Genomic DNA, 144,179 nt, shown 5'->3' on the forward strand with positions numbered 1-144,179 from the left:
AAGCACTTTGGAGTGCTTGACTAACAAGTGTAGGTCCTTCATCATTCATCCTAATTAATCTAAACATTCCAGCTGAAAAACTTCAGTTCACCTTCTTCCAAATGAAACATTGCCCGACCTTTCCGGGCCCCTCGGTCCTGCTTGTACAAAGGAGCTGTGGAGGGATCTGATTGGCTGTTGGGCAGCCGTGACCGCCTGTCGGGTTCCTGGATGACGTTCTGCTCTGAAGAACAAACAGATGAGCTGCCAGTGAAACAGACGTGCGTGGCGTGGATGAGGAAGGCAGTTTGACCCCTTTGGGCTCTGGTAGACTTTGACCTTCTGCTCTAGAGTCTGTTGCTTTGAGCCAATCAGATCGCAGGAAAACCTCAAACAGAAGAGCTGTTGTTGCTTCTGGGTTTAAAGTTCATGACAAAACCCATTTTCATCTAAAATAACCTGAGTTAAGCGCTTCGATCGGAGTAATTCATGACAGATTTAGTCGTCTGCTTCAGCTGAAGTGACTAGAGTCAGGAGGTGTCTGGCAGGTAAAAAGGGGCGTGTCCTGGTGGTCCCTACCTGTAAGGCTCAAAGAAAACCATTGCATTGTTTTATTTATTGATTAATTTGTGATTTAGGAGTCACTCGGCCTTCCCGGCTGACACCGATTCATCAGACATTCTTCTGTTCGAACTGAAGGAAACAGACGAAATCAGTGGTTCCAGCGTGTCACTGAGGGGCAGAGGGGTTAAGGGCCCACCCCTTAGCCAGAGGGCTGCCGGTTCCAGCCCCGTCTGTCGCACTTCGCCCTCCCTACCTGCTGGTGGTGTTGGAGGGACCGGTGAGGCCTGTGCTTGGCGGCCTTGCCTCTGTCAGAGCGCCCCAGGGCAGCTGTGGCTATGATGCAGCTCATTCCCACCAGGGTGTGAATGGATGAATAAGGGTTCACGTTATAAAGCACCTTGGGGGGAGAACCCAAGAGGACAAATACAGAGGCCTCGTTACTAACAGCTTTAAATTGGACTTAAGGTGGTGACAAAGTAGTCGACGCAGAAGGGGTCTCACACTTAAAAGGAACAACAGCAGATATTGAGAATGCATACAAACACAATGGTATCCCACAAGCAAATGCCAACCTCAATGAGTCTGCAAGGAAAGGAGCCACATCCAAATACCTACGAGTTAGACTAATCCCAACAAGTCAGCTCCATGGCGAGAACAATATTCTGGCAATTAATCACATATACTGCATGAATAATAAGCTGGCCGAAGGAAGGAATTCAGATCAGATGTTAAGGCATGACAGTTCCTAACCATGCATGGAGGGTTCCATCCCAAGTCCAGCACCCTGGCACTGTACACTAGCCTTAAGGAAGGAGGCCAAGAACTAGAAAGTGTGAGAGCCACTGTCCAGGATGAGACATCTAAGATTCATAAGTACATCAAGGATAAGGCCCCAACAGATGATGTTGTCAGTCAATGACGAACAGAGTAGGAGGCGCTTGAAATACCGTCTTGTGAGGAAAAACCCTACACTGACAGATAACTGAAGTGGTTGGTGAATAAATCATACTAATAGCTAGAAAGAGCTGGTCTGAATTAACAGCAGCAGGCCCTGAACACCAGAGCAACAGATGCCAAGATCTACCACACCAGACAAGGCTCAAGGTGTAGGCTATGCAAAGAGGCCCATGAGACAATCCACCAAATAACTGCAGGGTTTAGGATGATGGCGGGGGAAGCATACATGGAACAACACAACCAATTGTACAGGAACATATGTGCAGAGTATGGACAGGAAGGCCCATGGTCAAAGTGGAAAACACCCCCCAAGGTTGTAGAGAATGAACGAGCCAAGCTCCAGTGTGACTTCCAGATGCAGACCGAAAAAATGGTGATGGCGAAACAAACACACATTTTGATGGTGGGTAAACAACAGAGGACAGCAGTTGAGGTTTATGTAGCAACACCAAGTGATAGAAAAGTCAAGAAAAAGGAACACAAGAAACTAGAAAAGTACCAGAACTTCAAACCCTTTGCCTTCAGAACTGCCTTAATCCTTCATGGCATAGAATCAACAAGGTACTGGAGTTTTTCCTGAGATTTGGTCCATTCTAACATGATAGCATCACACAATTGCTGCAGATTTGTCACCTGCACATCCATGATGCAAATCTCCCATTTCTCCACATCCCCAAGGGTGCTCTATTGGATTGAGATCTGGTGACTGTGGAGGCCATTTGAGTACACTGAACTCATTGTCATGTTGAACAAACCAGTTTAAGATGATTCAAACTTTATGACATGGTGCATGGCCCTGCTAGAAGTAGCCATCAGAAGATGGCTACACGGTGGTCATAACGGGATGGACCTGTTCAGCAATAACACTCAGGTAGGCTGTGGCATTGCAACAATGACTATTAAGTACTAAGGGGCCCAAAGTGTTCCAAGAAAATGTGCCCCACACTATTATACCACCACCAATAGCCTGAACCATTGATACAAGGCAGGATGGATCCATGCTTTCATGTTATCGATGCCATATTCTGACTCTACCATCCGAATGTCTCAGCAGAAATCAACACTCATCAGACCAGTCAACATTTTCCTGATCTTCTACTGTCCAATGTTGTTGAGCCTGGGTGAACTGGAGTGGCACCCAGTGTGGTCTTCTGTTGCTGTAGCACATGTGCCTCAAGGTTTGACATGTTGTGCATTGAGAGATGCTCTTCTGCATAACTTGGTTGTAATGAGTGGTTATTTGAGTTACTGTTGCCATTCTATCAGCCTTGAACCAGGCTGGTCTGGCCATTCTCCTCTGACCCCTGGCATCAACAAGGCATTTTTACTCAAAGAACTGCCGCTCGCTGGATGTTTCCCCTTTTTCCGACCACTCTCTGTAAACCCTTCATATAGTTGAGTGTGACAATCCAAGAAAATCAGCATTTTATTAAATACAGTATTTTCCGCACCATAAGGCGCTATTAGAAACCTTTGATCTTCCCCTGAACCAGCAGTGCGCCTTATATACATGTATTATGGACATAAGTGAAGCCAGCTACACCTGCGTCCGCAGGAAAACAAAGAGCCGGCCAGTAGCACCGCCCACCCTCACCAAAAAAAAGGTGTGGCACTGCTCCACACAGGTACACCGGTAACCAGCTATGGCACCAGCGAAGAGACACGCTAATGAGGCAGGGTTCAAGCTCAGAGCCATCGCTCACGCCATTGAGCATGGAAACAGAGCAGCAGCAAGAGAATACAACATTAACGAGTCGATGGTCTGCAAGTGGAGAAAGTTGAAAGACCAGCTGGTACAGGTGAAGAAAACAGCGTAGCTTCAGAGGCAACAAGGCAAGATGGCCACTGTTTGAAGACCGAGTTGAGCAGTGGGTCGCAAAGCAGCGAGCAGAAGCGTCTCCACCGTCTCCATTCGTCTCACAGCTGCAGCATTAGCAGGAGAGATGGACATTGCGGACTTCATAGGAGAACCTTCCTGGTGTTTTTGCTTCATGCGGAGGTGAGCACTTTCTATCCGCACCAGAACCACTGTCTCGTAGCAGCTACCTGCCGACTACGCTGAGAAGCTAGACTTGTTCCACTCCTATTGCACTAAGAAGATGGCAGACAAAAACATCCCGCCACAGCACATAATCAACATGGACGAGGTCCCGCTTACCTTCGACATCCCGATGAACCGGACCGTGGAGAAAATGGGGAACAGCACGGTGTCTGTGCGGACGACCGGCCACAAGAAGCCCTGCTTCACCGTCGTGCTCGAATGCCAGGCTAATGCCCAGAAGCTGCGGCCGATGGTCATCTTCAAGCGGAAAACTTTACCCAAAGAAAAGTTTCCCGCCGGCATGATCATCAAGGCGAACCCGAAGGGTTGGATGGACGAGGACATGATGGCGGCGTGGCTGCGGGAGGTGTACACCAAAAAACGGGACGGCTTCTTCCACACTTCTCCAGCCATGCTGATCTGCGACTTCATGCGGACCCATCTCACCGACGCCGTTAAAATCCAGGTGAAGATGAACACGGAGCTCGCCATCATACCGGGTGGATTAAGAACTCCAGCCACTGGACGTCGGCGTGAACCGGTCCTTCAAAGCGAAAGTCCGAGCAGAGTGGGAGCGCTGGATGACTGCTGGCGAACACACGTTCACCAAGACGGGCAGGCAGAGCCGATCGACTTATGCCACCATCTGTAAGTGGATCGCTGATGCCTGGGCCAACGTTTCCGTCCAGACTGTTGTTCGAGCTTTCTTCAAGGCCGGGATCACAACGGGAGAGCCGAGCAACGACAGTGACATTGACTCTGACGGCGATGAGCCGAGCGCGCTGGGTTCAGTGCTGGGTCAGCTCTTCATGTCAGACATGGAGAATGAGGATTTTGAGGGATTTATGGACGAGGAATGAAAAAAAAATGTGAGTACCATACTTTTTTCCGATCCGAACAGGCAACAGCGCTCTGTGTGAAACTGGGACTTTAAATATGTTTATATTAATCATAAGCAAACAGTTGTGTTGCCGCTGTCTGAATGTGCGTCTTTGCTCCAGCCGTGCCTGCGCGTAAAAATGGGACTTTTGTTTGTTAAACGTCTGATTGTTCATTCTTGCTGCTTAAAGCATCCGTGCAAAAAATGACACTGACAATTACGAAATTGTTATTTTTACTGTGAATGAGAGGAATAAACTTTGATTTTGATCTAACTCCTTCGTTTGGCTTATTGTACCAATTATGCACTACTAGGTGGAGTGTTCAGTCAGCCATAACGTTACCAAATCTTCATTCTTGCTGCTAAAAGCACCCGTGCATTAAATTGGGACTAAATGTTACTTTAATAATGAGAAATTAATTTTTTTTACCATAGATAATGAGTGGAGTAATGTTTGACTTAGATCTAATTGCCCAATTTGTCATAAGTGTGCGCTTGTTTGCTTTGCTGGGTGCGCCCTATAATCAGGTAGGCCTTATGTGCGGACCAAACCTTTAACTAGGACACTGATTGACTGTGCACCTTATAATCAGGTGAGCCTAATGGGCTCGGCACACGGGAGGCGACATCGCCTCTCCATTCATTTTCAATGAGACATGCGCGACAAAGCGATAATCGCGGGTCTCTCTCCTACCAAGCGAAACGCGATAAACGTGTGTGTGAAATTTTGCACTCGTGCACGTGCCATGCACGGACGACCCAGTGACGCGATCCCACAAAGTTTGAAACATTTTCAACTTTTCATCGCTGTCGCTCGGACGAGGACCAATCAACGGAGGTTTCATTCACTGACCAATGAGCGGACAGGATGCACCTCCAAGCAAACATGGAGGAGAAGTTGATTATTATTATGTTTTATAATAAAATCAGAAGTAAGATTTCACATAACTCTAGCAGCACCTTGTGAAACATCATATCTACCGCTTTATTAACTCTGAACCGCTTAAATAACCTTAATTCCCTCCAACCGGACACAGCCAATCAAAACAATGGAAGTTTCGATTTCGCCATGGAACAGAACGCGTAGACGGCTTTGCCGCTGGCCGCTGCCACAGATCGCCTCCCGTGTGACAGGTAATAAAAGCGACGGCGACAAATTTCGCTGATCGCGGTCGTTTGTCGCCTCCCGTGTGTCGAGCCCATTATGGTGTGGAAAATACGGTACTCAGACTAGCCCATCTGGCACAGACAGCCATGCCAGATTAAAAGTCAATTAATAACCCTTCTTCCTCATTTTAAATCTCTGTTTAAACTGCTGCGAATCGTCTTGATCATATCAACATGCCTAAATGCACTGAGTTGCCACCATGTGGTTGGAAGATTAGAAATTTGCTTTAATGCGTTAAGTGGCCAAGGACTGTACATCACACTGACAATTAGCATTCATGGAGTTAGCCATCTTCACTCACGATGGGGAAGGTTGTTGTTTTATTGTTCGGTAATCAACAGCGGACGTCACAGCTAGTAGAAGCTAACCGTTAGCAATAGCAACACCACCACACGGCAGAAGCTCCCTCAGTCATTTGTGGGTATAAAACATCCACGTTGCAAGCCAGTGGTAGAGTTGCTTTGCTGTTATAGAATCCGGGGAGAGATGACAAATAACAGGAAATGAGACTCCAGAACCTGCCGTATGAAGCTCATCTGTAAAGTGGGAACTTGTAGGTCTACAACACGGTGCACCGCTTTGTTCCCCCACCAAGATTAACTTACAAGGCATTAAATCCTCCTAGAGACCACTGTAAATGTATTAAATCATCCACTCCTTTAAATCATGGCAATTGCAAAAGAAACTTACGTTTCCAGTAGTAATTCTTAGTGGCAATAATAACAGTCTTTGCTTAATCAATACTTGGTCTGCCCACAGTTTTAAGGTTTATGCTCTTAGATTTCAAAGATAAGCTATGTGATCAACATTATTCCAGTTTGCTTGATGTGTATTTATTTATTTATTTTCTTATATTTCCTGTAGATTTTACTTACATCAACTTGTACTTCTTGTTCCACAATGACTCTCGACCTCTCTTCGATTCCACAACCAGATGTGGAGTTTTCATCTAATGAGGTGGTTTAGGAAAAAGACATTTCGTCTAGTGAACTCATATGTAAAACTCACTTGTAGGCACTTTCACACCAGATCGGTTTGTTTCACTTTCAACAGATCAGTGTTTTTCCTTTGGGAGTTGCTTCGCCTTGAGAAAGCGTGGCAAATGTAACCTGGCAAGGAAACCTAAATATGTAAATGTATAGTCTGGAAACAACCCATACAGGCCTTTTCAAATGACACTACATAGTAACTTGGATTAGTGCAGATCGGGCTGGTAACCTTTTCCAAAAACAGTTTTGTATTGTCGCTCCACCTTTTCTCAATTTTTGTAGTCCCTGCTCTGATGTAGTTACACGGGTTGAGTCACGATTATTGGCAAACGATTTGCAAGGGTCTGCCTGCTGCCTGCAACCATTTCTTGGTTTAGAGTCTGACAAAAGGTCATTAAAACTGAGCAGAATGTTCTACATCACCACAATTGTTGTGCCGAGTTGTGTTTATGTGCATCATACAGGTCACCTCACACTATCTACTGATCCATCGATCATCGATTGGAACCGGTTCCAACTGTGCATTTTTCTCGCAGTCGTTCAAAGTTATTTATTTCAATTCCTAGTTTCGATTACTAGAATGCCGACGGAAGAGGAATCTGCGGCCGATCTCCATGAAAACTAAACATGATCTGTAAATTGTGATCAATGCTTTTCAGAGCTGATCACACCAGCTGTCAGTGTGCACCACGAGTCCCCCTCCCCCACCCAGATATAAACAAACGCGTCTGCCGAACTTTTACTCTGTAATGTAAACTTTAACTCCTGCAGCGTTGAGGAAACATTCATTTTATCTCCCTTTCCTTACATTTTTATCACATTTTTTATTTTATATATATTTTTAAAATTTTTAAATATTGTTTTTTGTTATTTTTTTGTGAAGCACTTGGTGATTTTTTTCTTGACAGACTGAAGCGTTTTACACAATATAGTTTTCTCTCGTTTCCAGTGAGAGGGGCATCACCGACATCCCGGCATGCATTGCGGTCGATGACGCAATGTTTAGCTGTCCCATATTTATTTGCACACTTGCGTTGCACGTCACTAGCACGCTCTCGAAGCCTTCAACACTTCCTCCTAGTGTTCTTGGCAGCAAGAGGACCCTAGGGCTCAGTGCGAGCCTTGGGATTGGGCCTGAGGATGGAGCGCGCGCACAGAGCCGTGCTCCGGAAGCTCCGGGTAGAAATGTCCGACCAGCTGCTGGTCAGCGATACCATCGTTCCGTTTCTGTACCAGGAGGACATTTTAACGGACGCACAGGTGGAGGAGATCGAGAATCAGGTAACAAACAGACAGAAAACCCTGAAGCTGCTGGAAATCCTGCCGACTCGCGGGCCTCGGGCCTTCCGCACCTTCCTGCGGGCCCTGCAGGACTTCAGCTGGGTCCGAGACAGACTGCTGCTGGAGCTCCAGGCTGCACCTGGACCTGCAGGTGAGTGAAGGCCGAGTTCAACACATAAATCCCGTTTTAAACCATTAAAGCTGCGCAGGACTGAACGGTCCTTCATTTTCTGGGTTTGTACAGGTCCTGGACTACAGGAGCTCTTAAAGGTTTTATTTTTACCCGTTTACTATAAATCCTGTTTCCGGTTCACAAACTTGTCCTTTTTCACTCATATGTCTCACCAACATCAATTCTAAATGTTCCTCTCAACTTTAAATTTTACATTTTCATCTACATAAACTGTGGGGTTTTATTGATTTATTAATTATTAATTTTTTATTTCTGTTTTTAAGATTTTACGAAAAGATTCCTGCGCATTTTGGATTTATATACAACGTTATTGACCAACAGCATCAAACAGTCCAGCAAAAGCGAGAAAGAAAAGATATAAATAAAAATACAGAGAAGAAATAAAAAATAAATAATAATAATAAAAAACATAATACGAGATTATATATCACCCAAGCACGTGTAATGCTTCAATTACACATTTTGTCTGAATCGCCTTTTTGTTGCTTGTAGAAGAGATTATATCTATATATGTTATTAATTCTACAACAAAAGGATTAAACAAAAGGTTCTCATGCATTACGTCACATTCGTGTATAAAAAAAAACTTTGAGAGAAACAGAATCAGATTGATGAAATAGAAAGCAGGAGAGGGTCTCGCATCATAGTCTGTTGTCCCAAATAAAGCATTTTTGAAACTCAACAGAAAGTCCACTTTAATAGTTCTTGAAATTAAAGTAGTGATTTCTTTCCTAAAGTTTTTGGTGACAGAACATTTCCAAAACGAGTGTAGTGTAGTCTCTGGGTACAGGTTACAGACGGAGCAATATATATTAATGTTCTGCTTAAATCTTTTATGAAGAAAATGCTTAGTTGGGTAGAATCTATGAATTATTTTAAGAGACTTCCTTCATTTTATTGGTAATCAAGAATATTTGCGGTAAAGTGGGTTAGGGTTAGATGCTTTGGCATGTTGGCGCTGGAGTGACGGCAGCCTTTCCAAGTAGCTCTGCAACACCGGACTTTTTTCTTTTTTTTCTTTTTTTCAGACTAGGATTTTAACCTTAGTGATACAAGATGGATACTGCACTACTCAAAACTTCTGGAACCAGCTCCCTCATCTATTCGAGAGCGGAACTGCTGACACTAAGAACAAAGGGACAGGTCGGCTTGCGACATAACATTCCGGCTGAGATAAAGAGGAGCTACAGAGGCTGTAAGGCCGGAGCGAGGAAAGCGGATCACCGGAGGCGATTTAAACCATCAATCCCGACAGTGATAATGGGCAACGTGAACTCGCTGCAGAATAAAATGGACGAACTGTGTGCCCTGAATAACCTCCGACTATACCATGAGTGCAGTCTGTTTATCTACACGGAGACGTGGCTAACTGAGCTAACGCCACAGGCTAACATAGACCTAGGCGGTTTCACATCTGTAAGAGCCGATAGGGACACGCAGGCCAGTGGGAAAAGCAGAGGCGGGGGACTCATTGTCTATGTTAACAACAGATACTGCAACCCTAGACACGTCTCTGTCAAAGTTTCGGTATGCCGTCCGGATTTGGAGCTGCTAGCTGTTAGCTTGCGGCCATATTATCTACCTCGGGAGTTCAGTCATGTGATCTGTGTGTGTGTTTACATTCCTCCGGGGGCCGACGCAGCAGCTGCCTGTGAGAAAATACACACAGTCACAGCAAGACTTCAAACACAAAACCCCGAGGCTTTCATTATTATTTCTGGAGATTTTAATCATGCCACACTGGATTCTACTCTGGCTGCTTTTCACCAGTTTGTGAATTGTCCCACAAGGAACAACAGGACAATTGACCTACTGTATGCTAATGTGAAGGATGCATACAGAGCCACCCCCCTCCCCCCACTAGGGAAGTCAGACCATAACCTGGTTTATCTACAGCCACAATACATACCCCTCGTCCAAAGGCAGCCTGTTACAATACGCTCCATCAGGAAATGGACCCCAGAAAAGGAGGATGCTCTGAGAGACTGTTATGACACCACAGACTGGGATGTGCTTCTGAGCCCACATGGTGAGGACATAGAGGGGGCGACACATTGTCTGACAGATTACCTCAACTTTTGTGTGGACACAGTCGCCCCTGCTAAGACGGTACGGTGTTATCCCAATAACAAACCGTGGGTAACACGGGAAGTCAAAGCTGTCCTGAACATGAAGAAGAAGGCATTTAGGAGCAAAGTGAAGGAGGAGATGAAAGCAGCACAGCAGGAGGTGAAACGCTGCCTGAGGGAAGCAAAGGACACCTACAGGAGGAAGGTGGAGCAGAAGTTGGAGAGGAACAATATGAGAGAGGTCTGGAATGGTGTGAAAACTATAACAGGCCACAACATTAAGAAAAACACAGTGGGGGGGACTGTGGAGATGGCAAACGAACTTAACAACTTCTTCAACAGGTTTGACCAGCCCACAATCCACACACCCTCCCCCTCATTCTCACCCTCACTCTTACTACAGAGCCATCTAACCACTCTCCTACCTCCCTCGCATCCCCCCCTTCATGACACTATGACACCCCCCTTTTTCAATCATTTACCTCATAACTTCTCTCAATCATCTCCCAGTGTCACAGTGGACCAGGTCACGAGAGAATTGAGGAAACTTCGCCCCAGCAAGGCAGCAGGCCCAGATGAGGTGTGTCCCAGGATGCTTAAGGCATGTGCTACTGAACTTGGGGAGCCGCTACAACGAGTCTTCAATCTCAGCCTGCGACTGGGGAGAGTGCCCGTCCTCTGGAAGACATCCTGCATCGTTCCGGTCCCCAAAAAGAACCGGCCCAATGAGCTGAATGACTTCCGACCGGTGGCACTGACATCACATCTTATGAAGACCTTAGAGAGGCTCTTCCTCAACCTCCTCCGACCACAGGTACAACATGCCCAGGACACACTACAGTTCGCATATAAGGCGGGTGTCGGAGTGGAGGATGCCATCCTGTACCTCCTGCATAGAGCTTACTCACACCTGGATGGGGGAAAAGGCTCGGTCAGGATCCTGTTTCTTGACTTTTCCAGTGCCTTTAATACAATCCAGCCTGGTCTGCTTCAGGAAAAACTGAACAGGATGGAGGTGGACCCCTGCCTGGTCGCTTGGATCACTGACTACCTCACTAACAGACCACAGTATGTCAGGCTGAAGGACATCACGTCCGGCACTGTGGTCAGCAGCACAGGAGCACCACAGGGAACTGTGCTGTCCCCACTTCTATTCACCCTGTACACCTCTGATTTCAGCTACAACTCTGAATTATGCCATATTCAGAAGTACGCAGATGATACAGCCATCATGGGGTGTATTTGGGATGATCAGGACGCGGAGTACAGAGGTCTGGTGAGAGATTTCGTCGCATGGAGTCACTCGAATCACCTGCAACTCAACACCTTAAAGACTAAGGAACTGGTTGTGGACTTCGGGAGGTCAAGAGAGGGTCCAGTGCCGATTAAGATAGAGGGGGAGGAGGTGGAGGTGGTCACTAAGTACAAGTACCTTGGGCTGTGGATGGACAATAAACTGGACTGGTCATGCAATACAGGCCACCTGTATAAGAAAGCCCAGGGCCGACTGTACTTCCTCAGGAGGCTGAGGTCTTTTAACATCTGCAGGAAGCTCCTGAGGATGTTTTACGAGTCAGTGGTTGCTGGAGTACTTCTTTTTGCTGTGGTGTGCTGGGGGAGTGGCACAGCGAAGAAGGACACATCTAGGCTGGAGAAGCTGATCAGGAAGGCAGGCTCTGTGGTCGGCATGAAACTGGACACGTTGGTGTCAGTGGCAGAGAAAAGGACATTAAAAAAACTGCTTGACATCATGGACAATGCTGGGCATCCTCTGCACACGGCCATAAACAAACAGAAGAGTCTATTCAGTGAAAGGCTGCTTCTCCCCAAGATGAGAACTAACAGACTTAAAAACTCCTTTGTCCCACACGCCATCAGACTGTATAACTCCTCTCTGGAGGGGAGAGGGAGGAGAACCAGGAGGACAACGGAGGGGGGGACACCGAAGCTGTAGTGACTCTTCACTTCACTGTGCAATACCTCAATGCAAGTACCTTTGTTAAACAGTTAAATTGGTTTAATGGTCAACGGTGCTAAGGACGTTGATATCCGGAAGGTGCAATTCAATTGTATTTTTATATTTATTTCTATTTTTATTATTATATAATATTTTCTGACGTTCTGTAACCTCTGTCGGTGTTGCGCTGCTTTTTTTGGAAACTGAATTTCCCGAAGGAATTCACCCGAGGGATTAATAAAGTTTTTTATTATTATTATTATTATTATTATTAAAGTCCATATTCTTGTCCAGTTAGGATCTTGCCAGGAAGTGTTCCAGTAGCTAACACAGGATGGAATTGAAATGAGATTTTTTGTAATAATGAACGTATTTTGGAGTTAACAGGTTTTCCCTGCGTGATGAAGCAGAGTTTGCCTACAGGTGTTTGCTTAGGGTCTGTAGGGTTGTCTGGTCCAAATAGAGAGAAGTCAACTCCTTTAAACAACATAAGTATGCCTGTCAGATTGCCTGAAGTACAGTGCTGTATTCATTTAAGGTTACTGAAATTTTATACCTCTTTAGAAATTCTGAATAAGTACAAAAACAGCCTTCATTGTTAAGTAATTGGTAAACATTCAGAATAGCATTGCTAAACCAGTTATGGAAAAAATAAGGATTTGTTTTTGTACAAAATATTACAGCTATTCCAAATAAAGCATCTGTGTGGAGAAAAGTTATGTTTATATGCAAGGGACCATGCTAATAATACTAGCTGGTGGAAATTGGGTAGCTTGGTTGGTATTTTAGAGATATTGTAGTTGCATAGGAGGGTGAATTCTAGGCCACCAAGGTGTGAGAAATCATAGGTTGAGATAAAATTCCATATAGAGTTTGGATTTTTAAGATAGGCTCTAATCCACTTAATTTAAATGTATTATTGAGAGAGTCAAAGTCTAAAGTGTTAAGACCACCTTCCTTATCGTTATTTAAGACAATAGATTTACATAAATAATGCGTTCTGTTCTTCTATATAAAATCCATCAACATTCGATCTGCAGATTTGATTATAGATTTGTCTACATATAAGAACTGGGAGGCATAAATTAACCTAGACAAGCCTTCTGCTTTAGTGAGCAATACTCTACCCTTCAAGGAAAGATCTCTTTGTAACCAACTATTGCATATTTTTCTGGATTTGTTGATTATTGGTGAAAAGTTATCGATACTTCTATTCTTACCATTTTTAGAAATATTCATACCAAGGTATCTAACAGAGTCTTTGACCGGGATGCCACAGATTGAAGAGTAGGGGCATTCTTTGATTGACATCAGCTCACATTTATTTATATTAAGAGACAGACCTGAGGCTTTAGTGAAAGATGCAATAGTATTGATTGCAGGGGAGATTTGTGAAATATTCTTTAAAAATAGAGCTGCATCATCAGCCAATTGACTTATAGAAATTGTTCGATTTGCAATGGCGATTCCTTGTACAGTACTGTTCTTAACTTGTATATTTAGAAACTCGGCTGCTAATAAGAAAAGGTATACAGAAAGTGGGCATCCCTGCTGAAGATTAAACCTAGGGGATGTACCTGTTGGGAGTTTTACTGAACTATTTCCACCTGCATATAAAGTTTTAACACCATTCGAGAAATAATCACCAAAACTTAATTTTTTAAGAGTAGTGAATACAAATTCATGCTCTATAGTATCAAACGCTTTACTAAAGTCCAAAAAGAGAATGAAACTGTTATCCTCTATAAATTCTAAATAATCTAGTATATCTATAATCAGCCTAAGATTATTAGAAATGTGACGATTTTTCATAAAACTAGATCGACATTCGTCAATAATTGAGTCACTTACTATTTTAATTCTGTTAGCTAAGACCAGAGCAAGTATTTTGTAATCACTGTTAAGTAAGGAGATTGGACGCCAGTTGTGTAACAGTAGAGTCTTTATTTTGCTTAAGGTCAAGAGTAATGACTGCTTGATGCAACTTAGGGGGAAGTGTTGGTTTTTGAATGCTTTCCGTTTAAACTGCCAGTAAAAATGGAGTTAAACTTTCAGAAAATCCATCCATCCCCAGGTCTCCCGGCTCTGGTTCGTCCTCGGAATGCGCGTAGGTGGGATTGAGGAGCTCCTCAAAGTATTCCTTCCACCGTCCCGACTATAGCCCCAGTTGACGTCAGCAGCTCCCCATCCCCACTGTAAACCGTGTGAGCGAGTTGCTGCCTTCCTCTCCTGAGGCGCCGGACAGTTTGCCAGAACCTCTTTGGAGCCGATCGATAGTCTTTCTCCATGGCCTCACCAAACTCCTCCCATGCCTGAGATTTTGCCTCAGCAACTGCCACTGCTGCACCCCGCTTGGCTATGTGGTACCTGTCTGCTGCCTCCGGAGACCCACAGACCAGCCACGCCCTGTAGGCCTCCTTCTTCAGCCTGATGGCTCCCCGAACCTCTGGTGTCCACCAGCGGGTACGGGGATTGCCACCACGACTGGCACCGGCCACCTTGCGACCACAGCTAGCAACAGCCGCCTCGACAATCGCAGAGTGGACCAAGGCCCACTCAGAGTCAATGTCCCCCACTGCTCTCGGGATGCTGTCAAAGCTTTGCCGGAGGTGGGAGTTGAAGACCGTCTTAACAGGTTCTTCTGCCAGGTGTTCCCAGCAGACCCTCACTATGCGTTTGGGTCTGCCAGGTCTACGTGGCATCTTCCCCTGCCATCTGATCCAACTCACCACCAGGTGGTGATCAGTTGACAGCTCCGCTCCTCTCTTCACTCGGGTGTCCAAAACATACGGCTGCAGGTCAGATGATACGACTACAAAGTCTATCATCGACCTGCGACCTAGGCTGCCCTGGTACCAAGTGTACCGATGGCATCCTTATGTTCGAACATGGTGTTCGTTTTGGCCAAACTGCGTATTGCACAGAAGTCCAATAACGAAACACCACTCGAGTTCAGATCAGGCGGGCCGTTCCTCCCAATCACATCCCTCCAGGTCAAGCTGTCATTGCACACATGAGCATTGAAGTCCCCCAGCAGGACAATGGAGTCCCCTGATGGAGCACTATCTAGTACTCGTGCCAGGGACTCCAAAAAGGATGGGTACTCTGAACTGATATTTGGCCCATAAGCACAAACTCTGAACTGATATTTGGCACATAAGCACAAACAACAGTCAGGACCCGTTCCCCGACCCGAAGGCGCAGGGAAGCTACCCTCTCGTCCCCCGGGGTAAACCCCAACACACAGGCTTGGGGCTAACAAAAAGCCAACCCCAGCCCTCTGCCTCTCACCCGGAGCAACTCCAGCAAAGGAGAGTGTCCAACCCCTCTCAAGGACTTGGGTTCCAGAGCCAATGCTATGTGTCAAGGTGAGTCCGACTATATCTAGCCGGTACCGCTCAACCTCTGCCACAAGCTCCTGCTCCTTCCCCGCCAGCGAGGTGACATTCCATGTCCCAAAAACCAGTTTTCTTGTCCGGGTATCGGACCGCCAAGGCTCCCGCCTCGGTCTGCCACCCGATCCACATTGCACCGGACCCTTTATGTTCCTCCTGCGGGTGGTGGGTCCACAGTTGGATGAGCCCATGTATCCGGTTCAGGCTGGGCCCGGCCAGGCCCCATGGGCGAAAGCTCGGCCACCAGGCACTCGCTCACGGGCCCCAACCCCAGGCCTGGCTCCAGGGTGGGACCCCGGTAACCCTCTGGGCCGGGTACTCCGACTCTTTGAATTTACATCCATGAAAGATCCTGTGAACCGTTCTTTGTCTCACCCTTCACCAAAGACTGATTTGTCATGGGAGACCCTACCAGGAGCACAAAGTGCCCCAGACAACATAGCTCCTAGGATCATTAAGGCACTCAAACTCCTCCACCACAATAAGGTGACGGTTCAAGGAGGAGAAAGTCATTTCGATAATTTTTTTTAGGTGGCCATCTGTCCATTAAATTATTTAGAACAATATTGAAATCTCCTCCTGTAACTATGTTGCCATTTGGATATTTAGTTAAACTGGAAGAACGCTTACTTTATTATTTATCTATAAAAACTGAGTTCTCTAACCATTTGTTGTAACCGTAAATATTTGCTAGGATTAAAATTATATTTGTCAATTCTACCACAAGTATCATGTAGTTTCCTGCTTCGTCAGTTTCAGCAGTTAAGACAGATCCATTAAAACGATTCTTTAAGATAGACACTCCAGCAGATTGTTCTGTTCCATGTGACATCCAAATATCAGAACCCCGCAGCGAACGTCAGAAATTTCATCCCAACGTGTCAGTACCAGAACTCCTGATCCGGTCCCAAATTATCAGTACCAGAACTCCCGACCCGATCACAACGTGTCAGTACCAGAACTCCCGACCGTGTCAGTACCAGAACTCTCAACCCGGTCCCAGCGTGTCATTACCAGAACTCCCGATCCGGTCCCAACGTGTCAGTACCAGAACTCCCGACCGTGTCAGTACCAGAACTCTCAACCCGGTCCCAGCGTGTCAGTACCAGAACTCCCAACCCGTTCCCAGCGTGTCAGAACCAGAACACCCGATCCGGTCCCAACGTGTCAGAACCAGAACACCCGATCCGGTCCCAACGTGTCAGAACCAGAACTCCCGATCCGGTCCCAACGTGTCAGTACCAGAACTCCCGACCGTGTCAGTACCAGAACTCTCAACCCGGTCCCAGCGTGTCAGTACCAGAACTCCCAACCCGTTCCCAGCGTGTCAGAACCAGAACACCCGATCCGGTCCCAACGTGTCAGAACCAGAACACCCGATCCGGTCCCAACGTGTCAGTACCAGAACTCCCGATCCGGTCCCAACGTGTCAGTACCAGAACTCCCGATCCGGTCCCAACGTGTCAGTACCAAAACTCCCGACCCGGTCCCAACGTGTCAGTACCAGGACCCCCGACCCGGTCCCAGCGTAACTCCCGACCCGGTCCCAGCGTGTCAGTACCAGAACTCCTGACCCAGTCCCAGCGTGTCCGTTCCAAAGTCCTTCTACTCAAGTCTCCTCTCTTCCTGCAGCCTGCCGTCTCTCCCAACACGCTCCAGCGCTCGTCTGCTAGCCAGTGGCTAAAGCAGCGTTGTTTACTTTATCTCCACAACACTTTACTAACAGCGATGTAGTTCTCCACGCGTTACTGAGACGCTCCGACTCAAGAGGGCTTCTTCTCAAACGTTACCTTTAGACTTGGGTCTCCTTTTGCTGGTGATCCGTGGGAGTTTACACACAGCGTCTCCCCGGCTCTAGCCATGGCTAACTAGTAGCTCGTGACGCCCATCTCCACCACGCCAGCTGTGGTTAACGATTAGCTGGTGGATAAGTCAGCACTAGCTACGTTTACATGCGCCTGATTTCCTCAATCCGATTGAAATCTTGGTTGATCGGAATTTCCGAATCTCTGTTCGCATGGACACGAACTGAAATGATCCGATCATGCCGTGTTCGCATATGCACCCAGCATGTAATCCGATTAAATAGGTTTAGACTCATGTTAAATTACTGAGCTCTGTTGTGGCTTATTATTAATAACATGTGACAATCAGCTGAAACTGTTGAGAAAAATCAGTTCAAACAAAATAACAGAAGATGTTTAGAAGACATCATTAACAAACTGCGTCTCAGGTCATCTGCGTTTACATGCTTTTAACACGGACTTTACTGTCGTTCAGAATATTTAACCGGGGACGCTTTCCTACCCAACATCAGCCTCCAGTCAGGTCTGTAAAAGCCAGATTATCCTGTCTTCTTTACAAGCGCGTCTCCATCACCTGCTGCAGAAGCTGCAGCGCTCAAAGCTGACAGAAACGGGGATCCGTGCGCTGCAACCCCCGCAATAAACCTGCGTACTTCCAGTACAGATTTGAACATGTTTGTCGAATGATTTGTGCAATGATCCGATTTTTATTTTACTTCCACAAAATGCAAGTTCTGAATGAAATATTACTGAAACGGGGACGGCTTGTCATCGAATTTAAAAGCCGTCGCTCGTTACTCCGTATTATTTGAAGTCAGGCAGTCCAAATGACAGCGGAGAGGCCCGCTCGCTGTTGCACACATGCGCAGTGGGCATTATTTTACCCCAACAGTCCGAATGGCTGTGTACATGCACGTCAATCGGAATGATGAACGGAATAAACCACCTCTCAATCGGATTGAAATTTCAATCCGATCGGGCCGAATCGGATCAGAATATTCGGATTGACATGTTTACATGCAGAATTTTCGATCTGATTGGGCATTCAATCCGATTAAATATGCGCATGTAAACGTGGCTACTGTTTATTTGTTCTCCAGCGTGTCCCCGGCTCACCAACACTCCTTCACCAGCCGTGGTTAACGATCATCCAGCCATCGCTCCATATCCATATAGGCTGGTAGCGGCAGCCACTTCGTGATCCACGTGAAACGGGTGTTGTGGGAAAGTATGTTCCCCTGAAATATTCTGTTTCCCTTATTGTGTTTCCGTTAGGCAGTCGAGAGCAAATATTTCCAAATCCACAGAACTTCTTGTCCATTATGAGGACTAAACTAGCTGAAATAAAAGATGTTAAACTGAGTGAGATTACATCGTTTTACATAACTTTCTAAATGATTAATAAGCTTGCTGCTAAAGAGTGAACAAGAATGTTTTTACTGGATCTTTTTATTGTTTTTAGGAGGAAATACAGATAAAAATCACAAGCATAACATTATTACATTACATTACATCATTTTACCGTAAAGGTTTATCACACATGTTGTGAAAACAGCCAGAAGTGTGATCTCCCGACACGGGGGACAGAATATTTCAGGGGAACACAGTTTCTCACAACACCTGACCTCCCGACTGACGTCACCCGTCCTCCGTGTGTGAATGGTGACCGCTTTAACAGAACTAGCTTGCTTCCTTCAGACCTGGTAGGTGATAAACAGTCATAATTATAAATGCCTTTTAAAGAGGTCGAGTAGCTAGTTTTAAGCTTTGTGTGGGTTAGGCTACACAGGCTGGAAACTGGTTTTACAGTCAAACTCACGAGTGGGCCGCCGTAGCTGCAATACTTTCTCTGACCTGCATGGCGCTAAAGAGTCATATTTTTCATCCTGATTTTAATGAATTTCACACACGGGGCCTTTAAGACCCTCCAGCCTGACTTCCTTACCTGTGTCTGTCTTCACCTACACTTAAAACCAGTTAGTGGTCAGAGGGGGGTGGGTAAGGAAAAAAACATCCGTCTGTCTAACTGATCAACCAAAAGGCTCGCCCTCACAGCTGACCAGTGATGTGGGCACCGTGGCAGAGTTTACATGAGTGGTTTGAAATGAATATATTGTCAAATAAATGTAAGTAAAACAAAGATTTTATGGTTTGGAAAACAAAAAGTAATGGATCCAGTAACAGTAGATGATATATGTATGGAACGGGTATATGAATATAGATTTTGGGGTGTTAGGTTGGATCATAAAATCTGTTGGAAGCCTCACATTAAACATATCAAAGGTTTAATGAGTGAGCACCATCTCACCCCTGCCACGTGGACCTCAAGGGATAAACCACCAATTCTGCTCAATGGTCAACTTTCCTGGCAGGGTCACCCATGAGGACAGTGGGAGGGTTAAGGATGGTTCAACAACTGCATGTTTGAACACAGATGGTTCAGAGCCAGATTGTAGGGATGCATTAATAAAATCTACAATGCATGGGTCAGGTTGGTGAAACATCCCGATGAACAAGGTAGTAGGACTGAAATCAGCAGGGCGTGAGGTTGCTTTCATGTGTTTCTGAATGAGGCACATGTCCCGGAAATCTACAGGAGTAAAGATGGACCATGGTTGGGAGGGAGGGGGTTGGATGGGGGACAGGAAGTAGATGTGACACCGTTGTGCACGCTGGTGACCAGTGTTGGGAGTAACGCCGTTTAAGTATAACGGCGTTTCTAACGGCGTTCTTTTATAGGTAACGGAATAATCTAATTAATTACTTTTCCCGCCGTTGCAACGCCGTTACCGTTACCGGGGACGGAAGGTTGTGCGTTACTATGTGCTTGTCGAACGTTGAGCAACAGGCTCTCTGACCGCCACACTTCAGCTGCAGCCAGGGAGAGAGAGGTGTCGGTAACACACTTACAAACACGATGATGATTGGCCGGGTGGGCGAAGACCCTCAGTGTTCTCACCGTCACCGCACGCTGACACAACAAAGCAATGACGGGAATAGCGCCGTTTAAAATAACCACGTTAATAAAAAATATTTCTTTCAGTAACGAACTAACTAATTCATTACCGTCTTCTTTTAACAAAACGTCGTTTCTTTTAACTGATAAGGAAATGTGTGCATTAAGCAGCGCGGTGTGTTGAAGCTGTCATCAGCTGATCAGGAGCTAAAGACTGAGGTAGATGTTTTCATCCAAGAGCATCACGGCCGTGAAGAACGAGGAAGACGTGATGAATCTACAGCTGCAGACCCCCCGCAGATTTGCTGCTGCAGGTGTGGATCTGCAGCCGTGCCCTTCTTAGCGTGTCAGCGGGACGTCCTGAAGGTCCGCTCACCTGTTCACCGCTCAGACGTCCTGATCTTCTACCTTCTAGATCATCCAGCTGTAACCTGTTTCTGATCATGTCTTTAGTCCCGCTGTAACACTGATGCATCAGTCTCAGACGTCATGGAGCTCAGGTGTTATTAGAACTACCTGTGTGTGTTTACCACCCAGCTTCAGCTCTTCTGTGGTTGGGTCTGACCCACGTTAGTAAATGTAAGTCCTCCATCAGGCTTGTGCCTCTTCTAGTGTCATTTTAAAGGATTTTATTTATTTATTTATTTATTTAACCGTTACTAGATTAGCAGCAACAGAAATGCTGCTAAAACACACAATTATGTGAAGCTGGAAAAATCAGAATACTGTGCAAAATTACATTTATTTCTGTAATTTAACTAGACTGAGAGACCGTTTAAAGGCTCGGGAACCTTTACAGGTGTTTCTATTTGCAATTTTAAATTTTAGCTGATTGGGGTCTTGTTAAATATCACACAGTGACCTTTTAATAGTCTAGATTAGTGTAATGTTCCTATTAGTAGTTCCTCCTGTTAAGTGCTTATTTATTTAAATTATTCAGGTGAAGAAAAAAACATTTAGACATACATTTTATTATGTTCCAGTCATTAGTCATTTATATTTCACTATTGTAGTAATTATTGCATTCTTTAATGAAAAAAGTAACTAAGTAGTTATTTTTGTTGGTAATTAGTTACTTTTATGATCTTGTAACTCAGTTAGTAACTGAATTACTTTTTTGACAAAGTAATCAGTAACTATAACTAATTACTTTTTTAAAGTAACGTTCCCAACACTGCTGGTGACTGGGGCTGGCTCTCGTTGACCGACAGCCCCCTCTGGTGGAAAAGCAGCGCTATTGTCAACATGGTAGGCTCGCAGAAATGATTGGTTTAGCTGCAGGGCCAGGGGAGGGACTACGGAGAAAGATGACTTACTTTTCCTCAGAACAGGGTCAGAGGGTGGAAGTATTTTAAAAGTTATTTAACAGTTTCAACTTGCGTATCCTGGTTTTAAAGGAGTTTCCCCAGACAGTGGGAATATAATCCGTTTGTTTTTTAATGTCCAGATGAGTTCTGGTCTGTGACGTTCCTGTTTGTGTCCCTGCAGAGGACTGCTGGATCCCAGACTCGGATCTCCAGAGGATCCCAACGGACCGGGAATTGTCCCGGCTAGCATCACGGCTCGGGACAGAGTGGGAGGTGGTTCTGATGGATCTGGGGCTGTCAGCGGAGGCAGTTTTCCGATGCCGGTCCGATCACACTCTGAGTACGCATTCAGCAGTTCTTGCCGGCCTGGTTCAGTGGAGACGGGCGGAGGGAAAGAAGGCCACGTTGGATTGGTTGCAGCGGAGTCTTCAGGGCGCTGGAGTCCATCCGTCTGTCCTACAGGATGCTCTGGCATGAGACGGAACCGGGTCTCGGACTTCTGTTTGGGCTCTGAGGAACAAATGTGACACAGTCCTCGTCCTGCTTTGGAATCTGGTTTCTGTGGAATTAGAGGCTGAACTGGGTTCGGTTATGAACCACAATCCTCAGAAAACACTAGAACACAGAAAAAACGCTAAAATGTGTGTCGTCCAGAACTGCCCACCCACCACCACTTTATATGTGTTTGGTCAGAAAAGGGTAGAATGCCTTCTCCGGGTCAGGGATGAGGTCCTGCCCCAAGTGGAGGAGTTTAAGTATCTCGGGGTCTTGTTCACGAGTGAGGGAAAGCTGGAGCGTGGGATCGACAGGTAGATTGGTGCTGCATCTGCAGCGATGCGGGCGTTGTACCGGTCTGTCGTGGTGAAGAGAGAGCTGAGTCAGAAGGCGAAGCTCTCGATTTACCGGTCGATCTACGTTCCGACCCTCACCTATGGTCATGAGCTCTGGGTAGTGACCGAAAGAACGAGATCACGGATACAAGCGGCCGAAATGAGTTTTCTTCCCAGAGTGGCTGGGCTCTCCCTTAAGCCTGATTTATACTTCTCTGCGGCGGAGCGACGCATGCGTGTTGACAGAGGCGTTTTGCTTTCAGACTTCTCCGTCTGCTGAGGATGGTTGCAAAACCGTTCCCGCCCAGGACAACGGAGGATGTCGCGCTATCCTGAGGTATGGTGCCACCATTGCAGTCGTGTATCCGGTCTACCATGATGAATTTACTAATGTGTTTACATTGTTTTAATGTGTTTCAGAGACTTTTGAACATGGACAACAGTATCCCTCATTCTCCACCTCTTCATGCAATCGGCACCTCTAAACTTACGGTTCTGGTCTTTTCCACGCACGAGTAAAACACTTCATACTCTCTCAGTCCCGGGTGAGGAAATGTTCATTTTTCGTGATGCGTTCGTCAATCTGTTCCGTGTCTGCCGCTAAATATCTCTTTCCTTCTTGAAGCAGCAAAGACGGTGCTGTTGACGAATTCACAGGAAGCAGCGTCCTGACCAGTCACACGCTTGCGGTCTCAGTCTCTTTGAACGGATAGTTCAAAACTGGGGCATGTCTCCGTCTTCCTTTTGCAAGCACGTTGGAGGGCTCGTGTCGACACATGATGGCAGACAGAGAAGTATATATTAGGCTTCAGAGAGGGTGAGAAGCTCGGTCATCCAGGAGGGGCTCAGAGTAGATCCGCTGCTCCTCCACACTGAGAGGAGCCAGTTGAGGTGGCTCGGGCATCTGGTCAGGATGCCTCCTGGACGCCTCCCTGGTGAGGTTTTACGGGCACGTCCTACCAGGAGAAGACCTAAAGGAAGAACCAGGACAGGTAGGAGGGACTCTGTCTCTCGGCTGGCCAGGGAACGCCTTTAGGATTCCTCCTTGGGAGCTGACACAAGTGGCTGGGGAGAGGGAGGTCTGGGCCTCCTGGCTTAAGCTGCTGCCCCCGTGGCTCAACGCCAGATCAGCAGAACAGTGTAAATGGATGATTTAACTGAAACTTCATCATCTTATTAAATAACATTTTAAATAATAAAATAAAGGTTTACAAACGTCAGATCACCATCAGTTAGATTTGCTAAAGCATGGTGCGTTTTGGGTAGTCGGGCCATGAAGGTCGCTTGAGTCTTCCTCTGTGGACATCAGACTTCAGGATCCTTGATGTGAATAAGATGTCATAACGCATTCATCCTTTTATTGAGAAGGTTATAATACTTTAAAGGTATTGTTCTCATACTTTTCATTTTACGACTGTGTTCCTGCAGTCCTGTGGTTGGAATGGGAATAAACCTTGCACACTAGCCCTGGAGACGCTTCCGCTGATTCCTGTTCCCTAAACTCCTACAAAGCCTCCGTGTTTGTTCCTTAAACCAGAGAGGTGGTGATATGGCGCACTCTCCCGTTGTTTCCTAAAGCTGATCATGAATGATTCAGCCTTTATTCTTTGTTCCTGTTGTGAATCTAATTTGATGATAAAATGTCCCCCAGCAGGACAATCGAAGGTTTTTCTGTTCCACTCACTACAACATGGTGCAAGGGGGCGTGTCGGTCGTGTGATTGACAGACTCTTTATGGGCCATTCCCATCTGTACCGGGTCGGCCCGGGCCGGGTAGCGTAGGTTGTTTACATATCTGGGTGGCCTGGTATTTTTCCGGGCCAACCAAGGCTCATTCTCAGCCCTCTTCTGGAGGGGGTCTGCTTCAGGCCGACCAGGGCCAACACACCCACTGCTGACAGCAAATTCACACCTTCCATTAGAGCAAGCCTCTGATTGGTGGGTAGAATCAGCCCACATGGGCTTAAGGCAAGGATGTGTGGAATCAACCGGGCCAGGCTGGGGCCGACTGGGGCTACCCGGCCCGGGCCGACCCGGTACAGATGGGAATGGCCCATTACAGATCAACAAGTTTTAAAATCAGAAACTATTTTAGATTTTTTTTTTAATCTAAAACGTGAGTATAAAGTAAATGAACTGGTGGCATATTTAACAAAAACATGTCCTCTTAGAAAAAAATACATTTGTTAGTTTTTTCTTATGAAATTGAAGCAAAATATTCTGTGAATAAAGGTTTAAATGAAAATTCAGGCCTGCTTGCTTTCATAGTAAAATTGTTGTATCTACTTTCCACACTTTTCACACGTGCAGTAGGAGAACACGCCAACTCCACACATGCATGAGGAGAACACGCCAACTCCACACATGCATGAGGAGAACACGCCAACTCCACACGTGCATGAGGAGAACACGCCAACTCCACACGTGCATGAGGAGAACACGCCAACTCCACACATGCATGAGGAGAACACGCCAACTCCACACATGCATGAGGAGAACACGCCAACTCCACACATGCATGAGGAGAACACGCCAACTCCACACATGCATGAGGAGAACACGCCAACTCCACACGTGCATGAGGAGAACACGCCAACTCCACACATGCATGAGGAGAACACGCCAACTCCACACATGCATGAGGAGAACACGCCAACTCCACACATGCATGAGGAGAACACGCCAACTCCACACGTGCATGAGGAGAACACGCCAACTCCACACGTGCATGAGGAGAACACGCCAACTCCACACATGCATTGGAGAGAATGTGTCATCAAAAAAACAACTTTTATAATTCTAACTCATTTGTATTTACTAAAACTAAATTTATTTGTGGTTGTCTCAGATACCCCAGCAGTCTTGTTTTACTGATAGTGATATTTGTTTGATTCAACTACTTTGAATTCTTTTGAGTCTGTATTTCCAGTTATGTTGGCAGCATGAAACCATCGAGCTCTGCGCTCAACATTTTTCCATCCTCTATTGTTAAGGATGTTTGGCGAGCTATTTCAAACATGGTTCATAGTGTAATCAACTCTAGTCTGCAGTCTGGGGATGTTCCGAAGACTCTGAAAAGAGCTGTAATCAAACCCCTTCTCAAGAAACCCGGTCTTGATGTCTGTATTATCCGATTATCGGCCTATTTCTACACTGCTGTTTCTTTCTAAGGTTCATGAGAAAGTCATTTTTAAGCAATTCTCTGACCGTCTAGATGATAACCAACTTTTAGAAGTTTTTCAATCGGGTTTTAGAGCAAAGCATAGAACTAAGACTGCGCTAGTGAGAGTGCTCAGTTATATTTATAATTATACTGATGCGGGTGTGCTACTACTTCTCTTTCCCTGAGCTGTTTTCAGATGTTCCCTCGCAATCTCATCTGATAACCCATGACTTCACGCTTACACACCCAACTCCCGCTGGGATGCACCCCTACCGAGCCAGTCCTAAAAAGTGTGAGTTGATGAAACAGGAGGTAAACTACTTAGTTGAAAACGGGCTAGCAATACCGAGTACTATTTTATGGAGTTCCCCTTGTTTGTTAGAAAACAAACCCGATGGTACTAGGTTTGTCACAGACTATCGTAAACTTAATGCATCTACTATACCTGATTCATTCCCTTTGCCTCGTGTGGATGACCGCGTAGACAGTGTGGGAGCAGCATCCCTTGTTTCTAGACTCAACCTTCTCAAAGGGTATTGGTAAGTTCCCTTAACGCCTTTTGCTTCCAAGGTCTCTGCTTTTGTAACTCCCGACAATCTCTTACAGTACACTGTGTTGCCGTTTGGCTTAAGAAATGCCCCTGCCACGTTTCAGAGGCTCGTTATGTGTGGTGTCCCTCATTGTAGTGCTTAATTAGACGATATTGTGATTTTTTACTTCTTCCTGGGATCTTCATTTGCAGACAATAAACCAGGTTTTTGATCATCTTAAGTCAGCTAACCTCACTTTGAGCCTGGATAAGCATGAATTCGTGAAAGCCCACGGTCCACTGCCTAGGAAAGGAAGTTGGTCATGGACAAGTAAGAGCCCTAACGGACAAGATCCAGGCCATGGTTTCCTTTCCACCTCCAACAACCCGTCGTGAGCTCCGGCGATTTTCTAGGTATGGCTGGGTTCTATAGGTGTTTCTGTCTAAACTTCTCGGTTGTGGCTCAGCCCCTCACTGATGCTAAGTACTCTCATCCCTTTTTCTTGGGCTTCTGGGTGTCAAGCTGCTTTTGTCTCCTTTCAAAAATTCCTGTGCTGTGCTCCTGTCCTAGCAGCTCCAGATCTTTCCCAGCCGTTTAAATTGGACGTCAACGCCGGGGCTGGATCCATTTTAATCCAGGAGGATACTGATGGGCTTGATCATCCTGTTTGGTATTTTTCCTGGAAGTTCATCCAGGCTCAGTTCCACTACTCCACCATTGAAAAGGAGACATTAGCACTCAACTGGGCTCTACAACATTTTCAAGTATATGTAGGAAAAAGTAAATTCACCACTCTCGTGTTCACAGATCACAACCCCTTAGTCTTCCTAAATCACATGTACAACCATAATCAACGACTGTTGTACCTTCCCTCTATTGGTTTTCTTAAGGGGGGGGCACTTTCATCTCCCTGCTCCTCTGAATTTCGAGTTCAAAGATGAGAACTTCCGTCTTGTCTTGATTTAAAAGCAGAAAGTTTTGAGTTCTCCAATTTAATGTCTTCAAGACAAGACTGTAATCAGGGTTAATGGATAAATATAACTATCGTCAGCATAGCAAAAAGAATTGGTCCAAGCACTGAACCCTGTGGTACTCCACAAGTAACCCTGGAGTATGAATAAGATTTGTCATGTACGTTTACAAAATGAAATCTATCAGACAGGTAGGCTTTAAACCCGCCCAGCGCTGTTCCTTTGATCCCTACAACATGTACTCACCCCCACCCCCTCCCCAACACCTGACATAACATTTGGTTTGAGCCCGACTGAACCTGAGTTTTTAAGCGCTTCTTAAAACAGAGGAGGGATAATAATGCATGTGTAGAGTTCTCCGCTCCTCTCTCTTGTGTGCAACCACTCCCCCTTGCTTCTCGGCTGTGTGGAGCGCTCTGCACGACCCAACCTGCTCAGTTACCATGACTCACTGGTCCAAATCTGGATTAATTTGGAGGTGACGCTGGTGCCGTGGTTAAAAAACAAAACTGTATTTCACTATAATCAATTATGGCGAGCTTCTTCTACGATTCAGAATTGTTTATGTCCGCATCTCGATGCATCAATGCTCCACTAATACCATCTGCATATAATAAATACTCTATTAACTTTAATTAGGTGTCTGACTTTAACACTGAGTAGTGCATCAAGTTAAGAGTTAACAGTTAATTAAATTTAGAGTTCAAACACTGATTCAGCTTCAGATAACGGCCGTGAAAATCGTCCCATAAATACCAGCAGTACGTGTCGGCCATTGGCTGACCACGTCTCCAAAATATCGGCAATAGAAAAACCAACACAACCTCTAATACTGAACCCCAGCGCTGTTCCTTTGATCCCTACAACATGTTCAAGTCTTTCTAAAAGAACATTGTGATCAACTGTGTCAAAGGCAGCACTGAGATCTAACGAGACTAGAACAGACACAAGATTCTTATCTGAGGCCATGAGAATATCATTTGTAACTCTCACTAACGCAGTTTCAGTGCTGTGATACTCTCTAAAACCAGACTGAAATTCCTCAGAGCATTAGTGTTTAAATGCTCACATACTTGGATGGCCACTATTTTCTCCAGGACTTTGGATAAAAATGGAAGGTTAGATATTGGTCTATAATTCATTGGGTCATCTGGATCCAGAGAAGGCTTCTTAAGTGAAGGTTTGATTACAGCAACCTTAAAATCTTGTGGTACATACCCATTTACTAAGGATAGGTTGATTATATCTAGAATGGGGGCAGTAACCAAAGGAAATGCATCTTTAAATAATTTGGTTGGGATTGGATCTAAAATGCAAGTTGAAGGTTTAGATGAAGCTAATATTTTTGATAACTCTGAAAGCTCAACTGGATCAAAACGGTTCAAGCACAGATGAGGTTCTACAGTTACCTCTGATGCTGCCTCACTTACTGGGGAAGAAGAAATCGCATTAGGGAGGATGCTAAAGATTTTGTTTCTAATAGAATTAATTTTACTTTTGAAAAATCCCATGAAGTCATTACTGCTGAGGGCTAAGGGAATAGATGGCTCAGAGCTATGATTCTGTGTAAGTTTGGCAACTGTACTGAAAAGAAATTTAGGATTATCCAATCAAATCAACTTTATTCATAAAGCGCTTTCACATGCCCAAAGCGGACAAACAAAGCGCTGTACACCAATAAAAAACACAGCAATAAAACAAACATATATAACCACTAACAAACAATGAGAATTCCCGAGTACAGTTAAGCAATCCACATCAGCCCTGTTACCAGAATCAAATCCAGAAACATTCGAAGTGACGCTGCCCACCCAAACCCAACTTCAATGTCCAAACGCCAATGAGAACTGGACTGGATTATGTGGAAAGATCGTTATTTCCTCACACTCTATGCCATAAGTCAGCACAAGGTCCAATGTATGATGGCAGGAGTGGGTGGAGCTATGTATTCTTTGAGTAAAACCAATTGAGTCTAAGACATTACTAAAGGCTACATTGAGGCTATCATTTTCAATGTCCACATGAATGTTAAAATCCCCCACTACAATGACCTTATCAGTATTTAGCACCAAATCAGATAAAAAATCAGAGATCTGATCCAAAAACTCAGAGTAAGGGCCTGGTGGACGATATAAAACTACAAACAAGAGTGGTTTTACAGTTTTGCAATCTGGGTTAGGAAAACTAAGAATAAGATGTTCAAACGAACTGTAACTATTAATCTGTAAGGGACTGATTAATAAGTCCGAATGAAAAATGGTTGCCACTCCTCCTCCTCGCCCTGTACTTCGAGCAATATGATGATTTAAATAATTTGAAGGAGTCGACTCGTTTAAGCTAACATAGTCCTCTTGCTGCAGCCAGGATTCTGTGAGAGAGAGCAAAGAGATCTGATTATCACAAATCAAGTCATTAACTAACAAAGTCTTAGAAAAAATGGATCTAATGTTCAACAACCCACATTTAATTTTTCTAGTTTTCTGCTCAGTTTAATTTGTTCTAATATTTGAGATTTCCATGATTTGCTTTATTAAGCCTGATATTTAATCTGTACGGTTTTGGCCGTGGGCAGGACACTGTCTCTATGGGGTAGTGGGTGGGTAACAGTACAGAAGCTGCAGAGGGGTGGGTTAAACTACGACTCTGCTTCCTGGTCTGGACCCTGGGTTGTCATGGAGGACTAATAAAACTGGCCATGTTCCTAGAAAGAAGAGCTGCTCCATCCAAAGAGGGATGGATGCCGTCTCTCCGCATCAGACCAGGTTTTCCCCAAAAAGTTTTCCAATTATCAATGTAGCCCACGTTGTTTTCAGGACACCACCTAGACAGCCAGCGGTTGAAGGACAGCGTGCAGCTAAACATCAAATCAAATCAAATTAACTTTATTTATAGAGCGCTTTCACATGGCCAGAATGGACAAACAAAGCGCTGTACATCAATAAAATGCCACACAATAGGACAGAGATATGACCATTAAAATACATTAAAAAATCCATTAAAATACACTAAAAAATCCCTGTAAAATACCGTAATAAATCCTATAAAAATACAATAAGAAATCCATTTTAAAATACAGTACAAAAACCTGAGTGCCAGTTCACATTCCATATCCGGCTTACTTCCCCCAACTTTAACGTCCAAAAGCCAGCGAGAACAGATGTGTTTTCAGTCTTCCTTTAAAGGTTTCTAATGACTTGGCCTGTTTTACATCGGCTGGCAGCTCATTCCAGAGACTTGGTCCAAGTACTGAAAAAGCTCGACTACCACGAGACTTCATGCTGTACCTAGGCACAGTTAGTAATCTCTGGTCAGCTGACCTAAGGGAACGCACCGGGACATGCTGGTGGATGACATCGGAAAGATATTTAGGAGCCCCTGTGTTTAACGCCTTGAACACAAACAGGAGGACCTTAAACCTGATGCGATAAAAAACAGGGAGCCAATGCAAGGCACGTAGGACTGGTGTTATATGTTCAGACCTCCTGGTAGATTTTAGCAACCGAGCAGCCGAGTTCTGAACCGCCTGGAGGCGTGCTACTGGAGCTTGTCTAAGCCCCGCATATAGCGAATTACAGTAATCCAGCCTGCAGCTAATAAAGGCATGGATTACAGTTTCCAAATGATTATGGGACAGAAATGGCTTAATTTTCGCAATGAGGCGTAGATGAAAAAAGCAAGATCTCACAACACTGTTCACCTGAGCATCAAATCTGAGATCTGCGTCCAGTTTTACCCCTAAGTTAGAGACCACCGCCTTCTGATGCGGTGCCAGAGTGTAAAAATCAAGCCCTTGGGCACCTCCTGGGGTCTTTGGTGGCGTGAACAGAATAACTTCAGTCTTGTGTTCGTTGAAACACAAGAAGTTCTGAGCCAGCCATTGCTTGATGTCCTCAAGGCAGTCCAACAGAGGTTGAATGGTGCATAAACCACCACGCTTAATTGGAAAAATGACCGGGCAATCATCAGCATAGAGATGGAATGACACATTGTGTTTACGAAATAGTTCACCCAGGGGTATGAGATATAAGGAGAAAAATAGTGGGGCCAAAATCGATCCCTGGGGAACTCCCCATGGCAGCTCAGCCAGATCGGAGCAACAGTCCCCCAACCTCACACAAAAACTCCTCCCAGTCAGGTACGATCGTATCCACTGAAGTACCTGGCCCGTAATGCCAACAGACCGCTCCAGCCGTTTAACCAGGATGTTATGATCAACGGTATCAAAGGCTGATGACAGGTCCAAGAGCACCAGAACCACAGCATCACCAGAATCATTTGCCAATAAAATGTCATCAAGGACCTTAAGCAGCGCCGATTCAGTGCTATGAAAGGGTTTAAACCCAGATTGAAATACTTCTCCAATTTCCCGTTCCTGTAGAAAAGACATCAGTTGGATAAACACAGCCCTCTCTATGATCTTTGAGATGAAAGGGAGTGTAGATACAGGTCTGTAATTGGACAAGATTGTGGGGTCCAATCCTGATTTCTTAAGCAGCGGTCGTACCACCGCCTGTTTTAGGGGACAAGGGACTTCCCCAGAAATCAAGCTGCTCTTTACAATGTTCAGTACGTGATCACCCACTACAGAAAAAACTTCTGTCAGTAGCCTTGCCGGGAGAACATCAGTTACCGCCCCTGTCGGCTTAAGTCTCACGACCAGATCCTCAAGTTCTGCAAGAGTTAATGGTTGAAAACCCTCCAGTGCCTTAGGAACACATAGATCGGCATAGGGGGCGTGCTTAACTGGTGGAATAGAGGCCCTTGTCACCCTTACCTTGTCTACAAAGAAGTCTAAAAAGTTGTTACATGACTCAGTGGAGTACTCAATCGCAAGGGGCTCATTGACATTTAAAATAGAGTCCACTGTCTTAAAAAGTATCCTAGCATTCTGAGAATTTAAGGAGATTATGTTTGCAAAGTACTTTCTCCTTGCATCCTTCACAGCCTTCTGATAGCCAATCCAAAGACTTCTCACTTGGTCAAGCCAGCTCTGGAGCCCATCCTTTTTCCACCTCCGCTCAGCCTTCCTGCACATCCTTTTTAGTGCTCGAGTACTCTCGGTTAACCATGGCTCCTTTGTAGCTTTAGGCTTCTTTACCCATACTGGGGCAACCACATCAAGCGCCAAGGTGCATGCTGAGTCAAAATGTATAACAAGCTCATCTGTGGTCCAAGCTCCGTAGTCTTGCTCTGCACCCCCCATAGAAAACACTGCGGCAAACTCAGCAGCTGTAGAGTCTTTTAACATCCGACAACGCTTCATCGGAGCATATTGTTGCACCCGTTTGTGAGTCCAGGCCACATCAAACAATACTGGCCTGTGATCTGAAAAATAGGCCTCTTGGACCTGCAGGTTGGAGACTCCTACCCCCAGTGACAGCACCAAGTCTAAAATATGGCCACTAACGTGTGTGGGTTGATCCACTAACTGAACCAAATTAAAAGAGTCCGCGAGATTTAAGAAATCTTTCACCAAAGGTTTATCCTGACAGCACACATGTATGTTAAAGTCCCCAAGAAGTAACACTTGATCATACTTAGGAATCAGCTCGCCAAGCAGTTCAGTAAAGTCATCCATAAAATCAAAGTTTTGTCTCGGTGGGCGATATAGGAGAGCAACCAGTAGCTTCTGAGAGCATCCCAGCTCACAGAGGCAGAGTTCAAAGCTGGTAGGCACAGAGGATGGATATACCTGCCTACACATAATTGATGACTTAAATATCACTGCCAATCCTCCACCACGCCCCGAGGGTCTCGGAACACTAAAATATGTAAAATCATCCAGGAGAAGCTCCACAAAAGCAGCAGTTTCATCTTTAGGGACCCAGGATTCAGTAACACACAGGAACTCCAGACCATTTGTTTCAATAAAATCCTTCAGAATAAAAGTCTTATTCATAATAGATCTGGCGTTAGACAGAGCAAACCTGATGACGGAAGAAGATGCTGTTACAGTCAATTCTTCTGGATTCACTGGCGAGGGCTCTGCTGATTCACATATCACCTCAAGTAGATTTTGTCGGTGAATTCCTCTCCCGCACGCTCGCCGCTGTGGTGCAGGGCGCCGCGACTGTATCATCCCGCCGCCGCACACCACCGATACCAATCTGGAAGCCGCCAGATTCAACGGCACCGGATCCAACTGGTGCTCCGGCGACCCACCGTCCCCCTCTGAGCCCACAACTCCACACACAGCATCCAACGTTCCACGTCGAGCCGATCTCAGCTTCATCCAGCATCCGGCACGCTTCCCCCGTCTCCGGCGCCTCCTCCATCAAGGTAAGGTTGCCACGTAGCACACGCAGCCCAAAGAACCATCCAGTAGTGGCGATCCATTCTGACCAAAACCTCCAGAGAACGATAAGCCCTCAGCTGCTTGGCGAATCCCGAGCAAGGTTTTACGATCATACACCCGGATAGAACTGCTAAATTTCAAGGAAAGAAAAACTAACATGAAGCAGAAAAAAAGCTTCAGGAGCAATAGACGAGCTGCCACACACACCGGCGCCATCTTTCAAAAAAAAAAGAAAAAACATGTCGTCACTGGTCACTTTAAAGAGTGGAGTAACTGAAGCAGTCCTGCAGACATGCACCAGTTTGTATGGACAGGTTAAACAGATGGGTAAGTGCAGCAATAACACGTGCTGCTATTTCAGAAGGAAAGGATCCAGAGTATCCAGTCCAGCTGATTTATGAGGATCTAACCCGAGTACCTCGTTTACCTGAAACACCTGAACGGAGAAACAGGAACTGGGTGTGGAGAGGGAATCATTGCTTAGCTGAGTCGAGGTCAGAGACCCCGGAGACGAGTGAAGCTGTTGCAAAGACATGGCTGGACTTGATAAAGATTACTGAAGGAATTTACCATTTTAGTTTTCTCTGAGACAGCAATGCCCTCTGATTAGACTGCATTTGGCAGGTGTGAGGACTTGTTGGTGTTTTCCAGTCTTTACAGTCTGCCAGAACCTTTTGGGTCAGAGCTACTCATAGATGGTATCCTGTGGAGAGTACAGTGGTCCTGACCCAGACTTGGACCCATCAGGACTCTGACAGGGACAGGGCTTCCTATCTGCTCCACGAGACGTCATGACCCCCTCCCTCCTCCCCCCGCTCAGGGCGGGGCCTCGTCGCGCTGCAGCTCCATCCCGTTCACCGACACCGACCTCCTGCTAGTCTTCAGCCCCCGGAATGGACCCTAGAGTCCGGCCCATCTCCAGTCCGTCTCAGCAGGCTCGGTTCGGTTGAGGAAGATGTAGATGAAGCGAAACCATTGGAGCGGATCGCAACCTCACAACGGTTCGGGTCGCGGAGCATCGCCCGATGCAGAAGAAGGACCGTCTTTGTTTGGATGCAGCAGACTGAGATCCAGCAGGCCGGACTCTAGAGACCCCAAGACCCGGACCCGCATCATGCTGGTCCCGCTGCTCCTCACCGGGATCCTGCTCGCCTCCGTCCAGGTGAGGACACGCAGGGTTCGGTCAGAAACCGCCTCGTGTGTGTGTGTGTGTGTGTGTGTGTGTGTGTGTGGACCCGCCGGTTCGGCCCGCAGGCAGCCAGCAGCTCGTTGGTTCCGTAGGAAGTGGGTCAGTCGGCCGCAGCCTGACTGGATCCTGCAGGTTCGTCAGCATCACTGAACATCACACAGGCGTGCACGCGCACCACATCCATACCGGCCTGTTTTCTGCCTCATCAGAACCGGATGTTGGTTCTGATGTGTCTGTTGATGATGGTCGGGCTGAACTCTGGCCTCTGACCGGATCCATCAGAACGCTGTGGTTCTGAGACCCGTGGATTCTGGTTCTGGCCCAGTCCAGCTCTGAGCAGCAGCTGTCAGATTGTTTTTGTTTATTTATGATTCAGGAAGGAAACAGGCCTCCGCTCAGTGATGGGACTTCACTCACCTGGAGAAGTTGGATTTTTCTTGCTGCATCAATGCAGCACAAATAAAAGCGTTTCTGATTCAGGGTTTACCTCCCGCCCATGGACGTAATTTTGGGGGGGGACAGGGGGGACATGTCCCCCCCACTTTTTCCAAAGTCAAGTTTTGACCCCTGCGCTTTTTACCATCCAAAAACAATATTACTTTATATTAAATTGACACTGGTTGAGCTTTAGGACCAAGCAGAAAACAACCGTTTGTGTTGAAGCCTGTTTCCCATTAGAACATACCGTAAAGATACCCCACCCCCACCCCCCCGTGTCCCCCCCCACTTCTAAAGTGAAAATTACCCGCCCCGGTTAAACGTGGTAACCTAGCAACAACTAAAGGAAAGGCAGGTATGAGAACAACAATCATCTCAACACGACACAGCAACGGGTCTGTGGGGGGTGGGGGTGTCCTCCTGGTCCTCCTCCCTGAGGGGGACCAGATCAGCTGAAGGGATTGCTTCAATCATCCTTTTTGATCAGAAGCAACAACAATATTTTAAGAAAGTTTAAAGTTTTATACACTTTATGGATTGATGCTAACAGATGATGTGGTCCTGTTGGCTTCATCAGAACGTGATCTTCAGCTTTCGCTGGAGCGGTTCGCAGCCGAGTGTGAAGCAGCTGGGATGAGAATCAGCTTCTCTAGATCTGAGACCATGGTCTTGGGTCAGAAAAGGGTAGAATGCCTTCTCCGGGTCAGGGATGAGGTCCTGCCCCAAGTGGAGGAGTTTAAGTATCTCGGGGTCTTGTTCACGAGTGAGGGAAAGCTGGAGTGTGAGATCGATAGGTGGATTGGTGCTGCATCTGCAGTGATGCGGGTGTTGTACCGGTCTGTCGTGGTGAAGAGAGAGCTGAGCCAGAAGGCGAAGCTCTCGATTTATCGGTCAATCTACGTTCCTACCCTCACCTATGGTCATGAGCTTTGGGTAGTGACCGAAAGAACGAGATCACGGCTACAGGTCATCTGGGAGGGGCTCGGAGTAGAGCCGCTGCCCCTCCACAGCGAGAGGAGCCAGTTGAGGTGGCTCAGGCATCTGGTCAGAATGGTAAATGGGTTTTTTTTGTATAGCTTCTTAGGGTTCTACAACCCCCCAAGATGCCTCACAACACAATCAGCCACTCACCCATGCACACACACACTTTCACCCTGGTGATGATGAACTACAATCACCTCAAGAAGCCTGCAGACGTGTTTACGTCAGCTCCTTCTTTTGTGCTCTAATTCCTCTCAAAACCAGTTTCTATCCTTTCACCAATTTCTGGATTCGGAGGCAGCTCAGCTAAAGCTCTGCAACCTTGAAGTTGTCTTGAACGTCTGTCCTCCCTCTCCTTCCGCCCCACAACGACGGCTTGATGCTTTCTAAAGCAAAGACGAGGATTCAGATGCTAAAGAGGATGTACGACGACTCTCTGCTGGATAGTTTCAGATCTCGTCTTCCTTCACTGACCCAGACCTTATCAGTCCGTCTGAAAAAGAAACGTCCAATCAGAACTCTCTGCTCCACCACACCACTGTTTGGGATCCTGCTGCACCACGACTACCCACTTCCAGCTCTGCTCCTGACCCTTTTTCATCTTGGCCACAGGTTGTGGTACGTGGCCGTAGGAGAGCCCCCCCCCCCCCCCCCCCCTGACCTCAGTCTTTCTAACCGCTTCTCTCCACTTGCTGAGGAACGACCAGCTGATACCTCCAGGCTCCCTCTCAACCATCTGATGCCATCCAGCAGGAGTCTGTAGTCCGTAAGAAGCAACCTCCACAGCCTCCTCCCCCCCAGACCTAAACCTCTTCTGGCCGACGCAGAATACTGAAGGATGCTGTGCATCGACACTCCGCTGGACCACCTGCCCTGGCTCAGGGAGTAACATTTAAAAGACCCATGCTGAGTTAAAAGCCAAATCATAAACGTAGGTTTTCAAAAGAGATTTAAAACCAGACAGTGTAGAGACCGACCTAATGCTCGAAGGCAGCTCATCCCAGAGCCTAGGGGCTGCTACAGAGAAAGCCCCGTCACCGCTGAGCTTACGTCTGGTTTTTGGGGCTTCCAGGAGCGTCCTATCAGCCCACCTCAGACACCGTGCAGGGGAGTAGAACACCAGTAGCTCAGAGAGGTCATCTGGAGCAAGGCCATGCAGAGATTTAAAAGCACCTTGTACTGGATTCTAAAGCGAACAGGCAGCCAGTGCAGTGAGGCCAGGACAGGAGGAACGTGCTCCATCTTTGTCGTCCCAGTAAGAAGGAGTGCAGCAGCATTCTGCCCCGACTGAAGACGTGAGAGGTGGGATTGTGAAACACCAAGGTACAAATAATCACAGTAATCAAGCCTTCATGTAATAAAAGCACGAGTTACTGTTTTAAAATCCGTTTTTGACAGCAAGGTCTTTACCTTGGCGATCCTTCTTCATTGATGAAAACTAGATTCATTCACCGCACTGATCTGCCTGTCCAAGACAAGATCCCCGTCCGGTACAACACCCAGGGACGTCACACTCAGTTTCAAGAATGGAGCGAGCTGACCGAGGTCCAATGCACCCACCCTAGACAAAGTACCTGGACCAAAAACTACAACCTCTGTCTTTTTGTCAGTAAAAAGAAGGAAGTTAGAGAACATCCACTGTCTAACCTCAACAAGACAATCTAACAGAGACAGCAAAGCAAGATTGTGGCCCCTCTTAAAAGGCACGTACACCTGGGTATCATCTGCATTGCAGTGAAAATGACACCCATGTTACTTTAACATCAAACCAAGAGGTTGCAGATACAGAGAAAACAACAATGGGCCCAACACAGAACCCTGGGGAACCCAGCAAGAGAACGAAGCAGTAATTCAATTCAAGTTTATTTATATAGCGCCAAATCACGACAAGAGTCGTCTCAAGGACCCTCACACAGTAAACATTCAAAAACAGGTCAGTTTATTAAGCCAATCAGAAAAAAGTTTCCTATATAAGGAACCCAGCAGGTTGCTCCTCATACTAAGCAAGCATGCAATGACAGTGGAGAGGTAAACTCCCTTTTAACAGGAAGAAACCTCCAGAGGATCCTGGCTCAGTATAAACAGCCATCCACCATGACACACACACACACACACACACACACACACACACACACACACACACACACACACACACACACACACACACACACACACACACACACACACACACACACACACACACACACACACACACACACAGGTGGCAAAGTCACAATATTAATAAGGGAGAGGCCAACAGAACAAAACAGGTGTGGCCTTTAATATGGGTAGGGCCAGTGACCCACTGTGTTAAATTAAGAGTCCAAAACATGCAGAAAGTCCCTAGCCAACAGATTATCAGTGCAACACACATCAATATTAAAATCACCTAGGAATGGAACATGATCTTATTTCATGATGCAGTCTGCTACAAGATCAGAAAAATCCTTTAAAAGCCCGGGTTAGCCTGTGGAGTCAGGTTAGCCTATAGAGTCAGGGTTAGCCTGTGGAGTCAGGTTAGCCTATAGAGTCAGGGTTAGCCTATGGAGTCAGGTTAGTCTATAGAGTCAGGGTTAGCCTATGGAGTCAGGGTTAGCCTATAGAGTCAGGGTTAGCCTATAGAGTCAGGGTTAGCCTGTGGAGTCAGGTTAGCCTATAGAGTCAGGGTTAGCCTATGGAGTCAGGTTAGCCTATGGAGTCAGGGTTAGCCTATGGAGTCAGGTTAGCCTATGGAGTCAGGGTTAGCCTATGGAGGGCGATACATTACGACCACCACCAGGCGAGGAGAAATGCAGTTCAAACTGGCACAGTTCAAATGAGATAGACGAGACCACGGGGGTGAGCTGTCTACACTTAAACTGGAATTAAAAACCACAACCAGATCACCCCCCCCCCCACCACCAGATTATCTGGGAGGGGCCAGCTAGAGAAGGGCACTAGAGTCACCCAAAGGGATCCAACTTTCGCAGATGCACATCAGGCTGAGTTCATGGAGAATAAAAAAGTCTCTAAGAATAAAAGATTAGTTCAAGACAGACCTGGCGTTGATCAAACCGAACCAAGTCCAGGGCAGTGCCTCAGGAACAGAGTCACATAGCGGTTCAGCGCATCTGACCAGGAGAAGATTCTCACCGCCAATCCGTCTAGAACGAAGGCCTTGTGCGGAGTGCGCATGACACTGAGCAGACACCTGGTCCAAGCCGACCAGAGGAACAAGGCAGGGCGCCGGAGGAACAAGGCAGGGTGCCGGGGGATCCAGGAAACGCAAAGGAAGCACCAAATCACGAGCAGCATTAGAGCGGAGTAGCGAAACCTTCCGAGAACCAGAACACAAGGCCCACAGTCTCACACGCAGATCACCTCGCTTTCCCCGTCGCTTGCAGTTTCTCCTCCTCCTCCTAGAATGGAATGATCTCCGGGACAACATAGTCGGAGAGGCGAAGACACACAGACCATCAGGACAGCCCCAAGGTCCGTGAATACCCCCACGAACAACCCCAACACCAGCCACAGGAGGACTTAAATCCAGCAGTGTTTCACGATCGTAAGTCAAGAAAGAGGAGACGTTGGCATAAAAAAGATATAAAATGGAAGAAAAATTCATGAAAATACAGAAATCGAGGGGTTGGTGATGATTAGGGCAACAAGGGCGAGCGGCAAGCCACGTACACCGGTGCTAGTGCCATCAGCTGTGTTCTTAATCTAAAAGATGCAGGAAACCTCTGGATGTCTACGACCCATCCCTCTCCAACAGGTTATGAAGACAGATGTTCTCCAGGATTCAGTTCAGTGTGCCCTTTTAATGCCCGCTCCATCTCAAACAAATCCTTTATTTTAAATGAGCTGTTCATCGGAGAAGAGTTGGACTGTTTATTTCTAACTGAGACGTGGCAGCACGATGGAAACTTTGTACACTTCAGTGAAATATGTCCTCCTCATTGCTCCGTGTTAACCACGCCCGTCACGTCACGTCGTGGTGGAGGTCTTGCTGTGGTTTTTAAGGACTAACATGTGAAAAATGGCCCTTTTACTGCTTTTGAATGTCAGGTCATCAAAGTAGGGTTACAAAATGTATTTCACTGTATTTTATTCTACCGACCTCCCGGTCCAGCTGCCCTTTTCTCTCTGAATTAGCAGAATTTCTATCATCAATGATCAAACTAGAAAAAGTAAAACTTTTGGTGCCTTTAACTTCCACATTAATGATCCTGCTTGCAGCACAGCTGTAGAGTTTATAGGGATGTAAGAAAATATTGATACAGCAATAAATCGCGATATTTCCCCCAGCAATACTATTTCTATATTCAAACGCTGTGTATCGAAGATATCGCTATCGCAATATATCATGATATTTTTTCCTGCAATAATATATTGATATTCACAGGCGGTGTATCTAATTTTTAATAATTTACATGCAAACATTTGTGTATTTTTTTTCTTTTGGTGCAAAAAATACAAAACAAACACAATATAAACACACTATCTTGGACCGGATACATGACCGGATACCACAGAGCAGCGCTACGCCCTCTGGCGTCCTGACGGGGAATTGCTTTGCGACATTCCCCAGCAGATGAAGAAGTCTGAGGGCCAAACGTCTCCGTGCGTGCATGTCTCCCTCGCGGAGCTGATGGAGCATTAATTAGGCTTTAGAAAAGAGCTCGACCCCGTCCCTCCTTGCGAGCCTGTCCGAGAACCCTCGGAAGACGGATGATGGCGCTGCATGCACCCGACGCAGACGGGGATGTATGAATGAGGCTTTACGCAACGCAGAACATTTAGGTGCTTAGGGCAAAGCGGCGTGGCTGAGTCCGGTTACACTCGGTTCAGACGACTGACTTTTGTAATCGAGGCTCTGAATGACCTCGCTCCACCTTATCTCTCTGACCTCCTCACCCATACGCCCCTGCACATGCGTTAAGCTCTGCCGACCTGCTGCCGCTGTGCACCCACCGTTTGCGTTACGAGTCCCGCGGTGAGCGGGCGTTTTTTGTGCACTACTGCCGGGCTCTGGAACAGACGGGCATCCTCTCTCGCTGTTTTAAATGATGTTTGTAGGAACTCTATTATTCTTTACTCATTTTTATTTTTATTGATGGCTTTTATTTGGACTGTATTGTCTTGTTTTACCTGTTTTTAATGAACGTGCAGCACTTTGGTCAGCTCTCAGGATGTTTACTCCACTGCCTCCAGACTGATAATGAAGCACGCATGCAGGAAGCTGCCGCTGGCTGATTCTACCTGCCAATCAGGTGCTCCCTCTAGGTAAGCGTGATGATCAGTCGGTAGTGGGTGTGTTGGGTCGGTCCAAAATAAACCGGTGGACTGAGCACGGAAACACACAGGTTACCCAGATGTGAACACGATTCACGTACCTGGGCGGGGCCAACCCGTAGGTCCTACAGTCAAAAACTTTATATGTACATGATCCTTGGATGATTCTGCATCTCTTTTGTGTTGGCCACGCCCATTTCCGCCTAACTAGATTATTTGCTAGTTCACAAAAAACGCAAAACTGAGTTTTAAACACCAATCCGTCATTTTTCGTCGAATCAACTTCAAACTTTGTACATATGATCTATGGACTAAGCTGAGATCAGCTGATCTGGGTGCAGCTCATCAAAGAGAAAGAATTCGGATAAACCCTCGAAGCTTATTTTAATACTGTTGACAAAAACGCCGCAGGGCATCATTTTTCCTGCAGTTATTCACAACTTAACGTCTACGAGCAAAAGCAAAACATGAAAATCAAATAAATGAACCAGGAAAGCAGCAAGAAATTTCATTTCTGTTTTAATTCTTCCCCTCAGTTCTAACTTTCCAGAATGTCGTATTTGCACCACATCTGCTTGTATTTTACACCGACTGGCCAAGAGAAGGTCTAAAGTCCGGTTGGACCGCCTGCAGCTGCGACTACGACACACATTGGCTGTGGCGTTGTGTCCGTAAGCTTCTGCAGCATCACCAGGTGCATCTCCATCCAGCGCTGCGTTAATGTTTCACTGACGGTGGAGTCGGACCGCTGCTCAAAGCCTTCTCCAGCACATCCTAAAGATCAAAGGGCATCAGAATTACCTTTAGTGGCTCAGACTCCCGTTCATTGGTCTGGAAGTTGATGGGCGTGGCTTATGCTTGGCCATTTAAAAGTTACACTGGTGAACTGTGTTCTCCACTTTTGACCCAAAGCCCACTGGTTTTTAACCAGCAACTCCCAGTCTCAGGGCAGACACTCAGACCACCAGGCCACTGAGCCGGATTATAATCTAATTTGTTTTTAACAGGATTAAAAACTGTTGATCGGATGAGTTCTGGTGAAATCTGAAGACATTTCAAAAGCAAAGGGAATGTTTTTCCTTCCATGGAGTTCTGGGGAATGTGGGTTGCCTCCCGCCTGACTTCATATGATCACAAAGAAAAGCAAGAAACCGATCTTTTATACAGAGCCTCTCGAGATGAAAGCCGTGAGGCGCTTCACAAGAACCAAAACGTTCAAAACACAAAATTTATCTTCCAAAAAATGATTTAAAAATAGTTACATTAGAAGAAAATAATAATAATAACATAAAAAATAACGAACTGTGATTTAAAAAGCAAGGAAAGGGAGAGAGAAAATGAATAAGGAGGGAAATCCGTGGATCCCGGGAAAGGCGGAACAAGGAGAGGCGGTGATGAAGGTCCATGTCCTGCTTGAACAGCTGTAAACGCACCAAACCAAGGAAGAGAAGCTGTGCCTCCCTATCCCAGATAAATCCACCCAGCCACGCTGCAGCACATGTTCACCGACTCCAGGTTTCAAATGACAGATTAGGAATCTGGGTCAGGATGGATAATCTGCTGGTTCCGACTCTTGTCTGGTGTTGCAGTGCTGCACTTGACATGCTGCATCAGACACAAGAGAGGAAGTCTGCTGAGGTTAAATCCACCAATCAAACCTCCAGTTAGAACCGGGCTGGAGTTCTGCCAACGGGTCAGAACAAGCTGAGGAGATTCTGAGATTATTTCCGGGGTTCTGGGAAGCAGTGAGGAGTCGCTCCTCCTGCTGTGAGATTTCATTAAATAACAGACTCAATCGCTTCAGAACCAGTGGGTCAGAAGTCTGGTACCACTGTTTCCCCTGGTCCACTTAAACCAGATTAAATAACACGAGTGTTCAATACACTAACGTTAAAGACCAAGTTCACTGAGAAACCGTTTTTTACTTGTTTTTGTAATACAATGGGTAACCGAGACCCCACAATGCGGCTCAAAAATTGAAGCAATCCCGGAAGTACCAAAAATTGCAGTTCCACCCTCATCCACTAGGGGCTGGTGTCAGAAGCAGCAAATCCTCATTGACTCCCATGTTAAAAATACCAATTTGACAGCAGAAATAAACATGTTTACAGCCTGGTACCAGAACATGTTTTAGGTTTAAATGATCTAGTTTACACTCATGACAACTCTGAGGGGGGTGAATGTTTTTCTCACTCTCCTGTTTAAGTGTATTAAAAGCCTAAAATTCTGTATAATTAATGAGCATCAGACCCACGTGACCACAGAGCTAGCTCCGTGGAAAGGCCTCAGTAGAGCCTCGGTCTGGCCTGGAAACTGTTCCGGGATTTTGAGTCTCTGTGTGTGTGTATTCTTGTTTGGATATTATTTGTGCAATTGTTGGACAAAATGACTTGCTGTGGCATTAATTGCACTAATAGAGCGTCCAAGGAGTCTCCACTTCATTTATTTCGGTAAGTAAAATTATATTTATGTATTTTAGGTCACTGCCGAGCTGAGCTTAGATTTTGGTGCTGCACAACCAGTAGGCTTTGGTCACTGGACCTCAGGGACCTGCTGGGGGTGTAGGGACTAAGAAGATCACCAATGTAAGATGGTGCTTGTCCATGTAAGGCCCTATAGACCAGAACCAGGATCTTGAAATGAACCCTGAAGTTGACTGGCAGCCAGTGAAGCTGGAGGAGAAGCGGGGTGATGTGGGTGTGTTTGGAGGACTTGGTCAGAAGCCGAGCACAGGCGTTCTGAACCACCTGTAGACGGTTCAGGGAGGTTCTGCTCAGACACGTGAAAAGAGAGTTACAGTAGTCTAAGCTTGGTTTATGCTTGACGCATTCACTTTCCGCTTGGTGATGCGGCTCGCGGATGGAACGCGCTTCACAACTCGCAGCGTTTATGGTTCGTGCGGCTCGTCTCTGCGGTGAGCCAATATTCTCCCAAACTGTAGGGGGCAGCATGGAGCTCTACGGCATGCATCCAACACTACACCATAGTAGAAGTAGAAATGACTGTTTACAACATGGTATTCCAGCATTTTTAACAGCGTCCTCGTCTTTTCCGACAGTGCGAGTTATTTCTCTCCAAGAATTATTAACATGTTGATCACGGTGATCTCTGAGAGCTGAATCATACACATGTCTGTATTTACCAACCTCTGCCGTACTAGTTCTTGCAGGTCCGCCATGTTTTTCCGCGTCCGACCGTCCGCGTGGCTAGAAAATTTCCTAGGTGCGCGGTGTGGAAATTTTGGGTCGTGTGGAGGCGTGGTGGAGGGGCGTGGTTGTTAAAATGACGCAATTTTGCCGCGCGGAGCCGTGCGGACCTCGCGGACGCGTCAAGCATAAACCAACCTTTAGCGTGGCCCAGTTCATTTCTCACATCCTTGCTTAGGAATACAAGAAATGCAGCCAGATGAGTTCTCAGTTTGTAGGAAATCAGCATGATAACGCCGTAAGCTCAGGTGGGCTGATTCTACCCACCAATCGGAGGCTTCTCCTAATGGAAGGTGTGAATTTGAGCCGGCCTATCAGTCAGCAGTGGGTTTGTGGTCCGCCTGAAGCAGACCACCTGAGGAATGGGGCTGAAAGCAGTCCGCTTGCACCCTGAAGAGAGGCAGGCTATGCTAATGTGGACACTCTCTATGCTATCCAGACCATGCAGAGCCAATGCTAGTGGGAAAGGGGCTTAAACGGGCTGAGATCAGACAGAGGCCAGTGGGCCAGGCTGTTCTGGTTTCTTCAGAACTCATTTTACCTGTTGTCTCTGGTACTGGCATCACTTAAAAAACCCTGACCAGAACAAAGATGGACAGAAAACTAGACTCCCTTCAGAACCCGGGTCATATCAAGCAGAATCAAGAACTAATTCCTGACCCAGAGTCTCTGTCTTCTGGCCTGGATCAGGACTTTCATTCTTGTGGACATGAGACTTCTTCTCCTGAGGTCCTTGTTCCTGGTCCAACCTACTATCTGATTTAGAGCTTTGTTCTGTTCATTTTTCCAGGATGTGGCAGCATTCCAGGTTTCTATCAACAATGCCGGGTTGATTGTGGCGGCGCTGGATCCTTCAGACCTTCTGGAGAACTTCACATCCTACGCGGTGCAGATCTCTGGAGAACCTCGACTGGTTCTGATTCCGTTCATCAACACCAGCGAGCCGCTGCAGTTCAATGCATCATTTCATGGTCTGGTCTACACTGTGGGACTGTTGGGTCTGACCGGGTTAGGCTGGTCCCGACCCATCAGGAGTGTGCCGATTCTCACCAGTAAGAAAACTCGAAAGCTTTTATTTTGAAAGTGCATTACTTTGTGTTACGAATAAAGTAAAAACCAGAAGATCGTTCCTGCAGAAGAATGACAGTTCTGCTCAGATGGATCCTTGTTTGCTTGGGTTTTATTTTCTCTGCAGTAGATAAAAGGTTTAATAATATATTTAAAAAGTGAAACGTTAGTTTTCATGTTTGATCCTTTTAGAATAACAGTAACTTATCACGCTGCTGTTTGGACTCCTCAGAACCACTTCCTGTTCGCAGCGCTCACATATCGGACTACCAGGATGCTCCGGAGACCGGTGTTGTGTTCGACATCGACCCCCCGTCCAGAACTGTTTTCAGCAGAGTCAACATCAGCTACACGGAGGGACAAGAGCGCCGCTCCATGCTCTATAAAGGTGATCGGAATCTGTGTCACACCTGATCTGGTTCTGAATGCATCAGTCCGTCCACTCGTTCAGTCAGGACCGGAGCCAGGTCTGAGCTGGTTCTGTTCCGTCTGTGGGATGAAGAAGGGGGCAGCATTCCCCAAGATACTTTATTTAAAAATATGTGCATTCATGCGTGTGTGTGTGTGTGTGTGTGTGTGTGTGTGTTCTTGTACTTACTACATACTGAGGACCATTTAGACCATTTTCCCGTCAAAGTGGGGACATTTTATTGGTCCTCACTTTTTTTGGAAGCTTACCAGATGTCTGGTGTGAATCAAGTTTTAGCTAAGGTTAGGGTTGGGGATAGATCAGTGCTGGTTATGTTAGGGTTAGGCATAGTGGAGTCACAAAAATGAATGGAAGTCAATGGAGGGTCCTCACTTTGATAGAAAGACAGATGTGTGTGTACATGTGTGAGTGTGTACCAGTCTGTACAAAACTGTACTAAACTGAGGACACTAGTCCCAAACTGAGGACATTGGTACTAAACTGAGGACAGTAGTACTAAACTGAGGACACTAGTATTAAACTTAGGACAATGGTACTATACTGAGGACATTAGTATAAAACTGAGGACACTAGTCCCAAACTGAGGACATTGGTACTAAACTGAGGACAGTAGTACTAAACTGAGGACACTAGTATTAAACTTAGGACAATGGTACTATACTGAGGACATTAGTATAAAACTGAGGACATTAGTACTAAACTGAGGACACTAGTACTAAACTGAGGACACTAGTACTAAACGTAGGACAATGGTACTATACTGAGGACACTAGTCCCAAACTGAGGACACTAGTATTAAACTTAGGACAATGGTACTATACTGAGGACATTAGTATAAAACTGAGGACATTAGTACTAAACTGAGGACATTAGTACTAAATTGAGGACACTAGTATTAAACGTAGGACAATGGTACTATACTGAGGACACTAGTCCCAAACTGAGGACATTAGTACTAAATTGAGGACACTAGTCCCAAACTGAGGACATTGGTACTAAACTGAGGACAGTAGTACTAAACTGAGGACACTAGTATTAAACTTAGGACAATGGTACTATACTGAGGACATTAGTATAAAACTGAGGACATTAGTACTAAACTGAGGACACTAGTACTAAACTGAGGACACTAGTATTAAACGTAGGACAATGGTACTATACTGAGGACACTAGTCCCAAACTGAGGACATTAGTACTAAATTGAGGACACTAGTATTAAACGTAGGACAATGGTACTATACTGAGGACACTAGTCCCAAACTGAGGACATTAGTACTAAATTGAGGACACTAGTCCCAAACTGAGGACATTGGTACTAAACTGAGGACAGTAGTACTAAACTGAGGACACTAGTATTAAACTTAGGACAATGGTACTATACTGAGGACATTAGTATAAAACTGAGGACATTAGTACTAAACTGAGGACATTGGTACTAAACTGAGGACATTAGTACTAAACTGAGGACACTAGTATTAAACGTAGGACAATGGTACTATACTGAGGACACTAGTCCCAAACTGAGGACATTAGTACTAAATTGAGGACACTAGTCCCAAACTGAGGACATTGGTACTAAACTGAGGACAGTAGTACTAAACTGAGGACACTAGTATTAAACTTAGGACAATGGTACTATACTGAGGACATTAGTATAAAACTGAGGGCATTAGTACTATACTGAGGACATTGGTACTAAACTGAGGACATTAGTACTAAACTGAGGACACTAGTATTAAACGTAGGACAATGGTACTATACTGAGGACACTAGTCCCAAACTGAGGACATTAGTACTAAATTGAGGACACTAGTCCCAAACTGAGGACATTGGTACTAAACTGAGGACAGTAGTACTAAACTGAGGACACTAGTATTAAACTTAGGACAGTGGTACTATACTGAGGACATTAGTATAAAACTGAGGACATTAGTACTAAACCGAGGACATTGGTACTAAACTGAGGACATTAGTACTAAACTGAGGACACTAGTATTAAACGTAGGACAATGGTACTATACTGAGGACACTAGTCCCAAACTGAGGACATTAGTACTAAACTGAGGACACTAGTCCCAAACTGAGGACATTGGTACTAAACTGAGGACAGTAGTACTAAACTGAGGACACTAGTATTAAACTTAGGACAATGGTACTATACTGAGGACATTAGTATAAAACTGAGGACATTAGTACTAAACTGAGGACACTAGTACTAAACTGAGGACACTAGTATTAAACGTAGGACAATGGTACTATACTGAGGACACTAGTCCCAAACTGAGGACATTAGTACTAAATTGAGGACACTAGTATTAAACGTAGGACAATGGTACTATACTGAGGACACTAGTCCCAAACTGAGGACATTAGTACTAAATTGAGGACACTAGTCCCAAACTGAGGACATTGGTACTAAACTGAGGACAGTAGTACTAAACTGAGGACACTAGTATTAAACTTAGGACAATGGTACTATACTGAGGACATTAGTATAAAACTGAGGACATTAGTACTAAACTGAGGACATTGGTACTAAACTGAGGACATTAGTACTAAACTGAGGACACTAGTATTAAACGTAGGACAATGGTACTATACTGAGGACACTAGTCCCAAACTGAGGACATTAGTACTAAATTGAGGACACTAGTCCCAAACTGAGGACATTGGTACTAAACTGAGGACAGTAGTACTAAACTGAGGACACTAGTATTAAACTTAGGACAATGGTACTATACTGAGGACATTAGTATAAAACTGAGGACATTAGTACTATACTGAGGACATTGGTACTAAACTGAGGACATTAGTACTAAACTGAGGACACTAGTATTAAACGTAGGACGATGGTACTATACTGAGGACACTAGTCCCAAACTGAGGACATTAGTACTAAATTGAGGGCACTAGTCCCAAACTGAGGACATTGGTACTAAACTGAGGACAGTAGTACTAAACTGAGGACACTAGTATTAAACTTAGGACAGTGGTACTATACTGAGGACATTAGTATAAAACTGAGGACATTAGTACTAAACTGAGGACACTAGTACTAAACTGAGGACACTAGTATTAAACGTAGGACAATGGTACTATACTGAGGACACTAGTCCCAAACTGAGGACATTAGTACTAAATTGAGGACACTAGTATTAAACGTAGGACAATGGTACTATACTGAGGACACTAGTCCCAAACTGAGGACATTAGTACTAAATTGAGGACACTAGTCCCAAACTGAGGACATTGGTACTAAACTGAGGACAGTAGTACTAAACTGAGGACACTAGTATTAAACTTAGGACAATGGTACTATACTGAGGACATTAGTATAAAACTGAGGACATTAGTACTAAACTGAGGACATTGGTACTAAACTGAGGACACTAGTATTAAACGTAGGACAATGGTACTATACTGAGGACACTAGTCCCAAACTGAGGACATTAGTACTAAATTGAGGACACTAGTCCCAAACTGAGGACATTGGTACTAAACTGAGGACAGTAGTACTAAACTGAGGACACTAGTATTAAACTTAGGACAATGGTACTATACTGAGGACATTAGTATAAAACTGAGGACATTAGTACTATACTGAGGACATTGGTACTAAACTGAGGACATTAGTACTAAACTGAGGACACTAGTATTAAACGTAGGACAATGGTACTATACTGAGGACACTAGTCCCAAACTGAGGACATTAGTACTAAATTGAGGACACTAGTCCCAAACTGAGGACATTGGTACTAAACTGAGGACAGTAGTACTAAACTGAGGACACTCGTATTAAACTTAGGACAGTGGTACTATACTGAGGACATTAGTATAAAACTGAGGACATTAGTACTAAACTGAGGACATTGGTACTAAACTGAGGACATTAATACTAAACTGAGGACACTAGTATTAAACGTAGGACAATGGTACTATACTGAGGACACTAGTCCCAAACTGAGGACATTAGTACTAAATTGAGGACACTAGTCCCAAACTGAGGACATTGGTACTAAACTGAGGACAGTAGTACTAAACTGAGGACACTAGTATTAAACTTAGGACAATGGTACTATACTGAGGACATTAGTATAAAACTGAGGACATTAGTACTAAACTGAGGACATTGGTACTAAACTGAGGACATTAGTACTAAACTGAGGACACTAGTATTAAACGTAGGACAATGGTACTATACTGAGGACATTAGTACTAAACTGAGGACATTGGTTCTAAACTGAGGACAGTAGTCCCAAACTGAAGACATTACTCTCAAACTGAGGACATTAGTACTAAACTGGGGACGCTAGTATTAAACTTAGGACAATGGTACTATACTGAGGACATTAGTATTAAACTGAGGACAATGGTACTATACTGAGGACATTAGTATTAAACTGAGGACAATGGTACTATACTGAGGATATTAGTACTCAACTGAGAACATTAGTATTAAACTGAGGACAATGGTACTAAACTGAGGACACTAGTATTAAACTGAGGACATTGGTACTAAACTAAGGACATTAGTACTAAACTGAGGACATTGGTCCTGAGGACATTAGTACTAAATTGAGGACACTAGTCCCAAACTGAGGACATTACTCTCAAACTGAGGACATTAGTACTAAACTGAGGACATTGGTACTAAACTGAGGACATTAGTACTAAACTGAGGACATTGGTACTAAAATGAGGACATTGGTACTAAACTGAGGACATTGGTACTAAACTGAGGACATTAGTACTAAACTGAGGACATTAGTACTAAACTGAGGACATTAGTACTAAACTGAGGACATTGGTACTAAACTGAGGACATTAGTACTAAACTGAGGACATTAGTACTAAACTGAGGACATTGGTACTAAACTGAGGACATTAGTACTAAACTGAGGACATTGGTACTAAACTGAGGACATTAGTACTAAACTGAGGACATTGGTACTAAAATGAGGACATTAGTACTAAAATGAGGACATTAGTACTAAACTGAGGACATTAGTACTAAACTGAGGACATTGGTACTAAAATGAGGACATTAGTACTAAAATGAGGACATTAGTACTAAACTGAGGACATTAGTACTAAGCTGAGGACATTTTGCTGGTCCTCACTTTGGTTTTCCAGAGCTCTACTGGGTAGTTCTAGAGGTATTGTGTTAGTTATGGTTTAGTTAGGGCTAGGAGTAGACTGGTTGTGGTTAGAGTTAGGGTTAGTGCTAGACACAATCCAGTCGCTAAAATGAATGGAAGTCAATGACGGTCCACACAAAAAATGCTAGACTAGAGTGTGTGTGTTTGTTTTTAGATTTCTACAAAGGGAAGACGGTGTTTAAACACTGGTTGCCGGGCTCGTGTTACCGTGACATCACCTTCCAGCTCATCTCTGAGGCAACCATTTTCCAGACGGCTCTGATCAGCCACAGTGACATCACGCACACACCTCTGCACCACCGGACAGGTGAGACTGTAGACTCCAGCCACCTCTTCCAACTCACTGATTAAGTCGTTTGTGAACCTTGCTGCTGGTTTTGTGTCTGAATATTCTTCGAGACCTTGTTTCTATTGGAGAATAGGGAGCCTAAGTCCCGCCCACCTACTTCCGCACCACTGGTCCCTGGAAGAACGACAAAATAAATGCAAGTCAACGAGGCTAAAAATACTTTTCTTACTCTGCATGTTTTGTTCCATGGATTTCACACATGATGTCCGTGAATTTTATAGACACATTTTGATACCAAGAACGTGCTTATTTTCGAATGGGGGGGTGGGGGGGTGGGGGGGGGGGGGGATATTTTAGGTTTTGTGTGAAAATAAGTCCAGAACTACAAATGCGCTTCAAAAGACACGGAGAACACGGAGGGTAAAGGGCTGTGAGTTCAGCAGACTTCCCACAAGAGGAAAGAACCACCGTAAATCTGGTCATGTGGTAAGTAGCAGCTACGCGGGGGGGGGGGGGGTGTCTTATTTGATGATGTCACATATGCGACATGTTGATTTCTGTTGTGTAGTCATGTTAATTACGGACTTTGACAGGCTGATAAATCTCAAAGTACGTGACTGGCGTGGTCGAAACACCATCATTACTTCATTTACACATTCTTGCTGTGAACCCACTTGTCCACGGAGGGTCGCGGGGGTGGTGGGGGGGGGGGGGGTGGTGGTGGGGGGGTGTGCTGGTGCCTATCTTCAGTGGTCAACGGATAATCAGGCGGGGTACACCCTGGACAGAGAGCCAGTGCATCACAGGGCAACACAGAGACACACAGGACAAACAATCATGCACACACCGAGGGACAATTTAGACAGACCAATCAACCTAACAGTCATGTTTTTGGACTGTGGGAAGAAGCCGGAGTGCCCGGAGAGAACCCACGCATGCACAGGAAGAACATGCAAAAGGAAGATCCCAGGCTGGGAAGCGAACCCAGGACCTTCTTGTTGCAAGGCAACAGCTCTAACCACTGTGCAGCCCATTCTTGCTGTGTTTGTCTTCAAATTCCATTTTTGGTTCTTTTTTAAAACACATGAAATATTTTTCTTTACCTTGCTGATGTTTCGTTTGCGGCTGAAAACATCCTCAGAGCTGACGCTGATGGTGACGTCACTTCCTACTCCATTTATCCACGGGCAGCAGAGGACGTTGTCACCCTCTGCTGCCCGCTTTCCCCTCTCCGATGATGCAGTCCCATGCACGATCCAATGAGGAAACTCCATCGACATCCACATCTCCTTATCTCGATAGCTTCTTTTATCCATCTTTTGTATTTTTGTTGTTCAGTGGTTATGATCCGTGTGTTGTCCCAGTCCATTATACGGTTTTCTCTTGTGCAGTGATCTGTTACGGCTGACTTCTTTAATGTGCTTTCTGCTTCTTCTTTTGCTGCTCTTGTGTGTTTTCGGCTTGTTTCTTTCTCACACTCCTTTCTATGTTCTATTGTTCGTGTGTTGAGTTGGCGTCCGGGTTCTCCTACGTATGTTTTATTGCAGAGTTTGCATGGGATTTCGTAAACGACTCCACATTTTTCTCCAGCTGATATTTTGTCTTTTGGGTGCACTAGTCTGTTTCTAACTGTTGTGTATGGTTTTGTTGGTGTGTTTATGTTGTGTTTTTTCATTGTTGCTCTTATTTTTTCCGTTATGCCTCTGATGTATGGTAGGGTTATCACTGGTTCTGGTTCTTGTCTTTCTGGGTTTCTGGTTCTTTGCTTTGGTTGTTCTTTTCTTTCTGTTGTTTGTTGTTTTCCTTTGTTTGTTGCCAATGTCGGGTATCCGCAGGTCTTTAAAGCGTGTTGTATGTGTTTGTCCTCTTGTTTACGGTCTCTCTCTTCTGTTACCATGTTTGCTCGGTGATATAATGTTCTGATTACTGACATGTTGTGTATGGTGGGGTGTTCTGATGTCCATAATAAATATTGGTCTGTGTGTGTTGGTTTCCTGTATGTGTTTATGTTTAGGGTCCCGTCGGTCTGTCTGGTGATTTTCATATCCATAAATGCTGCCTTCTGTTTCTAACTCATAAGTGAATTTTATGTTGCCCGTGTCGTCAATATTGTTTAAGTATTGTGTTAGTGTTTCTGTTTGTCCTGTTGGTATGATTTCCAGTATGTCGTCCACGTAGCGTTTCCATAGTTTTATTTTGCAGTTTGGGGGGGCGGTGGCTATGGCTTTCTGCTCCAGGTCTTCCATGAAAAACTGGCACAGGGTGGCTGATAACGGGTTACCCATGGCGAAGCCTTCCAGTTGTTTGTATATTGTGTTGTCGTATGTGAAGTAAGTGGAGTTAGCTACCAGTGCTATCAGTTGTGCTATGTCATCTGCTGTGAGGTTTGTCCTTTTGTGTAAAGTCTTGTCTTGTCTGATTCTGTTAACTACTATGTCTATGGTTTTTTGGGTTGGTGTTTTTGTGAACAGAGATGTGACGTCATGTGAGATGAGTATGTCGTTGTCTTCTTTTGTAATTTCCTTTAGTTCTTTTGCCAGTTCTATACTATTTTTGCAGTGTTGGTCTGTATTTCCTAATAACGGGCTGATGATTCTGCTGATATCTTTTGCCATGTTGTATGTTGGTGTACCTATGCTGTCTACTATTGGTCTAAGTGGTGTTTTGTTTGTGTATTTTTGGTGTTCCATATATTCTTGGTGTTATGTTTGCTGTGGGAATCCAGTGTTTGTACATTTTTCTGTTATTTTGCCTTTTTCATGTAGTGGCTTCAGTAATTTTTTCATGTTTTTCTTAATGTTTTCTGTTGGGTCTTTTTAAAGTATTTTGTATGTATTTTTGTCCTCTAGCATCTGTTTCATCTGATGTTTATATGTTTCTCTGTCCATAACTACTGTGGTTCTTCCTTTATCTGCCGGTAGAATAATTATCTGTTCATTTTTGGATAAAGCTGTCATGGCTGATTGTTCTTTAATATCCCAACTACGTTATTTCTGAGTTCTGCTTTCTTTCCCTCATCTGTGATCTGTTGGCATGCTAGTTCTGTTGCTACGATAAATTCATCATATGGTATTTCTTTTGGTGTGACTGCGAAGTTTAAACCTTTCTTTAATATGCTCTCTTCTGCTTCTGTTAGTTCGTACTGTGAGATGTTACATACCCATGAGTTTTGTGTGGAGTTATCTTGTATTTCCTCCTTTTTATTGTTGATGACTTTGTTGAACTTATTTATGTGTCTTTCTTTTACTTTTGTGAACTCTTTCCTGTTTTTCCATCATGTGTCCTTTCATGAGTTCCTCCATTTGTTTATCGAGTTTGTAATTCCTTTTTAAGTCCAGGTGTCTTCTTTCCTGTTCGTTTTCCACTTGCTTCTGTTTGGTTATGACGTTCCTTATCCTCTCCTTGAGCAGTGCTCTCTGTGCTCTTTCTATTATATTTTGTGCTGTCTTGGACCGGATCGGTGTTTTCAGCTGTAGGCTTGTGGGTGTGATGTTTTCATCCCGGCATCTCAGGCCTAGTCCACACGTAGCTGGGTTTTTTGAAAACGAATATCCGCCCCTCCAAAAACTTGCATCCACACCACCGTGTTTAAAAAAAAAACTCTGTCCACACGTACCCGGATAAATACGTTGTTAAGGACATGCCAGACCTGTAGGCGGCAGTACTTCCCCCGTTCTTAACCTCGTCCTTCGTCTGTGGTCTTCCACAAGGAGCAGTAATTCCACTCGCAAACACAAATGAGCAAAAAGCGCTTGGACAATTGATGGATCGGGTAGTGACAGAGCACAGCTCTGAAGGCCTCCATGATGTTGGCTAGTGTAAACACAGGTCGCACACGTGATGTCAGCATCTTTTTGTCGCGGAAAGTGACGTTGCGGACCTTAAAACTCCGGTTTTGTCCGTCCACACGCAGACACCCAAAACGGAGAAAACGCAGATCTTCACTTTGGCCGGAGTTTTTAAAAAGATCAGTTTTTGTGTGAAAAAACTCCGTTTTCGTGTGGACGACAGGCCAAAACGTAGAAAAATATCTACGTTTAGGCAGATCCCTGCCTACGTGTGGACAGGGCCTTAGATTGAAACGAAGGTGGTTCCTAAGACGTGCGCGTTTCTGGTGTAAACGTTCCAAACGGTGGAAGTCCTTTGTTCCTTGTTGTCCGTATTTTTCTTTAAACATCTTTTGTACGTTCTTGCCATGTTTGTCTTCTAATTCCATTTTTGGTTCTTTTTTAAACACAGATAAGGTTTTTCTTTACCTTGCTAACGTTTCGTTTGCGGCTGCAAACATCCTCAGAGCTGACGCCGATGGTGGCGTCACTTCCTACTCCGTTTATCCGCTGGCAGCAGAGGACGTTGTCGCTAGAACCCATCATTACTTTTTAAGTACAACATATGCGTGATCCAGGGCGTAAGGCTAAGCGGGTTTTCAGCCCGTTGACTTGTGTTTGTTTTTTCGTTCCTCTGGGGACCCGTGAGCTGACCGGGAAGGGAGGAGACTTAGGCTCCCTATAGGAGCTGCTGGATGTGAGGAAGAGGAGCAGCTGATGACCAGATTAATGAGGACACACAGCTGGAGTCCATCTGAATTATTCTGTATTATAATCAGCTTAAAGGTTAAGGAATGGCTTCTTCCTGAAGTCTCAGTGACGGACTGTTTCAGCTCGTCTATGAACTGTTGTCGTTCTGATTTCAGACTGCTTTGTTTACCTGAATCAGCTGATCTGTGAATATGCTCCCCCTCTGGTTCTGTCCTTCCTGCAGTGCCATACCCCCCCCTCAACATGTCGTATAAAATAGTCCACCTGAGCCAGGAGTCCGTCGCCGGTGAGGTCCATGATGTGGGCGAGGTCAAGGCCTCCTCCCGTCAGACCCGGCACGTCTCACTGTTAGAGGAGGAGGAGCAGGAACGGGAGTTGGAAGCCACCCACGTTCCCTTCAATAGTTCTCACAACGAGATGGAAAACGTTCCTATCGTCAGGAACCAGACGGAGGAGGCAGAGACTCAAAGCTACTGGCTGGAACCGACTGGGACATCTCCTGATGACAGAGACGAGGAGTTTGTCAACGCTGTGGTTGCAGAGTACGAGGACTCCAATGATCTGGGGTCAGCCATGGGGGTTCCCACAGAACCCCCTGTGCTCCCCACCAGGCTTCCCCCCATCCTGCTGGAGCTCCACTGGCTTCCACCTCGACCTCCGACCAGCTTTGACGGCTTCAACGTTTACATCTACAGAGATGGTGAGAGGCAGCTCTAATCCTCGTCCTGGTTCCAGTTCTGACATCGTCTCTGCTGAACCTCCACATGTTTACAGAATTAAAGACAAATAGGAAATATTCATCCCAGATAATAAAAACAAATGATCTAACGCCACTTTTTATCTGACCCTAACCCATCAACCCAGTTTGGACCCGCTTCAGACCAGTTAAGACTCTGTTCAGACCAGTTCAGTCCCACTTGAGACCAGTTTTGACCAGTTTAGACCCACTTCAAACGAGGTTGCAAGGATTAACCGGTTAGACTGGTAACCACGGTGTGAAAGGCTGTGGTCGCCGTAAAGACTTCAACACCACAGAAAACCCCAAACAGGCGCGTCTGAGCTGTTTTCTCCAGAGTGATGCACCAGGCGTTGACATTGAGGTATTGACTAAAGTCAACCACACATGTAAGCTTTATGGTTCTTCTCCAGGTAACTCCACGGAGACGGCCACCGTTAGCGAGAACACTCACGAGTTTTTCACCCAGTTAACAGACCCAGGAACGTACCGCGTACAGGTCACCACGCTCAGCTCGTCTGGAGATTGCGAGGTCCGAGAGAGCGGCGCCGACACCAGCTTCACCTTCTACCTCAGTAAGTCCACGAGTCTGAAGTTCTGTTCTGCATCCTGTCATTTACCTGCTCTATGCTGAACCACCTGTCTACGTGTTGGTTCTGATGGGTTGGCGTGAACTTGTCCAGGTTCTGATGGCGAGCTGTTGGAGGAGCTGCGGGACCGCCCACAGGCCGTCAGCGTCAGACTGCTGGACTCCAGCACTGCTGCCATCTCGTGGGCCCCGTCCTCCCAGAACCACAATGGCAGCCTGGTGTCGGTGGTCTCCACCACCTGCCTGAAGCCAAGCCTGAACCAGAGGATGGAGAACACATACTGCAGCGAGGTATCAGAACCACCACCAGCAGTCATGTTCACTCTTAGGTCTGGAACATACCTGCTTTTGTCGCGAGCGTCCACTTAGTGGTTTCATTAGAACATGCTGCTTTTTCAGGGAGGTTGAGGCCGCGGTGAGTTTTATTGTACAGACCCTGGTTTGGACTCCCCATTAGAACGTGTTTTCTATTTTAAGGTGGAATAGAACTGCCGTACTTGTTGTCCTGTGACAACACACTCTCCTTCTAGGTTCCCGTTATTCAGTGGTTTTAAATACTAGGGCGAGAGTTACTGGAGGCCAACACAGCTGACTATTATTTGGGTCCTATCAGGATTAATTTGCACCTCTGTCAGCATATGTGGGCGGTGGTAACTAGAAAATGATTCCCGTTAGGTGATCAGGCTAACATGGATCTATCAATTCATCTAATCGATCCACCCTTTGAAATGGTTCCTTCCCATGCTAAACAGAGACTTTTTCACACGTGCAGAACAGAGCCTGTTTGAACCAACGAACCATCATGGTTTATCACCCTTAGGATGTCCCGCTACAATAGGGAGGAGGAGAGACTAAGCTCCCATTACCTAAGGTATCTTTTCTTATCTGTCACAACCTGAAACAAGTCCGGAGGTACAGGTACAAGCAATAAGGCGGCTTACCTTTGCTACCAGGTCTGGTCGGGGCTCCCACTCAAAGGCTAAAAGAGTCCTTTAAGAATCGAGAACGAGGATTCTTTTTCCAAAAATTTTATTTGAAAATTAAAAATACAAAAAGAGTAAAGCTAAGACTAAATATCCCCTCGCGAGGAGGCTGCTTCTAAATCTCTCTCTGAGAACAACTGCTCTCATCAACTCTCCTCCACTACGCACACACACACTTCCTGCAACTCACTGCCACTCTCTCCTAACTACTCCTAGCTGCTCTTATATATCATTCTAAAAACTGCAAAGCAAAGCATTTTCCATTGTATAGCATTTTCATGTTACAAGCACTTTTTCAGAGTGGAGCAATTTGCATTACATATATCAGTCAATCACAAGACAGCCAAACAATGTGATCATTGTATTTTGTAAGATGGTTTCAGGTTCATCCAAAGTTCAAACCCCCCCCCCCCCCCCCCCCCGGAGGGCTTCACATCCTGTGATGCTTCCTTCAGTTGGTCCACTTCTCTTTTTCACCTGCCTGATTCCACTCGCATCAGCAGGCTCCCGCTTATCTTTGCTTTCCTTTGTGACCTCTCCCATAGTGACCTCTCCCATAGTGACCTCTTCCTTTGTGACCTCCTTTATTACCTTCTGTGGTTCTGGCATGCGGGAGCTTGCAACACTTTTACGACACATGCTCGTGTTTAAAATGGCTGCCTCGCGTAACTGGCATTGACTTGAAGCATTGTTTGTGCTCGTCTCCCGAGATTAATGCGACTCATTCGCACGCTGCAATAAACGAGTAACCAGTGGGTGGAGTTAACAAAACACGTGAGACACACTCACCAATGTCACTCCGTCTCTGGTTAATGGTCTTTCATACCGAACTGCCAGTCAACTTCAGGGTTCATTTCAAGATCCTGGTTCTGGTCTATAGGGCCTTACATGGACAAGCACCATCTTACATTGGTGATCTTCTTAGTCCCTACACCCCCAGCAGGTCCCTGAGGTCCAGTGACCAAAGCCTACTGGTTGTGCAGCACCAGGCTAAAGGTCAAAGGTGACAGATCATCTGCTGCTGCTGTGGCCCCCAGACTCTGGACCTCTCTCCCCCTGAGCCTGAGATCAGTGGACTCAGTGGTCTCCTTTAAACTCACCTGTTCAGGTTTGGTGGGACCTTCATCACCTCTCCTTGTTCTGCTCTTTCTGCCATCTTCACCTTTCCCAAATCCACTGATTTCCCTCCTTCCTACTCACTTTCTCTCCCTTTTCTTACATTTTTTAATCACAGGTTTAGTTTTTTTGTCATTTTAATAATTAAAAAAATATTCTTCTTTCTTATGATGACACCCGTAGCCTCAGGCGACAGTGTAGGGTGCTGGAACGGAGGTGGAAGAGAGACAGACTGTCATGCTCTCGGCTGCTCCTGGTTGATGCACTTTCACGCTACCAGAGAGCAGTTAGATCTGCTCGTAATAACTATTTTTCTGCTATCGTTTCACAGCATCATGGAGACCAGTCCAGGCTGTACAGCACAGTTAACTCCTTGCTGCTGTTAAATGAGTCTGATGGTCTAAATCCCACTGTTGCTTTGTGCACAGAGCTACAGAGCTTTTTCCTCAACAAGATCCTTGGTATTAGGCTTAGCCTCCAGCCTCAAATACACACTATCCATGTGGAACCGCCGGACCCACCTGCCTTCTCGGACTTTGCTCCAGTTCAGCTTGCTGACTTGATGAAACTGATTAGCTCCATGAAGCCAGCTGGCTCTTCGGTGGACTGCCTCCCAGCTAAATTGGTGCGTGACTCGGTGTCTGCGCTGAGCCCGGCACTCATGAACATTTTTAACATTAGCCTCAGCACTGGAGTGTTCCCTAAGGTTTTTAAAGATGCGGTTGTTCAGCCGATATTGAAAAAACCTGGTTTGGATCTCTCCACTTATGAGAACTTCCGCCCTATATCGAAAGTCCCGTTTCTCTCGAAGGTCCTTGAGAAAATTGTGCATGGCCAGATCTCTGCCCATATGAATAGCAACTCGTTGCTGGATGTGTTTCAGTCAGCCTTTAGACCAAACCATAGCACTGAGTCTGCTTTGATTAGGGTGCTAAATGACATTCTGGTGGCATCTGACTCTGGGTCTAGGGTACTGCTGCTCCAGCTGGACCTTTCAGCGGCTTTTGATACGGTCTATCACCAAATTTTACTGGATCGGCTTGGGTCTTGTGTTGGGGTGACGGGGGTGGCGCTTAAATGGTTCCGCTCCTACCTATCAAACCGTACCATCTCTGTACAGATTGGTGACTGTGCATCCTCCAGTCTTCCACTGCCTTGGGGGTGCCACAAGGTTCCGTTCTTGAGCCATTGCTGTTTTCTATCTACCTTCTGCCTCTGGGCAATATTCTGAATCAGCATGGCCTGAGCTATCACGTCTACGCAGATGACTGTCAGCTATACGTGGAAATGGACGAGAAAAATGCGGGCTCGAAATTTGCTGCATGTATGGATGACGTGAAGGGCTGGCTGGGATCCAACTTCTTAAAACTGAATGAAAATAAGTCTGAGTTTATTGTTTTTGACCCCCGCAACCACCATGGCTCTCACCCTGTTTGTGACCTTTTAACCTTTAACCCCAAACAGTGTGTGACGAGTCTCGGGGTCAAGCTGGATGCTGGACTCACAATGGCCCCACAGATAAACTCTGTAGTGAGGTCTTGTTTTTATCAGCTTCGCCGCCTTACTCACCTCAGACGAATCCTGAAACGGAGGCATTTGGAGTCAGTCATTCATGCATTCATTACCTCTCGCCTGGACTACACAAACGCCCTCCTCATTGGTGTTCCGGACTCTGCCCTGAATCGGCTGCAGGTTTTTCAGAATGCTGCTGCCCGGTTCTTGACGGGTACACACCGACGTAGCCACATTACCCCTGTCCTGGCACATCTTCACTGGCTCCCTGTCATTTTCAGAGTACAGTTTAAGTTACTGACTTTTGTTTTTAAAGCACTCAATGACCTGGCACCTCCCTACCTCTCTGCCCTTCTCACTCCATATGTGCCCACCCGCACGTTGAGGTCGGCTGACCTTTTGCTGCTGTACACGCCGCGGATGAGACTCAAATCACGGGGTGAACGAGCATTTGTCCATGCTGCCCCAAAGCTATGGAACTCATTGCCCATTGGAGTTCGGCAGGCTCCATCTCTGGTGGTTATTAAATCTCGTTTAAAGACCCACTTTTACACTTTGGCTTTTAGACAGTGACTCATTTTAGTGTTTCATTGTGTCATTGTTTTAATGTGTTCTTAGTATTCATCATGGTTTATCTGCCTTTGATTGAGATTTGTTTCCTTTGTTTTAGCGCCTTGGAATGGTTGTGTTTTGTTTTAGCCTGTGCAGCACTTTGGGCAGCTCCCATGCTGCATTTTAAACGTGCTATATAAATAAACTATGCTATGCTATGCTACTATGCTTATTCAACACAGAGCAGTAATTGGATGTTTTTTTTAGCTTCGGCTGACATGTTTCGGCCGGAACTTCCGCCTTCGTCGGAGCCGCCAGCTGTTCGTGGCACCGCTTCCGTTTATGTGCGGCCATCAGAGGATGATGTCGCCCTCTGATGGCTGCATCCTTCATACTGATAACACCGTCCCGTGTGTGATCCACCGTTGTCTCTGTTCATGGTGTGTCTGCGTCTCCTTATCTCCATCACTTCCTGTCTCTCTATCCTGTCGGAGTAGTCTGATGTGCCCCCTGGAGGAACACACTAGTACTACATGCAGCGCAGTGCCTCGCAGCATACATGTGAACAAAGAAGCTAGCTGCGCCAACACGAGAATAAAAGCAAGTATGTTCCGGCCCGTAAGGTGGACTTTCACGTTTCACACTTTCCATTATCTGCCTTCAATAATTCATTACCATCAATAGTTTCTCCTGCTTAAGCCTGTTTTGATTGTATATATCATACATGAGAACAGTCCTTTATGTGTTTTATCTGCTTTGATCTTATCTGTTGTTCTCTGGTGTAAAGCTAACTATGTGCTGCCTTTTAGCCAGATGGTCGTTGTAAATGAGAACGAGGTCTGAATCGACTCGTCTGGTTAAATAAAAAGATGTTTAAAAATTCACAATAAACCCCTCGCAGGTATTACCGTAATAAGTGCAGTAAGTGCTCCCTACTGTAAAAAACCCAAGAGTGGTGGACGAGTGAGGCTCGTCTCAAAGCTCTGCCCACAGCTGTTGTTAATCACCTGTTTGGTTCTCTACAGGAAAACTCAACGAGTGACATCATCAGTAACCTGACCCCTGGCGCTCAGTATCGCGTGGTGGTCTATCACACCAACGGACCTCTGATCAGCCCTCCATCAGAGCCTGTCATCATCGACATCGGTGGTTACCTCGTTACGTTTTCAGGCTCTGGTTAAAGAGGTGGAGTGTGACTGATACAGGTGTGTTCTGTGTCAGAGCCCACAGGTGTTCGTGAGCTCACCGTTTACCCTCTGAGCCCGACAGCGGTGATTTTGAGCTGGCAGCGTCCGTACCATGTAGCCTTCAGGAAGTACATCCTGCAAACATTCTTCTTTAACCCCGTCACGCTGGCGTCCGAGTGGACCACCTACTACGAGATTGCCGCCACCGCCTCTGTCATCGCCTCAGTGGTAACCAGAGTCCCATCTCAGCTGAGTTCTTGTGATGATGTCCGTTCTCAGGTTGTTGCTCTGTTTCTTCCCAGAGAGTCACCGACCTTTTGCCCGCCTGGTACTACAGCTTCAGAGTTTCCATGGTGACATGGGGCGAGCCGCCGCTCACCTGCTGCGACAGCTCCACCGTAAGCTTCATCACAGGTACCAACTCACCTGGATTTGATCCGGACTATCTCCTTCAGAAACATGAGGTCTTTTCACCTGTCACGCTGAACAGGTGCTGAACACAGGTGACCCTCAGCTGGAGGCTCTAAGAGCACCTCTAGCACCTATCACCCTGGTCATAGCCAATTATAATCAGGTCTTCATGGACAAGTTTATCTGCAGCACTTTGGGCCAGGAAGATCCTGCCTTAAGCAGCACGATGGAAGAAGAAGGCCCTGGTGTCATGTTTAGATGGAGTTAAAGGATGCTGGTCCAGAAAAACACCACGGTTCCCAACATTAGTTCTGGAGGACACGTTCATGAAGGACTACAGGTTGGTCCTGAGCTCAGGTCCACACCTCCAAACCTAGTCTAAGTTTAACACTAGTCAGTAAAGACTTGTCTAGGTCTTTAGGACCTGCTGGTAATCTGATTACCTGATTGGGTTCCTCAGGCTTCATGAATAAATAGAACTGAAGATCATCAGCGTAACAGTGGGCGACGGTGGCAAAAGAGTTGACCCTGTAGGCAGCCATTTGGGTTGCCATTTCAATCACAGGCTCTGTCTGTGGAAGTCGTGTCCTTGGGCAAGACACTTCACCGTCTAGTGGTGGGTGGAGGGGCCGATGGCTTCTTTCAGTGTGTCCCAGAACAGCTGTGTCTACGACATAGCTCATCATTATCACTGTGTGAATGGATGTTGTGTTATAGCTACCACCAGTCCTCTGTCTCCACCAGTAGAGACACCAGTCCTTTGTCTCCTCCAGTAGAGACACCAGTCCTCTGTCTCCTCCAGTAGAGACACCAGTCCTCTGTCTCCTCCAGTAGAGACACCAGTCCTTTGTCTGCACCAGTAGAGACACCAGTCCTCTGTCTCAACCAGTAGAGACACCAGTCCTCTGTCTCCTCCAGTAGAGACACCAGTCCTATGTCTCCTCAAGTAGAGACACCAGTCCTTTGTCTGCACCAGTAGAGACACCAGTCCTTTGTCTGCACCAGTAGAGACACCAGTCCTCTGTCTCAACCAGTAGAGACACCAGTCCTCTGTCTCCTCCAGTAGAGACACCAGTCCTATGTCTCCTCCAGTAGACACACCAGTCCTCTGTTTCCTCCAGTAGAGACACCAGTCCTTTGTCTGCACCAGTAGAGACACCAGTCCTCTGTCTCCACCAGTAGAGACACCAGTCCTCTGTCTCCTCCAATAGAGACACCAGTCCTCTGTCTCCTCCAGTAGAGACACCAGTCCTCTGTCTCCACCAGTAGAGACAGCAGTCCTCTGTCTCCTCCAGTAGAGACACCAGTCCTCTGTCTCCTCCAGTAGAGACACCAGTCCTCTGTCTCCACCAGTAGAGACACCAGTCCTCTGTCTCCTCCAGTAGAGACACCAGTCATCTATCTCCTCCAGTAGAGACACCAGTCCTCTATCTCCTTCAGTAGAGACACCAGTCCTCTGTCTCCTCCAGTAGAGACACCAGTCATCTATCTCCTCCCGTAGAGACACCAGTCATCTATCTCCTCCAGTAGAGACACCAGTCCTCTGTCTCCTCAAGTAGAGACACCAGTCCTTTGTCTGCACCAGTAGAGACACCAGTCCTTTGTCTGCACCAGTAGAGACACCAGTCCTCTGTCTCAACCAGTAGAGACACCAGTCCTCTGTCTCCTCCAGTAGAGACACCAGTCCTATGTCTCCTCCAGTAGACACACCAGTCCTCTGTTTCCTCCAGTAGAGACACCAGTCCTTTGTCTGCACCAGTAGAGACACCAGTCCTCTGTCTCCACCAGTAGAGACACCAGTCCTCTGTCTCCTCCAATAGAGACACCAGTCCTCTGTCTCCTCCAGTAGAGACACCAGTCCTCTGTCTCCACCAGTAGAGACAGCAGTCCTCTGTCTCCTCCAGTAGAGACACCAGTCCTCTGTCTCCTCCAGTAGAGACACCAGTCCTCTGTCTCCACCAGTAGAGACACCAGTCCTCTGTCTCCTCCAGTAGAGACACCAGTCCTCTGTCTCCACCAGTAGAGACACCAGTCCTCTGTCTCCTCCAGTAGAGACACCAGTCCCCTGTCTCCTCCAGTAGAGACACCAGTCCTCTGTCTCCACCAGTAGAGACACCAGTCCTTTGTCTCCTCCAGTAGAGACACCACTCTTCTGTCTCCTCCAGTAGAGACACCAGTCCTCTGTCTCCTCCAGTAGAGACACCAGTCCTCTGTCTCCTCCAGTAGAGACACCAGTCCTCTGTCTCCACCAGTAGAGACACCAGTCCTGTCTCCTCCAGTAGAGACACCAGTCCTGTCTCCTCCAGTAGAGACACCAGTCCTCTGTCTCCTCCAGTAGAGACACCAGTCCTCTGTCTCCTCCAGCAGAGACACCAGTCCTCTGTCTCCTCCAGTAGAGACACCAGTCCTTTGTCTGCACCAGTAGAGACACCAGTCCTCTGTCTCCTCCAGTAGAGACACCAGTCCTCTGTCTCCTCCAGTAGAGACACCAGTCCTTTGTCTGCACCAGTAGAGACACCAGTCCTCTGTCTCCTCAAGTAGAGACACCAGTCCTTTGTCTGCAACAGTAGAGACACCAGTCCTCTGTCTCCTCCAGTAGAGACACCAGTCCTCTGTCTCCTCCAGTAGAGACACCAGTCCTCTGTCTCCTCCAGTAGAGACACCAGTCCTTTGTCTGCACCAGTAGAGACACCAGTCCTCTGTCTCCACCAGTAGAGACACCAGTCCTGTCTCCTCCAGTAGAGACACCAGTCCTCTGTCTCCTCCAGTAGAGACACCAGTCCTCTGTCTCCTCCAGTAGAGACACCAGTCCTCTGTCTCCTCCAGTAGAGACACCAGTCCTCTGTCTCCTCCAGTAGATACACCCGTCCTCTGTCTCCTCCAGTAGAGACACCAGTCCTTTGTCTGCACCAGTAGAGACACCAGTCCTCTGTCTCCTCAAGTAGAGACACCAGTCCTTTGTCTGCACCAGTAGAGACACCAGTCCTCTGTCTCCTCCAGTAGAGACACCAGTCCTCTGTCTCCTCCAGTAGAGACACCAGTCCTCTGTCTCCTCCAGTAGAGACACCAGTCCTTTGTCTGCACCAGTAGAGACACCAGTCCTCTGTCTCCTCAAGTAGAGACACCAGTCCTTTGTCTGCACCAGTAGAGACACCAGTCCTCTGTCTCCTCCAGTAGAGACACCAGTCCTCTGTCTCCACCAGTAGAGACACCAGTCCTCTGTCTCCTCCAGTAGAGACACCAGTCCTTTGTCTGCACCAGTAGAGACACCAGTCCTCTGTCTCCTCAAGTAGAGACACCAGTCCTTTGTCTGCACCAGTAGAGACACCAGTCCTCTGTCTCCTCCAGTAGAGACACCAGTCCTCTGACTCCTCCAGTAGAGACACCAGTCCTCTGTCTCCACCAGTAGAGACACCAGTCCTCTGTCTCCACCAGTAGAGACACCAGTCCTCTGTCTCCTCCAGTAGAGACACCAGTCCTCTGTCTCCTCCAGTAGAGACACCAGTCCTCTGTCTCGTCCAGTAGAGACACCAGTCCTCTGTCTCCACCAGTAGAGACACCAGTCCTCTGTCTCCTCCAGTAGAGACACCAGTCCTCTATCTACTCCAGTAGAGACACCAGTCCTCTGTCTCCTCCAGTAGAGACACCAGTCCTCTGTCTCCTCCAGTAGAGACACCAGTCCTCTGTCTCCTCCAGTAGAGACACCAGTCCTCTGTCTCCACCAGTAGAGACACCAGTCCTCTGTCTCCACCAGTAGAGACACCAGTCCTCTGTCTCCTCCAGTAGAGACACCAGTCCTCTGTCTCCTCCAGTAGAGACACCAGTCATCTATCTCCTCCAGTAGAGACACCAGTCATCTATCTCCTCCAGTAGAGACACCAGTCCTCTATCTCCTTCAGTAGAGACACCAGTCCTCTGTCTCCTCCAGTAGAGACACCAGTCATCTATCTCCTCCCGTAGAGACACCAGTCATCTATCTCCTCCAGTAGAGACACCAGTCCTCTGTCTCCTCAAGTAGAGACACCAGTCCTTTGTCTGCACCAGTAGAGACACCAGTCCTTTGTCTGCACCAGTAGAGACACCAGTCCTCTGTCTCCGCCAGTAGAGACACCAGTCCTCTGTCTCCACCAGTAGAGACACCAGTCCTCTGTCTCCTCCAGTAGAGACACCAGTCCTCTATCTACTCCAGTAGAGACACCAGTCCTCTGTCTCCTCCAGTAGAGACACCAGTCCTCTGTCTCCTCCAGTAGAGACACCAGTCCTCTGTCTCCACCAGTAGAGACACCAGTCCTCTGTCTCCTCCAGTAGAGACACCAGTCCTCTGTCTCCTCCAGTAGAGACACCAGTCCTTTGTCTGCACCAGTAGAGACACCAGTCCTCTGTCTCCTCAAGTAGAGACACCAGTCCTTTGTCTGCACCAGTAGAGACACCAGTCCTCTGTCTCCTCCAGTAGAGACACCAGTCCTCTGTCTCCTCCAGTAGAGACACCAGTCCTATGTCTCCACCAGCAGAGACACCAGTCCTCTGTCTCCTCCAGTAGACACCAGTCCTCTGTCTCGTCCAGTAGAGACACCAGTCCTCTGTCTCCACCAGTAGAGACACCAGTCCTCCGTCTCTTCCAGTAGAGACACCAGTCCTATATCTACTCCAGTAGAGACACCAGTCCTCTGTCTCCTCCAGTAGAGACACCAGTCCTCTGTCTCCTCCAGTAGAGACACCAGTCCTCTGTCTCCTCCAGTAGAGACACCAGTCCTCTGTCTCCACCAGTAGAGACACCAGTCCTCTGTCTCCACCAGTAGAGACACCAGTCCTCTGTCTCCTCCAGTAGAGACACCAGTCCTCTGTCTCCTCCAGTAGAGACACCAGTCCTCTATCTCCTCCAGTAGAGACACCAGTCCTCTGTCTCCTCCAGTAGAGACACCAGTCATCTATCTCCTCCAGTAGAGACACCAGTCCTCTATCTCCTTCAGTAGAGACACCAGTCCTCTGTCTCCTCCAGTAGAGACACCAGTCATCTATCTCCTCCAGTAGAGACACCAGTCATCTATCTCCTCCAGTAGAGACACCAGTCATCTATCTCCTCCAGTAGAGACACCAGTCATCTATCTCCACCAGTAGAGACACCAGTCCTCTGTCTCCTCCAGTAGAGACACCAGTCCTCTGTCTCCACCAGTAGAGACACCAGTCCTCTGTCTCCTCCAGTAGAGACACCAGTCCTCTGTCTCCTCCAGTAGAGACACCAGTCCTCTATCTACTCCAGTAGAGACACCAGTCCTCTGTCTCCTCCAGTAGAGACACCAGTCCTCTGTCTCCACCAGTAGAGACACCAGTCCTCTGTCTCCTCCAGTAGAGACACCAGTCCTCTGTCTCGTCCAGTAGAGACACCAGTCCTCTATCTCCTCCAGTAGAGACACCAGTCCTCTGTCTCCACCAGTAGAGACACCAGTCCTTTGTCTCCTCCAGTAGAGACACCAGTCCTCTGTCTCGTCTAGTAGAGACAACTGTCCTCTGTCTCCTCCAGTAGAGACACCAGTCCTCTATCTCCTCCAGTAGAGACACCAGTCCTCTGTCTCGTCCAGTAGAGACACCAGTCCTCTGTCTCGTCCAGTAGAGACACCAGTCCTCTATCTCGTCCAGTAGAGACACCTGTCCTCTATCTCCTCCTGTAGAGACACCAGTCCTCTATCTCCTCCAGTAGAGACACCAGTCCTCTGTCTCGTCCAGTAGAGACACCAGTCCTCTGTCTCCACCAGTAGAGACACCAGTCCTCTGTCTCCACCAGTAGAGACACCAGTCCTCTGTCTCCACCAGTAGAGACACCAGTCCTCTGTCTCCTCCAGTAGAGACAACTGTCCTCTGTCTCCTCCAGTAGAGACACCAGTCCTCTATCTCCTCCAGTGGAGACACCAGTCCTCTATCTCCTCCAGTAGAGACACCAGTCCTCTATCTCCTCCAGTAGAGACACCAGTCCTCTGTCTCGTCCAGTAGAGACACCAGTCCTCTGTCTCGTCCAGTAGAGACACCAGTCCTCTGTCTCCACCAGTAGAGACACCAGTCCTCTGTCTCCACCAGTAGAGACACCAGTCCTCTGTCTCCACCAGTAGAGACACCAGCCCTCTGTCTCCTCCAGTAGAGACACCAGTCCTCTGTCTCCTCCAGTAGAGACACCAGTCCTCTGTCTCCTCCAGTAGAGACACCAGTCCTCTGTCTCGTCCAGTAGAGACACCAGTGCTCTGTCTCTTCCAGTAGAGACACCAGTCCTCTATCTCCTCCAGTAGAGACACCAGTCCTCTGTCTCCACCAGTAGAGACACCAGTCCTTTGTCTCGTCCAGTAGAGACACCAGTCCTCTGTCTCGTCCAGTAGAGACACCAGTCCTCTATCTCCTCCAGTAGAGACACCAGTCCTCTGTCTCCACCAGTAGAGACACCAGTCCTCTGTCTCGTCCAGTAGAGACACCAGTCCTCTGTCTCGTCCAGTAGAGACACCAGTCCTCTATCTCCTCCAGTAGAGACACCAGTCCTCTATCTCCTCCAGTAGAGACACCAGTCCTCTGTCTCGTCCAGTAGAGACAACTGTCCTCTGTCTCCTCCAGTAGAGACACCAGTCCTCTATCTCCTCCAGTAGAGACACCAGTCCTCTATCTCGTCCAGTAGAGACACCAGTCCTCTATCTCCTCCAGTAGAGACACCAGTCCTCTATCTCCTCCAGTAGAGACATCAGTCCTCTGTCTCGTCCAGTAGAGACACCAGTCCTCTGTCTCCACCAGTAGAGACAGCAGTCCTCTGTCTCCTCCAGTAGAGACAGCAGTCCTCTGTCTCCTCCAGTAGAGACACCAGTCCTCTGTCTCCACCAGTAGAGACACCAGTCCTCTGTCTCCACCAGTAGAGACACCAGTCCTCTGTCTCGTCCAGTAGAGACACCAGTCCTCTGTCTCCTCCTGTAGCTAAGGACCTGTGAGATGACAGTCCTCATCAGAACCGGCTGCCTGGGCTTCACACAGGTGAAGCTACACCTGTGTAGCTGGATCTCCTCTACGTTTTGCAGAATTTGCGACCCTGTGCTGAATAGATGAAATTTTGTCAACCAACAACATTTAAAATCTTACACAGATGGACACAGAGGCGTCAACAGGGACAACAGGATGGGTTGAGTTTTAAACAGGAGAATGATAGAGGACAGATGCAGAGATGTGGCGGCTCTAACTGCTGCCTGGTAGCGGGCGAGACACTCTCTGAGCAAATCCTGGGAGATGGTCCTTCTTCCATTTGCGTTCTGCACTCCTACATCGTCTCCTCACTGCACGTGTAGTACCACTGAGCCAAGGTTCTGAGGAGTTGCAGGCACCTCAGCGTTTAAGAGGAGCAAACTTCCCAGACAGATGGAGTTGAAGATTCCCAGTGGTCGCTGGGCGACAGGGCAGAGGGGAGTTACTCCATACCACTAGGTTCTGTGATGGAGACGGCCGGTCCAGTTTAGGTGTGAGGGCACGGCGCCAGCTAGCATCTGGAGGCAGAAGATGAATTAATGACTCGCAGCGCTTTACACTAGTCTATCATTCATGTGTTCACACACATTCACACACTGGTGGTGATGAGCTACGATGTAGCCACAGCTGCCGAACACAGGCGCCACCGGTCTTTCTGTCCACCACCAGCAGGCAAGGTGGGTTAAGTACCTTGCCCAAGGACACAACGGCAGCGATGGAACCTTCTGATCACTGGACAACCCGCTCAGCCTCCTGACCTGCTGCTGCCAGCAGCCTAGGAGGCTGAATGAGACGACTGGTCATCTAACCCTAACAGAGACAGATGTGTTGATGTTTGTGTTTCATTATAGCATCTGAGCTCGTTTTGTGGCTATTATTAATCACCGATGCTGATCCGATTATTGGCTTTGTTTGTTTGTTTTGTTTGGATGAGCAGACCTATGGGGGTTTAGGATGGAAAGCTGTTGGTTGGACTCATAATTGAAACCTTTGTCTTGAATCTTCTCCTTCTGCAGCTCCTGAGGCTCCACACATCTCCTCGGTGGACTACTCCCACGGCATCCTGTTTGTCCGCTGGACCTATGGCGAGCTCTTCATTGACCTGTCTCATTCCAGGATGCTGCACTGGCAGGTGGTGGCTGTTGGCAAGAAGGGCCCTGAGAAGAGCTACTCTGTCGATGTGAGTTCTGCTGGCTGACCGTGCTGCTGGAGCTCCGGACCTTGTCGTGTGTTTGTGATGCAGGTCTGGTTTCTGTAGGCGGACCTGACCGTAGCTGAGACCCATTCATCGTCCAACTGCTGACCTTTCTGCTGTTATTCAGCCACGTTCTGGTCCAGTTTCTCAATCTGAAGGAGGTTCTGTTCTGTCACATGTTGTGTTTTTGTGTCAGGTGACTCGTAACATGATGCGGGCGAGCCTCCCGCTGCCTCCAGGAGACATCTACAACCTGACGGTGACTGCATGCACTGAGCGCAGTCGGAACACTTCGGTACCAAACATCATCAAACTGGGTCAGCACCTTAATCTGATCTTTTATTTCTGCTTCTGGATGAATAAAGTTCTGCAGCACCTCACATGAAGCTGCAGCTTGTCCCTAACGCTAACCTGACTTGGCCCGGTCCTGTTACCGAAGGACAACGCTGCCGTGGTTCTAGTTCACAAAACAGTCTGGATACAAGTTTAACGAACGCCAAACTACGGAATCGTCCTTCTGGTAACACATCTGTCATTTATGTCATTATCGCTTACATCACAGGTGTCAAACTCCAGGCCGCCCTCCCACACTTGTTTCCCTTGTTTCAGCACACCTGAGTTCAGTTAGCAGGTGATTAACAGGCTTCTGCAGTGCTTGATGAGCTGCTGCACAGGTGAATCGATGATGTTGGAACACGGAAACAACAAAACGATGCAGGAACCGGCCCTCGAGGACGACGTTGACACGGCTGCATTAGTTGTTTTACTTCATTCAATTGAAAGATACTTTACTAATCCCAGAAGGAAATTAGAGTTTCAGTACACACAGTTCAGAGATCAGACATACATGGGCAAGACACACGACAAGAATTGGTGACTGTGGTCATTCGCAACCCTGAGTCGCGTTACCTTAATAGAGATATGAGGGTTACATGAGGATTGGTTCAAGTGGAGGGAAAAAACGTCACTTCAGAGTTACCCTCCACAGGGAGGGCAGCTTTGCTCTGCAAAAAAACACCTCAGACAGATATGCAACAGACTTCAGACAACACAAGTGTCCACTAGGTGTGGTGGTGGGTTGGGACTATCCCAGCTTCAGTTCCTGCAGCCACGATAAGCAGCGCATATCACCTCAGTCTGAACGGGGTGGGGTGGGGGTGGGGCGGGGTCGTTGAGGTTTGGAGTGTGCGGTGACCCCTGGAACGATTCTTCGGCTTTCACAGCCCGAAGTCCCGCCCAGGCTGGGAATGGAGACAGAGTTGAGTTGCCATAGCGATGACCCATTCCACATGTCTTCTGAGGGGGGAGTTTTCGTTGGAGCCTTGCAGGCTCAAGGGCTCCAGATTCTGATTAGAAATTGTTTTGGGGCCAGACAGAGATAATTTCCTCTCTGTCTTACAGTTTGTTGGTCCTCAGCCTCTCAGAATCCCAATAATGGACATTAATCTATCCCAATCCAATCCACTCTCTCCTTGATAGCATCCATCATTTGTGCCAAGAATGAATCTCGGCCAAAGTTCCAAGCTTACAATTCATCTCGACAATTATGTGAGTCTGTGAATTCACAGCGCGGTGCAATCCAACTCTGAGCTCCGGGATCCGGCCAATATTCCTCGACAGCTCATTAATTTTCCGGTAAGCCAGGTAGCCTCCAAGGCCAATGAGCAGGAAACCTGACACCAACACCACAAATATCCACACGTCTTCAGAGTCCTCCACAGACAGCTGAGTTAAACACATCAAGTTCCACTGTTTCCAGGAGTCCATGATGTGTCCAACTGGGTCTGACCCGGCGGGGCATTCGGGAGCCCCTTCTCCCGTTCTCATCGTAGAAAACATTTTATCAGTTAAGTTGAGAGACCAACTGACGAGATCCATTTTAGTAATTTCAGTTTTCAGTTTCCAGAAAAATGCAGAAGCAGCCGTGCACCCAGCACCCAGACAGACAAAAGGCCTTGAGGATAGGATATGGAGGAGAGGAGGAAAAAAAGCGCCTGCACTCCCCAAGAGCCGGAAGAAATTGTTGTATGATTTTCATCCCTGATAAATAAAAATCCCCGTCTCACCCTCCACGGACAGTCTCATCCTTCCAAGCTCCACCAGAGACCTGGGAGCTTGAGGGTTCAGCAGTAATTTAGCTGTTCCTGGGTTAGTGCCCCGATGACCACGGGCACCACCGATGGCTTCACCCTCCAGACTTTCTCAAGTTCTTCTCTGAGGTTCTGGAACTTCTAGTTTCTCGTGTTCCTTTCTCCTGATGTTGCATCACCTGGTATCGCCACATCAGCCACAACATCTGTCCTCTGTTGTTTGTCCACCACCACAACGTCCGGTTGGTTCTCCACCACCACGTTGTCAGTCTGCATCTGGAAGTCCCACAGGAGCTCGGCTCTCTCGTTCTCTACCACCTTAGGGGGCGTTACCCACTGTGAGCTTGGGGCTTACGGTTCCATACTCTCCACAGATGTTTCTGTACACAATACCAGCCACTTGGTTGTGGTATGGATGCGTTCCCTGCCAGCACCTTACACCTGCAGTTATGAGGTGGATTGTCTCAGGGGCCTCTCTGCATGGCCTACACCTTGGGTCTAGTCTGGTGTAGTAGATCATGACCTCTGGTGTTCAGGGCCTGTTCCTGTGCAGCCACGATGAGGACCTCTGTGCTGTCCTGCAGACCAGCTCCTTTAGGCTGTTGGTAGGATTTCTTGATATCAGCTACTTGAGTTTTCTGTTGGCGGTACATCCTATGTAGGGTTTGTCCTCCCACGATGGTATTTCCAGCATCTCCTCCTCTGTTCAACATTGTCTGAGACAATCACTGAGCACGTCATCTGTTGGGGCCTTGTCCTTCATGTACTTGTGGATCTTGGATGTTTCATCCTGGACAGAGGCTCTCACACTCACTAGTCCTCTGCCTTCTTCCTTATGGCTAGTGCACAGTCTCAGGGTGCTGATTTGGGATGGAACCCTCCTTGCATGGTTAGGAGCTTCCGTTTCATAACATATTTCTATATTTCTTTATTTCTTCCTTTGACCAGCTTATTGTTCCTGCCGGATATTTGAGCTGACTTCTTAGGAATTGCTTTACTCGTAGGCATTTAGCTGTGGCTCCATATATATATATTTTTTTTATCTATTTTTCCTACCCATTTTGGTGCCAACCTTGTGATGCAACCCCGGGCAACCGCCCAGGTCTCCCATGTCAGAAACTACTACTGCTACAGAGTCTGGGACTTTGATTTCCAAAGGAAGTGCACCTTTTTCTTTCATTTGAGAACTTAACTTTGGACCACTAAGCAGCAGTCTGGTCCTTTTTGTCTTTAGACCTGGCGAGACATTTCTGATGCTATCTCTTGTGAAGAGTGGCTTGACACAAGGAATGCGACAGCTGAAACCATGTCCTGCATACGTCTGAGCGTGGTGGTTCTTGAAGCACTGACTCTAGCTGCAGTCCACTCTTTGTGAACCTCCTCCACATTTCTGAATGGGTTTCATTTGACCATCCTCTCCAGGGTGTGGTTATCCTTATTGCTTGTACACATTTTTCTACCACACCTTGTCCTTCCCTTCGCTTCTCTGTGAACAGCCAGCCTCTTTAGCAATGACCTGTGGTGTCTTGCCCTTTTTTGCATTGGTATAAAGAAGCATTTATTCAACCAAAAGCAATACAAAACTAGCATATTTCTGTTTTACAAGAGCTGAACTGAACTTGTATTCACTGTTGCTCGTGAGTTTTTTAGACATGCTAAAATATTTCCTTTATAAAGTAAGCGTATCTGTAACTACATTAGTTCTAGAAAGCCAATACGCCACATAAGCAGATTCTCTGGCCAACATGTACAATTCTTCTATTTGTTAATTCAATAAAATTGGTAGAAGTAACTCATTTTTCTTTATTTCAACCTTTAACTAATACATTTAGTCACACTTTAGACGGTTTGATTGGGTGACATTTAGCATTAGAAAGAATCAGTTTTTTCAGTGCAGCACCTGTGTGTATGGGCTGTTGGTTAACCCTAACCTATTCAATCTGATTAATAATCCCTAAACGATTGAAAAGCTTTTATTGTGTAAAATAAGAGCACGTCTCCCTCAGACACATGATTAGAGGAACTAAAACATCTACAGCCCTTCTTCTGACTTGACTTTTCTCTGAAAGTGGACAGTAAACTGGATGGGCACTTCCTGTTCCAGACGCGTTGAGGGTTTTCAACCCTAAGAGGAAGTACTCTGACTCAGACCTCCTGCTGTAAACAGCTTTGTCTCTGCTGCAGATCCAGCACCTCCCAAGTCCCTGTTTGCCGTCAACGCCACTCACTCGTCCGTCACCTTGCTGTGGTCCGAGGACGGGGTGGTGGACTACTACCAGGTCCTCTGCCGACCCAACAAGTCCTTCAAGGGGCTGAAGGTAAAACCACCTCGTCATCACACTTGGAGTCCACTGGAGAGGTGAAGGAGAAGGTCAGGAGTTTTCAGACTGATTTGTCGGGTTCAGATTTCCTCTAAAGACACAAAAACTAATCCTGTTTATTAGCTGTTAATCAGAATAAAACAGGCTTTATTTGACTAATTGAGCGTGGAACCGGACAGATTAGGACAACCTTAATGTTTAGATTAAAGCTGCACCGAGTCGGATTGGTTCTGTTACAACGAGAACCGGCAGTCGGGTTCCTTTTGGGCTTGCTGGGAAACAACCCGAGTCCGTTTGTCTGGTTGGAGATCAAATGAAACACTAAACTTCATCGTAGATAAAAGACCTGGGATGAGTTTCGGGTCTCTACAGGACCAGATGGGTGGTAGAGACGAGACTTTTGTTTGGATTATTTAATCAGATCAGCGTTTTGCTCTGACTGCTGGGGATTGGACCTGTTGTGTGGCTATGAACATGCTCTGAGGTTCTGAGTCCAGTCAGAACCAGATGCTGCTTGTTTCTGGGCCGTATGCTAATTATGATCACCTCTGTCCTCCTCCAGGCCTGTGAGCCAATCACCTCCACCTCCCACATGCTAACCGTTTCTGGTTTGGCTCCATCATCTAGCTACAACTGCACGGTCACCAGCTTCAGCTACAGCACGCCGAGCCGACCCGCCCACATCACCGTCAGCACCGCTGGTGGGTGGCTCTACTTTCTGTTGACATGGTGGAGTTTTTCTTTCTTCTGAAGTGCTCATGAGCTCGGTATGGTAAAGGCAGCAGAACTTAAGTCCTGTTGGTGTGACCGGCGGCTAAAGTGACCACTTCCTGTAACTGTTGCTTGTCTGATGGGCTCGACGTGGATTTACTGGATTCTGTTTGACTTTGTTTCCCCATTTAAACGTGTTTTTTATGACGTGTGTGTGTGTGTGTGTGTGTGTGTGTGTGTGTGTGTGTGTGTGTGTGTGTGTGTGTGTGTGTGTGTGTGTGCGTGCGTGCGTGCATGTGCGTGTGTGTGTGCAGCCAAAGAGATGAAACCGAGTGTCGCTGCCATCTCGGCGCTGGCAGTCCTCAGTGTCCTGCTCATCAGCCTGCTGGTTCTCTTCCTGCTGGTCCTTCGGAAGAAGCACCTGCAGATGACCAGGTGATCACTGAACACACCTCACCCTCACACCACACCTCCAGACCGCGCAGGTAACTTCACCTGGTAAAGGCTGAGAGAGAGAGAGAGAGACGTTTTCCACCTTAATGACCTTTAATCATTCATCTGAAAGTTCTAATAAACATATTTAACTTTTTCTGTCATTTACTTCCTCATTTTTCTGCAAACTCATCATATAATTTTGACTTCCCCACTCTGTGTGTGTGTGTGTGTGTGTGTGTGTGTGTGTGTGCGTGTGTGTGTGTGTGTGTGTGTGTGTTTGTTTCAGGGAATGCGGCTCTGAGACTTTTGTGAACTTCGCTTCGTTTGAACGTGACGGGAAGCTTCCCTACAACTGGTACGCTGCTGCTCTTCTTCCTTCATGCTCTTACCACACTGATCAGACAGCCCATCAGTAGGATTGGTCTGGAGTTGGAGGGTTGCAGGTTTGAGCCCAGGTTCCTGCAGCTGAGATGTTCCACTGAAAGACCTGGTCCGACCCCCCATGAGAGAACCGTTTAGCATGAAGGCCGGACTCCTCGCTGAAGTTCCACCTCCGTGTTTTTGTTGTAAAGGTCCGTTTCTTCTGTTTGGGCCAAGCAGAAGCAGGAAAGTTTAAGAGGCGTTGACGACGAGTTCCTTTTCTCAGACGGTTAGAAAAGGCTTATTTCACTTAAGATGTGCCGTAAATATGATGTAACATCCATGAGTTCAGACCCTGATATTAATAAGTGACGTAACTGATAATAAATCATTATTACATCATTTGGTGCATTTAAGGTCTGAACTAAAGCATTTCCAGAGTAAAGTTAAGTTGATTCATTCATTACTGCAAAACAGTCGAGGCATTATTAAAGCACTTCAGACCAAACGTCCGTCATATAATGTAACTAACCTTAAAGAAATGGCCAGAGTACCGCATTTGCAACGTCAGAGTGCCAGTCCAGTCTGTTGGACTTTTATCCGACTGACATACCCGCCGCTGCAGTCTGCTTCCTGCATGTTTTAGATCATGAACACAGCTGATTTGTTTGATGTGGTGATCAACTGCCCCTCTAGAGGAAACATTTCAGCTGTGAGATTAAAGCCTAATATATACATCTTCGTCAGCTCCGTGAGGGAGGGACACGCCACGACGGAGGCGTTTTGATCTGAGACGTCTCCGTCAGCTGGGGACTGTTGCAACACAATTCCCCGCCGGGACAACAGAGGGCATGGCGCCATTCTGACGTATCCTGCCACCATTACAGGCACGCATCCGGTCCTGTTGTGTTCACATTGTTTTGACGTATGTCAGAGACATTTGCACATGGACAAATGTGTCCCTCGTTCTCCTCCTCCTCATCATACGATCACAAAGGCACCCTCTGCAACCCATCGGACAGCCCTTGTGCCAACGCATGACGGCGTCGTGTGTCTCCGTTCCGACGCAGACGTGTAAATTAGGATTAAGGTGTTAAAAGACGAACGCACAGCGAGGTTCTGCTTTCGGTTCCACCACAGATCATTAGTTACTGTCACTTGGGGGCGCTAAAAGCAAGCACGGCTGCCAGGTGTGCCTTTAAAATAGAAATTACCTGTTGGCTGTTATTTGTTCTGTGGGATGGTGGTAATTTGCCTGAGGGATGTTCCCGTGTTCCCAGCTGCAGATTTGGGATTAATATAAGAGCTAAAAGACGTCAGTGAAGGCAGCGTGTTGCTTCCATCATATCCGACCCCCATCACTAAACCTGTCGTCTCTTATTGTGGCAGCTATGTTGCAGCTTTCACTGTGCATGCGGCGGGGGGTGGGTGGGGGGGATGGGGGTGACCTCACTGATGAGGGAGGGCCAGCATTTAGGACAACTCTGTTCTTCAGCGATTTCCTTTCTGCCCATATTGGAAACTTGTTTAGTTTCATTTTATGTGGTTGGGTTAGGGTTACGGTTTAAATCAAAGAAAGAGCTGACGTGGGTAACCGAGGCAGCAGCGGCTCTAAACACGTTTCCATCTAAACGTTCATTTCAGTTTGAACATTTCATGTCTCAAAACGTCTTTGGGATTAAAAGTAAACTTTATTAAAAACTACAGTAAAACTGTTGTGGTAGTAGTCCGTATGTTTATGTTTATGTATTTAGCAGGCGCTTTTGTCCAAATCGACTTACAAGTGATAATCGGCATGTTGCCCTTGAGGCTAACAACAACAACAACAATTGGGCATCAGTCATGGAGAGGAGGGAACAAGGAGTGGACAGTCGAGAGGGGGACGGGTGCAGGGAGGGTGCTAGTTTAGAAGATGCTCTCTGAAGAGCAGGGTCTTCAGGAGTTTCTTGAAAATTGAAAAGGAAGCCCCTGTTCTGGTAGTGCTTGGTAGGTCATTCCACATTTGTGGAACGATGCATGAGAAAAGTCTGGATTGTCCTGAGCGTGGTGTAGGCACTGCCAGCCGACGATCCTGTGATGACCGGAGCGGCCGGGCCGAGACGTAAGCCTTTGCAAGAGGATTCAGGTAGATGGGAGCCGTACCATCTCGGACTTTGTATGCTATTGTTATCTATTTGAATTTGATGCGTGCTGCTAGCGGTAGCCAGTGGAGCTCAATGAACAGAGGGGTGACGTGTGCTCTTTTTGGCTGATTGAAGACCAGACGCGCCGCTGCGTTCTGGACCATTTGAAGAGGTCTCACAGTACAGCCTGGAAGACCAGTTAGAAGGACATTGCAGTAATCGAGGCGGGAGATGACAGTAGATTGCACCAGGAGCTGGGTGGCATGTTGTGTTAGGTATGGTCTGATCTTTCGTATGTTATACAGCGCAAAGCGGCATGAACGAGCAACAGAGGCAACATGATCTTTAAAGGTCAGGTGTTCATCAATCACAACACCCAGAACTGCCTTGAAGGAGCGAGAGATAGGAAGTCAATTTGGATTGAGATATTGTGCTGTATGGATGGTTTTGCTGGGATGACAAGCAGTTCAGTTTTAGAGAGGTTGAGTTGGAGATAGTGGGATTTCATCCATTTTGATATGTCAGAGAGACGGTTTGATATTCGTGCAGAGACCGTGTGGTTGTCCGGTGGAAATGACAGATAGAGCTGGGTGTCGTCTGCATAGCAGTGGTAGGAGAAGCCATGTGATCGAATGATCTCACCCAGTGAGGTGGTGTAAATGGCTAAGAGATGAGGTCCTAGTACAGAGCCCTGAGGGACTCCTGTGGCAAGATGGTGCACGGTAGAGGATTGTCCAAGCCACGATACACTGAATGATCGTCCTGTGAGGTACGATTCAAACCAGGCGTGTGCTTTCTCTGTGATGCCCATGCTAGAGAGTGTGGACAAAAGGAAGCCATGGTTGGCAGTGTCAAATACAGCCCATAAGTCGAGCAGGATAAGCACTGAGGATTTGGCAGTCGCTCTAGCTTCTTTTAAGGATTCCGTCACTGCTAACAGAGCAGTTTCAGTGATTGAACCCAGATTAGTAAGGGTCAAGCAGACAGTTTTGTGAGAGATATTCTGTGATCTGCTTGAAAGCCACCCTTTCAATGATTTTGGACAGAAAAGGGAGGAGAGAGATAGGTCGGTAGTTCTCCACATGATTTGGAGGAAGAGATGGGTTTTTTTTTTAGCAGCGGTTTAACCTGAGCATGCTTGAGAGAGGTGGGAAATGTACCGGATGTCAGTGAAGTGTTGATCATGTGTGACTGCTGCGGCTACTGTAGGAGCAATAGCTTGGAGCAGCTTAGTCGGAATGGGATCAAGTGGGCATGTAGTAGGGCGGCTGCACGTGAGAAGCTTGGACACACAGTTCTCAGTGAGAGGGGAAAAGAGGAAAATGAAGCAGTAATGCTTGAGATGGTTGAGCTAGAAGGAGTTTGTGGTAGTGAATGTTCAGGAGTGGCCAGTTGAGTAAACTGTTTGCTTATAGCTGCCACTTTGTCAGTGAAGAATGAGGCAAAGGTGTTAGCTGATAGATTGTTGGTAGGAGGTGGAGACGGAGCATTGAGCAGAGTTTTGAATGTTGAAAATAGTTTCTGAGAGTCGGTAGAGCTGAGAATTTTGTCAGTGTAGAAAGCTTTCTTTGCATCAGTGATGCTGGCAGAGAATGAGGACAGTAATTCATGAAATTTCAATAGATCACCAGGATCTCTTGTTTTGCGCCATTTCCATTCCGCAGCTCTAGGATTGGTGCATAGAGACCGGAGGGTATCATTTAGCCAAGAGTGCGACTGAGAGGATCTAGCAGGTCTAGTGGCTAAAGGGCACAAGTTGTTAAGACAAGAGCAGGGTGTGGAGCAGAGTGACTCGGTGGCTTCATTCACTTCATAAGCAGAGAATGTGCTGGGAGATGGAAGAGTGGAGGCAACAAGAGAGGAGAAGTGGTTGGGTGCCAGATTACGAAGGTTGCGGCGGAATGAGACCATTGGGGAGGAAGTAGTGGACCTCCCTAGTAGAGTCGTGCTGAAACGGATGAAGTAATGATCGGAAAGATGCAGCGGTGTGACAGATTGTGTCTATGGCACAGTTTCTGGTGAAAATGAGGTCAACTGCTTTTCCAGCTTTGTGAGTTGGAGGACTTTGTACTAGTTTTAGATCAAATGATGACATTAGTGACAGGAAGCCTGATGAGCTGGGATTGTCCAGGTGAATATTCATGTCTCCAAGGACCATTGTGGAACAGTCGTGCTCAGGAATGGAGAAGAGCAGGGTGTCGAGTTCATCAAGAAAGTCTCCGAGTTGACCTGGTTGACGATATATGACAACCAAAAATAATTTTTTTTCGGTACAGTTACCTGGATGGCGTGGTATTCAAAGGAGTTGTATTTAGTGATGGGTAGCAACTGACTGTGTATCCATTTGTTGGAAATTAACATGCCCGTTCCACCACCTTGGCCAGATGCACGAGAAGTGTGGGAGAAAGTGTGGTTAAGTAAGAGAGCAGATGGGGTAGCATTGTCACATGGTTTGATCCAGGTCTCAGTGAGAGCCAGTGCATCGAGCGACAGGTGGTTTGCATATGCAGTAATGAAGTCTGCTTTGTTTACAGCTGAGTGGCAGTTCCACAGTTCCACAGACAGGTGAATGTCTTCGGGGGGAGTTGGTTTTAGCGAGCGAAGGTTTTGAAGGTTGCGAAAGCGGTTTGCTGTGTGTGACAGTAAAACTGTTGTGGTAGTACGTCAGTAAAACTGTTGTGGTAGTATGTCAGTAAAACTGTTGTGGTAGTATGTCAGTAAAACTGTTGTGGTAGTAGTCAGTAAAACTGTTGTGGTAGTACGTCAGTAAAACTGTTGTGGTAGTAGTCAGTAAAACTGTTGTGGTAGTATGTCAGTAAAACTGTTGTGGTAGTATGTCAATAAAACTGTTCTGGTAGTAGTCAGTAAAACTGTTGTGGTAGTACGTCAGTAAAACTGTTGTGGTAGTACGTCAGTAAAACTATTGTGGTAGTCGTCGCCTTCCTCTGCTTATCCGGGTCCAGGTCGCGGGGGCAGCATCCCAACTAGGGAGCTTCAGACCATCCTCTCCCCCGCCTTCTCCACCAGCTCCTCCGGCAGGACCCCATGGCGTTTGCGGACCAGATTGGAGATGTAACCTCTCCAACGTGTCCTGGGTCGACCCGGGGTCCTCCTGCCGGCAGGACATGCCCGAAATACCTTCCCGGGGAGGCGTCCAGGAGGCATCCTGACCAGATGCCCAAACCACCTCAAATGGCTCCTTTCGATCCGGAGGAGCAGCGGTTCTACTCCGAGTCCCTCCCGAATGTCCGAGCTCCTCCCCCTATCTCTAAGGCTGAGCCCAGCCACCCTACGGAGGAAACTCATTTTGGCCGCTTGTATCCGCGATCTCGTTCTTTCGGTCATTACCCAAAGCTCATGACCATAGGTGAGGATTGGGACGTAGATCGACCGGTAAATCGAGAGCCTGGCTTTCTGGCTCAGCTCCCTCTTCACCACGACAGATCGGCTCAGCGTCCGCATCACTGCAGATGCCGAACCAATCCGCCTGTCGATCTCCCGATCCCTCCTACCCTCACTCGTGAACAAGACCCCGAGATACTTAAACTCCTCCACTTGAGGTAGGACCTCTCCCCCGACCCGGAGTTGGCAAGCCACCCTTTTCCGGTCGAGAACCATGGTCTCAGATTTGGAGGTGCTGATCCTCATCCCAGCCGCTTCACACTTGGCCGCGAACCTATCCAGCAAGAGCTGAAGGTCAGAGCTGGATGAAGCTAGGAGGATCACATCATCCGCAAAAAGCAGAGACGAAATTCTCCTGCCACCAAACTTGACACACTCCACACCACAGCTGCGCCTAGAAATTCTGTCCATAAAGGTAATGAACAGAACGGGTGACAAAGGGCAGCCCTGGCGGAGTCCAACCCTCACCGGGAACAGGTCCAACTTACTACCGGCTATGCGGACCAAACTCACGCTCCTCTGGTAAAGGGACTGAATGGCCCTCAACAGAAAGCCACCCACCCCATACTCCTGGAGCGTCCCCCGCAGGGTGCCCCTGGGGACATGGTCATAAGCCTTCTCCAAATCCACAAAACACATGTGGAATGGTTGGGCAAACTCCCATGCCCCCTCCATCACCCTTGCAAGGGTGTAGAGCTGGTCCACAGTTCCACCGCCAGGACGAAAACCACATTGCTCCTCCTCAATCTGAGATTCAACTATCGATCGGACCCTCCTCTCCAGTACCTTGGAGTAGACCTTTCCAGGGAGTCTGAGGAGTGTAATCCCCCTAGAGTTGGAACACAAACTCAGGTCACCCTTCTTAAAGATGGGGACCACCACCCCGGTCTGCCACTCCACAGGAACTGCCCCCGATGACCACGTAATGTTGCAGAGACGTGTCAACCATGACAGCCCTACAACATCCATAGCCTTGAGATACCCAGGACGACCCTCATCCGCCCCCGGGCCTCCGCTGCTGTGTAGTTGTTTGACTACCTCAGCAACTTCTGCCCCAGAGATTGGACAGTCCATCCCCAGGTCTCCCGGCTCTGGTTCCTCCTCGGAATGCGCATAGGTGGGATTGAGGAGCTCCTCAAAGTATTCCTTCCACCGTCCGACTATAGCCCCAGTTGACGTCAGCAGCTCCCCATCCCCACTGTAAACAGTGTGAGCGAGTTGCTGCCTTCCTCTCCTGAGGCGCCGGACAGTTTGCCAGAACCTCTTTGGAGCCGATCGATAGTCTTTCTCCATGGCCTCACCAAACTCCTCCCACGCCCGAGATTTTGCCTTGGCAACTGCCACTGCTGCACCTCGCTTGGCTATCCGGTACCTGTCTGCTGCCTCCGGAGACCCACAGACCAGCCACGCCCTGTAGGCCTCCTTCTTCAGCCTGACGGCTCCCCGAACCTCTGGTGTCCACCAGCAGGAACGGGGGTTGCCACCATGCCTGGCACCGGCCACCTTGCAACCACAGCTAGCAACAGTCGCCTCAACAATTGCAGAGTGGAACAAGGCCCAATCGGAGTCAATGTGCCCCACTGCTCTCGGGACGCGATCAAAGCTCTGCCGGAGGTGGGAGTTGAAGACCGTCTTAACAGGTTCTTCTGCCAGGCGTTCCCAGCAGACCCTTACTGTGCGTTTGGGTCTGCCAGGTCTACGCAGCATCTGATCCAACTCACCACCAGGTGGTGATCAGTTGACAGCTCCGCTCCTTTCTTCACTCGGGTGTCCAAAACATACGGCCGCAGGTCAGATGATACGACTACAAAGTCTATCATCGACCTGCGACCTAGGCTGCCGTGGTACCAAGTGTACCGATGGGCATCCTTATGTTCGAACATGGTGTTCGTTTTGGCCAAACTGCGGCTTGCACAGAAGTTCTTCTATTCTTCTATTGTGGTAGTATGTCAGGAAAAATGTTGTGGTAGTAGTCAGTAAAACTATTGTGGTAGTATGTCAGTAAAACTGTTGTGGTAGTACGTCAGTAAAACTGTTGTGGTAGTAGTCAGTAAAACTATTGTGGTAGTATGTCAGTAAAACTGTTGTGGTAGTACGTCAGTAAAACTGTTGTGGTAGTAGTCAGTAAAACTGTTGTGGTAGTACGTCAGTAAAACTGTTGTGGTAGTACGTCAGTAAAACTATTGTGGTAGTATGTCAGTAAAACTGTTGTGGTAGTATGTCAGGAAAACTGTTGTGGTAGTACGTCAGTAAAACTATTGTGGTAGTATGTCAGTAAAACTATTGTGGTAGTATGTCAGTAAAACTGTTGTGGTAGTACGTCAGTAAAACTGTTGTGGTAGTACGTCAGTAAAACTGTTGTGGTAGTACGTCAGTAAAACTGTTGTGGTAGTAGTCGGTAAAACTGTTGTGGTAGTACGTCAGTAAAACTGTTGTGGTAGTAGTCAGTAAAACTGTTGTGGTAATAGTCAGTAAAACTGTTGTGGTAGTAGTCAGTAAAACTGTTGTGGTAGTACGTCAGTAAAACTATTGTGGTAGTATGTCAGTAAAACTGTTGTGGTAGTAGTCAGTAAAACTGTTGTGGTAGTACGTCAGTAAAACTATTGTGGTAGTATGTCAGTAAAACTGTTGTGGTAGTACGTCAGTAAAACTGTTGTGGTAGTAGTCAGTAAAACTGTTGTGGTAGTACGTCAGTAAAACTGTTGTGGTAGTAGTCAGTAAAACTGTTGTGGTAGTAGTCAGTAAAACTGTTGTGGTAGTACGTCAGTAAAACTATTGTGGTAGTATGTCAGTAAAACTGTTGTGGTAGTAGTCAGTAAAACTGTTGTGGTAGTACGTCAGTAAAACTATTGTGGTAGGATGTCAGTAAAACTGTTGTGGTAGTACGTCAGTAAAACTATTGTGGTAGTATGTCAGTAAAACTGTTGTGGTAGTATGTCAGTAAAACTCTTGTGGTAGTACGTCAGTAAAACTGTTGTGGTAGTTCGTCAGTAAAACTGTTGTGGTAGTAGTCAGTAAAACTGTTGTGGTAGTACGTCAGTAAAACTGTTGTGGTAGTAGTCATTAAAACTGTTGTGGTAGTAGTCAGTAAAACTGTTGTGGTAGTAGTCAGTAAAACTATTGTGGTAGTACGTCAGTAAAACTATTGTGGTAGTATGTCAGTAAAACTGTTGTGGTAGTAGTCAGTAAAACTGTTGTGGTAGTACGTCAGTAAAACTATTGTGGTAGTATGTCAGTAAAACTGTTGTGGTAGTACGTCAGTAAAACTATTGTGGTAGTACTTCAGTAAAACTGTTGTGGTAGTACGTCAGTAAAACTGTTGTAGTAGTACGTCAGTAATACTGTTGTGGTAGTATGTCAGTAAGACTGTTGTGGTAGTAGTCAGTTAAACTGTTGTGGTAGTATGTCAGTAAAACTGTTGTGGTAGTAGGTCAGTAAAACTGTTGTGGTGGTATGTCAGTAAAACTGTTGTGGCAGTAGTCAGTAAAACTATTGTGGTAGAATGTCAGGAAAACTGTTGTGGTAGTACGTCAGTAAAACTATTGTGGTAGTATGTCAGTAAAACTGTTGTGGTAGTACGTCAGTAAAACTATTGTGGTAGTATGTCAGTAAAACTGTTGTGGTAGAATGTCAGTAAAACTGTTGTGGCAGTACGTCATTAAAACTATTGTGGTAGGATGTCAGGAAAACTGTTGTGGTAGTACGTCAGTAAAACTATTCTGGTAGTATGTCAGTAAAACTGTTGTGGTAGTACGTCAGTAAAACTATTGTGGTAGTATGTCAGTAAAACTGTTGTGGTAGTAGTCAGTAAAACTGTTGTGGTAGTACGTCAGTAAAACTGTTGTGGTAGTACGTCAGTAAAACTGTTTTGGTAGTAGTCAGTAAAACTGTTGTGGGAGTACGTCAGTAAAACTGTTGTGGTAGTACGTCAGTAAAACTGTTGTGGTAGTACGTCAGTAAAACTGTTTTGGTAGTAGTCAGTAAAACTGTTGTGGTAGTACGTCAGTAAAACTGTTGTGGTAGTACGTCAGTAAAACTGTTGTGGTAGTACGTCAGTAAAACTGTTGTGGTAGTAGTCAGTAAAACTGTTGTGGCAGTAGTCAGTAAAACTATTGTGGTAGAATGTCAGGAAAACTGTTGTGGTAGTACGTCAGTAAAACTATTGTGGTAGTATGTCAGTAAAACTGTTGTGGTAGTACGTCAGTAAAACTATTGTGGTAGTATGTCAGTAAAACTGTTGTGGTAGTAGTCAGTAAAACTGTTGTGGTAGTACGTCAGTAAAACTATTCTGGTAGTATGTCAGTAAAACTGTTGTGGTAGTACGTCAGTAAAACTATTGTGGTAGTATGTCAGTAAAACTGTTGTGGTAGTATGTCAGTAAAACTGTTGTGGTAGTACGTCAGTAAAACTGTTGTGGTAGTACGTCAGTAAAACTGTTGTGGTAGTAGTCAGTAAAACTGTTGTGGTAGTATGTCAGTAAAACTGTTGTGGTAGTAGTCAGTAAAACTGTTGTGGTAGTAGTCAGTAAAACTGTTGTGGTAGTAGTCAGTAAAACTGTTGTGGTAGTACGTCAGTAAAACTATTGTGGTAGTATGTCAGTAAAACTGTTGTGGTAGTAGTCAGTAAAACTGTTGTGGTAGTACGCCAGTAAAACTATTGTGGTAGTATGTCAGTAAAACTGTTGTGGTAGTACGTCAGTTAAACTATTGTGGTAGTATGTCAGTAAAACTGTTGTGGTAGTACGTCAATAAAACTGTTGTAGTAGTACGTCAGTAAAACTGTTGTGGTAGTATGTCAGTAAGACTGTTGTGGTAGTACGTCAGTAAAACTGTTGTGGTAGTACGTCAGTAAAACTATTGTGGTAGTATGTCAGTAAAACTGTTGTTGTAGTACGTCAGTAAAACTGTTGTAGTAGTACGTCAGTAAAACTGTTGTGGTAGTATGTCAGTAAGACTGTTGTGGTAGTAGTCAGTAAAACTGTTGTGGTAGTATGTCAGTAAAACAGTTGTGGTAGTATGTCAGTAAAACTCTTGTGGTAGTAGGTCAGTAACACTGTTGTGGTAGTACGTCAGTAAAACAGTTGTGGTAGTACGTCAGTAAAACTATTGTGGTAGTATGTCAGTAAAACTGTTGTGGTAGTACGTCAGTAAAACTGTTGTGGTAGTATGTCAGTAAAACTGTTGTGGTAGTACGTCAGTAAAACTGTTGTGGTAGTAGTCAGTAAAACTGTTGTGGTAGTACGTCAGTAAAACTGTTGTGGTAGTAGTCAGTAAAACTGTTGTGGTAGTAGTCAGTAAAACTGTTGTGGTAGTAGTCAGTAAAACTGTTGTGGTAGTACGTCAGTAAAACTATTGTGGTAGTATGTCAGTAAAACTGTTGTGGTAGTAGTCAGTAAAACTGTTGTGGTAGTACGTCAGTAAAACTATTGTGGTAGTATGTCAGTAAAACTGTTGTGGTAGTACGTCAGTAAAACTGTTGTGGTAGTAGTCAGTAAAACTGTTGTGGTAGTACGTCAGTAAATCTGTTGTGGTAGTAGTCAGTAAAACTGTTGTGGTAGTAGTCAGTAAAACTGTTGTGGTAGTACGTCAGTAAAACTATTGTGGTAGTATGTCAGTAAAACTGTTGTGGTAGTAGTCAGTAAAACTGTTGTGGTAGTACGTCAGTAAAACTATTGTGGTAGGATGTCAGTAAAACTGTTGTGGTAGTACGTCAGTAAAACTATTGTGGTAGTATGTCAGTAAAACTGTTGTGGTAGTATGTCAGTAAAACTGTTGTGGTAGTACGTCAGTAAAACTGTTGTGGTAGTACGTCAGTAAAACTGTTGTGGTAGTAGTCAGTAAAACTGTTGTGGTAGTACGTCAGTAAAACTGTTGTGGTAGTAGTCAGTAAAACTGTTGTGGTAGTAGTCAGTAAAACTGTTGTGGTAGTAGTCAGTAAAACTATTGTGGTAGTACGTCAGTAAAACTATTGTGGTAGTATGTCAGTAAAACTGTTGTGGTAGTAGTCAGTAAAACTGTTGTGGTAGTACGTCAGTAAAACTATTGTGGTAGTATGTCAGTAAAACTGTTGTGGTAGTACGTCAGTAAAACTATTGTGGTAGTACTTCAGTAAAACTGTTGTGGTAGTACGTCAGTAAAACTGTTGTAGTAGTACGTCAGTAATACTGTTGTGGTAGTATGTCAGTAAGACTGTTGTGGTAGTAGTCAGTAAAACTGTTGTGGTAGTATGTCAGTAAAACTGTTGTGGTAGTAGGTCAGTAAAACTGTTGTGGTAGTATGTCAGTAAAACTGTTGTGGCAGTAGTCAGTAAAACTATTGTGGTAGAATGTCAGGAAAACTGTTGTGGTAGTACGTCAGTAAAACTATTGTGGTAGTATGTCAGTAAAACTGTTGTGGTAGTACGTCAGTAAAACTATTGTGGTAGTATGTCAGTAAAACTGTTGTGGTAGAATGTCAGTAAAACTGTTGTGGCAGTACGTCATTAAAACTATTGTGGTAGGATGTCAGGAAAACTGTTGTGGTAGTACGTCAGTAAAACTATTCTGGTAGTATGTCAGTAAAACTGTTGTGGTAGTACGTCAGTAAAACTATTGTGGTAGTATGTCAGTAAAACTGTTGTGGTAGTAGTCAGTAAAACTGTTGTGGTAGTACGTCAGTAAAACTGTTGTGGTAGTACGTCAGTAAAACTGTTTTGGTAGTAGTCAGTAAAACTGTTGTGGTAGTACGTCAGTAAAACTGTTGTGGTAGTACGTCAGTAAAACTGTTGTGGTAGTACGTCAGTAAAACTGTTTTGGTAGTAGTCAGTAAAACTGTTGTGGTAGTACATCAGTAAAACTGTTGTGGTAGTACGTCAGTAAAACTGTTGTGGTAGTACGTCAGTAAAACTGTTGTGGTAGTAGTCAGTAAAACTGTTGTGGCAGTAGTCAGTAAAACTATTGTGGTAGAATGTCAGGAAAACTGTTGTGGTAGTACGTCAGTAAAACTATTGTGGTAGTATGTCAGTAAAACTGTTGTGGTAGTACGTCAGTAAAACTATTGTGGTAGTATGTCAGTAAAACTGTTGTGGTAGTAGTCAGTAAAACTGTTGTGGTAGTACGTCAGTAAAACTATTCTGGTAGTATGTCAGTAAAACTGTTGTGGTAGTACGTCAGTAAAACTATTGTGGTAGTATGTCAGTAAAACTGTTGTGGTAGTATGTCAGTAAAACTGTTGTGGTAGTACGTCAGTAAAACTGTTGTGGTAGTACGTCAGTAAAACTGTTGTGGTAGTAGTCAGTAAAACTGTTGTGGTAGTATGTCAGTAAAACTGTTGTGGTAGTAGTCAGTAAAACTGTTGTGGTAGTAGTCAGTAAAACTGTTGTGGTAGTAGTCAGTAAAACTGTTGTGGTAGTACGTCAGTAAAACTATTGTGGTAGTATGTCAGTAAAACTGTTGTGGTAGTAGTCAGTAAAACTGTTGTGGTAGTACGCCAGTAAAACTATTGTGGTAGTATGTCAGTAAAACTGTTGTGGTAGTACGTCAGTTAAACTATTGTGGTAGTATGTCAGTAAAACTGTTGTGGTAGTACGTCAGTAAAACTGTTGTAGTAGTACGTCAGTAAAACTGTTGTGGTAGTATGTCAGTAAGACTGTTGTGGTAGTACGTCAGTAAAACTGTTGTGGTAGTACGTCAGTAAAACTATTGTGGTAGTATGTCAGTAAAACTGTTGTTGTAGTACGTCAGTAAAACTGTTGTAGTAGTACGTCAGTAAAACTGTTGTGGTAGTATGTCAGTAAGACTGTTGTGGTAGTAGTCAGTAAAACTGTTGTGGTAGTATGTCAGTAAAACTCTTGTGGTAGTAGGTCAGTAAAACTGTTGTGGTAGTACGTCAGTAAAACAGTTGTGGTAGTACGTCAGTAAAACTATTGTGGTAGTATGTCAGTAAAACTGTTGTGGTAGTACGTCAGTAAAACTGTTGTGGTAGTACGTCAGTAAAACTGTTGTGGTAGTACGTCAGTAAAACTGTTGTGGTAGTAGTCAGTAAAACTGTTGTGGTAGTACGTCAGTAAAACTGTTGTGGTAGTAGTCAGTAAAACTGTTGTGGTAGTAGTCAGTAAAACTGTTGTGGTAGTAGTCAGTAAAACTGTTGTGGTAGTACGTCAGTAAAACTATTGTGGTAGTATGTCAGTAAAACTGTTGTGGTAGTAGTCAGTAAAACTGTTGTGGTAGTACGTCAGTAAAACTATTGTGGTAGTATGTCAGTAAAACTGTTGTGGTAGTACGTCAGTAAAACTGTTGTGGTAGTAGTCAGTAAAACTGTTGTGGTAGTACGTCAGTAAATCTGTTGTGGTAGTACGTCAGTAAATCTGTTGTGGTAGTAGTCAGTAAAACTGTTGTGGTAGTACGTCAGTAAAACTATTGTGGTAGTATGTCAGTAAAACTGTTGTGGTAGTACTCAGTAAAACTGTTGTGGTAGTACGTCAGTAAAACTATTGTGGTAGTATGTCAGTAAAACTGTTGTGGTAGTACTCAGTAAAACTGTTGTGGTAGTACGTCAGTAAAACTATTGTGGTAGGATGTCAGTAAAACTGTTGTGGTAGTACGTCAGTAAATCTGTTGTGGTAGTACGTCAGTAAATCTGTTGTGGTAGTAGTCAGTAAAACTGTTGTGGTAGTACGTCAGTAAAACTATTGTGGTAGTATGTCAGTAAAACTGTTGTGGTAGTACTCAGTAAAACTGTTGTGGTAGTACGTCAGTAAAACTATTGTGGTAGTATGTCAGTAAAACTGTTGTGGTAGTACTCAGTAAAACTGTTGTGGTAGTACGTCAGTAAAACTATTGTGGTAGGATGTCAGTAAAACTGTTGTGGTAGTACGTCAGTAAATCTGTTGTGGTAGTACGTCAGTAAATCTGTTGTGGTAGTAGTCAGTAAAACTGTTGTGGTAGTACGTCAGTAAAACTATTGTGGTAGTATGTCAGTAAAACTGTTGTGGTAGTACTCAGTAAAACTGTTGTGGTAGTACGTCAGTAAAACTATTGTGGTAGTATGTCAGTAAAACTGTTGTGGTAGTACTCAGTAAAACTGTTGTGGTAGTACGTCAGTAAAACTATTGTGGTAGGATGTCAGTAAAACTGTTGTGGTAGTACGTCAGTAAAACTATTGTGGTAGTATGTCAGTAAAACTGTTGTGGTAGTATGTCAGTAAAACTGTTGTGGTAGTACGTCAGTAAAACTGTTGTGGTAGTACGTCAGTAAAACTGTTGTGGTAGTAGTCAGTAAAACTGTTGTGGTAGTACGTCAGTAAAACTGTTGTGGTAGTAGTCAGTAAAACTTTTGTGGTAGTAGTCAGTAAAACTGTTGTGGTAGTAGTCAGTAAAACTATTGTGGTAGTACGTCAGTAAAACTATTGTGGTAGTATGTCAGTAAAACTGTTGTGGTAGTAGTCAGTAAAACTGTTGTGGTAGTACGTCAGTAAAACTATTGTGGTAGTATGTCAGTAAAACTGTTGTGGTAGTACGTCAGTAAAACTATTGTGGTAGTACTTCAGTAAAACTGTTGTGGTAGTACGTCAGTAAAACTGTTGTAGTAGTACGTCAGTAATACTGTTGTGGTAGTATGTCAGTAAGACTGTTGTGGTAGTAGTCAGTAAAACTGTTGTGGTAGTATGTCAGTAAAACTGTTGTGGTAGTAGGTCAGTAAAACTGTTGTGGTAGTATGTCAGTAAAACTGTTGTGGCAGTAGTCAGTAAAACTATTGTGGTAGAATGTCAGGAAAACTGTTGTGGTAGTACGTCAGTAAAACTATTGTGGTAGTATGTCAGTAAAACTGTTGTGGTAGTACGTCAGTAAAACTATTGTGGTAGTATGTCAGTAAAACTGTTGTGGTAGAATGTCAGTAAAACTGTTGTGGCAGTACGTCATTAAAACTATTGTGGTAGGATGTCAGGAAAACTGTTGTGGTAGTACGTCAGTAAAACTATTCTGGTAGTATGTCAGTAAAACTGTTGTGGTAGTACGTCAGTAAAACTATTGTGGTAGTATGTCAGTAAAACTGTTGTGGTAGTAGTCAGTAAAACTGTTGTGGTAGTACGTCAGTAAAACTGTTGTGGTAGTACGTCAGTAAAACTGTTTTGGTAGTAGTCAGTAAAACTGTTGTGGTAGTACGTCAGTAAAACTGTTGTGGTAGTACGTCAGTAAAACTGTTGTGGTAGTACGTCAGTAAAACTGTTTTGGTAGTAGTCAGTAAAACTGTTGTGGTAGTAGTCAGTAAAACTGTTGTGGTAGTACGTCAGTAAAACTATTGTGGTAGTACTTCAGTAAAACTGTTGTGGTAGTACGTCAGTAAAACTGTTGTAGTAGTACGTCAGTAATACTGTTGTGGTAGTATGTCAGTAAGACTGTTGTGGTAGTAGTCAGTAAAACTGTTGTGGTAGTATGTCAGTAAAACTGTTGTGGTAGTAGGTCAGTAAAACTGTTGTGGTAGTACGTCAGTAAAACTATTGTGGTAGGATGTCAGTAAAACTGTTGTGGTAGTACGTCAGTAAAACTATTGTGGTAGTATGTCAGTAAAACTGTTGTGGTAGTACGTCAGTAAATCTGTTGTGGTAGTAGTCAGTAAAACTATTGTGGTAGTATGTCAGTAAAACTGTTGTGGTAGTATGTCAGTAAAACTGTTGTGGTAGTACGTCAGTAAAACTGTTGTGGTAGTACGTCAGTAAAACTGTTGTGGTAGTAGTCAGTAAAACTGTTGTGGTAGTACGTCAGTAAAACTGTTGTGGTAGTAGTCAGTAAAACTGTTGTGGTAGTAGTCAGTAAAACTGTTGTGGTAGTAGTCAGTAAAACTATTGTGGTAGTACGTCAGTAAAACTATTGTGGTAGTATGTCAGTAAAACTGTTGTGGTAGTAGTCAGTAAAACTGTTGTGGTAGTACGTCAGTAAAACTATTGTGGTAGTATGTCAGTAAAACTGTTGTGGTAGTACGTCAGTAAAACTATTGTGGTAGTACTTCAGTAAAACTGTTGTGGTAGTACGTCAGTAAAACTGTTGTAGTAGTACGTCAGTAATACTGTTGTGGTAGTATGTCAGTAAGACTGTTGTGGTAGTAGTCAGTAAAACTGTTGTGGTAGTATGTCAGTAAAACTGTTGTGGTAGTAGGTCAGTAAAACTGTTGTGGTAGTATGTCAGTAAAACTGTTGTGGCAGTAGTCAGTAAAACTATTGTGGTAGAATGTCAGGAAAACTGTTGTGGTAGTACGTCAGTAAAACTATTGTGGTAGTATGTCAGTAAAACTGTTGTGGTAGTACGTCAGTAAAACTATTGTGGTAGTATGTCAGTAAAACTGTTGTGGTAGAATGTCAGTAAAACTGTTGTGGCAGTACGTCATTAAAACTATTGTGGTAGGATGTCAGGAAAACTGTTGTGGTAGTACGTCAGTAAAACTATTCTGGTAGTATGTCAGTAAAACTGTTGTGGTAGTACGTCAGTAAAACTATTGTGGTAGTATGTCAGTAAAACTGTTGTGGTAGTAGTCAGTAAAACTGTTGTGGTAGTACGTCAGTAAAACTGTTGTGGTAGTACGTCAGTAAAACTGTTTTGGTAGTAGTCAGTAAAACTGTTGTGGTAGTACGTCAGTAAAACTGTTGTGGTAGTACGTCAGTAAAACTGTTGTGGTAGTACGTCAGTAAAACTGTTTTGGTAGTAGTCAGTAAAACTGTTGTGGTAGTACATCAGTAAAACTGTTGTGGTAGTACGTCAGTAAAACTGTTGTGGTAGTACGTCAGTAAAACTGTTGTGGTAGTAGTCAGTAAAACTGTTGTGGCAGTAGTCAGTAAAACTATTGTGGTAGAATGTCAGGAAAACTGTTGTGGTAGTACGTCAGTAAAACTATTGTGGTAGTATGTCAGTAAAACTGTTGTGGTAGTACGTCAGTAAAACTATTGTGGTAGTATGTCAGTAAAACTGTTGTGGTAGTAGTCAGTAAAACTGTTGTGGTAGTACGTCAGTAAAACTATTCTGGTAGTATGTCAGTAAAACTGTTGTGGTAGTACGTCAGTAAAACTATTGTGGTAGTATGTCAGTAAAACTGTTGTGGTAGTATGTCAGTAAAACTGTTGTGGTAGTACGTCAGTAAAACTGTTGTGGTAGTACGTCAGTAAAACTGTTGTGGTAGTAGTCAGTAAAACTGTTGTGGTAGTATGTCAGTAAAACTGTTGTGGTAGTAGTCAGTAAAACTGTTGTGGTAGTAGTCAGTAAAACTGTTGTGGTAGTAGTCAGTAAAACTGTTGTGGTAGTACGTCAGTAAAACTATTGTGGTAGTATGTCAGTAAAACTGTTGTGGTAGTAGTCAGTAAAACTGTTGTGGTAGTACGCCAGTAAAACTATTGTGGTAGTATGTCAGTAAAACTGTTGTGGTAGTACGTCAGTTAAACTATTGTGGTAGTATGTCAGTAAAACTGTTGTGGTAGTACGTCAGTAAAACTGTTGTAGTAGTACGTCAGTAAAACTGTTGTGGTAGTATGTCAGTAAGACTGTTGTGGTAGTACGTCAGTAAAACTGTTGTGGTAGTACGTCAGTAAAACTATTGTGGTAGTATGTCAGTAAAACTGTTGTTGTAGTACGTCAGTAAAACTGTTGTAGTAGTACGTCAGTAAAACTGTTGTGGTAGTATGTCAGTAAGACTGTTGTGGTAGTAGTCAGTAAAACTGTTGTGGTAGTATGTCAGTAAAACTCTTGTGGTAGTAGGTCAGTAAAACTGTTGTGGTAGTACGTCAGTAAAACAGTTGTGGTAGTACGTCAGTAAAACTATTGTGGTAGTATGTCAGTAAAACTGTTGTGGTAGTACGTCAGTAAAACTGTTGTGGTAGTACGTCAGTAAAACTGTTGTGGTAGTACGTCAGTAAAACTGTTGTGGTAGTAGTCAGTAAAACTGTTGTGGTAGTACGTCAGTAAAACTGTTGTGGTAGTAGTCAGTAAAACTGTTGTGGTAGTAGTCAGTAAAACTGTTGTGGTAGTAGTCAGTAAAACTGTTGTGGTAGTACGTCAGTAAAACTATTGTGGTAGTATGTCAGTAAAACTGTTGTGGTAGTAGTCAGTAAAACTGTTGTGGTAGTACGTCAGTAAAACTATTGTGGTAGTATGTCAGTAAAACTGTTGTGGTAGTACGTCAGTAAAACTGTTGTGGTAGTAGTCAGTAAAACTGTTGTGGTAGTACGTCAGTAAATCTGTTGTGGTAGTACGTCAGTAAATCTGTTGTGGTAGTAGTCAGTAAAACTGTTGTGGTAGTACGTCAGTAAAACTATTGTGGTAGTATGTCAGTAAAACTGTTGTGGTAGTACTCAGTAAAACTGTTGTGGTAGTACGTCAGTAAAACTATTGTGGTAGGATGTCAGTAAAACTGTTGTGGTAGTACGTCAGTAAAACTATTGTGGTAGTATGTCAGTAAAACTGTTGTGGTAGTATGTCAGTAAAACTGTTGTGGTAGTACGTCAGTAAAACTGTTGTGGTAGTACGTCAGTAAAACTGTTGTGGTAGTAGTCAGTAAAACTGTTGTGGTAGTACGTCAGTAAAACTGTTGTGGTAGTAGTCAGTAAAACTTTTGTGGTAGTAGTCAGTAAAACTGTTGTGGTAGTAGTCAGTAAAACTATTGTGGTAGTACGTCAGTAAAACTATTGTGGTAGTATGTCAGTAAAACTGTTGTGGTAGTAGTCAGTAAAACTGTTGTGGTAGTACGTCAGTAAAACTATTGTGGTAGTATGTCAGTAAAACTGTTGTGGTAGTACGTCAGTAAAACTATTGTGGTAGTACTTCAGTAAAACTGTTGTGGTAGTACGTCAGTAAAACTGTTGTAGTAGTACGTCAGTAATACTGTTGTGGTAGTATGTCAGTAAGACTGTTGTGGTAGTAGTCAGTAAAACTGTTGTGGTAGTATGTCAGTAAAACTGTTGTGGTAGTAGGTCAGTAAAACTGTTGTGGTAGTATGTCAGTAAAACTGTTGTGGCAGTAGTCAGTAAAACTATTGTGGTAGAATGTCAGGAAAACTGTTGTGGTAGTACGTCAGTAAAACTATTGTGGTAGTATGTCAGTAAAACTGTTGTGGTAGTACGTCAGTAAAACTATTGTGGTAGTATGTCAGTAAAACTGTTGTGGTAGAATGTCAGTAAAACTGTTGTGGCAGTACGTCATTAAAACTATTGTGGTAGGATGTCAGGAAAACTGTTGTGGTAGTACGTCAGTAAAACTATTCTGGTAGTATGTCAGTAAAACTGTTGTGGTAGTACGTCAGTAAAACTATTGTGGTAGTATGTCAGTAAAACTGTTGTGGTAGTAGTCAGTAAAACTGTTGTGGTAGTACGTCAGTAAAACTGTTGTGGTAGTACGTCAGTAAAACTGTTTTGGTAGTAGTCAGTAAAACTGTTGTGGTAGTACGTCAGTAAAACTGTTGTGGTAGTACGTCAGTAAAACTGTTGTGGTAGTACGTCAGTAAAACTGTTTTGGTAGTAGTCAGTAAAACTGTTGTGGTAGTAGTCAGTAAAACTGTTGTGGTAGTACGTCAGTAAAACTATTGTGGTAGTACTTCAGTAAAACTGTTGTGGTAGTACGTCAGTAAAACTGTTGTAGTAGTACGTCAGTAATACTGTTGTGGTAGTATGTCAGTAAGACTGTTGTGGTAGTAGTCAGTAAAACTGTTGTGGTAGTATGTCAGTAAAACTGTTGTGGTAGTAGGTCAGTAAAACTGTTGTGGTAGTACGTCAGTAAAACTATTGTGGTAGGATGTCAGTAAAACTGTTGTGGTAGTACGTCAGTAAAACTATTGTGGTAGTATGTCAGTAAAACTGTTGTGGTAGTACGTCAGTAAATCTGTTGTGGTAGTAGTCAGTAAAACTGTTGTGGTAGTAGTCAGTAAAACTGTTGTGGTAGTACGTCAGTAAAACTATTGTGGTAGTATGTCAGTAAAACTGTTGTGGTAGTAGTCAGTAAAACTGTTGTGGTAGTACGTCAGTAAAACTATTGTGGTAGGATGTCAGTAAAACTGTTGTGGTAGTACGTCAGTAAAACTATTGTGGTAGTATGTCAGTAAAACTGTTGTGGTAGTATGTCAGTAAAACTGTTGTGGTAGTACGTCAGTAAAACTGTTGTGGTAGTACGTCAGTAAAACTGTTGTGGTAGTAGTCAGTAAAACTGTTGTGGTAGTACGTCAGTAAAACTGTTGTGGTAGTAGTCAGTAAAACTGTTGTGGTAGTAGTCAGTAAAACTGTTGTGGTAGTAGTCAGTAAAACTATTGTGGTAGTACGTCAGTAAAACTATTGTGGTAGTATGTCAGTAAAACTGTTGTGGTAGTAGTCAGTAAAACTGTTGTGGTAGTACGTCAGTAAAACTATTGTGGTAGTATGTCAGTAAAACTATTGTGGTAGTACGTCAGTAAAACTATTGTGGTAGTACTTCAGTAAAACTGTTGTGGTAGTACGTCAGTAAAACTGTTGTAGTAGTACGTCAGTAATACTGTTGTGGTAGTATGTCAGTAAGACTGTTGTGGTAGTAGTCAGTAAAACTGTTGTGGTAGTATGTCAGTAAAACTGTTGTGGTAGTAGGTCAGTAAAACTGTTGTGGTAGTATGTCAGTAAAACTGTTGTGGCAGTAGTCAGTAAAACTATTGTGGTAGAATGTCAGGAAAACTGTTGTGGTAGTACGTCAGTAAAACTATTGTGGTAGTATGTCAGTAAAACTGTTGTGGTAGTACGTCAGTAAAACTATTGTGGTAGTATGTCAGTAAAACTGTTGTGGTAGAATGTCAGTAAAACTGTTGTGGCAGTACGTCATTAAAACTATTGTGGTAGGATGTCAGGAAAACTGTTGTGGTAGTACGTCAGTAAAACTATTCTGGTAGTATGTCAGTAAAACTGTTGTGGTAGTACGTCAGTAAAACTATTGTGGTAGTATGTCAGTAAAACTGTTGTGGTAGTAGTCAGTAAAACTGTTGTGGTAGTACGTCAGTAAAACTGTTTTGGTAGTAGTCAGTAAAACTGTTGTGGTAGTACGTCAGTAAAACTGTTGTGGTAGTACGTCAGTAAAACTGTTGTGGTAGTACGTCAGTAAAACTGTTTTGGTAGTAGTCAGTAAAACTGTTGTGGTAGTACGTCAGTAAAACTGTTGTGGTAGTACGTCAGTAAAACTGTTGTGGTAGTACGTCAGTAAAACTGTTGTGGTAGTAGTCAGTAAAACTGTTGTGGCAGTAGTCAGTAAAACTATTGTGGTAGAATGTCAGGAAAACTGTTGTGGTAGTACGTCAGTAAAACTATTGTGGTAGTATGTCAGTAAAACTGTTGTGGTAGTACGTCAGTAAAACTATTGTGGTAGTATGTCAGTAAAACTGTTGTGGTAGTAGTCAGTAAAACTGTTGTGGTAGTACGTCAGTAAAACTATTCTGGTAGTATGTCAGTAAAACTGTTGTGGTAGTACGTCAGTAAAACTATTGTGGTAGTATGTCAGTAAAACTGTTGTGGTAGTATGTCAGTAAAACTGTTGTGGTAGTACGTCAGTAAAACTGTAGTGGTAGTACGTCAGTAAAACTGTTGTGGTAGTAGTCAGTAAAACTGTTGTGGTAGTATGTCAGTAAAACTGTTGTGGTAGTAGTCAGTAAAACTGTTGTGGTAGTAGTCAGTAAAACTGTTGTGGTAGTAGTCAGTAAAACTGTTGTGGTAGTACGTCAGTAAAACTATTGTGGTAGTATGTCAGTAAAACTGTTGTGGTAGTAGTCAGTAAAACTGTTGTGGTAGTACGCCAGTAAAACTATTGTGGTAGTATGTCAGTAAAACTGTTGTGGTAGTACGTCAGTTAAACTATTGTGGTAGTATGTCAGTAAAACTGTTGTGGTAGTACGTCAGTAAAACTGTTGTAGTAGTACGTCAGTAAAACTGTTGTGGTAGTATGTCAGTAAGACTGTTGTGGTAGTACGTCAGTAAAACTGTTGTGGTAGTACGTCAGTAAAACTATTGTGGTAGTATGTCAGTAAAACTGTTGTGGTAGTACGTCAGTAAAACTGTTGTAGTAGTACGTCAGTAAAACTGTTGTGGTAGTATGTCAGTAAGACTGTTGTGGTAGTATGTCAGTAAAACAGTTGTGGTAGTATGTCAGTAAAACTCTTGTGGTAGTAGGTCAGTAAAACTGTTGTGGTAGTACGTCAGTAAAACAGTTGTGGTAGTACGTCAGTAAAACTATTGTGGTAGTACGTCAGTAAAACTGTTGTGGTAGTACGTCAGTAAAACTGTTGTAGTAGTACGTCAGTAAAACTGTTGTGGTAGTATGTCAGTAAGACTGTTGTGGTAGTAGTCAGTAAAACAGTTGTGGTAGTATGTCAGTAAAACAGTTGTGGTAGTAGGTCAGTAAAACTGTTGTGGTAGTACGTCAGTAAAACAGTTGTGGTAGTAGTCAGTAAAAATTGTTTATTATTAATGAGTCTTGTTTGTTGTTTTGCTGAGGTCATTTGTGTTCGTCGGTCGTTATCTGCTCTGATGGACTCCTCAGGACCTGGATTTGGTTATGAGGTTACATCAGTGGGGTCACCATTCATATTGCTGAGGTCACCGGGGCTGTGACATCACCGCTAGTCATGCAGAGGGTCCATTCTGGTGGTGGGCGGGGCTTAGGGAGTGGCCATGATGTCACAGGTTGTTTATAAGACAATGGGGCTGCAGACAGACTCCGGCTGTCCTGCAGGGACAATGGACCCTCTGAGCCCATCTGCATGATGCATCAACTGTGTTAACTTTACTAATGAGCTCCATGTTCTGTCGCCCCTGCTGTCTGTTTACTTTCTCTTGTTTGTGTGTTTGTGTTTATTTGAACCCTTCAGGCGAAGGAGCCTCTTTGCCTTCCTTACCCTGCTGCCGTCCTGCCTTTGGACTGACTATCTTTTGGCTTTTTATATTAATCCGTGGTAAGTGAGCGCCTGCTGCATGTTCCTGCAGTCTGCTGCATTCACACCGCTCAGAGAAACCCGTCTCCTGCGGAGGTGGTCACTTTCACACAAACAGACAAACTCACCTGGCTGCTAGTTTGTAGTGTTTCTGTCCTGTTGGTTTCTGGAATGATGACATCAAATGCTGCGCCTTTTACTTTAGGTAAACATATTACATTTCTCTCCAAAGAGAAACCAGAGAAGGTTATAATAATTTATGCAAACCAACATTTATGAGTAGATTTAGTTTTGTGATTTGATGGGTTCGGGTCTCAAAAGTTAAAACTGATGCAAAATAAAGAACTTTGGAGATTTAATCATTTGTGTAATAGTTAGTGTTTTACTGGTGTGTGTGTGTGTGTGTGTGTGTGTGTGTGTGTGTGCGTGTGTGTGCGTGCGTGCGTGTGTGTGTGTTTGTGTGTGTGTGTGTGTGTGTGTGTTTGTTTGTTTGTTTGTGTGTGTTCATGTGTGTGTGTGTGTGTGTGTGTGTGTGTGTGTGTGTGTGTGTGTGTGTGTGTGTGTGTGTGTGTGTTATATAATATGTTTGTGTCTTCTATTAAAAGAATCTGCCCTGACCCTGATCCCTGTTGAACACCTGATTAAAGAAACCAAACAAGTTCTCAAAATTAAAAGCCTGAATTATACTAAATACTAATAAAGTATTTTTGAATTGAATTGAATTGTTTTATTTGCAGAGTAGCTTGGGAGGGGGGGGGGGGGCTACACACATCTGTTAAAAAATGGAGAATTAATGATCTCAGAGACTTTGCGTCTTCTGGAGTTCTGCAGGGATCTGTCATGTGTCCCTTTTGGTTCTTTAACAGCATCAATCCTTTACATTTCACATTAATCCAGTATTACTATTATATTTTTGCTTTAACTGATTTTTTTAAAACTAGAACAAAATGTGGGATTTTAGCACTTTATTCAACAGAGTAAACAGGAATAGGATTTGATGATGTCATGCAGTGTATGTCTGTTGGAGGTGGCCAGCCTGATGCTCACCTGTCCTGCTTGTGTCTGAATGCTGTCACTCACTTGTAGTTCAGTCTGTAGAGTTTAGATCTGCATGCCTCTCCACATTTCCTCACATGCGGAGTCAATGAAGGTAAATGCATGGGTAGTTAAAGTCCTGAAAGCGCATGTTGGATCTAGATCTTTCAGGATATAAGTTCAGGTGAAGGTCGTACACCTGAGCTTGAAGTTGTTTCTTTCCTGTCAACTTGGACCTGTGTTTGGGTTTTTGGAAGTGTGTGTGCTCCTCGGCTCAGAATAAGGATTTTATTTTATATAAACTGCATCTTGTATGGAAAAACGAGATTTTAATTCCAGTCGTTTGTTTTTTTGAATTCCTGCAGAATCTGAGTATAATTTTTGGTCTTTCTAGTTTGGAAGATGAAACTAAATCTGTTCTAACTTCCCAAATGAAAGGTTAACAATATAGTTACTATTTATATTTTTTATTTTATACAAACAAGGATTCAGATTCTACAAATTATATTTACAAAAACAAACAAAACTACTCAAATTTAGTGGTTTTACTGGTTTAAATTTCTTTTTCTTTTTTCATACAAAATGCACAGAGATGTAAGCTGGAGTTTATTCTTAAAGGTGCATTATGTAGAAATGAAGTAACAGTGGCTTCTTGTAAAACGTGGCTTCTGCAACTGCCTCAGACAACTGGAGCTTTTTGCCAGCCGTCGTCAAATTCGCTGCAGCGTTAGCCCTTGTGACATCCGTGGCATTGTGTTGTTTGATCAACCTACACATGTCAGGGTGTCCTTTTATTGTGGGCAGTCTAAGGCACACCTGTACATTATTCATGCTGTCATCAGCCCCTTGATGTGCCACACCTGTGAGGTGGAAGTGCTCACTAACAGACATGTAAACAGATTTCAGAACAACATGAGAGTCATGTTTGAGTTCAGCTCATGAAAAATTGGAGCAAAAACAAAAGTGTTGCGTTTATAATTTTGTTTAGTGTGTTTATTTAAAATTATCTTCAGCTTTTCTCATTTTATGAGAAAATTTGTTTAGCATTGTTTGGAAAAATAATCCTAACAAAACTATTACTTGAAAGGTTTTGTATTAAATGCCGTTTCAACAACATTAAGCTTTGATGTTGAGGGCGGGGCACGGGGTCAGGGACTGAACAGGACCAGGTTAGCTGCTCGTTACTGATCCATCCTAAAATATGTCCTCCACATGAAGTAGATTTGTGTTTTATTGTCTGAAAGTATCTGATTAGTTAAAAAACTAAATGTTGTCTTTACGTAGATTTGTTATAATATTGATTGAAATACAGAGAAATCAACTTGTGAATACAACACATGCTAATATAGCAAGTCTAGCATTTTAGCATGAGCATATTCTCACCTACCACACCTACTTCATTTCCATAGCACAACTTAAGACACAGCATGAGAGCTGACCAAAGTGCTGAACAGGCAGGACCAATTAAAACAAAAGTGAAAACAATAAGAAGATAAAACACAATAAAACTATAAAATCATAATCCGATAACATGAGTCACTGACTAAAAGCCAAAGTGGAAAGTATGGATGTGAATACGTCGTATGGCGGGAGCTCTTCTGTACTTTCACCGAGTAAAAGTAGCTCGCGGTCTACAAAAGGATGGAGACCCCTTCATTAGACTCTTTTGGGATTTTCTCACTGTAAAATTCTCACAATATCCTTACATACTGCACCTTTAAATGTTTTTTATTATCTTGATGAATTGAATTTTGACTTGTCTCGGCAGCAGCCTTTTCCCTCCAGAACAACAAATATGTCATTATTTATTTGAAATCCTGAAAAGGTGAAAGAAACGGACTAAAACGTCTGATTCTGTCATTCTAATACAACTTATCCTTCGTTAGTAGGGACAGCAGGGGGCGCCGCTGCTGCCCAGACCCTTTAAAGAGCAAATTGCAGGTTAAATTCTATTTAATTTCATATAAAATGCTGTCCAGACAATATTATTTGAAACACTTATTGTATGTATTTTGTTTTAGAATGCATAACAGCCCCTTATTTAGAGTTGACCTTAACCTCTGACTTAAGGAGGGGAGTCAAACACTAGTCCTGCGTGTTATCGAGTCAGTGTGTGTTCACTAGTTTTGGGTTGTGTTCATTTTTCTTAAAAAAACAGTAAACTGTTTTTAGAGGATGTACAAACTCCAGCAGGTCCGGACAGCGAGTCCACGGGTTTCCCAATAATAGAATGAACAGCACCATCTTCTGTTCCTGGTGTGTTTTGTCGTTTGTGGAGAACTTCAGACCGGAGGATTACAATCCCAGTGAGGTGATGGGAGTTCAACACGCCTCCTATTCTCCAGCCTCCTCGGTGGAGTTTTGAAAAATACTTGCCAACTCCTAGAGCCCAGATCAGCATCAGAGCCAGATCAGGGAGGTCCGCTCTGAGCTCCAGAAGACGATGCAGAGCTTTTAAAAACTCCTTGCGAGCCAGGGATGCTGGTTTCTGGGTCGGGACCAGGTCCGAGCCACCTGCCCAGGTGGTGACAGGCGTCTCTCCCTCTTGCTAAAACCTAAACAGCTGACAAATGCTCCATCCTCTCTCTTCCACTTATCCAGAGTCTGGTCGCGGGGGCAGTAGCCTAAGGCGAGAAGCCCAGACTTCCCTCTCCCCAGACACTTGAGCCAGCTCCTCCGGGGGAATTCCAAGGCGTTCCCTGGCCAGGTGAGAGACAGAGTCCCTCCACCGTGTCCTGGGTCTACCTTTAGGTCTCCTCCCGGTTGGACGTGCCCAGAAAACCTCACCAGGGAGGCGTCCAGGAGGCATCCTGACCAGATGCCCGAGCCACCTCAACTGGCTCCTCTCGATGTGGAGGAGCAGCGGGTCTACTCCGAGCCCCTCCCGGATGACCGAGCTTCTCACCCTATCTCTAAGGGAGAGCCCAGCCACTCTTCGGAGAAAACTCATTTCGGCCGCTTGTATCCGTGATCTCGTTCTTTCGGTCACTACCCAAAGCTCATGACCATAGGTGAGGGTAGGAACGTAGATCGACCGGTAAATCGAGAGCTTCACCTTCTGACTCAGCTCTCTCTTCACCACGACAGACCGGTACAACGCCCGCATCACTGCAGATGCAGCACCAATCCACCTATCGATCTCACGCTCCAGTTTTCCCTCACTGGTGAACAAGACCCCGAGATACTTAAACTCCTCCACTTGGGGCAGGACCTCGTCCCTGACCCGGAGAAGGCTTTCTGCCCTTTTCTGAATCAAGACCATGGTCTCAGATTTAGAGAAGCTGATTCTCATCCCAGCTGCTTCACACTCGTCTGTGAACCACTCCAGCGAAAGCTGACGATCATGTTCTGATGAAGCCAACAGGAAAAAGCAGAGACCTGATCCTCAGGCCACCAAAACAGATCCCCTCAACACCTTGGCTGCTCTAGGCTTTTTGCCTCCGCGACCACCCGAGCCGCATTCCACTTGTTCTGCCGGTACCCGTCAGCTGCCTCTGGAGTCCCACAGGCCAAAAAGACCTGATAGGACTTTTCTTCAGCTTGACCCTAACCACCAGTGTCCACCAGCGGGTTCGCCTCAACAATGGAAGCACAGAACATGGCCCTCTCGGGCTCAATGTCCCCCACCTCCCCCGGAATGTTTTGGAAGTTTTGTTGAAGCTGGGAATGGAAGCTCCTTCTGACAGGAGACTCCACCAGATGTTCCCAGCAGACCCTCACAATACGTTTGGGCCTGCCAGGTGTGCGGGGCATCCTCCCTCACCGTCGGAGCCAACTCACCACCAGGTAGTGGTCGGTTGATGTGGCCTAAGAGGTGCCAAGAGCACATCTTCTTCTCTGGACCAAGCTAACTCCCTCTGCCTGCGCCACGTCTGGTTTTATTTAGAACAACTTCCTGTTATGTTTCTCTAATATTTGTTCAAAGGAGGCTCTAACCTGCAGTTTGCTCTTTAGGCCCTTGTGATTGTGATGATGGTGATGATGATGATGGTGCTGATGGTGGTGATGATGATGATGGTACGGTGGCCCTGAAGTGCAAACCACAAAAACAAATAACTAAACACAAAACCAAACTGAAAACCACAAAAACGAAACACAAACCGGAAGAGGTAGGTACCAATGCTGCAACAACAGGCATCACTGATTGGATGATGGATCCGTTGGCCTTTTGAACCGGAAGTTGTTCTGCTGAACGTGGTTATGTGAAAGAGCAGTCAGCGGGTGAGTCCGAATCCACGGGCAGGATGCTTACGGGTACGGGTCCTCGCCGGTCTAGCAAGGCCGCTAAGACCGGAACCCAGCGGCTCTGAATTCGGACAGTCTAAATGGTAAATTGCCTGTATTTGATATAGCGCCTTCTAGAGTCCTGGAACCCCCCAAGGCGCTTTACAACACAATCAGTCATTCACCCATTCACACACACACATTCACACACTGGTGGGGATGAGCTACGATGTAGCCACAGCTGACCGGGGGCGCACTGACAGAGGCGAGGCTGCCGAGCACAGGCGCCACCGGTCCCACGACCACCACCAGCAGGCAACGTGGGTTAAGTGTCTTGCCCAAGGACACAACGACAGCGACAGCTTTCAGGACTTACATGTTAACTTTAGATGGTTTCATGTATGTTTTAAGCTACAGAATGAACTTGTTAAACGTACACAACACATTACTACAAAGTATCATCATGTAGGTAATTCATATAAACCAAATGCATTATAAATGGTGAATGCAGCAGGATGTTTTCTAATGTAAACTGGACCTTAGAACTTATTTTGTATCAAATGAGGGTGAAACGTTTTAAAAACCAGGCTTTTTAATAAAATAACATGTAAGTCCTGAAAGCTTCTAGAATAAACAAAGTTACTTTACCTGAAAACGGTTGTGAACAAACGCTGCTGATGGACGTGAAGCTGCTCTAGCTCCTTAATATTCCTGCTCCATGTTCGCTAGCTTTAGCATTTTTCCTATGCGTGTAGCGGCTGTGACGGGACCTATGGGCCACCGTAGAGGTGAAGGCTAGACTGTCCGAATTCAGAGCCGCTGGGTTCCGGTCTTAGCGGTCTGACCGGCGAGGACCCGTACCCGTAAGCATCCTGCCCGTGGATTCGGACACACCCGCTGACTGCTCTTTCACATAACCACGTTCGGCAGAACAACTTCCGGTTCAAAAGGCCAACGGATCCATCATCCAATCAGTGATGCCTGTTGTTGCAGCATTGGTACCTACCTCTTCCGGTTTGTGTTTTGTTTTTGTGGTTTGCACTTCAGGGCCACCGTATGATGGTGATGGTGACTTCATCATGAGAACATGTTTGTATTTTTTAGGAGCAAGACTGCATTAAAGAAACGGAAGTTAACCAGGTAACCAGCAGCCACATCCAGCCTCCTCCTGCAGGTTGGGGGCTTCAGCCACACAGATTTGACCTACAAGTGCTGTTTGAAAGCCGCGGTCAGGGTCAAACTCAACCTTTGACCCTGACCGGACCAGGACTGATGTTGATGTCTGTCTGAACGATGATCAGAAGGTTGTGGTTGTGTTCTCAGTCCCGTGCAGCTGGACGACTTTGAGATCTATTTCAAAGAGATGAGCAAAGACTCGGCCTACAAGTTCTCGCTGCAGTTTGAGGTAAAGATGGATGGTTTGTGAAACTGTGGTGTGACCCAACACCTGAACCCAGTCTGTTGCTTCTGTAGGAGCTGAAAAGCGTGGGTCTGGATCTAAGCCACGATGCCGCAGACCTGCCCGTCAACAGACCCAAGAACAGATACACCAACATCCTGCCCTGTGAGTCAGCATCCCTCATGTTACAGGCTACCTGTAGCTCACCTGCTCACTAACGTACCTTCTGCTCTCAGACGACTTCAGTCGGGTTAAGCTCGTCTCCATGCACAACGATGAAGGTGCAGACTACATCAACGCCAACTACATACCTGTGAGTACCACACCTGTGTGAGTCAGGCGGACTGGACCGCCTCCTTCCTAAATGTTTGTTCTGTGACGAGCAGCATCGCGTTACCATGGAAACGCTGAAGCATCGTTGGCTGAAGCAGACTAATTTAACCTTTGAACCTGAGGGTCCCAAAACTGCTGTTCATACAGTTTTGCAAGAGAAGGTTCCTTTAAAGGAACCCAGGTTACAAAACTTTGTTCACACCATATCCAGTGTGTGTGTGTGTGTGTGTGTGTGTGTGTGTGCGTGTGTGTGTGTGTGTGTGTGTGTGTGTGCGTGTGTGTGTGTGTGTGTGCGTGTGCGTGTGTGTGCGTGTGCGCGTGTGTGTGTGCGTGTGCGTGTGTGTGCGTGTGTGTGTGTGTGTGCGTGTGCGTGTGCGTGTGTGTGCGTGTGCGCGTGTGTGTGTGCGTGTGCGCGTGTGCGTGCGTGCGTGCGTGCGTGTGTGTGTGTGCGTGTGTGTGCGTGTGCGTGTGCGCGTGTGCGTGCGTGTGTGTGTGTGTGATTTACACGTTAGCTTCCTTCAGCGTTATGACCAAACCTCATCACACAGACCTTGTGTTACAGAAATAAACTCCTTTGATTGAAGACGTTTAATGTGTTTCTGATATCTCCAAAAGAGGCCTACAGCTCAAAGGGTTTGACTTTTGTTGATGTTTCTGATGTTCAGGGCTACAAACACTCCAAGGAGTACATCGCTACCCAGGGTCCGCTGCCCGAAACCCGCAATGATTTCTGGAAGATGGTCCTGCAGCAGAAGTCGCCCATCGTCGTGATGCTGACTCAGTGCACCGAGCGGCGGCGAGTAAGGTCTTAACGCTGGGATTTAGATTAGTGGAATTAAGTGGAACAGATGTTCAGGTGTTCCGTCATCCTCACAAGTTCGTACGCATCATCATTTAATGTTTTTATTCAAGTTTCACAGGAAGATGCTCAACGTTGGGTTCACAGAACAGTGCCATAAAACCTCTGTGGAGCAAACAAGTTACCGTACACCACATATGTCAGAGTCAAGGCCCGCGGGCCTGTAAACAGGAAGTGGAAAGGCTGCAGATAGATGAATAGAATAGAAAATCCCTTTATTGTTCCTCAGTGGGGAAAGCTAGACGTCACAGCAGCGATGACACGTATTACAGGAGAAAAAAAGAATAAAAAATAAGAAAAATGAATAAACAAGAAAACATAAATCCTGAATAGATTTATAAAATGCTGATTATACCACAAGTAATGAATACCACTGATGTGTTTTGTTTAAAACTGACTTGCTCATGTGTAATCTGGTTATTCCACATTCAGTGTTAATGCAGAAATAAGTTTGTTTCCAAATTTAAAGGTTCAAAATTGCATAAATGTTGATAAAGAAAATGTGCAAATTTGCCGTCACTTTTTCAAAAAATATTAAGTTTGGCCCTCGACTCCGTCCCAGAGTTTCATTTTGGCCCCTTGTGAGTTTGAGTTTGACACCCCTGCCGTACACTGTTTCATCATAACATCAGCTGATGTTATTTTGTTCCCCCCCCCCCCCCCCCATGAAGGGCACACCCACTTCCTGTCATGGAGCTGGTGTGGGAACAAACTAGACTCTTATGGGCTGACTAACACCACGCTGTACGGAGCTGCTTTAGGCTGAGTGGAGCTCCTGGAAACACACCTTAGAAGGTGCCTGTAACAGTTTAACCAAGACAAAAACAAGATCACAACCTAAGAAGACCACCTCGAGGACAGCTAGGTCTTCAGGTGGACTGCAGAGACTGAGCTAGCCAGGCTGCTCCTGTGGTAGTCTCCCTGGGGTTCCCATGCTTCTATGGACCCTCTGGATCTCTGGGGCTTGGATCTCCTCCTTGGGGGGGCAGGTCTGTAGCCCCTCACTTTCACTGTTAGATACTCTTGTAGACAGGGGCAAAGCTTCAGGGGGGGCTGGGAGGGCAGCGGGCCCCTGACCCTGGGCTTGGAAGGGACCCGCCCTGCAACAAGGCAAATGAGAGGGAATGGCACCTCTGACAATAACCAAGTAAGACGAGCACTTCCATAACTTGTGTTCGGAGAAGAATGAGCTCCGTTCAGTGAGAATGCCCCCCCCCCAATTTTAAATCACGCCTGAAGGCTCATTTTTATTCCTCGGCTTTTACTTCAGCCTAGCTGGCATTTTACTATGTCTCTGTTTTATTTTTATTGTTTTATAATAGTTACTGTACTACTTTTTATGACTTCTTCCCATGGTTTGATTTTGATGCTATTTTACTGTGCAGCACTTTGGTCGGCCCCGGCCGTGTAGAAATGTGCTTCATAAATAATTTATGTCTGGTCGGGGCGCTCTAGCTGAATCTGGAACACTGCCTGTGAGAGTAAAACGGTAAGGCTTGGAGCTTAGACAACACGATCAATGATAATTAGCCTTCACGTGGAAAGCACCTTTCACAGTCAGACCCCCCAAAGCGATTTACCCTGCCGTGTAACATTTGTGATTGCTCTACAACCGGACCGCCTACGGGGAAAAGGTTGTACTCACCGTCGGGTGGTTTTAACGTTGGAATGGTGCCGGTGTTCTGAGAAAACGTCCTACCCGTAGGATAATTTTACGGTGTTTTACACACGAACCCTAACCCTAACCATAACTCTAACCCTAACATCTACTCTACCTAACCAAAAAAAAAAATCAAGTACCAACGTCAATAAAAAGTACTGATACTTACTACTTATCTATTTTCCTGCAAATATGACAGCAGAGTAGCATTCCCCTTTTGTGTTGTGCGCATGCGCGCACATGCTCAGTAACAACGGGTAGGACGGTTTACGGGGTAGGAGAAATTCCCAGAACACCGGTTTAAGGAAGTAATCCATCTGAAAGCCTGCTGCGGTACTGCTGGTGGTTTAACAAGCAGTTTGTTAAATCACTGTCGCATTCTGGCGCGGTTTCTGAGAACTAAAATCCAACCGTTTCTGCAGATGAAAGTCTTCTTTAGAAGAGTGGACAGGGATCCTGTTTAATGGATTAATTAGATAATAAAGAAATCACTTCTTCACAGCTGTGGAGATTAAACTCCCTGCTAGCTACACAGAAGGGGCTTTTATAGGACACACCATGCCGGCAAATCGGCGTAGTATTACCGCAATGGTGTGTCTATAACCGCGCCATGCCGACATGGCGTTGCGCGAATATTGTGGTATTCGTTCCGCCTCGCTTGGTAGTAATATTGCCGCATCAGCCCCTCGCCTCTGACGGCTAAACGCGTGTCAGCCCGGCTAATCCCTTTGGAGTGACTGTGGGAGCCCCCCCCCCCCCCCCCCCCCTGCAAAAGAGGGTGGTCACGTGTACTGCGCGCCGGGTGCCAGCCTGAAGGAAAGCCGGCCGGCCGGACGTGAACACCATTGAGCTTTTGGCCGTGCGAGCGGACGAACAGATCAGTCGCCTTTTCACGGGGACGGTGAGAGACCGCCAGCTGTTCGACAGAGTGGTGAAAACACCGGCTGAGCAGGGCGTCAAGCAGGACAAAAGCAGGTCACATCAAAGGTAAAGGTCCTGAAAAAGAGATTTCATCAGGCTGACGCTGAATGCACGACCCGGTACGTCACATCCGGGGGGGGGGGGGGGCGGTTCACAGATAATCCCTGCCTATATGGGATTAGAGCCATCCAAATAAAACAGAGTCACAGTTTCCAAATGCGGTCTAGATTAGATTGGTCTTATTTGAGTTAGATGGTGCAGCTAGTAGCAGGACCTCAACACTCCTTGTACATGTCCAACTTTAAGAGTGCTCCCGGAATAAAACCCTCTCACGAAGGGCTGAGGAGCCCAGATCAAAGCCCTGAGTCAAATCTGGGCCGAAGATAATAATGTCTGTTTGATTATCGCTGATAATTCCTTTCCACACATGTCCTGATCTCCACCAGTGGCTCAATCCAACTCGTCGTATAATCTCATCCACTGTTTCTCCAGTCCAGCTGCAGTCTTTGTGCTGGAGGTTTTCCTAAAGGTTTGAGACTTTCCCAGTAGATGACTGGTTTCTGTATTCCAGGTGAAGTGTGACCACTACTGGCCATTCACAGACGAGCCGGTGATGTACGGCGACATCAGCGTGGAGATGCTGTCTCAGAGCGAGTCTCCCGAGTGGATCATCAGAAAGTTTCGACTCGGATATGTTAGTTTCTTCTCCTGGTCTACACGAGCACCTGAAGCTCGAACACGCCTTAACACTGACTGGCTGTTGCCCCCCACAGGCCGACGAGACTCAGGATGTCCTCCATCTGAATTACACTTCGTGGCCAGATCACGGCGTTCCCACAGTCAACGCCATCGAGAGTATCCTGCAGTTTGTTCACATAGTCCGCCAGCAGGCCAACAGGAGCAAACAGCCCATCGTGGTCCACTGCAGGTCTGTAAACCCGTGGGGTCAAAAGGGTTTCAGAACAGGATAGAAACCACAGAAAGTTCTGTTCACTCATTTTTTACCACGTGGAATCAGCTGATTAGCCATGTGATCAATCTCAGTCCACGTGGACTCAAACCACTTCATGAGAACTGAAGATCTGTTGCGGATCTCACAGAATCCTCACAGCAGTTTTTGGTTCCTGTTTCAGCGCCGGGGTCGGCAGAACTGGGACCTTCATGGCCTTGGATTGCCTCATGCAGCACATTCGAGAGCACGAGTTTGTGGACATCCTGAGCATGGTGTCAGAGATGAGATCGCATCGACTGTCGATGGTCCAGACGGAGGTCAGCTGAAAGCACTTGCAGACTTATGTTGTCCTGCTTTATCAAAGCATGGTTAGGTTGTTTTTGAAAGGAGGGTCTGACCATTTGGATCCATTGAAAGAGTCAACATCTGTTCAGGTTCTGCCAACCAGAACATTAGTAGAGCCAGGTTAGAAATCTTGGTGTTTTGGGCCCTGGCAAGATGGGCTGGGGTCTCCATGCCCTGGGTGGCATTTTGACAACAGAGGTGCCTATTGGGGCCAGTGAGGAAGCTGGATCCCTGGAGGGCTTAAGTCCAAACAGCCATTCCTCCCCATCCCCACACATTTCTCTCCTCCTGCTCCCTCACATCATCACACAATCAGGCACATAGGACCTTGGGGGGTGGACAAGTCAGGGGGTGTGGGTATGGATCCCATTTCCACATTCCTGTGGCAACCTGCCCCCCAATTTTATTTGCACCTTAAACACTTCCACTGACGACATTCCACGCAAACACACACTTAGGGCCTTGGGAGTGAGCACATTCAACGGCATTTGGTAGGGGGATATCTCAGCCTCATCCCAATTGCCGGTGCCCACTTCCAATTTTAAACTGCACGTAGACACTGAGGGCTTTGGGTGCAAGTGGGGTGGTGTGGTGGCATCAGCTGGCATAGGCCAGACGATGCCCGCACTGCCCGCGGAGGGAGACTAGGGGTCGGTCTTAGCACACCTCTGTTGTTGCTGGGCTTCCTGGGGCTGGAGGCTAGGAGGGAGATCTGGCCGTCTGGTTGGGGTCTGGGGTGGTGGGTTGCTGTGCTCAGCGTTGGGCGGGGGAGCCTGCTCATCAGCACCCCAGCAGGAAGGGTCAAACTCTGGTAACCGGTGATGGTTGTACCCCATGTGCAGCAGTACCGGGACCAGAGTGAATAGGGTGTGTATGGGGAGCATGAGTGGGTGTCCGGCATGCATTTTTGTAAGTCTTTGGTTGTATGTGCATGTGTGAGCATGAGGGAGGGAGTGTGACTGTATTTGTGTATGACTGTATATGTCAGGTGGGGCCTTTGACTCCTCTCCTCTCCTCAAACTTCTCTTGATGATATAGATCTTCATCCCCCCTCCCCCTGCCACACCTGGTGTGGGGTGTGGTGCCTTGGTCTGCCTGGGTCGTGGCTCCCGGGTCAGGGGGTTTAAGATTTCTGGCGTCTGCCTGACCAATCCCGGTGGCTGCCATGTGGGGTCTGGGTCCCTGGACTCTGCTGGGTCCTCGGCGGGGGTGGTCACCCCTGGGTCCCCGTCGCTGGGTCCCAGGCTTGGCCGGCTAGGGGGTGGGAGGTGGGTTTGCCACTGATGTCTCCCGGGACTCTGCCGGCTGCTGGTTGTGGTCGCCGGGGCGATCCTCTGCGCCTCTTGAGGGGGGCGGGGGCTTTTCTGGTTGCAGTCTCCTTGGGGTCCCTGCACTCTGGGGCAGCGCCTGGATCTCTGGGACTTGGAGCTCCCCCCGTCTCCTACACATCTTTAGGGGCAGATCTGTGGTCCCTCACACTCTCTATTGGATGCTCCTATAGAGAAACCTTACATAAACAAGCGTTTGTACACACACAGGTGCTCACATGGTGCTCTCATAAGTATGGACTTGGGCACGTTCAACACATGTCTTGAGGCTGTGGTTGCCACTAAATGCACTGTGATTTATTATCATGTGATTGTTCAGTTAAACGATGTTGATTTTATATTTCTTCATCAGGTTGATGCAGTGATAGCTTGCTCCTGATGTATTGTTGTGTGTTGTTTTTGATTGTTTTTGTCCTTTTGCAGGTCTAGAAGCAGACTCTTGTTCATTATTGATTGTTTAATTTCGTGGACCCCCCCCCCCCCCCCCCCCACACACACACACACACACACACACTTACCCTGACCCAGAGGTTCCTGATCGAGCAGACGCGTGAGAATACATGTTGTCACGTGTATTTTAATGTTTTATATTCCCGATGATCCTGTGTGTGGAAGTGCTTTAGATCCAGAGCTGCCTAGCCTTGATGTCCGAGTCACCTGAACATGTTAAACAGGAACCATTTCAAGCGTTTGTAATCTTGTGTGTGTGTTTGGATCAGGAGCAGTACGTCTTCATCCATCAGTGCGTCCTGTTGATGTGGCAGAAGAAGAAGCAGCAGTCCATCACTTCAGACGTCGTCTACGAAAACGCCAGCAAGACATAATGAGACGCCTCCACACGTGGCCCAGCTCCATTCAGGAAACAGGTCAGATGAACCCTAATGCTAGTCCCGCCCCAAGCCCACCTCTACCCGAGCAGGTGAACGGGTGAATTTCCACTGATGAGAGCTGAGGCTCATGGCTATGGCGGGATAAGGGCTGGGGTAGGATTTGGGTTGGGGGTGGGTCTAGGGTTACAAGCTCGGCTGTTATTGGTGGACTTTCACCTGTTTACCTGCAAGCCATGTGTGCACATACACACCCATTAAACCATCCAGTCTTTCAAACTGTGTCCAGTGCCCTGATTGGTCCCAGTGGACAGCACTGGGACCAATCAGGGCAGCAAACATGATGTATTCATGGGTACGGATGTCGGTTCTCGAAGAAGAAAACGTAAATACGTCCTTCGTCCAAGTCTAAATCGTTCTAAGTTGATGCCAAAGCTGTTTTTAGAAAGCGGTTGCCATCTTTGTAGTTTTTCTTTATTGCAGCTATAGTGCAATACCCGCCCAACAAATGTAGAGCACTGTGATTGGTTCGACTCAAAGCTGTTTGGGCCAAAGGTAGACCTGCTTCCTGCTGTAGAAATGTTGAGCTCACTGAAGCCCTGGCCATTGTCTTGCAGGCTGTGACCACGCCTGGCCTCCTGTGCTTCAGGCATCCATTCTCATAGAAGACGACCCGCTTCATCATCAGCATCAGCAACCAGAGGAAACTCTAATCCAGTCTTTTATTTGAATCGGTGTTAAAGCACGGGATGGAGTTCTGCCTTAAGGAGCGTTCACTGTCCAACATGTTCAACTACGACCCTGAAGGGTTCGACTATTGGTCACACGCTGCAGCGGTGCTCGCTCCGGCGGCGTCATGCCAACACTCGACACTCAGACTCGAGTCAGCAGCTTTTCTTTTCACTCTTATTTTTATCTCAGGAGTTGCTGAAGACCAGCGAACATCTTCCTCAGCTGCCAACATCTCACTCTTTTACCTTTAGTTTGTGCTTCACCCATTCATCAGAGTGCAGCTTTGGGTGTTTGCGTGGTTACACACTGCCACACGACAGAGTGCTGCTGACCAGAACCCGCTGACCAGAACCCACTGACCAGCAGACATCAAGCAGAACCAGAAATATGCTGAAAGTTTCAGGAAGGTAAAGCTCAGAGTTCCTTCATCGTCGTGTTTACAAAATCTGCACAAAACCCTCTGGAGTCGTAGATTCAGAAGCTGCTGGTTCTGAAGTTCAGGCCCTGGTACCGGTCTGGATGTGTGCTGGTTCTGAAGTTCAGGCTCTGGTACCGGTCTGGATGTGTGCTGGTTCTGCTCGTCAGGGTCAGAGGTTCAGAAGCTGTCGTTTGACTTTGCACTGAAGAGGAGTGGAGTTCCTGCTGCTCTACGAGAGGAACATTCCAACGGTACCACGCTACCAGGAACAGAGCAGTAGAACCGGGCTGGAGGAGGTTCTGAGCCCTGAATCATTTCAACGGAAAATGTTTTGTTAAATGTGTTCACCACTAATGTTTGTGTTTACTTTAAAGCCTGATCCTTGCTTCAGACTGGTTCTGGTTCTGGTTCTCCTGCTCTAGATGAAGTCACTCATAAACACAGATGGCTGTCGGGTTCAGAGTCATGAATAAATCTGCCACTAGCCCCATTAGATTCGTTGACTCTGTCATCCTAAACGGTTAGTGTGAAGCGGATAAACGATTCAGCCTTTAACATCATTGGCTTTGATGTCTGAAGTGTTAAAATGTGAATAAAGAACATTTATCAGGTTCTTCGTTAGTGATGCAGAACTGCAGAATGGACATTAATGAAGAGGTCCTTCACTGAGAAACCATCTTTAATGATCATCTCTGATTCTAACGGGTCACTCTGAGTGTTTCATGCAGGCTGAACATGAAAATAGTCTCCTACACCTATCTCCTGGTTTAGCTTCTGATAGACAACAGACGGTGAAACTCTAGGATAGAAAATCCTGACAGATCTACGTCACCCTGTCACTAACATTCATGGACTCACCCATCTGGACTCACGACGGGGAAGCTGTTGTTGGTTTAGTCCAGGAAACAGCAGAGAACGTCTCAGCTAGTAGAAGCTAACTGTTAGCATTAGCAACTCCACCACACAACAGAACTCCTCCAGGCTTGGGTTATTGGTGGAGATAAAACATCAACGTTGTAGAGCAAATAGACTCAGTGGTAGAGTCATGTTGCTGTTAGCCAATCAGAGGAGAGATGTCCACATATCAGGAAGTAAGACTCCAGATCCTGCCGTTTGATCTGGCTTGCTTCTACTTCCTGAAACAGGTGCACCAGAGCTTTGTTTCCTCAGAGTACGACTTTCATTCATTCATTCCTACTAGAGACCACTGTAGATGTACTACAAACATAAGTGAAGCTACTCTTTGAACTCATTTTGTTTTCCAGATGTTGTTTTCAGCGTGACCTCCAGATGGCAGTAATGTGTACGTACTCCTAAACTGTTGCTTCCTGCACAGGTCGTGATATGAAAGTAGATGTCTATTTTTGGCATCATGAAGGACATTAATCAGAGCCAGGTTTGTTGCCATGTAGGTGAGAGAGTCATTTACATGGCAACAAACCTGATCCTGATTCTGATGGGCCAAATGTCACAAACAATGTTTATTTACGTTTTGTTTGTTTTGGTGCCTCCTGGTGTCTGATCAGAAATCTGTTCTGCTGCTTTGCTCTTATAAGTTCATGTTGATGGTCGAAACCCACTCCTCTCATCGGTGGCTGTAGTGACGCCACCAGTAGAGGAGTTACACACTTCTCTTATCTTTGATCCTGCAGTTGTGGTGCAACAGCAAGACCTTTAAGCTTCGCAGAGACGTTAAAAATGACTGAATTTCTTTATTTAAACATGTTATTAAACCAAACTAAGTTATTGCTGTAGGAAATAATTTACTGACAACTCAGTGAAGTTCTGGAAGTTATGAATGAAATGAATTGGATCGAACTAACAATCTTCTAAACTGTTGTCGTGGTTTGGCTTTACACCTTGTAAACAGGTTGTTTCACCATAAAAACATCAAACTCTTCATGTTTCTGCAGCTGGAGCCTGAACATCTTAAATAGGTTCAAGAAAATATTTTTTTTTCTATTTTTAATTTCTTATTTTAGACAAAGTGTGTTATTTTGCCAGGAGGAGATGATGTTGGCATTTAAAAACACTTTGTAAGTATGTACAGAGATTTCATAAATCTGTGAGTGTTTGTTAAAGTTTTGAGGTAATTTTGTGGTGCTGATCCAGCTGTTATAACTGATCAAGCTGTTATAACTGATCAAGCTGTTATAGCTGATCCAGCTGTTATAACTGATCCAGCTGTTATAGCTGATCCAGCTGTTATAACTGATCCAGCTGTTATAACTGATCCAGCTGTCATAACTGATCCAGCTGTTATAACAGATCCAGCTGTTATAGCTGATCCAGCTGTTATAACTGATCCAACTGTTATAACTGATCCAGCTGTTATAGCTGATCCAGCTATTATAACAGATCCAGCTGTTATAACTGATCCAACTGTTATAACTGATCCAGCTGTTATAACTGATCCAACTGTTATAACTGATCAAGCTGTTATAGCTGATCCAGCTGTTATAACTGATCAAGCTGTTATAACTGATCAAGCTGTTATAGCTGATCCAGCTGTTATAACTGATCCAGCTGTTATAACTGATCCAGCTGTCATAACTGATCCAGCTGTTATAACTGATCCAGCTGTTATAACAGATCCAGCTGTTATAGCTGATCCAGCTGTTATAACTGATCCAACTGTTATAACTGATCCAGCTGTTATAGCTGATCCAGCTATTATAACAGATCCAGCTGTTATAACTGATCCAACTGTTATAACTGATCCAGCTGTTATAACTGATCCAACTGTTATAACTGATCCAGCTGTTATAACTGATCCAGCTGTTATAACTGATCCAGCTGACATAACTGATCCAGCTGTTATAGCTGATCCAGCTGTTATAACTGATCCAGCTATTATAGCTGATCCAGCTGTTATAACAGATCCAGCTGTTATAGCTGATCCAGCTGTTATAACTGATCCAGCTGTTATAGCTGATCCAGCTGTTATGACTGCTCCAGCTGTTATAACTGATCCAACTGTTATAGCTGATCCAGCTGTTATAACTGATCCAGCTGTTATAAATGATCCAGCTGTTATAGCTGATCCAGTTGTTATAACTGATCCAGCTGTTATAGCTGATCCAGCTGTTATAGCTGATCCAGCTGTTATAGCTGATCCAGCTGTTATAGCTGATCCAGTTGTTATAACTGATCCAGCTGTTATAGCTGATCCAGCTGTTATAACTGATCCAACTGTTGTAACTGATCCAGCTGACATAACTGATCCAGCTGTTATAACTGATCCAGCTGTTATAGCTGATCCAGCTGTTATAGCTGATCCAGCTGTTATAACTGATCCAGCTGCTATAACTGATCCAACTGTTATAACTGATCCAGCTGCTATAACTGATCCAACTGTTATAACTGATCCAGCTGTTATAGCTGATCCAGCTGTCATAACTGATCCAGCTGTTATAGCGGATCCAGCTGTTATAGCTGTTCCAGCGGTTATAACAGCCGCAACAGTTATAACAGCTGTTATATGTCACATTTCACAGGTAGGTAGGTGGTGTCTTGTACATACTGCTGAACTGCTCAATTTCTACTCATTTCTAAGTGAATCTTGTGAAACTGTTGCTTTAGACTTTTACTTTTGAAAGCAGTAAATATGAGTTCTCTGAGCCAGAACTGCATCGGTTCAGAAGACATGAAGAACTCACATCTGGTGTGTTATACAAGCTTTGATACAGGTGTGGAAAACGAGCTCTGAACCCTTTTCCAGTTCTTGCTTAGTGTGTTCAGTTGGAATCTGCTCATCACTGGTGCCATTCTTGTTCATTGTGTCATTACAGTTTGAACCAAACTGTCACAGACTTAATATGTTAGACTAAATAAAATGTTGCAGTAAACCTGTCCAGTGAGTTTAATACTAAAGCAGTGGCCTCGTTATCTTATGGATGAGCTTTGTTCTTCACTCTGCTCCAGTCAGAGCAGAAAGTCAACAGAATCACATGAGCTGTGGTTCTGGACTCATCCCGCAGCATACTGCAGAGGAGGAGCAGTGTGGTTCAGGACTCATCCCGCAGCATACTGCAGAGGAGGAGCAGTGTGGTTCAGGACTCATCCCGCAGCGTACTGCAGAGGAGGACCTGACTGTGGACCTGCGGGCCACCTCTTTACCTTAGCTAGGATGCTCCAGCACATTTGTTTCACACCTGCTGATTAAAACCAGGTCTGCCTGAGCAGGGTGATGACTAAAACATGCTGGATACGGACTTCTGTGGGCCAGGGCTGCCCACTACTGCTGTAGTCCATGTTAACGAGGACACGCGTGTGGTTTCCGTACATGTTTAATTGCAGATTGAGCAGTTACATGTTAAGAAGGCACAATGAGAGCTATCATGCACTAATGCGTCTGACTGGCCTCTACAACTGATCAGGGACAAGAACCTCTAAACCAGCATTTATGACTCACCTGGAAACTATGAGCTCAGTCTGAGAAGTGCATAAATACAAAGATCCATCCCATCAGAGGGAGCCTAAGTCACGCCCACCTACTTCCGGACCATGGTTCCCAGGAAGATGGAACGTCAAAATTAATGCAAGTCAACAGGGCTAAAAACGCTGTTTTCTAACTGGTCATGTGGTGAGTAGCAGCTACGCTAGGGAGAAGCTCTGTGGTGATGTCATATGCGACATGGTCGAAACACTAAAGCACATGAGGGGCGTGGTGGAAACACTAAAGCACATGAGGGGCGTGGTCGAAACACTAAAGCACATGAGGGGCGTGGTCGAAACACTAAAGCACATGAGGGACGTGGTCGAAACACTAAAGCACATGAGGGACGTGGTCGAAACGCTAAAGTACATGAGGGGCGTGGTGGAAACGCTAAAGTACATGAGGGGCGTGGTCGAAACGCTAAAGTACACGAGGGGCGTGGTCGAAACACTAAAGCACACGAGGGGCGTGGTCGAAACACTAAAGCACATGAGGGACGTGGTCGAAACACTAAAGCACATGAGGGACGTGGTCGAAACGCTAAAGCACATGAGGGGCGTGGTCGAAACGCTAAAGTACATGAGGGGCGTGGTCGAAACGCTAAAGTACACGAGGGGCGTGGTCGAAACACTAAAGTACACGAGGGGCGTGGTCGAAACACTAAAGTACACGAGGGGCGCGGTCGAAACACTTAAGTACACGAGGGGCGTGGTCGAAACACTAAAGAACACGAGGGGCGTGGTCGAAACACTAAAGTACACGAGGGGCGTGGTCGAAACACTAAAGTACACGAGAGGCGTGGTCGAAACACCAAAGTACACGAGGGGCGTGGTCGAAACACTAAAGTACATGAAGGGCGTGGTCGAAACACTAAAGTACATGAGGGGCGCGGTCGAAACACTAAAGTACATGAGGGGCGTGGTCGAAACAAGAAACACTAAAGTAAATGAGGGGCGCGGTCAAAACACTAAAGCACATGAGGGGCGTGGTCGAAACACTAAAGTACATGAGGGGCGTGGTCGAAACACTAAAGCACATGAGGGGCGTGGTCGAAACACTAAAGCACATGAGGGGCGTGGTCGAAACACTAAAGCACATGAGGGGCGTGGTCGAAACACTAAAGCACATGACGGGCGTGGTCGAAACACTAAAGCACATGACGGGCGTGGTCGAAACACTAAAGCACATGAGGGGCGTGGTCGAAACACTAAAGTACATGACGGGCGTGGTCGAAACACTAAAGTACATGACGGGCGTGGTCGAAACACTAAAGTACATGACGGGCGTGGTCGAAACACTAAAGTACATGACGGGTGTGGTCGAAACACTAAAGTACATGACGGGCGTGATCGAAACACTAAAGTACATGAGGGGCGTGGTCGAAACACTAAAGTACATGAGAGGCGTGGTCGATACACTAAAGTACATGAGGGGCGTGGTCGAAACACTAAAGTACATGACGGGCGTGGTCGAAACACTAAAGTACATGAGGGGCGTGGTCGAAACACTAAAGTACATGAGGGGCATGGTCGAAACACTAAAGTACATGACGGGCGTGGTCGAAACACTAAAGTACATGAGGGGCGTGGTCGAAACACTAAAGTACATGAGGGGCGTGGTCGAAACACTAAAGTACATGACGGGCGTGGTCGAAACACTAAAGTACATGAGAGGCGTGGTCGATACACTAAAGTACATGAGGGGCGTGGTCGAAACACTAAAGTACATGAGGGGCGTGGTCGAAACACTAAAGTACATGACGGGCGTGGTCGAAACACTAAAGTACATGAGGGGCGTGGTCGAAACACTAAAGTACATGAGGGGCATGGTCGAAACACTAAAGTACATGACGGGCGTGGTCGAAACACTAAAGTACATGAGGGGCGTGGTCAAAACACTAAAGTACATGAGGGGCGTGGTCGAAACACTAAAGTACATGACGGGCGTGATTGAAACACTAAAGTACATGAGGGGCGTGGTCGAAACACGAAACACTAAAGTAAATGAGGGGCGCAGTCAAAACACTAAAGCACATGAGGGGCGTGGTCGAAACACTAAAGCACATGAGGGGCGTGGTCGAAACACTAAAGCACATGAGGGGCGTGGTCGAAACACTAAAGTACATGAGGGGTGTGGTCAAAATACTAAAGCACATGAGGGGCGTGGTCGAAACACTAAAGTACATGAGGGGCGTGGTCAAAACACTAAAGTACATGAGGGGCGTGGTCAAAACACTAAAGTACATGAGGGGCGTGGTCAAAACACTAAAGTACATGAGGGGCGTGGTCAAAACACTAAAGTACATGAGGGGCGTGGTCGAAACACTAAAGTACATGAGGGGCGTGGTCGAAACACTAAAGTACATGAGGGGCGTGGTCGAAACACTAAAGAACATGAGGGGTGTGGTCGAAACACTAAAGTACATGAGGGGCGTGGTCGAAACACTAAAGTACATGAGGGGCGTGGTCGAAACACTAAAGTACATGACGGGCGTGGTCGAAACACTAAAGTACATGAGGGGCGTGGTCGAAACACTAAAGTACATGAGGGGCGTGGTCGAAACACTAAAGTACATGAGGGGCGTGGTCGAAACACTAAAGTACATGAGGGGCGTGGTCGAAACACTAAAGTACATGAGGGGCGTGGTCGAAACACTAAAGTACATGACGGGCGTGGTCGAAACACTAAAGTACATGACGGGCGTGGTCGAAACATTAAAGTACATGACGGGCGTGGTCGAAACACTAAAGTACATGACGGGCGTGGTCGAAACACTAAAGTACATGACGGGCGTGGTCGAAACACTAAAGTACATGACGGGCGTGGTCAAAACACTAAAGTACATGAGGGGCGTGGTCAAAACACTAAAGTACATGAGGGGCGTGGTCGAAACACTAAAGTACATGACGGGCGTGATCGAAACACTAAAGTACATGAGGGGCGTGGTCGAAACACTAAAGTACATGAGAGGCGTGGTCGAAACACTTAAGTACATGAGGGGCGTGGTCGAAACACTAAAGTACATGACGGGCGTGGTCGAAACACTAAAGTACATGGGGGCGTGGTCGAAACACTAAAGTAAATGAGGGGCGTGGTCGAAACACTAAAGTACATGACGGGCGTGGTCGAAACACTAAAGTACATGACGGGCGTGGTCGAAACACTAAAGTACATGACGGGCGTGGTCGAAACACTAAAGTACATGAGGGGCGTGGTCGAAACACTAAAGTACATGACGGGCGTGGTGGAAACACTAAAGTACATGACGGGCGTGGTCGAAACACTAAAGTACATGAGGGGCGTGGTCGAAACACGAAACACTAAAGTAAATGAGGGGCGCGGTCAAAACACTAAAGCACATGAGGGGCGTGGTCGAAACACTAAAGCACATGAGGGGCGTGGTAGAAACACTAAAGTACATGAGGGGCGTGGTCGAAACACTAAAGTACATGAGGGGTGTGGTCGAAACACTAAAGTACATGACGGGCGTGGTCGAAACACTAACGTACATGACGGGTGTGGTCGAAACACTAAAGTACATGAGGGGCATGGTCGAAACACTAAAGTACATGACGGGCATGGTCAAAACACTAAAGTACATGAGGGGCGTGGTCGAAACACTAAAGTACATGAGGGTCGTGGTCGAAACACTAAAGTACATGACGGGCATGATCGAAACCCTAAAGTACATGAGGGGCGTGGTCGAAACACGAAACACTAAAGTAAATGAGGGGCGCGGTCAAAACACTAAAGCACATGAGGGGCGTGGTCGATACACTAAAGTACATGAGGGGCGTGGTCGAAACACTAAAGTACATGACGGGCGTGGTCGAAACACTAAAGTACATGAGGGGCGTGGTCGAAACACTAAAGTACATGAGGGGCATGGTCGAAACACTAAAGTACATGACGGGCGTGGTCGAAACACTAAAGTACATGAGGGGCGTGGTCAAAACACTAAAGTACGTGAGGGGCGTGGTCGAAACACTAAAGTACATGACGGGCGTGACCGAAACACTAAAGTACATGAGGGGCGTGGTCGAAACACGAAACACTAAAGTAAATGAGGGGCGCGGTCAAAACACTAAAGCACATGAGGGGCGTGGTCGAAACACTAAAGTACATGAGGGGCGTGGTCAAAACACTAAAGCACATGAGGGGCGTGGTCGAAACACTAAAGTACATGAGGGGCGTGGTCAAAACACTAAAGTACATGAGGGGCGTGGTCAAAACACTAAAGTACATGAGGGGCGTGGTCAAAACACTAAAGTACATGAGGGGCGTGGTCAAAACACTAAAGTACATGAGGGGCGTGGTCGAAACACTAAAGTACATGAGGGGCGTGGTCGAAACACTAAAGTACATGAGGGGCGTGGTCGAAACACTAAAGAACATGAGGGGTGTGGTCGAAACACTAAAGTACATGAGGGGCGTGGTCGAAACACTAAAGTACATGAGGGGCGTGGTCGAAACACTAAAGTACATGACGGGCGTGGTCGAAACACTAAAGTACATGAGGGGCGTGGTCGAAACACTAAAGTACATGAGGGGCGTGGTCGAAACACTAAAGTACATGAGGGGCGTGGTCGAAACACTAAAGTACATGACGGGCGTGGTCGAAACACTAAAGTACATGAGGGGCGTGGTCGAAACACTAAAGTACATGAGGGGCGTGGTCGAAACACTAAAGTACATGACGGGCGTGGTCGAAACACTAAAGTACATGACGGGCGTGGTCGAAACACTAAAGTGCATGAGGGGCGTGGTCGAAACACTAAGGTACATGACGGGCGTGGTCGAAACACTAAAGTACATGACGGGCGTGGTTGAAACACTAAAGTACATGACGGGCGTGGTCGAAACACTAAAGTACATGAGGGGCGTGGTCGAAACACTAAAGTACATGAGGGGCGTGGTCAAAACACTAAAGCACATGAGAGGCGTGGTCGATACACTAAAGTACATGAGGGGCGTGGTCGAAACACTAAAGTACATGAGGGGCGTGGTCGAAACACTAAAGTACATGACGGGCGCGGTCGAAACACTAAAGTACATGACGGGTGTGGTCGAAACACTAAAGTACATGATGGGCGTGATCGAAACACTAAAGTACATGAGGGGCGGGGTCGAAACACTAAAGTACATGAGAGGCGTGGTCGATACACTAAAGTACATGAGGGGCGTGGTCGAAACACTAAAGTACATGACGGGCGTGGTCGAAACACTAACGTACATGAGGGGCGTGGTCGAAACACTAAAGTACATGAGGGGCATGGTCGAAACACTAAAGTACATGACGGGCATGGTCGAAACACTAAAGTACATGAGGGGCGTGGTCGAAACACTAAAGTACATGAGGGGCGTGGTCGAAACACTAAAGTACATGACGGGCATGATCGAAACCCTAAAGTACATGAGGGGCGTGGTCGAAACACGAAACACTAAAGTAAATGAGGGGCGCGGTCAAAACACTAAAGCACATGAGGGGCGTGGTCGAAACACTAAAGCACATGAGGGGCGTGGTCGAAACACTAAAGCACATGAGGGGCGTGGTCGAAACACTAAAGCACATGAGGGGCGTGGTCAAAACACTAAAGCACATGAGGGGCGTGGTCAAAACACTAAAGTACATGAGGGGCGTGGTCGAAACACTAAAGTACATGAGGGGCGTGGTCAAAACACTAAAGTACATGAGGGGCGTGGTCGAAACACTAAAGTACACGAGGGGCGCGGTCGAAACACTAAAGTACACGAGGGGCGTGGTCGAAACACTAAAGAACATGAGGGGCGTGGTCGAAACACTAAAGTACACGAGGGGCGTGGTCGAAACACTAAAGTACACGAGAGGCGTGGTCGAAACACTAAAGTACACGAGGGGCGTGGTCGAAACACTAAAGTACATGACGGGCGCGGTCGAAACACTAAAGTACATGAAGGGCGTGGTCGAAACAAGAAACACTAAAGTAAATGAGGGGCGCGGTCAAAACACTAAAGCACATGAGGGGCGTGGTCGAAACACTAAAGTACATGAGGGGCGTGGTCGAAACACTAAAGCACATGAGGGGTGTGGTCGAAACACTAAAGCACATGAGGGGCGTGGTCGAAACACTAAAGTACATGACGGGCGTGGTCGAAACACTAAAGCACATGAGGGGCGTGGTCGAAACACTAAAGAACATAAGGGGCGTGGTCGAAACACTAAAGTACATGAGGGGCGTGGTCGAAACACTAAAGTACATGACGGGCGTGGTCGAAACACTAAAGTACATGAGGGGCGTGGTCGAAACACTAAAGTACATGAGGGGCGTGGTCGAAACACTAAAGTACATGAGGGGCGTGGTCGAAACACTAAAGTACATGAGGGGCGTGGTCGAAACACTAAAGCACATGAGGGGCGTGGTCGAAACACTAAAGTACATGACGGGCATGGTCGAAACACTAAAGTACATGAGGGGCGTGGTCGAAACACTAAAGTACATGACGGGCATGGTCGAAACACTAAAGTACATGACGGGCGTGGTCGAAACACTAAAGTACATGAGGGGCGTGGTCGAAACACGAAACACTAAAGTAAATGAGGGGCGCGGTCAAAACACTAAAGCACATGAGGGGCGTGGTCGAAACACTAAAGCACATGAGGGGCGTGGTAGAAACACTAAAGTACATGAGGGTCGTGGTCAAAACACTAAAGTACATGAGGGGCGTGGTCGAAACACTAAAGTACATGAGGGGCGTGGTCGAAACACTAAAGTACATGACGGGCGTGGTCGAAACACTAAAGTACATGAGGGGCGTGGTCGAAACACTAAAGTACATGAGGGGCGTGGTCGAAACACTAAAGTACATGACGGGCGCGGTCGAAACACTAAAGTACATGACGGGTGTGGTCGAAACACTAAAGTACATGATGGGCGTGATCGAAACACTAAAGTACATGAGGGGCGTGGTCGAAACACTAAAGTACATGAGAGGCGTGGTCGATACACTAAAGTACATGAGGGGCGTGGTCGAAACACTAAAGTACATGACGGGCGTGGTCGAAACACTAACGTACATGAGGGGCGTGGTCGAAACACTAAAGTACATGAGGGGCATGGTCGAAACACTAAAGTACATGACGGGCGTGGTCGAAACACTAAAGTACATGAGGGCGTGGTCGAAACACTAAAGTACATGAGGGGCGTGGTCGAAACACTAAAGTACATGACGGGCGTGATCGAAACACTAAAGTACATGAGGGGCGTGGTCGAAGCACGAAACACTAAAGTAAATGAGGGGTGCGGTCAAAACACTAAAGCACATGAGGGGCGCGGTCGAAACACTAAAGCACATGAGGGGCGTGTTCGAAACACTAAAGCAATGAGGGGCGTGGTCAAAACACTAAAGCACATGAGGGGCGTGGTCGAAACACTAAAGTACATGAGGGGCGTGGTCAAAACACTAAAGCACATGAGGGGCGTGGTCGAAACACTAAAGTACATGAGGGGCGTGGTCAAAACACTAAAGTACATGAGGGGCGTGGTCAAAACACTAAAGTACATGAGGGGCGTGGTCGAAACACTAAAGTACATGAGGGGCTTGGTCGAAACACTAAAGTACATGAGGGGCGTGGTCGAAACACTAAAGAACATGAGGGGCGTGGTCGAAACACTAAAGAACATGAGGGGTGTGGTCGAAACACTAAAGTACATGATGGGCGTGGTCGAAACACTAAAGTACATGAGGGGCGTGGTCGAAACACTAAAGTACATGACGGGCGTGGTCGAAACACTAAAGTACATGACGGGCGTGATCGAAACACTAAAGTACATGAGGGGCGTGGTCGATACACTAAAGTACATGAGGGGCGTGGTCGAAACACTAAAGTACATGAGGGTCGTGGTCGAAACACTAAAGTACATGAGGGGCGTGGTCGAAACACTAAAGTACATGAGGGGCGTGGTCGAAACACTAAAGTACATGAGGGGCGTGGTCAAAACACTAAAGTACATGACGGGCATGGTCGAAACACTAAAGTACATGAGGGGCGTGGTCGAAACACTAAAGTACATGAGGGGCGTGGTCGAAACACTAAAGTACATGAGGGGCGTGGTCGAAACACTAAAGTACATGACGGGCGTGGTCGAAACACTAAAGTACATGACGGGCGTGATCGAAACACTAAAGTACATGAGGGGCGTGGTCGAAACACTAAAGTACATGGGATGCGTGGTCGATACACTAAAGTACATGAGGGGCGTGGTCGAAACACTAAAGTACATGAGGGGCGTGGTCGAAACACTAAAGTACATGAGGGGCGTGGTCGAAACACTAAAGTACATGACGGGCGTGGTCGAAACACTAAAGTACATGACGGGCGTGGTCGAAACACTAAAGTACATGAGGGGCGTGGTCGAAACACTAAAGTACATGAGGGGCGTGGTCGAAACACTAAAGTACATGAGGGGCGTGGTCGAAACACTAAAGTACATGAGGGGCGTGGTCGAAACACTTAAGTACATGACGGGCGTGGTCGAAACACTAAAGTACATGAGGGGCGTGGTCGAAACACTAAAGTACATGACGGGCGTGGTCGAAACACTAAAGTACATGACGGGCGTGGTCGAAACACTAAAGTACATGATGGGCGTGGTCGAAACACTAAAGTACATGATGGGCGTGGTCGAAACACTAAAGTACATGAGGGGCGTGGTCGAAACACTAAAGTACATGACGGGCGTGGTCGAAACACTAAAGTACATGACGGGCGTGGTCGAAACACTAAAGTACATGACGGGCGTGATCGAAACACTAAAGTACATGAGGGGCGTGGTCGAAACACTAAAGTACATGAGATGCGTGGTCGATACACTAAAGTACATGACGGGCGTGGTCGAAACACTGAAGTACATGAGGGGCGTGGTCGAAACACTAAAGTACATGAGGGGCGTGGTCGAAACACTAAAGTACATGAGGGGCGTGGTCGAAACACTAAAGCACATGAGGGGCATGATCGAAACACTAAAGTACATGAGGGGCGTGGTCGAAACACTAAAGTACATGAGATGCGTGGTCGATACACTAAAGTACATGAGGGGCGTGGTCGAAACACTAAAGTACATGAGGGGCGTGGTCGAAACACTAAAGTACATGAGGGGCGTGGTCAAAACACTAAAGTACATGAGGGGCGTGGTCGAAACACTAAAGTACATGAGGGGCGTGGTCAAAACACTAAAGTACATGAGGGGCGTGGTCGAAACACTAAAGTACATGACGGGCGTGGTCGAAACACTAAAGTACATGAGGGGCGTGGTCGAAACACTAAAGTACATGATGGGCGTGGTCGAAACACTAAAGTACATGAGGGGCGTGGTCGAAACACTAAAGTACATGACGGGCGTGGTCGAAACACTAAAGTACATGACGGGCGTGGTCGAAACACTAAAGTACATGACGGGCGTGATCGAAACACTAAAGTACATGAGGGGCGTGGTCAAAACACTAAAGTACATGAGATGCGTGGTCGATACACTAAAGTACATGAGGGGCGTGGTCAAAACACTAAAGTACATGAGGGGCGTGGTCGAAACACTAAAGTACATCAGGGGCGTGGTCGAAACACTAAAGTACATGAGGGGCGTGGTCGAAACACTAAAGTACATGACGGGCGTGGTCGAAACACTAAAGTACATGAGGGGCGTGGTCGAAACACTAAAGTACATGAGGGGCGTGGTCGAAACACTAAAGTACATGAGGGGCGTGGTCGAAACACTAAAGTACATGAGGGGCGTGGTCGAAACACTAAAGTACATGAGGGGCGTGGTCGAAACACTAAAGTACATGAGGGGCGTGGTCGAAACACTAAAGTACAAGAGCCGACTGGGAAGGGAGGAGACTTAGGCTCCCTATTAAGGACAGCTGTGGTTCTAGGAGCCTTCACCTCTAACAGGTTCTAGATCCAGATGCTTCTGCTCCTGGTTCTGGTTTGACTTTACACCCACAGAACATCTTTAACATAAAAAGACTTTGGACCAAACAGAACATAAGAACCTTTATTTTGAAGCTCTTTACAGGAAGCAGCCTAAAAACCTAATTAATGAACATGATGGATGACTTAGTGATTTGATTTCAAAACGGCGAATCATCAGAACCTTCGTCCATCCTGTAAAAACACCAGTTTGAGGTTTGAGAAGCAGGAAGTGTGGGTTTGATCTCCTGATCCCAACAGCATGAAGCTGGAGGTTCTGGTAGATTCCTGACCAATCAGCAGCGGGCATTCTGGTTCAGACCCACCTGCTGTACCTGTAAAAGTTGGAGGAGCACAGACGTTCATGAAGCTCTAGCAGCAGAAAATGTGTGGGAACAGGAGTTAGAACGCAGAACCAACTCTGGTTCTGGAGGAGAATAAGGTCACAAAAACCCGGATTTAACGCTAATGACTCCGATCGGTTCGCTTTCAAATTCAAAACAGATTTCCCACAAAAGTCAACATGAATTATTTTATTCCACAGATGTATTTTTATGCTAACGCTGCAGGACGAACCAGAACAGCTGGTGTGAGTGGTCAGAACGGGTCAGGGGTCACAAGGCGCCTGAGATGTTCCAACGTTAATACTGAGAGGCTTCAGCAGCAGAGGAGTGGGTCTCCTGAACGTTCATGTGAAGTTCAGGCAAACATGGCAGAATATTGAGGGTGGGGTTAATGTTCTGGACATCCAGGGGTCAGTCAGCTGGTCCGCTGGTTTCTACGGAGACGAGCTGAGGAGCTCCTGCCTGCGCCGCATGATCTCCACAAATGCTGCATGGTCCGCCGCTGCCTGAGAAGGAAGGAAATAGCTGGCTGCAGATTGGAAAGCAAAGAGGTGGAGCTCAGTGGGTACTGCCTTCATCAAAAGACTCCACCCCTGAATCCCAGGTAGTGGCTGCCAGCTTCTCCTGTCGCCTCCTCATGATCTCCTGGAGCTCAGAGCCCGAACTCTTCTGGAGGTGATGAGGACAGACATGAAGAGGAGACAGGGAGGAGTTAGAGGACAAATACAAACTCTAAATACAGATTCGATCCAAGGAGACTCTCAGAGGATCTGGGATCAAACCAGGATCATATTCAGCTAACACTAAAGCGCGGATCTGATCCCCGGAGAGTCTCACTCAGACCGGGGTCTGCACACCGCTGAAGAGTTCCTGGAGAACTCGGCCTGGAACCAATCAGCAGCAGGAAGCCTTCAGAGAGGTCCGAACATCTACAGGATTGTGGGCGGTAGGCAAACCTGGTCCTAGAGGTCCTGTTCCTGCTGGTGATTACCTGGATCAGGTGTGTTCAGCCATTTAGAAGCTGCAAGTTCATGCATGGCTGGAGAACATGCAGGACTGCAGCTCTCTAGGACCAGGGTGGTCCACCCCTGGTCTAGAGGCATGCTGGGAAACAGCTGACTGCAGCAGAATCAGACATTATAAAATAAAGCCAGATCCGACGTCAGGCTGAAATCAGCTGGAGGATCTAGTCCAAATTTACCCGCCTAATCTGTCAAGGTTCTGTTCAGACCGGACTACACACTGAGCTACGTCACGGTCTCTACAGGTACAGGTGGGTGGGGGTGCAGGGGGCGGGGTTAAAGTAACCAGGAAGTGGATGCTGATCGAGCCACAGCAGGTTGGTGCTACCTCACAACGCTGCAACATAGAAACCTTGTTCTGATGGCCAGAACCCCCACCAGCACCAGAACTCAGTGGATCAGAACCTGGTTTTAGTCATCATCAACAAAACAACAGCTCTGGCTTGGATCAGCTGAACATGGTCCTGAACCCAGGTTCTGGTTTCAGATGACACCTGAAACCAGGTGATCTGCTGAGATTGGGCCAGCTGGGGGTTCTGACCATCAGAACCGCGGACATATTTATGTGGACAATACCTTACTGAAGGTTGTAAGAGAACCAGAAGATCAAAGGAGGGTCAGAAGAAGACCTGCAGATGGGAACAAAGACCACACACCAGACCTTCCCACAGTTGGGGGGGCAGAAAATGTCCAAAAACAAAAGTCCTGAAGAGAGCTTCAGCAACAAGGACGAGCTCCAGGTCACCTTCAGAACATCTCACATGAAACAGTGAGATGTTCCCACAGCTGTTCCCTAGTTCTGACACCTGACTGTTGAACAGGTGACGTGTGTGTGCTTGTTTCTTTTCCTAAAGCTTTTCCACATTCTGAGTCACTGAGGGTTTCCACTGGAGCTCGTCTCTGTTGTTCCTGTTTAATGAACCAATCAGGAGGCTGGAAGCTCGGACACAATTTAAATAAAAACACAGCAAAAAAACTGTAACACAACACGGATGAGTTTCATAGCCTATAAATGTAAAGTTTTAACGAGGGCTGTAAGTATTTGGGTTAACCCTAACCCACACAAAAGATGAGTCTTGAAGAAGTCATTCAACAGAAAGGTCTTGTTTATCAGTGATCTTGAATTAAGCAGAGCCATCCTGGAAAACATGTCCCTGTTTTCAACCTGAGCTCCAGGCAAGGAGCTAAGGTTTTTACAATCCATGCTACGTTATGGACTTCCATCGGCTGGTCTGGTACTCCAAAACCTCCAGAGAACACAGGCCAAGAGCCAACCGCTTCCCTTAGCCCAGAGAGTTTTCCATCAGCACGCTGGCTGGTAAGCTCTAATTTATCTAGAATGCCGCCCTCGTTTCCGCAGCCTCCTCCAGGAACAACCCGGAGATGGACGCTGACTTAGTGGAAGGAGTGACAGGTGAAGAAGGAGAAAATGTAGAAGACTTTCCTCTCACTGTAAAATCAACCCGACGTGCCTCATAAGACTCCTCAACACTTCAGAACCCAAACCCTTTTAAATTAGAAAACAGACTGAAATACAGAAGAATCATTTTCAGTATATGTATGGGTAGAATGCCACTTGCGGTTTTTAACTTGAATATTTGACCCAAGAAAGACGAAAAAGCGCTTTTGGCTAAAAATCTTTGGTGGCTGATTTTTCGGTGCATCCCTGATGCAAATGTGTGTTTTCGTCTTTGCAGCATTTCAGAACAATGACAATAACAGTTTTTTGCTCTTTACCACAACGACCACAGGTGCATGGATGCTTCGGAACACGCCAAGACTTTTTCACCTACTCACTGTACAGATGCGCCTTTCTATGATGGATTCCCTCACTCATGAGTTTATAACTTCCTCCCTCAGACAACACGACGATGATGATAACGCAGACTTTGTGAATGCGCTGATTGGGTGATCGTGTCAAGACCGAGTGAACAAGGACCTCTCAAAAGATAAAAACACGTTAACATTACTAAATTATTTGAGTTAACGGATGTGTTAAGGTGATAATGCGTTAACTTTGACAGCCTTAAAGTCAACAAATAAGTCAAGTTTGAATGAATACCAGAGGCACATTTCTATGTCTGCATTTTTTTTATGTTTCCTCTTGGAAACTCAATTCTCCAGTTTCTATTTTATTTATTTCTATTTTTATTTATTTTGATTACTGAAGCTTAAGGTGCCCTTGTGATTACCTGTATTACTTTTTTCCTATTCTCCAAGTGTTTGTTCTGCCTTAACGAGTGAACCTCCCCACTGGGATCAATGGTCTATTCTATTCTATTCTATTCTATTCTATTCTATTCTATTCTATTCTATTCTATTCCAAAACACTATTTTTCTTGTAAAAGTCAAAATGTAAACTAAATTAAAGTGGTGTATCACAATTATTATGAAGAAAATAAGTACGGTATTTTAAAAGACATGATGGTAAAACAGTAATTTCAGCGAAGCTCTCGATTTACCGGTGGATCTATGTTCCTACCCTCACCTATGGTCATGAGCTTTGGGTAGTGGCCGAAAGAACGAGATCGCGGAAACAAGCGGCTGACATGAGTTTTCTCCGAAGAGTGGCTGGGCTCTCCCTTAGAGATAGGGTGAGAAGCTCAGTCATCCGGGAGGGGCTCGGAGTAGACCCGCTGCTCCTCCACATCGAGAGGAGCCAGTTGAGGTGGCTCGGGCATCTGGTCAGGATGCCTCCTGGACGCCTCCCTGGTGAGGTTTTCCGGGCACGTCCAACCGGGAGGAGACCTAAAGGTAGACCCAGGACACGGTGGAGGGACTATGTCTCTCACCTGGCCAGGGAACGCCTTGGGATTCCCCCGGAGGAGCTGGCCCAAGTGGCTGGGGAGAGGGAAGTCTGGGCCTCTCGCCTTAGGCTGCTGCCCCTGTGACCAGACTCCAGATGAGCGGATGAAAATGGATGGATGGATGATTATTTTCTGCAAAATATTTAGTGTCTCTAAAGAATTTGGTAGTTTTCAAGCAGCATTTTAGTTCATTTAGCTCACCTCACCCGTAGCACTATACGTTAGGGCTGTGTGGTTGGGGAGGATGGCGTTCTGCCTCGTACGGGCAGTGTAGTGAACACGTGTATTTCCAAAGGAGTTCCCAGAAATCCCTGAGCATGTGGACGACACTTAGAACGCGCGGGGAAGTCTGTCGTGTCCTCCTCATTAAGACAAACAAAGGCAGGCTGAGGTGCTTTGCTTCTGGAGACTCTGAACCACAACATTTTGTTCATTTGCTCCCTGTTCTCTCAGTTTTTGATCTCTCTAAATTTGCAGCTGAAACAGGGAAACGTATAACTAGCAGCCAAAATGGGTTTGGGTTTTTATTCCCCATGATTCCCTTTAGACTCCTGCTGTTTTAACCTCTAAGAGACCATCAGAAGAAGCGTCCGAGTGGTTGGACACTGACCTCCAGCGCTGCCTTCTGGACAGTGACCTGACTGAAGACACGCGCTCCATCGTCGGGACAAACTGTTTTTAGCTCCTCCTTGTTCAGGGAGAACAGCTGAGCTCCAGTCAGAACTCCCAGGCTGCTGATGGTGCTGAAACACAAACCGCCACACTGTCAGAACGACCCGGGGCTTCCTGTAGTTTGTCACAATAACAGCGTGGACACTCACACTGGGCTGAAGCCTTTGGCCTCCAGCCAGGCCCTCACTTCCTCTGGAGACGAGTCGTAGGTGATGCTGGCGGCGGGCAGGGCGCCGCTGCTGCTTTGACTCGGAACCTGAAGCTTCTTCTGAGTGCTGCGGCCCAAAGTCAGCCTGTGCACCAGCTCGTCTTGAACCTCCTCCATGTTGGACTTCCTGCCTGCAGGAGGAAGAAGAGACAAACGCCGCGTCTCGATGGTGACAGAAAATCTAAAAGTGTCAGTAAAGAATAAAATATTCATCCAGGAATAACTAGATTTATCAGGCAAAATGTAAGAGGACCGTCAACTAAATGGCCCGCATTTGTATACAGCCCCCCAAGGCGCTTTACAACACAGTCAGTCATTCACCCATTCACACACTGATGGTGATGAGCTACGATGTAGCCACAGCTGCCCTGGGGCGCACTGACAGAGGCGAGGCTGCCGAGCACTGGCGCCACCGGTCCCTCCGACCACCACCAGCAGGCAACGTGGGTTAAGTGTCTTGCCCAAGGACACAACAGCAGCATGCTCTGGTCAGAGCCGGGATCGAACCTGCAACCTTCTGATTACTGGACACCCCGCTCCACCTCCTGAGCTGCTGCTGGATTAGTTCAGTTGTTGTTGGATCTAGATAAAACACGGATTAGAGATGAAGGCAGAAGGAACGCCTTTCCAAACGGCTCTAATTCACAACAAAGGAATAAAATCTGTAAGCAGATTCAATAGAAAAGACCCAACTAGGACCTGTCCACCTGAGGGACACGTGGCTACGACGGAGGGCGGTCTGACACCTCAGCCCTTAAATAATCTGCACTTCTGTTACAGATTAATTTATTTCACTTTGAACCCTTTTTGTGACGTTTTCTAACCAAAACCAGGAAACGTTGATGCCATTTCTGTTCAGTCTGCCATGTTTGAGGGTGAACTTGTGTTTGGACTCACGGCTGCCTACGGCGGCTTTCTGGCTGCTCGGGTCCTTGGCGCCGGTGCTGATGATGTCATTAGTGGTGCTCAGGCCACTGTCGCCACTCGCTTTGAGGGTTTGGACCACTGGAGGTGGCAGCGGCGGTGTGGGAAGCCTGGTGGGGGCTGTAGGGGGCGCTGAGGGGACCTCCGTCATGGAGGTGGCTGCTGGATTACCGGGGACTGGGTCCAACTTTGCGGTCTGTTTCTAAAGAAGAAGAGAAGAAGTCCATTTCTCACTTCTGTGGTGAATGTCTTCATCTCCACGGTAACAGGATGCTGACATCACAAACAGCATCGCTGGCGTAACGTTTTGTAGACGGTTCCTTTTAATAGATTACCAACAGAATATAAAGGTGTTCAATAAAATATAATATTCCACAAAACATGGATTATCAATATTATTGATCCTCTAATATGATTGACGATGAAACTGGGTAGTTTGGTTAATCCAGGGAAACAACACTTTATAATAATCTGACTCAGAGACAAAAATAGTTTATAAAATCTATTTATGACTACATGAATGATGATGAAAGGCTAATGATTATAAGTGGTGACACAGTGATGTTAAATGAGACCATGAATGAACGGATGAAACATGACCTGGTGTGTTTAAGGGTTTCTAAGTGACTCAGAAAGGTGTGATGTCTGGTTTATTAAATAATCTGGATGTTTGCTTTAATGTCATTTAACAAGTTATCAGATTAACACCGACCGCTCTGACACCGTTGTTTACTCCACACACCCTGGATCATGGAGCTCCTGGGACATGTGACTGTATCGTTGGAGAAGTCCAACCAGCTCATTTGTCCACAGCGATGTCAGAGGTCAACACAAGTCCAGTGTCCAGCAGCTCCCCTGCCAGGAATAATGTGTGCTCCTGTTGACTTCCCTAGCCTTGCCACCGGGAAGAGGAAGCCATAACATTCCTCTCCTCCTGCCTTACGTGCTGGAAGCTAGCAGGTCTCATGAAGAAGTGGAGACTTAAAAAGATTCTTGTTTTGGTCTCATGAATGATTTATGTCCATCCACAGGTTGTTTACAATCATATTCTGTGTTATCTACAATCTAAAGTCCTTTCATAACTCATCTACATCCATGTTCATTCATTCAGATCTTAATCGCACTAAATGAGTCTCCTTAATGATGTAATAACAATTATCAGTTACACATTCATATAACAAGTTCAACAGATTTACTTCACGTGAAGCTGAACCAGCCTCTTCTGAGGGTCTGAGGAACGTGTGACGGCTGAGGCTCGTGGTGAACATCTAGACACGTTTCTCACATCTGGTTGGTCCAAGTTCATAAACAACCATTTGATTAAAAGTGAACCACTTCCTACTTCCCCAGTTCCAGCCTGAGTTCATCCAGAGCTCACAGCTCATGCTAAAGGACCATCCTATGGAGAACCAACCAGATGTTTCAGTGGAATACTTTCAGCAGCACATGAACCGTCCTTCTGAACCAACAACTATTATTTACTCACCCACCACCCACTCATCAGACATGAGACATCCACCAGAAGCCACCTGGGAAGTATCTTCTGACCAGTCGTGCGTTTGCTGAGGGTGTCTACGACCTTCAGATGCATCAGAAGTCCACTCCCTCGCTCTGAGAGACGGCTTCACCTGCAGACCGGATCTCCAGAGCTCCATGATCCAGGGTGTGGACATCACATTAACTCTTGATTTGGATGAAATTATTGATGTATTTAAAAGCCGACCTCGCCGATTACTTCTGTGAAACAGAGGCCAGCTACATCCAGGGAGTGATTAGGCTATAACTAGCATAGCTTAACTTCAGGTTATCATCTTTTGTATTATTTTGTCTCCTGTTTGCATCTGAAGAGTTACTGTTGGGTCAAACAGACAATAGTTCATTCCTGGTTAGTTTTCTCTCTTCGATCTCAAGTGTTTCCGTTTTTTCACATTTTAAATATTTTTTTGATTCTGGGATTTGAGTAAATTTTACTGCCTTTGGTTTTACTTTTCTTATGATTTATTTATTTATTTTTTCCCCGTGTCCTGTCTGGCTGTGAAGCAGAATTGATGTCTGAATGCTGGTGACAAGTCTTACAGATTTACTCTCAGGTGGAGCATCAAAACGTCTGCTTTTAATGTCACGCCTGATACTTAAAACTTCATTGTTGTTGTTTTTGAATGCTTTGTAATTCAGACCAGACACGGAGACAGAGGTGAAAGAGAAAGGAAAAGACAAAAGGTGGGGAGGGGGTTCCACAAAAATAAACAATAATGAACAAGAGTCTGCTTCTAGACCTGCAGAAAGAGAAGGAATAGAAAAAAATGGGACACACAACAATACATCAGGAGCAAGCTATCACTGCATCAGCCTGATGATGAAATATAAAATCATCATTGTTTAACTGAACAATCACACGATAATAAACCACAGTGCATTTAGTGGCAACCAAGTCCATACTTATGAGAGCACCATGTGAGCACCTGTGTGTGTGTACACGCGCTTGTTGATGTAATGTTTCTCTATAGGAGCGTCCAACAGAGAGTGTGAGGGACCACAGATCTGCCCCCTAAAGATGTGCAGGAGACGGGGGGAGCTCCAAGTCCAGAGATCCAGGCGCTGTCCCAGAACACAGGAACCCCAAGGAGACTGCAACCAGAAAGCCCCCCCCCCCCCCCCCCGAGAGGCACAGAGGATCGCCCCGGGGGGCCACAACCAGCAGCCGGCAGACTCCCGGGAGACATCAGCGGCAAACCCACAGGCCCGCCCGCAGCCTCCCACCCCCTAGCCGGCCGAGCCCGGGACCCAGCGACCCGGGACCCAGGGGCGACCACCCCCGCCGGGGACCCAGCAGAGCCCAGGGACCCTGACCCCACCAGGCAGCCACCGGGATCTATCAGGCAGACGCCAAAGATCTTAAACCCCCTGACCCGGGAGTAGGGTTGTCACGGTAACCGGTATAGCGGTAAACCCCGGTAAAAAAGTTGACAATAAAAATAACCGTCCAGTTTTTAAAAAACTAAATTATCTCGGTGGGTTTACCGTGGCCGCGGTTTCGGCGCGGTGACCCTTACCAGCCACCGTCGCTTCAGCTGACGTTCCCGCGGCGCGCACACGCACTTTTTAGTTTGCAACGGCACCAAAACTTTGAAGCTGAAATAACGGCCGAAGGAGGAGACGGCAGCGCCCAGGACATCCATCCGCCCTCAAAGAAGACTAAATCGGAAGTATGGGCATATTTTGGATTTCTGAAAAATGCTGAGGGACAGTTAATAGAAGACGGCTATCCCGTTTGCAGAACGTGCAGGAAACAAGTGTCTGCAGAAGGCAGCAACACTTCGAATCTAATGGCACATCTGCGTGACCATCACCCACGTCTCTACAGCCAGTGCAAGGTAAGTTAACATTAGCATTTTAGCTTAAATGCATGACGTGAGGACTTTTGGTTGAGGGAGAATGCAGCGAGTCACTATATACTGCAGCCGCAGCGTCCTCTGCCAGCATTTAAACCGTGTCACGGACACCCTGTTGCTGGATGAAGCATCTTATTTGTTGATGATGAAGAGAAATATACAATTAGTTCCTTGTCATTGATTTGTTTACTTATTCAATGCCATTTATACTTGAACATTTGGATTTGATTACATAGTGTAGTAGTTATTTTAGTAATTTGTTTAAAGTGGCTATTTATTTTAAATACATATTTTTTAAGGTTGACTTGTACAGTGCTCAAGTCAAGTGTGGACTGGAGTTTTAGATTTTCATTTTGATAATGAAGAAAACAAGTATATGAGAAAACAAGTGGTGTTTCTTTGATTTGTTTACATATTGTTTATGTTTTGAATGTTTGGATTTGTATCATTTAAACCTGCACTGACTACTGTAACACGTTCCAGAAAAAGAAGATATTTGTTCCTTTACTTGTGAAAAGTTGCACTTTTGCTGAGGCTTTGTGTTATTTTAGGTTTAATAAACATGTTAAACCTTTTCAGAACTATTTCAGTTTGTGTAGAACAGGACTATCAATGCTTTCTGAACATATGCAGCACCGTTTAAAAAATACCGCGATAATACCGAAAACCGTGATAATTTTGGTCACAATAACCGTGAGGTGAAATTTTCATACCGTGACAACCCTACCCGGGAGCCACGAACACCCAGGCAGACCAAGGCACCACACCCCACACCAGGTGTGGCAGGGGGAGGGGGGGACGAAGATCTATATCATAAAAAGAAGTCCCAGGAGAGGGGAGGAGTCAAAGGCCCCACCTGACATATACAGTCATACACAAACACAGTCACACACTCCCTCCCTCATGCTCACACATACACATACAACCCAAGACTTACAAAAACGCACGCCGGACACCCACTCATGCTCCCCATACACACCCTATTCACTCTGGTCCCGGTACTGCTGCACATGGGGTACAACCATCACCGGTAACCAGAGTTTGACCCTTTCTGCTGGGGTGCTGATGAGCAGGCTCCCCCGCCCAACGCTGAGCACAGCAACCCACTACCCCAGACCCCAGCCAGACGGCCAGATCTCCCTCCTAGCCTCCAGCCCCAGGAAGCCAAGCAACAACAGAGGTGGCCAAGACCCCTAGTCTCCCTCCGCCTGCTCCAATATGGTGTTGTGTGTTGATGAGGTGTATTCCATGGCTGTGGTGAGCGGGCAGTGCGGGCATTGTCTGCCCATGCCAGCTGATGCCACCACACCACCCCACTTGCACCCACAGCCCTTTGTGTCTAAGTGCAGTTTAAAATTGGAAGTGGGCACCGGCACTCGGGAGGAGGCTGAGAAATCCCCCTGCCAAGTGCCGTTGAATGTGTTCACTCCCAAGGCCCTAAGTGTGTGTTTGCGTGGAATGTCGTCAGTGGAAGTGTATAAGGTGCAAATAAAATTGGGGGGCAGGTTTCCACAGGAATGCGGAAATGGGGTCCATACCCACACTCCCTGAATTGTCCACCCCCCAAGGTCCTATGTGCATGTTAGTGTGATGATGTGAGGGAGCAGGAGGAGAGAAACATGCAGTGCACAGACAGAGAAAGCCCTTTCTCCACGGCTTTTTAAACGTGCATTGGGAACAGCTAGGAGGAGCTTATCTTCAGACCTGAGAGCACGCGGCGGGTTGTAGTAATGGACAAGTTCACACAGATATGGAGGAGCTTGATGGTTCAAGGATTTGTAAGTGAGAAGCATAATTTTGAAGTTTATCCTGAACTGCACGGGCAACCAGTGGAGAGATTTCAGAATTGGAGAAATGTGTTGTCTTCTGTCAGCTCCAGTCAGCAACCTAGCTGCTGAATTCTGGACCAGCTGAAGTCTAGAGAGAGCTGCTTTACTGATGCCGTATAAGCAGGAGTTAGAGTAATCCAGCCTTGAGGTGATGAAAGTGTGGACCACGGATTTCAGAAGACGGACACTCAGGATGTGCTTTAGTTTTGAGATGCATCTTAGGCCTAGTCCACACGTAGCCGGGTTTTTTTAAACGAATATCCGCCCCTCCAAAAACTTGCATCCACACCACCGCGTTTTTAAAAAACTCTGTCCACACGTACCCGGATAAATACGTTGTTAAGGACATGCCAGACCTGTAGGGGGCAGTACTTCCCCCGTTCTTAACCTCGTCCTTCGTCTGTGGTCTTCCGCAAGGAGCAGTAATTCCGCTTGCAAAAACAAACAAGCAAACAGCGCTTGGACAATTGATAAAGCGAGCGCAGCTCTGAGGGCATCCATGCTGTCGGCTAGTGTAAACACAGGTCGCACACGTGATGTCAGCATTTTATTTGTCGTGGAAAGTGACGTTGCGGACCTTAAAACTCCGGTTTTGTCGGTCCACACGCAGACACCCAAAACGGAGAAAACGCAGATCTTCACTTTGGCCGGAGTTTTTAAAAAGATCCGTTTTCGTGTGAAAAAGATCCGTTTTCGTGTGGATGACAGGCCAAAACGTAGAAAAATATCTATCTTTAAAGTTAAAGTCCCATCAGTTGTCATGTTGCAAGTTCCTGCGGGTCAAAAACTGTGGTCAGAAACAAGGGTCACAGAAGGGTCGCAGGGACAAGAGGTCAGAACTTGCTTCCGAGGACCAAACTGGGCAAAAGGTCAGGAAGCGTCTGGCCCAACCTCTGGCAGGAGAGATGGGACTGAAAGAAACAGAGTGAAAAGAGCTCATCAGAACAAAAAGCCTTCATGAAGAATGCTGGACTTCGGAGGAGACTGAGGATCTGCTGCAAAGATGATGCCTGATGACCCGTGTTAAGCTGAAGAATCTTCATGAAGGATCCTGCATGTAGCAAAAATGATAACAAATGTCTTGTGTTGAGCTAAAAAGTGTGTAACTGGTAAATGACCCCATGATCTTGCTGTCACGTAATATGATATATGTGTAACTAGAAGACTTTTACCTTGTCTAGAATGTTCCCAAGAAGAGTATAAAAGAGCAGCTAGAAGCAGAGCTAGGAAGAGAGTTTTGGGGCAGTCGACAGACACAGTAGCAGGAGCAGGAGCTTGAAGACAAAGTTGGTGTAAGCCAACTCATTATTCTTAATTAATCATTAGGGCTAATTTCTCCTTGGGGGAAGTGGTCAGTTTTATATCTATTCATTTTTGTATTTTTTGATCTTGTAATAAACTTTTTGAAAAAGAATCCACATTCCTGATTCTTTAAAGGTCCTCTTTGAAGAGACGAGTGGGAGCCCTGACCTATCATAAGGAGAGGTAAGCACATTAATTACAGGTTCCTGAATTATCAGGATTTGCTTTACGGTTTGTGACAGATTAATAAAAAGAAACCTTAAGTAAAGAAGCTAGTCTCCTCCTCTCCCGCGAGTAACGAGATGTCTTAAGGATGATAAGCCAAAACATTAGTAGGTTAAATTAGGCTCTGTTTGCAAGTGTGAAAAAGTCTCCGCCAGCGCTGGAAAGGTTGGATTAATTAGATTAATTGATAAATCTATGTTAGTCTGATCAACTAACAAGAATCATTTTATAGTTACCAACCGCCCACAAAAAGCTGACAGAGGCGCAAATTAATCCTAATAACCCAAAGAATTGCCAGCGACGGATGGCCTCCCGCTGGACTTTGCCCTAGTATCTTAACCACTAGATAACGGGATTAATAAAAAGGAAGTGTGCTCTCACAAAGAAACAAGTATGGCATATCATTTCTCCTTAAAATAGGGATCTGATTCTAATTGAGGAAGTCCAAACCAGGGTCTAGTACAATAAAACTCGCCGACATCTCCATGAACCCTGAGAACGCAGCGCAGTCATAAGTTCTAACAGAACCAGGTTTTAAAGGAACCGACAAATAGGACGGGCTCGCGACAGTCACACACACTGATGTGTGTGCGAAATTTGTTTTAACCTCCAATCCAACCCCGTAATGCTGAGTGTCAAGCAGGGAGTCATTGGGTCCCATTTTTTTCTAAGTCTTTGGTATGACCCAACCAGGAACTGAACCCTGATCTCCCAGTCTCAGGGCGGACACTACCACTAAGCCAGTGCCACTGAGCTAGTTTTTAGCTGGTTACTAAAATACCTGTCTGTACTTATTTGATTGATGGTAGTTTTACTTTCTATTAGACTCCAAATGTAATCATTTGGCACGTTTCTAATTCATAATTTGTAATAATGTAATCGGTGATGTTAGCATTAGCATTCCTATGGGTTTTTCCATGTATATTAGCATTGCGCTAACCACTCGCTGCCAAATAGCAGCCTTTGCGATTAGAAAATCTCCTTTTGTCACATCGCAATTTAATTGCACATGCAGTTAATCGTTCAGCCCTAATATACATGCAGCTCTATGCTAAAAGTCTATTTTCAAAGAGGTAATGATGGATTTCTTTGTAAAAGTTGTCCATCTTTCCAACAGAACGATTTGACTGGACCAACGTAACGTGATAACAACGTAACGTGATTACGTAACTTCCATAAGGTTCATGTTCAGCCAATCAACTACTTTGACGTCATCGGCAGTCGACGGACCCTGAGCCGATCTTGTACCGACACCGGTTGGAGAGAACAAAATCTCAGTGTAACCGCTGCCACAACCACAGTCTTAAAGCTCCGGGGATCCCCACTGTCCACGCACACCCCACCCACCACTGCCCTGATAGGGAAGTCCTCCAATCCTCCACCGGAGCTTTATCCACTTTGACAGAACGGAAATCAAGAGGATGATGTCGCATCAAAACAGAAATAAATGAAAAGAAAAATGAACACACCACAAAACGATAGACGTAACACCGGGCAACTTCAACTAAATATTCATAAAAATATATGAAAATCTCACA

General features: G+C 45.9%; 3 protein-coding genes across 11 annotated transcripts in view; 2 read left to right on the forward strand and 1 right to left on the reverse strand.

Moving 5' to 3' along the window:
• Positions 1 to 7,878: 7,878 nt before the first annotated feature.
• cradd (CASP2 and RIPK1 domain containing adaptor with death domain) lies at positions 7,879 to 12,231 on the forward strand. The gene is made up of 2 exons (XM_070555339.1): positions 7,879 to 8,010; positions 9,081 to 12,231. The coding sequence occupies exon 2, from the start codon at positions 9,109 to 9,111 to the stop codon at positions 12,073 to 12,075; it is 2,967 nt and encodes a 988-aa protein (XP_070411440.1). The 5' UTR covers positions 7,879 to 8,010; positions 9,081 to 9,108; the 3' UTR covers positions 12,076 to 12,231.
• A 21,923-nt stretch (positions 12,232 to 34,154) lies between these two features.
• ptpro (protein tyrosine phosphatase receptor type O) lies at positions 34,155 to 115,214 on the forward strand. 2 transcript variants are annotated; one of them, XM_054739940.2, is made up of 27 exons: positions 34,155 to 34,492; positions 45,209 to 45,470; positions 45,719 to 45,874; positions 51,230 to 51,382; positions 56,126 to 56,602; positions 57,052 to 57,213; positions 57,322 to 57,518; positions 62,416 to 62,536; positions 62,612 to 62,805; positions 62,880 to 62,991; positions 70,992 to 71,155; positions 71,367 to 71,487; positions 75,445 to 75,578; positions 76,144 to 76,282; positions 76,607 to 76,727; positions 77,014 to 77,082; positions 100,437 to 100,520; positions 106,863 to 106,898; positions 107,082 to 107,163; positions 107,232 to 107,322; positions 107,394 to 107,470; positions 108,156 to 108,290; positions 111,502 to 111,624; positions 111,704 to 111,858; positions 112,064 to 112,199; positions 114,275 to 114,421; positions 115,000 to 115,214. In XM_054739940.2, the coding sequence occupies exons 1-26, from the start codon at positions 34,292 to 34,294 to the stop codon at positions 114,377 to 114,379; spliced, it is 3,807 nt and encodes a 1,268-aa protein (XP_054595915.2). In that variant the 5' UTR covers positions 34,155 to 34,291; the 3' UTR covers positions 114,380 to 114,421; positions 115,000 to 115,214. The 2 variants fall into 2 exon arrangements, with proteins under 2 accessions (XP_054595915.2, XP_054595916.2); XM_054739941.2 differs by lacking the exon at positions 100,437 to 100,520.
• A 14,772-nt stretch (positions 115,215 to 129,986) lies between these two features.
• Positions 129,987 to 144,179, reverse strand: part of eps8a (EGFR pathway substrate 8a, signaling adaptor) — an 85,151-nt gene continuing 70,958 nt past the window's right edge. For 4 of the 8 annotated variants that reach the window (XM_070555752.1, XM_070555709.1, XM_070555684.1 and 1 more), the window contains 5 exons: positions 135,867 to 136,095; positions 135,477 to 135,551; positions 134,911 to 135,100; positions 134,700 to 134,832; positions 129,987 to 130,929 (listed from right to left, as the gene is read on the reverse strand). In XM_070555752.1, the coding sequence (XP_070411853.1) occupies positions 130,819 to 130,929; positions 134,700 to 134,832; positions 134,911 to 135,100; positions 135,477 to 135,551; positions 135,867 to 136,095 (738 nt within the window). In that variant the 3' untranslated portion in view covers positions 129,987 to 130,818. Of the gene's footprint in view, positions 130,930 to 131,858; positions 131,912 to 134,699; positions 134,833 to 134,910; positions 135,101 to 135,476; positions 135,552 to 135,866; positions 136,096 to 144,010 lie in introns of those variants that run through there. The other 4 variants (XM_070555780.1, XM_070555692.1, XM_054739932.2 and 1 more) reach the window with 4 other exon arrangements.

This window comes from Nothobranchius furzeri, chromosome 1, assembly GCF_043380555.1.
Source record: "Nothobranchius furzeri strain GRZ-AD chromosome 1, NfurGRZ-RIMD1, whole genome shotgun sequence".
Lineage (NCBI taxonomy): Eukaryota > Metazoa > Chordata > Actinopteri > Cyprinodontiformes > Nothobranchiidae > Nothobranchius > Nothobranchius furzeri.

Bases quoted from the DNA above. Each gene is read 5' to 3' on its own strand.
- cradd (XM_070555339.1), top strand. From the start codon at position 9,109: ATGGATACTGCACTACTCAAAACTTCTGGAACCAGCTCCCTCATCTAT.
- ptpro (XM_054739940.2), top strand. From the start codon at position 34,292: ATGAAGCGAAACCATTGGAGCGGATCGCAACCTCACAACGGTTCGGGT. The intron at 45,471-45,718 runs GTAAGAAAACTC...TGGACTCCTCAG, and splicing joins GAGTGTGCCGATTCTCACCA to AACCACTTCCTGTTCGCAGC. The intron at 107,323-107,393 runs GTGAGTCAGCAT...TTCTGCTCTCAG, and splicing joins ATACACCAACATCCTGCCCT to ACGACTTCAGTCGGGTTAAG.